Source organism: Macrosteles quadrilineatus, unplaced genomic scaffold (assembly GCF_028750875.1).
Source record: "Macrosteles quadrilineatus isolate MER2022 unplaced genomic scaffold, UCM_ALF_1.0 Scaffold_3__2_contigs__length_128488019, whole genome shotgun sequence".
In the NCBI taxonomy this organism is placed as follows: domain Eukaryota; kingdom Metazoa; phylum Arthropoda; class Insecta; order Hemiptera; family Cicadellidae; genus Macrosteles; species Macrosteles quadrilineatus.
Genome location: NW_026542596.1, coordinates 49,747,195 through 49,863,137, shown reverse-complemented (window position 1 = coordinate 49,863,137; position 115,943 = coordinate 49,747,195). Strand labels below are relative to the sequence as shown.

The following is a 115,943-nucleotide window of genomic DNA, read 5'->3' as shown; positions in this document are numbered from 1 at the left end:
GTAGGAGATGTTCACGATCGCATGGGATGATAACAATGTCCTGGTAATATCTACGCCATAACCAACCAGACTAACTGTCTGATAGTATTGGTATCTTCCCTTGTGGGGAGCAGAGCTGGACTACTAGACTAGTAGAGCGCAGAACTTCATAGCCCAAGGTCTCAGGTTCAAATCCCTCCAATCCCCAATGGATTTTATCTATGTGATAATGCCGCAACTTTTTAGGATTATCCTGAAGTAATGTGTAACACATTACTTCAGGATAATAAAAGTAGGACATAGAAAAGGATTTTGGTACAACCTACTCGGAAATGATAATGATTAATGAATAACCTAATCAACACTAACAATCTACTCTAGCTGATTAAACAGAAATTCTTACAATACTTTTTAAATTAACACGTTCGCTGCGAGGAGAATCCCTTTGGCGGGACGGTCGGAAATGCGACGCAGCTTCGGCGCGCCAGTGAATCAGCGAACGCAATAGGCATTAAAATATGCCTAATATATATATATATGTTAATATATATGTTGTCTTGACAGCGGCAAAACAACAGTGGTAATGGTGCTGTGTTAACCCGAGAATGGACGTAGTTCACTGAAAAACTCACAGATAGCAGCACTGCCTGGATCCGTAGCCAATGTCTTTGCAATGTGGCTCGAAGAGAGAAAATCCCTGAAAACGAGACAAAAAGCGTTGCCAGACGGGATTATACGGAAAAATTTTATTACCAACCTAAACCCAACCTACACCTAATTAAAGTATAGAACCAGCAAAACATTCTGACATAGTTTAGTTGATACCTGATAAATGCGACGGTCAGAGTAGACCAACTTGTATAACACTGCACCGTGACTCCGACTAGAGTCCTACGCACGCTCTGCCAGTATGGCATGACTCTGATCGGAGTCATCAGCAGCGAACGTGTTAATATAGTAGCCTACACTATCTTAGCTAACTATTGAAAACTGTTTTAGAGTGCTGAGATATTATCTAGATATCACTGGGTCTATCAGGATCTAGATAGTACCAAGTCAGTATTATAGCATCTCTGATGTAGGCCTACAATTAAATCGCTGTACTTGAGTCGTACACTAGTCTGGGCCATCCAGTCATCTGGCACTCAGAGATTTGAATTATTAGTGTTTGAACACATTATTTATAGATATTTTTATTCTATTTAGCAATTTCTATGTTATTCTGTGTTGTCCTGTACAAGTGTTACTTTTCAGCGAAGTTGGGTAGTTTGCAAAATGTTCTGTCACGATAAGAGGCTTGATTTTTTAGCTGAGTCAATTTTTTGATATTATTGAAATCACAGGGAGCATCTATGGATTCACAATCCCTGCGATCTCAGGAAATCTTTTTGGTTTCACCGTGATAGCTACATTCAAAATGTTTACGATTTTCTCTATTCTCTTATTGCTATCCTTTTGGCTAGTGCGACACTACCTATTTACCAAGATATATGGGGCCTAATTGGTCAAAGTAGTGATTACAGGTAGATAATCGTTGTTGAATTGCCGAAATACTGACCAACTTTATGGATGCTATCGATCTTTTGGGCAAGCTACAATTACCTCTCCTCTCCTAAAGATCAAGATAAAATATCTGAAATGTTAACTGTGTTTCCTGTTCAGAGACACTTTAAGATTTTGATTTTGTATTAAAACATTGCCATTTTGAAACGTTTTTGACAAACAGTTCAAACAGCCTAAGTTGAAGTCTACACTGGAAAGAAAGATGGGGATGGTTTATACAGAAAATTCAACGGTTTTGTTTTAATAACAACTTTATTGACTATCAAAAATCTACTTATTCTAAAGATCCCAGATTATACCCGGTCTATTAACTTGAACCGATTGTGCTGTTCTTCTGTGATTACATTAAAGTATTTTTTCATCAAATTTGTAAGATCTGGTCTTCCCCCGTATTCTTTCTGGACCCATCGACGATTCATATTTAAATCAGGGCGTTCACATGACACCCTGACCACACCTGGTCTAAGTGCATACAACGTTCCATTCCTTCCCATACCAACCTACAACATAACAGTACCTTGGTTAGATAGTGGCATGTAGAACACATAAATGGTAATAATGAAAACAAATGTATCTTACTGGACGAATGGTAAGTTACTTATTTACTTTTGAAGTTTTTATTTTTAATCACAAATAGAGTAAAACAATTAAATTACTAAGAAGGTAGGCCTATAATAGATTTAAAAACTAATTTTACTGCAATATTGACTAGACTTTAAATAGAATGCATATCATCATTAGTTCCAAAAGTAACAAGCATGGTATTCCTTTTTGGCAGACTAGAGTGTTTGGCACGAATGGCAACACCTCACATACTGTACGGTAGGGTTTTTGTAACAGTTGACTGATTGGGGTTGTAAGGGTCGGATTTAGTTTTATACAAAGCCACTAAATCCGACCCGTACAACATGCTCAATGAAAAACTTAATTATGGTTCAAACAAATTATTCAACACAGTCTTGGATCACTTTGGTAACAATTATGTTGGCAACATGAGTCCTGGAGGCACAGCTGATAAACGGAATGGAGTGGGGTAAACAGTCATCGCCGTCGACCAGTTCAGTGACGTGTGCCGGCCGGCCAATTATGTTAAATGTCTACCGTGTTCGTGTTATGTTTGTTTGTGTGTTCGATGTATTTAAGATTTGACGACATTCAATGAATGTAATATTTTAACGTTCCGTTTTTGATAATGACTACGTAGTAGTCGAAACTAGTCAACGGATACCGACTAAGGAATTGTGGACGTCAAGGTACGTAACCTGTTATAATTGATTACCAATTCCGGGAGGCTTCAACATGAATAAATTGGAATTTCAGCGTAACATACACACTACCAACAATGAATAGGTATGCCTACGGTACTCACATTTAATCCTGGGTGGAACATAAAGTAGTTTTGAATAACAAGTAAAGTTCCCTTTTGAACAAAGCGACCATCATTGACTAGTATACCTTTACGTTTCCAATTTGCATTTCCCCTATTTTTTGTACTTGATCCAGATTTTTTTGATGCTCCTCGTATTGTATCTGAAACACATTTAGAACATCTCAAGTTGATAATGATGTACTTATTCATCTTAGTATTGTTTAGTGTGAAGCTGTTTTGTCCATAAAATTCCAAGAAGATTGGCTCCAAGAAAAGAGTACTCAGTTTAACATTAAAGCTTAATCTGTACTTATTCATAAGTACACGGTCCGACATGTCGGCAGACATGCCAGGTCTGCGGTCCATCTGCCAAGTCTGGCTGTTACCACACATGATCTGACCGCCATTCCGACTGTGGAATCTTCGTTTAGGTTCTGTTTTATTCGGTCAGCATCAACACTTTAGTTTGGGACTCAGTTTCAGACATGTAGACCGACCAATAAGCACCATAAAAAACACATACTTTAATTTAAGTTGTAGGCCTACGCTTTTCTATAAAATGGCTTGAAAGAAATAAGCAGAAAAACTCCCGGTGAGTGCAATTTATGTACTGTGGTTCATTAAATACGTTTTGAGGATACAATCCAGGGCAATTATTTAGTATGTCTACATTGGGATATGATGTAATTTTTAGATGTCTACTTACAATTTTTTTTCACGCTGGATCCTAAAATGCAATCAGTTTTTGTCGGAGGGATTCCAAAGTGGCTGTGAAACAAAGGTTAAAATTACGAATCTAAGGTTCATTGAGCGGTACTGATGGTAATATGGCGTGGTCTGGACGGGTCCGTACGTGGGCTGAGGACTGAGTGAGGAGAGCAAACAGCTGTTTATACTCGACTTAATGCGGAATGAAATCAATTAGTTTTGAAACTAAATAATCAGCTCTTATTTAGGCATGTGGGGAAGGTAGGTCAGGTTTTATGCGGTTCGTGATTGTATTAAGTGTTTTGAAGTTAGGTTAGATTAGGTAAGTTAAAGTTTAGGTTATAATGAACCGACTCATTAATTTACGTTATCTCCAGACTGTTTTTGCACAATTAAAATAGTGGGTGAAACACAATGAAATAACAATCATTTTTGATATTGGCACAGATTTAGTTGTTGTACGGTTGGACTGCCACCACTGCCGGACGTTTCGTCTGGTAAATTGTGTGTCACCCGTATTCTCAAAATTTTCCAGTTCTAGAAGTTTCTGAAAACGGGGTTCCAATTTCTGGGAAGGTTCCTCTTTCATATAAGAGGTTCCATGTTCATCGTAGTCGTCATGTCGATACCTTGTTGGTTTTCATCATCGACGGGGTCAACGACTCGATGAAAGGTTCTGCCATCATGAGACTGGGCCTACTCTCCACCATCTCTCCTGGCCTCCTGTGCACCACTACTGAGGGCTATGCCAGCATGGCCACCACCAGAAGGCTAGGCCTACCACCAACTCTGGCCTCACACCGTGCTGTTGCTGCTGAGTCGCATCCACCGCTCCTTTCGCCCAGACACCCAACTCAAACTCAAAAACTCAAACTCTTTATTTGCCATAAAAAACATTACAAATTTGAGCATAGCTCATGTAACAGATGGCATGTCAATTATGCTAGAGTGTAAATTAATTATTACAATTAATTACAATTACAATTATTACAATTAATTATTAAAAAATCAAATACAATGGATAAGATACAGTCTAACAAAAATGAGAATATATACAGTACAACACCCCTGACTCAGACAGATGTGCTCATTTAAAAAAAAAATCGTCCACTTTATAAGGACATGTTGCAGCTAGATGAGTTTCCAGTTTTTTTTAAATGTGTTAGTTTTTTTTCTTTTTTTATCTCTGGTGGAAGGTGATTAAACAGTTTAATTGCCATGTAATATGGACCCTTCTCCAAAAGAGACAATCTATGTTTAGGGTACCGCAGAGTGTCTGTGTTTCTTGTACCCTGAGTCCCCAAACTGTTATTTGAAAAATATTGTTGATGTTTTTTAAAGAATTTCAGAACTTCAAAAATATAAAGAGCTGGTACAGTTAATAGTTTAGAATTTTTGAAATATTGTTTACATGATTTTCTAAATTTTAGTTTAAACATTGCTCGAATGGCCTCTTTTTGTAACTTGAATATCTTGTCAATTACTGATGTCCCACCCCAAAGGATGATGCTGTACCTAACAATTGATAAAAAATAGCCATGATAAACCTGAAGACATGTCTTTATATCTGAGATGTTGGCAATAGTTCTAATAGTATGAAGAGATTTATTAAGTTTTTTTTGTATGGCCAGAATTTGATCATGCCATTTTAAGTTGTCCTGAAGTGTAAAACCTAGAAAGTTCACACTAAGGGAATTTTCACAAAGTTCCTCATTTGGCATGAGGAATTCCTCATTTATTTGTTTGTTTCTATTGTTAGAAGTGAAAGCTAAGATTTTTGTTTTGGAGCAATTCAAACTAAGACAGTTTTTGGATAGCCAGTCAGATATTTCTTGGAGAGTATTTAAAAGCTTTACTTTTGTTATTTGTTTGTTTTGACCCATAATTATTGCTGTAGTGTCGTCTGCAAAAAGGTAAAGTGGAGTATTAATGTTGATTGGCAAATCATTAATGTACAACAGAAACAATACTGGCCCTAAAATAGATCCCTGCGGCACCCCACAGACAACCTCCCTCCAAGTTGAGAAGTGAGCAATTCTGTCATCATCGAACATTTTAACTCTTTGGAATCGTTTTGTCAGATAAGATTCAAACAGGTCATGTGCTATGCCACTAAATCCATAATAACTCATTTTGGATAGCAGCAGTTTGTGGCTGACACAATCAAAAGCCTTGGACAAATCACAGAAAACTCCAAATGTTGTCTGCGATTCATCCAAGGCCCTCAACAAGTCACTCACCAGCTCAAATACTGCCATCTGGGTTGATCTTCCCTGTCTAAAACCGAATTGTTTTTCGTTAATAAGATTATACTTTTCTAAATGAGTAACCATTTGATTTAATATGATCTTCTCCAAAATTTTTGAAAATGATGGAAGCAGTGCTACTGGTCTATAGTTATCTAAACTTCTATTACAGTTTTTCTTATAAATTGGAAAAATGTTGGAAAATTTTAGTTTGTCAGGAAAAACTCCAGTATGTAATACAATATTTGAGATGTGCACCAATGGATTCAAAATGATACTACTAATTTCTTTAATTAATGAAACTGGGATTTCATCCCATCCAGATGACTGTTTAGCCGACAAGCCTGCTATAGTCTTAATCATATCTCTTTTTGTGATTGGACTAAATGAAAAAGTTAAGCTTTGTATCTTTGCATTGTTTATGTAATTTATTGCATCCTGAACTGAACCCCCTATGGAAGACTGTTGCCCCACACTACTAAAATGGTCATTAAAAACCTCAGCTATATCTCTTGGATCCTTTACAATGTTATTGTCACCAATTAACAACTCATTACAATGAAAACCATCTGAGATAAATCCAGTCTCTTTCCTAACTACTTGCCATGTTGTTTTTGCAATGTTATTGGAATGCTTGATTTTTGAAGATATACTATTTTTTTTTTTTTTTTTGCTGCAAATACAAGTCTTTTAAAGATCTTTTTGTAGTTTTTATAGTACATTTGAAAACTTGGGTCAGAAGTCTGCTTTGATTTTTTATGGAGTTCTTTTTTATTCCTACTTGAGATTTTTAATCCTTTTGTCATCCAGTCACACCCATATTTAGAATTTTTATTTGAAGTAAATGTTCTAGTTTGAAAACATTGCAAAAACAAATCATAGAATACAGAGAAAAAACTGTTATAAGCTTCATTACTATCTGCCGAAGACAAACACATAGACCAGTCCTCCTTACTTAACAGATTAGAAAAATGTTCAATTCTTTTCTTAGAACTTAACAATCTGGTTGAAATAATTTCCTTCTTAGTAACTATATTTTTGTTTTTTACGAACAATAACTGAGCAGTGTGATCAGATAAACCCAATTCTATTACCTCTACCCGTACATTTCTGGTCCCTATATTAGTGATAATGTTGTCGATACATGTCCTAGAAAGTTTTGTTATTCTTGTAGGTGTCAGTATAGTAACTTTGAAATTAAAAGACTTCAGAACAGAATTAAAAGTATGCTTTTCATTGTCATTACTCAGCTGGTTAATATTAAAATCTCCACACAAAAATATGTTTTTATTTTTTTTTAGTTTGCTAACAGGTTTAGAAGATGAGTAAGTTTATCTATGAAATGCTTAAAGCTGCTGTTTGGTGTTCTATATATGGCTACAACCAAACATTTTTCTCCATTGCATCCTACAGATAAATCGAGAGTTACCCCCACACATTCAAAAACCGATTCCTCATAAATCTTTTTTATGCTGCTACATTCAGTTGCTTTTATATCATTCCTAACCAATATACATACCCCTCCCTTCTGTTTTGTATCTCTTACACTTATTGAAATTAGCTTATAGTTATGAATTGTATGTGCAACATAGTAGTTTGACTCATTGAGCCAGTGTTCACAGATAGTCATCACTGCTGGACTTAGTTTGTTAATATCTAGAGATAATTCTAAATCAATTTTTGAGCTCCTCAGGCCCTGTATGTTAATATTCAATATTAATAGACTCTCGTCTTTAAAAACTTCGAGGTGCCTGAAGTCTTTCGGCAAGGTTACGGTCAGGTCAGTCCAGTCCAACACTAAAAGGAAGTCACCGCTCAAGACCATTCATAAAGAAATTTGAGTTAGGGCTAAAGTAAATAGGCCTACTTGCACTGTAATATTTTTACCTGCAATGTAATTAATTTTCTTTTGTTTGCAAATTTTAACTTTAACATTTTATTTAATTAATTTTATATCTGGTTTTGCCAATTTGCCTTAAATTGCATTAGCCTAAATTTTGATGTCAATTAAATTTCTTTCCATTCATTCTTAACTTCTGCGTAACGCCACTTGAGTGAGGGTAAATCTTTTATTTTTGGCCGGTTATGATAAACCGCTTGGAGTATATGCTAGGCGACCACATTTCAAGCCATAATAATCTGTGATATTTGTAATTTAGGTGTTTGTTAATGTATGTTATTTATGTAGGCTAACTATTTATTTGAATGTAGGTATACCGGTAGGCTATTTAGACCTAACTAATTTAAAGAATTATTTCAGGGTGGCCACATAACCTACCTTTTCTTGAATGTGAATTTTGTCACTTTTAAAAACCTTTTTTTAGCTCAATGGTAACATTAGGCCTAATTAAAAAATGAACTCTTTAAATTTTAAACTAACTCTTATGTTTATAAATGAAATTTTAGATATTTTGGAAGGCTTTAAACAAATTAAGGTTCAGTTACTCTTTTGGCTAGGGCCTTGTAATAATAATAGAGAATGTTGGTTATATATATTTATATTCTTATTTTGGTGAATAAATTATATTTTGTGCCTAACCAGTTCTTGTCTTGTTATTGTTTGATCCTCCACCTCTCAGCAATATTGTGCCGGAATCCCGTTTTTTATTTTGCGCTTCCAAGGGCTTCACCCTTTTAATCAATGGAGTTGGGACTTCGGTTACAGGTTCATTATAATCTAAACTTTACCTTCCTGATCCATCCTATCTTCAAACGATACAGTCACAAACCTAGGATCATCGATATATAACCTAGGATACAGTTCTTTAATACAGTCACGAACCTGCATAAAGTCCGACCTATCTTCCTCACATGTCTTTTCTGTACTCATTAAAATTAATGATACAGTAAGTTAGAACCTCGATAAAAAGACTCTCATGGAGATAATTAAATAAGACTTGTTATCAAGGTTGACTTCTAATCGAGGCTGGCAATAACATGGCATTAGGATAGGAGTGAAATAAATTTAAGGTAATTTGAAGATTACACTTGTTAAGGGTGACTTGTTATCGAGGGTCTTTATATTGAGGTTCCACACTGTATTTTAATAGGAAATAAATCTGACAATTTTAATGGAATAATTTAGTGGAATTCCAGCCAGTTAAATGGAAATTCACTTAGTCTGCAGGTTTGTTGCGACGGAGGTATTTGGAGTGAAAAAACTGTAAGTAGACATATAAAAATGACATCCTATCCCAATGTAGACATATGTACTAAATAATTACCCAATCCAGAAATATATTGATTAACTTAAACCAAACGTATTGGCAGGAACCAAAGATAAAACATTTGAAATGTAAAATTCTGTTGAAGTACCGGAAGCCTAAATCTAAACAAAAATCAGTTGGGTAGCTATCTAAAAGGTCCTTTCATATGGCTCAAATTTCAGTAGGATGCCGATTGAGTTTGTTGGTTTGAACTTTAAAAACAGCTAACTTAAGTTAGTTTAAATAGAGGAGGCAAGACGACCAGGACGCAATTATTTCAAGTCATCAAGCCTTGTTTGTTGAGCAGCCAGTTCAAGTTTGGCCGGCCTAGCATTTATTATGTCCTCTTTGTTTTTCAATGTAAACTTGAAATAAGGCCTACGTGTACAGTAAAGTTTATTCATAAAGATGTCTGTGACATTTGATTGAGAATGAATTTCATGACCCGAAACTAGTAATCCTCAGACTAGGCTACCGGTACTAACACATAGAAGTAAGAAACAGGATACATTCCAACTAAGGTATAAACAGTATAAGGCCTATTAGCCAGAACTGTTCTTAATGTATTGATGAAAATAACTTAATTGCCTACAAACAATGAAATAAAGGGGTACACTTCCATATCTGTTGGCACTTACAACCAAATGAGTAATATTAGGTAATTATTCAATTGTTTAATTCATATCGTTTGGTTAGTTAGGTTACGTTAACCTTACCTAACTAACCAATCAATATATTGAATAAGTTAATCGATATATCGATCGATATTTTCATTCAGTTGTTAGTGCCAACAGATATGGAAGTGTACCCAAATAAAGTTAACCCTCCAACTGACATGTATCTTATCAATGTCGTAGACCTAGTCCCTCAGAACGAAGTACGGTAACATGAAATAAAGTTATTCTTACTCAAGTCCAACTTACTTTCTGTGGACAATCTTAAAAAAACTACTAACTTAGGGCCTGGTTTTAGTGTAAAATGTATCAATAATTTGAATTAATGAACATTTTTACTTCTAACCTTTAGAAAAAATATTTGCTGATAAGAAGTTCGATAGTTTCTGCTGTGTAAACTTTTGCATTATATTTAATGACATCGTTGTGGTCTGCTGTTCCTAATTCACAAATTACAAAATGGATGGAGACCAATGTTTAATAGTATTTTAAAAATCGTAAATGGTCAGTGACGACAAGAAAGTTCTTTTAGTAAAATTTGATTTAGGGCATGAATGTACACAACACAACACAACAATAACCAACCATAACCTCCAAAATGGAAGGTGACTAGGTGACAGGTGACAGGTGAGATTATGCCATGCGATGCGAAGCAAAACTTCTTTTAGTCTGCACAGGCTTTTGGTTCAGTCAACTAGACAGCCTTGATGTTCTCTAAAAGTATGTACTCTACTCAACCATTGAGCTCATCAATGGTGCAGTGGCCACGGCCCAACCACGGCCGCCTTTAACTCCAGGCCGCGGCCTTCGAAGTGGCAACGTCGCAAGTGGTGTATAACAGCTGTTTTGTTTGGAAGCAGCTAATGGTATTTGTGTATTTACGAAAGATTGGTTATCACTAAGGCCAGGCGCACACAGGCGATTTTGAGTTGCGCAACAGTTGCCCGACTAATCGGGGGACTGTTGCGCAACTCTCTCGGAGACTCTGAAGTCTAGCGACAGTTGAGCTGGAGTGCGCACACAGGCAACTTTTTAGTCGCGGATCTAGTCTTGAGATGTGTTGGAAATACATTCGTAACAGCGTTCCGAATGGATTTCAATGATACAGCTGTAGTATGTGCTTTGTTGCTGAAGTTTCGCGCGCGAAAGAATAAGAGAAGATACTGGGTTCATCCCATAGTGAGCGACTTGTGAAAGGACAGTTTCAATGACTTTAAATATAGTCGGCCTCTTCTCAAACATCCTCATCACGCACACTCATACTTGTAATTTTCTAAAATCTTCACACAACAAGAGAGCAAACACTAGTGACAGTTCTGACCACGAGTAGTTGAACTCCTGGGGTGAGACTGAGCGACACAGCGACTATTTAGTTGCATGTGTGCGCATCTACACTTGTTTCAATGGATACCAAACCTGGAGCGACAGTCCCGCAACAATTCAGTCGCAGAGCAGTCGCTGGCAAATTGGGTCCGGGAACATCGGTTGCAACAGTTGCGCGACTGTCCCCAGACTGTTTCCTTCGTGTGCGCACTCCAATTTAAAACAATGTTGAACATTTTAGTCGGGCAACTGTTGCGCGACTCAAAATCGCCTGTGTGCGCCTGGCCTAACAAGACTACAAGATCGCGCCACTCATCCTACACTCATCCTTCACTCATATTTGGGTTAAAATACGCACATAGTGGCGTCCCCATCTTAAATAATTGATATAATTGATAATTGGACTATGACAATATTGACTCCGCTTAAAATTGTACAGATATAGATTTTTAATTCATTTTGTTTCGGTTTCCAACTCTGTATGTTTTATTTTCAATATTTTAATAAATTTGTGTTCATAAATTTAAATTTAAAACAATAAAGTGCGAATTAATGAGTGGATGTCACCTGTCTGCCATGTTATCTTATGGGTCGTCCTGTCACTAAACAACACCACTTGCGAAATTGCCAATTCTACCATGCCGCGGCTGTAGTTAAAGGTGGCCGTTGCTCAACGGTCCAAGCATGGACACCGTTAAGGTGGCCGTGGCTCCAAGGGAGTATGTTTTATCTATGGCTCCACCCATGCTATCTAACAAAAAGGTCAACGTTAGATAGTAACAAAGTCCATGGTTTGGACCGTTCCCTTTAAAAACGTAAAAAATGCCACTGGAGTAAAAACACACCCGCATAATATGGTGTTTTCTTTGTGACGACTGCTCCCCTCTATGAAGTGAAATGCTCTCCTGGGACAGTACGGGACACTACAGCGAGAACACAGCTGTGGCGAGAATCTCTTGACTATGCTAGTCAAGTCCAAAATTGAAATAGTCCATATAAAGTAAACATCCAAAAAGCCAGTGACCTCATTTGGTAGACGTTATGAGATTCATAACTAATGAAATTATTAGGCACATATCAAAGAGTGAAAGCTATCGCCCATTGGGTTGGAGATCTAAATATCTCTAACACTATCGCTAGCTCGTATGGTCACGCCGATGAGTATCTTTGATATGTAATAAATTTGTTCATTCAGCCCTTTTAACAATATTATTCATAATGGGAAAATAAAGGACACAATATCATAAGTAAGAATATGTACAATTTTTTAGGTAAAAAAACTGCCGTTATATATATATATATTTGTTTTTATTAATGACACATAACTGAATATGAGGCTGATTGTTTGAAAGTCTTAACTTTGTTGAAAACCAAAACCTTTACTAGCATTATAGGGTGGTGCAGAGAAAAGGGAAATTTTGAAGTCGTTGTTGGTACACCTGTATGTCACGTCCATGTCACTGGCCCGGCCATGACGGAATTTAGTACATAAGAGTTATGCTAATATTTAGTACCTATTTCGTACTATTTAGTACCAACAAACAAAAATTTAGTACCCCACTCGGTACCGGATAACTAATTAATTTAAGATTCCGGGCCAGTGACATGCTGGCCCGGCCATTTTCGAATTTGATCCTAATATGTATACCATCATTTAGTACCTATTTCGTACTATTTTGTACCTCCATTAATATAATTTGTACCTCAAAGAAAACCAAACTACGGGGCCGTTAACTGTACAGGTCAATGAACCCTCAGCCCGGCCATGTCGTAACCTGTAGTTATAAGCTATGCTACTATTTAGTACCTATTTCGTACTATTTTGTACCCCCATTAAAATAATTTGTACCTCAAAGAATACCAAGCTACGGGCCCGTAAACTGTACAGGTCAACGACCTAAAACAGAAACGGGGGGGGGGGTATTTTTATTGGCCCGGCTATGTCGTAACCTGTAGTTATAAGCTATGCTACTATTTAGTACCTTGTTCGTACTTTTTTGTACCTTTTGAGGTAAAAAAAATACCTCAAAGATAACCAAGCTACTTGTACTACTAAGGGAGTATGTTTTATATATGATAATACTACTTTTGCAACGTTGCCAATTCTAACCAGGCCGCGGCCTGGAGTTTAAGGTGCCCGTGAAATATACCGTGTGTCTCGAAAGTTTCACTCCTATGTTATTTTTTATTAATAGAGATAAAATTATAATATTAAGGAAATTTTTATATGATCAAATACCCTTGCCTCAGCAAACCTGCAGACTAAGCGAATTTCCATTTGCCTGTTTGAAGTTACACCAAATAAATGTCTCGTTAAAAATATCACATTTATTACCTAAATAGAATTAGTTTAACAACTAGTACTTAGGTTTGCTGCAACAGGGAGGGTAAAAAGTGTTTCTTATTGTAAAATGTTTAGTAAGAAATAAATGCATCTTCCAAATTTGACCAAAATGTGTGTTCATAAACAAGCACACTACAACAGTTATTCTTCATAAGAATAACATGGGAATTTTAAATTTAAGATTTTTTAGGACTTTCTCCATAACCATTAGCCACATAATAACGCTTCTTAAACTAAATTATTTGCTATTCTTCAAGCTCTACATAGTTTTAAAAGAAATTGCAAAATTATGTTTTAATGATAAAAATGGGAAAATTTGGCCTCTAGGGACCTCAAAACGTCCTGGGTACAGGTCTTGCCATGAGTACTATGGTAATTAATTCCCTAAATAAATATTCCTAAGTTAATATTCCCTAAATGGGAAATTCGCTAAAACGGGAAGTTTTTGGTGTATGTAAATTTTCACCCCTTCCCCGCCCCAAGGGGTAGTTTGGGGATAAGTCAAAAATTTTAAAATGTAAGTCCCCTATCGAGTTATACATAATTGTAAATGTCATAATAAAATCAAAATATTGGCACAAACGAAAGGTTTCCACGTCAATCTTATCAAAATTGATGATAGTTCAATGTTTTATTTTAAATAAAATACTTATTTACATAAATATATGAAGAATAAAGAATGGTACTTATTCATGTGAAAAAGTATCTTGATTTAATTTTAGTTAACTGTTTAAAGTCACAAGCAGTTTCCCTGTGCAAGGTGACGGGGCAAGGGTAGCGACCCTGCTTGACCTCATCTGCCAGGCGCTCACTTGGAGATATAACAGCTCTGTTAGTTTGCTCCCGGCCGCGACAATTTCCAAATTAATTGCAATAGGCCTAAAGCTTGTTTTTATACTTTTAAGAGAATCGCTTAAGCGGGTGGTTTGTGTACTGTTTTAATAATTATTTTAGGAAAATTTGTTATTTTTTATTACTTTAAAACATGATTTAATGTGTTTTATTTTGCTTTTTAAGAAAAACTAAACTTTGAACTGTCATAACTTTTGATAGGATTGACATAGAAACCTCTATTTCGCACCATTCTTTTTCTTTTATTATGGCCTTTACAATCGTGAGGATTTATAGGGGACTTACTTTTGAAAATTTTGACTAATCCCCAAACTAACATAAAAGTTAGGGAGGGGGTAAAAATTTACAAACACCAAAAGCTTCTGTTTTTTATCATCTATAAACATTTCCTGAATAAATTGTTTATTATTCATGATTTAGGCCTATTAATGATAACTTTTCTAGGAAATTGTAAAATGAATAGAAATGGATAGACCATGCAAAAGTGTGTGAGTGAATAACATATATTTTATACTTGAAATACATAACATAATATAAAATAATATTCACATTTTTAAATAACTTTTCTAAATTGATTAAAATATAGTTATGACATGGTGCCTCACGAAGATAGTGGAGCCAGCACCTTGCTGTTGAAGAATCTGGTTGTGCTCAGATTCTTCTCCAGGATCTGAGCCTCAGAAGTTTTTGGTTCAAGGTCATTTAGGTGATTTTTAAGTATAGAGTGAGGGGTTTTTCATATACAATGTCACAGTTATACCAATTAGCATATTAAACCACTGTGAATACAAGGTAGAAATGGTTGCTTGAGTCCAGTTCATTTTTATTTCTGTCACTGTCCTTGGATTTCTAAACTAGGTAAATTAATTTTAACGCAAATTTATATAGGTACACAAAATATGTCCCTTTTTCTTAAAACTTTGTAACAGTATCAGAATCAGGCTAAGATCAGAGGAGCTTGACTTAAAATATAATTTTTCTATTACTTTTTCAAATTTGGTTATTTTATACTGACAGGTAACTGCCAGACAACTGTTAAAAATAAAATCAGTATACAGAGTATACCTAACTAATTGTGCAATAGTAGTTTTTCAAATTGGTGGAATCTGTTGAATAATGAATGAACACATTTCAACATATTTTTAGATAAGAAGCAGACAATAACAAACCTATTGGAATATAAAAAATATCAGTCTGTCAACTTTGGTCTTTGTGATATCACTTATCTTAATTCTATTTCATCCATGTTGTTTTTTCAGTCAGAGGTAGATATTTGAACAGTCCAGTATCACCCTGGAATTATTTATTTCAATTTTTTTTATGGTAAATAATACTTTATCAAACTTAAATAATTTAAAATGTTTTTATTTCTAATATTCTTTCTAGTGTTTCTGACAGTGGTATTTATATTTGATAATTTTTACACATGGTCTGGATTAAGGGTTCGCAAGCTCATAGCTAAAACTCCTGGCTACTCGGAATCTAAAAGCTGGCTTCTAGCGTTTGAAGTGGCTAAGCTGCCTATGGAAGGTACCAGTTATTATAAATAGTTTTTGATTGTTATTGTTTAATATAAGTATTAGCTTAAAATAAATTTAAATTGAGGGAAATACTATGAAATACTAAAAGAAAATATACACAAATTTAAACGGATACCTATTAAAAAAATGATATTTTAGGGCAAATTCTTTTTGTTGCAGATTTTTTATTGAGTATTGTATTTTTTTTTAACAATCAAACTGATAGCAGATTATACTGGAAATTATAACTTATTTATACAGTTAAGTCATTATTTTGATATAAACTGTACACATGAAAATACCCCCCCCCCCCCCGCTGCAGCAAATCTGCAGACTAAACGAATTTCCATTTACCTGATCGGATTTTTACTAAAATATCTCCTTAAAATGACATATTATTTATTCAGTATCTAAATAATATTAGTTTAACGAGTGCCTGCTACAGGGAAGAGAAGTGGTGTTTTTCGATCAAATTTTAATAGTATAGGATGAGTTAAATAAATTTTCCAAATTTTATCAAAATATATCGATTAACAAGTAAACTACAAGTGTACTTATTCTTTATTATAAGAATAAAATGGGAATCTTAAATTTAAATTTTTTTAAACTTTTCTACTTAACCACTTAGCGCATAACCACACTTCAATATTAATTTTATGTTTTTAGGATCTAAATTGGGAAAACTCTATTTTTTCCCTGTAAACCCCCATAGACTCCTGTTCCCATAGTCAGACCATGCTGCTTTGCGAACTTATTTGAAAAATATATGTTTACAAGTCTATACTAAATATTGTCAGATAGTTTTTGCTCGAGTTATCACACTAACAGACACATATATTACATATATATATGCAATTGAACTGATCATGTTTTTGACCTCTGGGGACCTCAAAACAAAAAAGTAAATCCGTCCTGGGTCCAGGCAAGGCCCCACTAGAAAAAACAGGCCATGCTGTAGGATCCATGACGTCACATTAGTGGATAGATTCCATTGATAAGTTCATTGCCGTTGTCATTCTCATATGTTTTAGGTAAATAAACAAGCTGGCTGTTTGTAAGATTTTAATGGTAAGAGTTTAGTACAACTATCCACCACTGTGACGTAGTGTTGCGCTGCCCGTCCTGCAGCATGGCCTGTTTTTCTAATGTAGCCTTGGTCCAGGTCTCACCATGAGACCTATGGCAGTTAATTGCCTATTTCCTTTTTTTTATTTTCCAATAATCACATAACATCATATTCAGACAGGTGATTCGTCATTGTTACAATATTTTATAGTCTCTATACTAAAATTATTACTAAAATAAATTTCATATGCTGAGCCTTAACATCTACACAGCTACCATATTCCTCCAATGAGAAGAAGGATCCCACATGGATATATGGGAAATTCGCTAAAAAGGATGGTGTTTTAAACTGTTAATTCATACAAAAATATTTTAATATATATTTTTTAAATATTTTTATATCGTTTTATACAAAAATATGGGGAGGATCAGTCAATTACACATACCAATAGCTTTATGGTTTTTCTTTGTATAGGGAAATAATTTGTTCGGATTGTGAGGTATTAAAACAATTATTTATATTCACTTTGGCCAAATAGTTAAACCACACTTTTTAAATGCAACCATAGATTTTACTAATTAAGTTACTTTTAACTCTTATTTTTATTTTGTTTGGAACATCTTAAGCTTTATAAATTAATGTTAGTTAATTTAAAATAAAGTTTAAAATACAACAAAATGGTAAGACATTTTGGTGATCCTTAATTAAAATATTCATACATCCAAAAATTTGCTTTTACTAACATAAATTTGGTGATCTAATGCATCCAATGTTTGGAAACAGAGAATAAGAATATAAACAGAACAAAAAATTACATCACAAGGGGCTGGGTTGGTGATATGAGTCATTTAGAGATAGTCGTAATGTAATTAAACTAATAAAAGGCAAAGTTCTGGTGTATACTACAAACAATAATAATGGCATCATAAGGTTATCTGTTCGTTCTGTTATCCTCTCGTTACAGACAGATTGAGTAGTCAATTTTCATGTGTTCAGTAGTTAAGAGTTAATCTTTGTAGTGTACATACTATTGGATTTTTTTAAAATTTTTTTTTACTCTTGACCAAAGTTTTAAAATGTTCCTAATTCTTATATTAACTATTATGTTTTTAATTTTTGTGTTTTTATTTTGCCACTTTTACCATTGGTCTGGACTACGTGTTCGTAAATACATGACTAAAATACCGGGTTATTCCGAGCCTCAGTCGTGGATGTTGTCTTTTGAAGGTGCTCTGATGCCTACAGAAGGTACTTTTGGTGATTTATTCTTTTACATAGTTCACGTAATCAAGACGCAAAAAGCATATTAACTAAAGAGTATTGTCAGATAAGAGTAGTTTTGTAGTTTCCGGTCTGAGTATGATTGTAGCCGCTTCTTAAAATAGTGTAAACCCAAATACAATATAACTTCTTATCTTTGAGCTAGAGCTCACATTCACCTCCATCTATAGTTTAAATAGTAACTCATTTAAAAAAAGAAATTAAATCTTTTAAGCCTTAAAAAACAAAAGGAGTTGTCTTAAGCAATACAAAATTATTGTTCATATATTTATTCTCTGTTAATTTTTTTGTTGCCATTTTGTTACCGGTAGATTTACAAATTTTATACCTTGTTATGTTTGAATATGTTGTATTGTAGCACTAAATCTAACTAAGACTGTGATCAACATCTTAGGAACTAATTTATGTTTTGGAATAATTAAGGACTGACAATCAATTTTTAAGAAATCAAGACAAAGCACCTGTACATGTGATTTTCACAAATTTGTATGTTATTTGCAAATAAATTATCATTATCATTAAATCGCATCTCCGATGGAAGCACAAACGTTATAATAACACATACAATACAATAATCAAAACTAACTTTGTTTTACTTATCAAGAATGAGTACAGAGTCTGACTTATCCCGGCTGGCTCCAAAATCTAAATGTAAAAAATAAAAAAAAATATTTTATGTTATGCACAATTTTATTTTAAATGATTTTGATGTATGTGTGGTTATAAGCCTAAGTGATTAAAATTCATTGTACTAGCCCCGGAACTAATATTGACTAATTAGTTTTATATTACCTGTTCCAAATTTCCAATTTGCTAATTTGGATCTGATGATAGGTGATATAGAACCAATTAGTATACGTGACAATCAGCGAAGAGGATGATTCGTGTTTCTTTTGACCAGTTAATGGGTTATTTCAACCCGAAATGTATACAAAGTCAAATGAACATACTGACTGGGTAGAAACATAAAATAAACTATGGGATCTATCTTTAAATTTAAATTTTTACAAAATTATCAATGAATTTTAAGATAGAATAATAAAAAAATTCCAGAAAAATTTAATAATTACTAAAAAAATTTTAACATTCACCTTCGCTTAAAATTACTTTTACGTGTTCAAAGTGTTTCAATGCTTGTTATAAATAATAATGAAGATTTGCATCTTCAGTTCATACATATCATATGAACATGTAGTCTTTTCATGGCGCTTACAGAAGGCACTGCTCTGGAAATCATATTCTTATTTACATAGTGCAATCCAAATCATATTATGAACAAGTAACATGTATCTCTATTTTTGTTTCAGGTGTAAGAGACTTTTTACACAAAATATTCAATCCCTATCCTTCTATATGTTCAGTTTGGTTCTTAGGATTTCCTAATTGCAACCTTGGTTCACCAGAGAATATAGAGGTGAGAATAAAAACACAAAGACTAGAATAAAACTCGGCATGGATCAGAAACATAAACAATTACGTTTTTAGCCTGAATCCTATAGCATTAACATATGTTTTGGCAGTTCCATATAAGCAATGTTAAATCATGTTTATTTTCGTGCGAAAAACGTCATTTTTTATGTTTATGATCCATACCGGTTCTCTTCCGGAGCGGCTGAAGGGAGCCTCTCGGAATGAAACAAGATTAACAATGACGTCATCACACCGGCAGTTACTGTCATAACCTAACCTACCTAACCAAACTTGATGATAATGAAAAAATTAAATGACGGTTAAATTCTGTTCATAAAATAAAATTATAAATGCCTCAACAAAAGATGTACAGTTAAGAAGAAATGGCATTCTAAGCAAAATCTTGACAAAAAGTTAATATCACCGATGGGATTCGATCTAGATATCTCTTGCACATCAGCGGAGTATCCACTAAGCCATGAACACCGATAGCTGTACATCACAAGCCAGCAAAGAAAGAAGCAGACGAATTTGATTACGCGAGTCGCGAGAAACAATGACGTCAATCTTCATCAACAATCTTCATCTAAAGAGGCTCCCTTCAACCGCTTTCGTTCTCTTCAAGTATTTGTGAATAAAAATAATGTGCAAATATTTATGTAAACTAGAACAAGTAACAAACAACCTACAAGTACAAACCTCAAAACACAAGTACCTCAAAAGTATTTATTTATATTTTTTAAATATAATATCTCATTTTTGGGGTTTTTAACACAAGGGTGTATTTGGTGAATTCTATTAATGTATAAACAATGTATATGTTGCTTTTGCTTTAACTTATTAATTTTGTATGTTTTACGAATACTAATAATTTTGCTGGTCAAAACTGTTTAAATATTTGTCTTTATTTTCAGGTATTGCTGAAAAGTGTCCAGCATATCACAAAAGGGAGAGAGTATTTTATTTTCAGTGATTGGTTGGGAGAAGGTCTGCTCACAAGTACAGGTCAGTAAGTCTGCACAAAAACAATAACTACAATGTCAAAATTGAGAGTGTATTTAATTCTTTTATAGCTAATACACATTAAATAGCCCAATAACCCAATTTTTACCACATAAAATCCCCCATAAGCCCCTTTTCCGATAGTCCGATCATGCTGGTTCGCGAACTTGTTCGAATAAACGTAGGTTTACACTTTTGTACCAAAATTCATCAAAACCGGATAATTTTTCCTCGAGTTATCGCACTAACGGACACACACACACATATATATATGAATTTGAACAGATGGTGTTTTTGTCTCTGGGACCTCAAAACGAAAAAGTAAATCGGTCCCGGGTCTAGGCCTACTATGAGACCTACGGTAATAGCTTATTCCCTATATGGGAAATTCGCTAAAAGAAGAAAACTAAACAGTCGACAAAAACTTGAGAGCAAATCACAAATATTACAATACCGGTAGATGAGTCAGAGCATTGTCAGAGTCTTCATATGACTTGTCACATGGAGGAACAAGCTCATTGATGGTTTATTTCCCTCTCAAGTGTAATCAACTTCAAAGATATACGTGTTGTTAAAACAGTCCGGAAAATGTTCGCCTATCAACAACATTAAATACTCAGCTGATGAGTGCACTTAACCATTCACTTTGGACGAGTTAGACATTTTTTTACTGTACTGCCATTGTAAGTATACAAAGTTTTTGACAAAGGTTCAGGTTTAGTCATAAAAAGCTACACTATCTCACTCCATTCTACACTCATCCTTCAATCATATTTGGGTCAAAATTCATCTAGTTAAGTCTCCATCTCAGTTGGTGATTTAAGTATAATTGAATTTACTTTTTGTAAAATTTTATTAAGAAATATAACCTTCTTTCTGCTATAACCACAAAATTACATAATCAAAGAACAAATAAAAAACAAATTCTGTTAGTGGCTCAGTCAAATGTTATCTTTTACATAAAACTTCGTAAAACCAAGTTCTATCAACGATATAACATTTTCCTTTGTCACTAGGAATATGACCTACCAGTGATCAGTAATTAATTAAATGTTGAAATGATTTTATACAGGGGCGAAATGGCATGCAAACAGAAAAATGCTGACACCAGCATTTCATTTTCGGATCTTAGAAACATGTGTTCCAATCTTCAACCGAAACACTGAACTTCTCATGAAGATCCTTACATTGAATTTAAAAAGAGAAAATTTTATGAATATCGAAAAATTTGTTTCTCTTTGTTCGCTAGATATCATTTCTGGTAAGTTGAAAAGTAAAGAAATAAAAAAGAGGTTTCATTTTTAGACTATATTTAGTTTAAGTCTTTTTAGCTGTCAGGATTTAGTTTACACACTGCATTTCAGAAATGATATATTTTCACTCTAGCATATGCAAGACCGTTGGTACCGTTCTCACCAAACACAAAAAAAACTGTGATGGTTATTTTATTTAAGAAGTACAACCAACTTACAAAGAGGCTACTTATATTTTGGTCATTTATTTCTATCTAACAATATGAAGAATAAGAAACATTTTTGGTAGTTGGGGTGAAATTGTCTTGCAGGCTAAATCTAAAATGAGTAAAGTTAGTTTTTTGTGGAGAATTTTGTTTTTAAATTGAACAGCTAAAAACCGTACCTTATACTAAAGTTTACAAATAATCAATATTTTGTTTATAGAAGCTGCCATGGGCGTACGTATTGAAGCACAACTCCAAAAGAACTCTACGCTGGAATACGTAAATGCTGTGAGAAGGTAGTATCATTGACTTTAATTTCAAAGACTTAATGTATAGTAATTTATATAATTACGATTGTAACTGCAGTGTAAGATTTTCTGATTCAAGATGAACAAGTCTCAGATTCATAGTTTTGAAACAATAACAAATAATGACCCATGTAGGAGAAATGAGATAGCTAACAGAACAAAGGGCAATTAGCCTAATCCAGATTGGAATATTTCAAAAGTTGTTTACATTTATAAAACCGGATTCTCGATAATGATGATAGTGACACCAATACAATATGGATCTATATTCTAGTTCAATTTGGAATCTAATCACTGTTAAACTTACAGAAAACAGATAAAAACACTATATTTAGCAGTCAAAAATCTTTAGTAAACAATCTATTTTTAAATCGCATGTTTTACTCGGAAAAATAGATTTTCTTGATTTTTATGAGCACTGCTGCCACTTAATTGAAAGAGGTTTTTCCAAACCGAGACTTCTGTCATATGTTTGTTGTTCTTTAATATTTATTTAGTTATTATTAAGATCATCTGGAGATTGTTTTTGTATTGTATTTACAAATAATTCAGTTGGTAACATTTTATTCCTAAGATAAAAATTGTTAATCAATATAAAACTTCTTTATTTGACATGGTGGCAGCGGTTTAGTTTTTTGAAAAAATGCCAAAAAACAATAGATTATCAATCAGAGGAAACAAATCAAATCAATCATCAGAAACACATAATGTTCTAGAACTAAGACAGCAGCAAAATAGGACTACATCAGTCATGTTTCAACCTCCTGAACCTTTTGATTCAAAATATCCAGAATTATGGGAAAAGTGGTTTAAGCGATTTGAAAGGTATAGAATTGCATCAGGACTGGACAATGAACCTCAAGTAAAACAAGTAAGCTGCTTGATTTACTGTATGGGGCCTGATTCTGAGGATATCTTATCAACAGCACACCTCTCAGAAGATGACAAAGCCTCATATGAATCGGTAACAGAAGCCTTTGACAACATATTTACTGGCAAAAGAAATGTCATATACGAACGAGCAAAGTTTAATTCAAGATCACAACAACCAGATGAATTATTTGCTACATTTCTGGCAGACATAAGCTCAATGGCCGAACACTGTTCATTCAAGAACCTTAAAGCAGAACTAATACGTGATAGAATTGTAGTGGGTATAACTGATAAACGTTTATCGGCCCAATTACAAGAAGATTCAAATCTTACATTGGAAAAAGCAGTTCAAAAATGCAAACAAAAAGAGTCTATCAGCAAACAAGCAGCTGAACTAGAAATGATATGCCAAGGAAAACATGCAGAAATTGACCGAATCAAATCAGACCAAAAACAAAGTGCAAGATTTAACAAAACCCATGATTTAAAGACAGCTAGGAAAGAATGTTGTTGGAACTGTGGAGGTCCAATGCACCCCAGGCACTTATGCCCTGCAAAAGATTTAGCATGCCATTACTGCCAAAAAATCGGTCACTTTGCCAAACATTGCAGAAGCAGATTATTAGAGACTAAAACAACGGACAACACGAAGAGACTCAACGAAATAAGACGTTTGGACAAGCCTGACAACACTGAAGCTTCAGTAGCATATTTAGGACCTGTGAATGCTTCATGCTATGACTCCAGTTCTTGGTATGTAGAAATATTTATCAATAACCAGTTAGTTAAAGCGAAACTTGATTCAGGCGCAGAAGTTACAGCCATTCCTTCAAATGTAATTCATGCAAAACTTATGAAATCTGACCGTATACTTAGGAATGCTGATCAGAGGGAACTAGATGTAAGAGGTATGTTTATAGCAGACATAGCTTACGATGGGAAAATGGTAAAAGAAAAGGTGTATGTTGTTGCAGGATTAAATGAACCTTTACTTGGAATTCCTGCGATTAAATCTTTAAATCTCATAACCCTCAGAAAACCTGATACTGCAGGACTTAACTCAATTACCTTAGACTCTATGTTAACTAGCCACCCTGAGCTTTTCATTGGTCTGGGTAGCATTCCAGGAGAATATAAGATTGAATTGAACGAAAACGCTCAACCGCACTCGGTTCGAGCTCCAAGAAACATACCGTTTGCCTGATGGTGTAACGGACTACAACAAATAGTTTTAAACCCAAAATCGGCTGCAAAGGCTCTCCATTCTGAGCTTGTAAACTGTGAGCCAGAATCAGAAATTACGATTTCAGGGATCCCATGTCGAGCAAAACAGGCTTTCATCTTCTTGATTAGTTCATCTACAGTCATTGTGGACACATTTATCATTTCCAAGTACCGTGAATAATAGTCCACAACAGCCAAGTATTTGCCTTTCACAAAGTCAAAGTAATCAACTGCTATTCTTTGCCATGGATAGTCAGGAGTGTCTGATTGAATCATTTTTTCTGACTTTTGGTTTTGGTGTTTAGCACAAGTGTCACAATTTTCAATCAAGTTATGTATCTCTGTTGTAATTCCTGGCCAAAACACAGATTGTTTCGCTCGGAGGACTGTGCGTGTAGACCCGAAATGACCATCGTGCAGTTTATTAATGATATCTTTTCTAAGTTCAAATGGGATAATAATTCTTTCTTTATAACATATCAAGTCTTCTATTATAGATAGGCCGTCTTTAAAGGTATACCACTTTCTCATACTCTCTGGCACATCCTTCTTATATTTAGGCCATCCATTTTCTGTGTATTTCACCAACATCTGACATTCTTCACTCAGGATCTGGGCATTCTTTATTTGTTCCAATCTTGACTGTGTTGCTGGAAAGTTTAAAGATATTTTTAGAGAACTGGACAAACTATATAGAGCAACTCAAGCAGATTACTTCAATAAACGGCATGGAGTGAGAGATGAAAAGCAATTCACTATTGGATGCAACGTGTATATTCCTGATAGGAGAGAAGATGGGAAGATAGTTAATAAAGTAGCTCCAAGATCATACACAGTTAAGACAAACGAAGGCATGTTACGTCGCAACGGGGTAATGCTAAGACAACTACAACCCAAAACATCTGATGACCCTGGAACTGAGCCTAATTGTTTTTCCTCATTTGGTGGACAAATAAATCCACCAATAAGAACATGTCTTTAAAAAAAGGGAAAAGAAGATGTTGTGACAGTTTTGTGTATAATAAATACTTGTTCTGAATGATCAATGGCCATGATCATTATGAGATCAAATGGGAATTTAGGAGCTCCTTCCCATGAGAACGCAACATTATTTACTTTGCTGTCATGACTTTGTGTCAGGGTTTTGAAGGCATTAAATAAATCCCATCAGCTGAAATATTAACTTGGTGAGCAACAGCCTGTGCCTAGCTGGACTTTGTCCACTCCTATTCCCCACCCCCCTGCCAGACAGGAAATTTGTATCCTGACATGTCAGTCACAACTATGAGCAAATCTGACCTCTTCTACAAGGCAACTCCATGCAGTGAGGATGTTTTAAAGTAATGCAGTATAGTTTAGCCATTTTGAAGAGTTTGCAGTTAGAAGATCAGTGTCCAGCCTTGTGAACATCAACCTTTTCCCTTGTGTCCATTCCTTTTGGATTTATTTGGCAGAGGTAAGATTAGTCAATGATCAATTTTGTAAATAATTTGAACCCAATTTTAATCCATTCATGATTTAAATACATTTTAATTTAATATTTTCTGGTTCTTGATTTGGAACTAATGGCCAGACATGCAAACTGAGAATTTGGAATATTTCAGAGTAAATCATTATTATTTAATAAGTAAGATATTTTGTCAATTTGTTAGTCATATAGTTTTAGTCAGTTTTAAAGAATCATAAATATGAAATTTTCATGGTTAGTTAATATGATTGGAATTTCACAATTTTGTAATATAGTGCAAAGTAAAACTTGTCTAGAGGAAAAAACATGAAAATTGCTGACCATGTGCTTTCTAATTTTAACTTGTTAATTTACATGAGAATTTAATTAATTGTAATAGTAATGCTGTTCTGTATCCCAATGTAAGTTTTAAATATTTGTTTCCTTTGTATAAATTAATTGTTTTGTGTTAATATGAGTCAAATAGGGTAAAGTATTAATGATTTTGATGATTAAATAATGACACTAAATGTAGGCTAGTAATTATTATGTTTAAAGATGATTTACATGCTTATTGAAGATTCTAAAATATTAAAATATTATGTCATGTTTGATTCACTGTAAAATTCAGGTGTCAAAAGGTTGAGTAGGTTAAAGTCGATGAATTGATATAAATGTTAGTTATTCTTTGAATTATTATTAATTAATTTTAACAAAATATTCCAAATTCTCATGAGAATTGTGTTATTATTTATGTCACTAGTTAATTTAAATGTTGTTTAGCTATAAAATATTTGTCACTGTAAACTTTAGTTGTAAATATTGTGTTGGAAGTGATTTTTATGTCTCAGTAATGATTGCAAATAGGGAACACAGTTCAAGAAAATTACTTATTTGATCTGATACTGGGTAAAATATGTTTAAATTGTCTATATACTCTCAGAGATTTATCCTCATGTTTAATTAACTTTATAGTGCTTTAGTAGCTACTGAACTCAAAGTAGTAAATTAGCCCATTGAATTGAAAGTGTCAAAGGTAAATAATGCTACACCGAATAATATGAAGTTATATGCGTTATTCTGAACTTTAAACCAATTTGTGTATAAACCTCTGAATTTTTCTGGACTTACCATGTGTTAAAGGACTTCTGAAAGATTAACATAATTTACTATTTTAAAGTGTGTTAGTCTTCAATACTAGAGTGTGTGGGTTTTGCACAGGGAAAAAGTCTGCGGACTTGATTTTGGTTACCTATCGCCCTTTGGATGTGGACTGTGGTATCTTGGACCTGCTCTGGCATTATTCCATTTGTGGCTAGAGGACCTCGACTTCAACACAACCTGTGACATTGACAGACTCACCTGTGTCCGTGCAGTCAACCTGTGTACAACCTAACTTCGACTATACCAACGCTCTCAAACAACAGATAGGACAATTATTTTAATATTACATTAGTTAACTATTTTGGGATTTATTATGAGATATTTGGACACTTTCAGGATCTATTTTGTTTAGATATAAGTATTTGTTTCAGGGTTATATATATTTATTACTGTGTATTATATGTCTTTTGTGCTCAATAATTCATCTTAGTGTCGGCCGACAATTTCTAATTAATTTTGGTAGTTATCAAAATGGAAGTTAAAGGTACAAATGTTTTGCAACTGATCAGTAAATATTTTCTTGGGTAATCAAATCTTTGGTATTCATTCACATTGCCTAGTAGCCTTATCTTAGAAGTGATAGTGTTTCAAATCAAAAATATCAGTTTTGTTTGATTAAATATTTAGCTGGTAGATAAAAAGAAAAGACAATAATATCTGCTTTCATTGATAATAGTTGAATTTTGATAGAAATATTATTTGAGACTTGTATGTTTGGTCAATTTAATTTGTTTTAACAGTAAGCCTCTGCCATTCCCTTTATAGTAATTTATTTTCAAAATTAATCACATCATCCTTTACCTTGGAATATTTCCTAGTTTGGTTCCTTCGAAGGTTAAAACTAGGTGGCGCCCTTTTCATGAAGAATTTTGATTTATTAAGGATAAACACTCTGTTCATTTACATCGACCCACCCCAGACTGAGCGACCTGAGGCCAGAGTGTAACAAATGGCTTTTCCAACGTGGGGCCTGAAGAATTTTGGAAATTAATAAGCTGCTTTTATTATTATTGGGATTATTAAGAAAATTTGCTACAACAATTTGGACTTAGAATTTCAGCATTGATTAGCCTACATCTTTGGCTGATATTATACAGTGATTACATGGTCATTTTGGATTGGAGGACTTTACTGATTGGGGTCTACTGTTATTTTGTGTGTATATTTGTTGTATTTTGCAATTTAACGGTTTTATTGAAGAAATCTGTTGTCATTGGCCATTGATGATTATATCTGTACATATTTATGACCTGGTAGTTGATGAGCATAAGTGTATCTGTGTATAATCTAGTAGCAACAATCAATATGAATGCCTACCATTTACGGAAAACCGAAGTGGAGTATGAGTTGAAGATTAGGAATATTCCTGTGGAAGGTACTGCTGGGGAGAACCGGAAAAAACTTTCTCACTGTTTCAGATCAAACACAGAGGTGGTACCAGGTTGTGTAAGTGATCTTGATCCTCAATCGGAACTTGATATTTGCAATGAAATATTTCGGGACTTGTCTTCGTTGATAGGGGCATACGAAGGAACTTTTAAAGATAACGAATATCAACGAATTGTTGCTCGGCTTTGGCATTTGTACTTAAGGGTTGATAGGATTCCTGTACCTGCTTCATCGGACAGCGACGAAGAGGAAACAAAAGCTGATTTGAAGATCCAGACAAAGAAGCTTCTAGATGATTTCAAGGAACCTAAGACATTAACTCAACATGAGGAAGAAATCGAAACTGAGTCTAAGGAGTCTGAGGGGCAAATTATACCGCCTGACTTAACACAGAATAATGAATCGACAGTTAAAGAAAATAAACCTGTTTTTCGGACTTCAATGAATTTGAGCTGTAATCCAGGGGTCTCTGAACCACTTGGTGGATCAGTAATGTCAGGTCCCCTTATTTCGCATAAGGTGAATAGTAACTCTAGTCTCGAGCTGAATGAACAGTATCAGAAGCCTGGATTCGTTCCCGTACACAAATGGGGTCTACAGTTTTCCAATAGTTCTGGTCAGAGTGTTGGCAGCTTTTTACAGAGAGTGGAGGAGTTGCGACGAGCCAGAGGATTAACGGAATCGCAGTTGTTTAAATCTGCAGTTGACTTGTTTTCTGGGAGTTCCTTGATCTGGTATAGGTCTACTGTAGGAAGAATCTCAAATTGGCCTGATCTTTGCAAGGAGATGAAGAAGGTTTTCCAAACACCGGACTACGATGACATGTTGATACAGGAGATTATGAATCGTAGACAGGGAGAGCTTGAATCAATAGATCTTTACATAGCGTCTATGGAAGGGCTGTATAGTCGTTTATCTGTTCCTGTAAGCGAAGATAGTCGATTGAAGCAGATGTTAAAGAATTTGAATCAATATCTACAAGAAAAATTATGTATGTTTCCAATTGTTTCTGTAGGCCAACTAAGGATTGTCGGAAGAAAAGCCGAGTTAGGTCGATTGAGGGCGGCTAACTGGAAGGCCATGTCTACCCATGCTCCAGTATTAGAACCTGACCTAGCCTACCAAAAGTTCACTGGGATTAAGCAGCGTGTTGCTGAGGTGTCTCATGCAAGTTATTCTCGCAGGTCAACCAAGATGAAATGCTTGAATTGTGATGAAGAGGGACATGCACAGAGAGCGTGCACTAAACCCAGAACAACTTTCTGCTATGGTTGCGGGGCCAAGAATGTTAAAAAGTTTGAATGCTCTTCATGTTGTCCAAAAAACGCATAAAGTGGGGAGCCAGATTGGGTAACCACGCTGCCTCCCCAAATAAAAATGCAAAGTTCAGAAACAGTGATGTCAGTCAAAGGAAAAGCAAGGTTGCTTTTGTTATCGAATCAGTTGAGGGAGATTCCCGTCCGTATTTGGATGTAAGAGTTTTTGGTCGTGAGATGCGTGCACTCTTGGATTCTGGTGCATCTCGTACCATTCTGGGCAAGGAAGGAAATTGGGTTTTCAATGGATTTCCAGCTAGGCTTCGATCACCTTCTGTTCAATTTGTTGAGACGGCGGACTCAAAAAAGCATTCTATTCAGGGAACCATTGTTCTACCCATCACTCTTGAAGGACAGACTAAGTACCTTGAGGTTTTGTATGTTCCAACACTTAGGCATAATCTACTATTGGGAATTGATTTTTGGGAAAAATTCCACATTGTTGCTGACCTTCATCACCGTAGATGGGAGTTTTCCAAAGCCATTAACACCTCTTACTGTAGCTCACTCAGTGGTGGAATTCAGGGAGAAGAGCATCTTACAGCTGATCAAAAAAATCAATTGGATGAATTAGTTAACAAACATTTCAGTGGACCACAACCTGCATTAGGAAGGACAGATAAAGTATTTCACACTATTGATACCGATAATGCCCCAGCTGTGAAGCAGCGTTACTATCCAATGTCTCCAGCCCGCCAAAAGATGGTTAGCGATGAATTAGATAAGATGTTGCAGCTTGGTGTAGTTGAACCTTCAAAAAGCGATTGGTCTTCCCCAATTCTTTTGGTTGACAAGCCTGATGGCTCTAAAAGGGTCTGTGTGAACTTTAAGAAACTAAATTCAGTATCAAAAAAGGATGCTTATCCCTTACCACAGGTTACCACTATTCTAGACAGACTCCGAGACGCTCGTTATCTTTCAAGCTTAGACATAAAAAGTGCCTTTTGGCAAATTCCTTTGGATCCATCCTGCCGTGAGAAAACAGCTTTTACTGTGCCTGGTCGAGGACTTTTTCATTTTGTCACAATGCCCATGGGACTTAGCAATGCTCCAGCGACATGGCAAAGGTTTGTGGATAACGTTCTAGGAGCTGACTTGGAACCCTATTGTTTTGTTTACCTTGATGATGTTATTGCTGTCACCCCTACGTTTGAAAAACATATTGAAGTATTGTCGGAGATTTTGAGGAGAATTAAAGAAGCAAAGGTTACTCTAAACAGAGACAAATGTCAGTTTTGCCGTCCTGAATTAAAATACCTCGGGTATGTGGTCAGTGAAAAGGGCCTTAGAGTTGACCCAGAGAAGGTCAAAGCGATTATTGATCTGCCAGTTCCCCGAAATCAAAAAGAGGTCCGTCAGTTTTGTGGGACAGCCTCATGGTATCGGCGGTTCATTCCAAATTTTGCTGCTCGTCTTTTCCCACTCACCACATTACTCAAGAAACGTGCAAAATTTGTTTGGTCAAAGGAAGCTCAAGATGCATTCTTGGATATTAGGTCTTGCCTTGTAACCTCACCGATTTTGTCTTGCCCAGACTTTTCCAGGCCTTTTGTTATTTCATGTGACGCATCAGGTGTTGGTGTGGGTGCTGTGTTGTCCCAGGAAAGTAATCAGGGAGAAGTTGTTGTGGCATATGCGAGTCGCACTCTGAGCCAACAAGAACAAAAGTACTCAGCTACTGAGCGAGAGTGCTTAGCAGTGATTTGGGCGGTGGAACGTTTCCGGCCTTATGTTGAAGGGACAAAGTTCAAGGTTATAACTGATCACTACAGCCTTTTATGGTTATATAATTTGAGAGATCCTCAGGGTAGATTAGCAAGGTGGGCGTTGAGACTGCAACCCTATGATTTCGAATTGGTTCATCGTAAAGGGGAGGAGAATATCGTTCCTGATTTGTTGTCTAGGTCTGCCGCTATTGAGCCTGATGAAAATTTTCACTGTGATGTAGTCATTCCGGTAGATGTCAAGGATAAGTGGTATGCAAGGATGCTCAAAAATGTCAGATCTGAGGGTCAAAAGTATCCACAGTGGAGAGTGAAGGATCATCAGCTATTGAAGAGACTTAATGATCAAATAGGATTGTCAGAAGAAGAAGATGACAAAGTTTGGAAATTGGTACTTCCCAAGGAGAGTAGGGCTTCAGCTTTGGAAGAATGTCACGACCAGCCTACCGCAGGGCATCTAGGCACTTTCAAAACATACAAAAGACTTCAATTAAAATATTATTGGCCCAAAATGAGGAAGGACACTGCTAGCTATATTTCTCGTTGTAAAATCTGCCAGAGAACTAAGTACAATCAAAATGTACCTGCTGGGTTGATGGGTGAAAGGCGGGGTGTTGATGAACCCTGGAAGATGGTCGCAGCTGACTTAATGGGTCCCTTCCCAAGATCGACCAAAGGTTTCAAATACATCCTAGTAATAACTGATACTTTCACTAAATTTTCTATACTCAAACCACTTAGAGCAGCAACAGCTAGAGCCGTGGCTCAACATCTGGAAGAAGACATTTTCTTAGTTTATGGTGTCCCAAAATACTTAGTTTTCGACAATGGTTCAGAATTTACGGGTGCACCAGTTAAGAACTTAGCGGCAGGTTACAAATGCAAGATCCTCTATAATCCTAGTAGACATCCTCAATCTAACCCCACTGAAAGAGTGAACAGAAATGTAATCACTATGATACGTGCCTATGTTGGGGCAAGTCATCGAGAGTGGGACAAGCATCTTGCTCAAATAGGATTTGCGCTTAGGACGGCTGTACATGAAGTTACAGGATTTTCGCCTGCGTTCCTCAATTTTGGCCGTGAACCATCTGCTTCTGGAGTTGGTGTAGATCTTCAATCTGATGATGTTGGGACAGTGGAAGACTGTGGACCTTATGGAAGAAAACTTCAAGAACTTCAAGATATCTTCAAGGAGGTTAAGGATAGATTGGTACAGGCTCATGAGAAGAGTAGTCACTGCTATAACCTTCGTAGAAGACCTCAAGAGTTCAAGGATAATGACCTGGTGCTCAAAAGGAATTTCTCACAGTCGGATGCCGCTGCTGGTTTCTCTGCTAAATTGACTGATCGTTTCGTTGGACCCTTCAGGATTACCAAGAAGATTTCCAATGTGGTCTATTCTTTAGAAGATCTTCAAGGGAAAGATGCTGGAAAATGGCATGTCAATGACTTAAAAAGATACATAAACTAAAGTCTATTGGATTTTAGAGAAATTTTAGGAAAATTTCTTCTGGTAGGGGAGTGTTGTGACAGTTTTGTGTATAATAAATACTTGTTCTGAATGATCAATGGCCATGATCATTATGAGATCAAATGGGAATTTAGGAGCTCCTTCCCATGAGAACGCAACATTATTTACTTTGCTGTCATGACTTTGTGTCAGGGTTTTGAAGGCATTAAATAAATCCCATCAGCTGAAATATTAACTTGGTGAGCAACAGCCTGTGCCTAGCTGGACTTTGTCCACTCCTATTCCCCACCCCCCTGCCAGACAGGAAATTTGTATCCTGACATGTCAGTCACAACTATGAGCAAATCTGACCTCTTCTACAAGGCAACTCCATGCAGTGAGGATGTTTTAAAGTAATGCAGTATAGTTTAGCCATTTTGAAGAGTTTGCAGTTAGAAGATCAGTGTCCAGCCTTGTGAACATCAACCTTTTCCCTTGTGTCCATTCCTTTTGGATTTATTTGGCAGAGGTAAGATTAGTCAATGATCAATTTTGTAAATAATTTGAACCCAATTTTAATCCATTCATGATTTAAATACATTTTAATTTAATATTTTCTGGTTCTTGATTTGGAACTAATGGCCAGACATGCAAACTGAGAATTTGGAATATTTCAGAGTAAATCATTATTATTTAATAAGTAAGATATTTTGTCAATTTGTTAGTCATATAGTTTTAGTCAGTTTTAAAGAATCATAAATATGAAATTTTCATGGTTAGTTAATATGATTGGAATTTCACAATTTTGTAATATAGTGCAAAGTAAAACTTGTCTAGAGGAAAAAACATGAAAATTGCTGACCATGTGCTTTCTAATTTTAACTTGTTAATTTACATGAGAATTTAATTAATTGTAATAGTAATGCTGTTCTGTATCCCAATGTAAGTTTTAAATATTTGTTTCCTTTGTATAAATTAATTGTTTTGTGTTAATATGAGTCAAATAGGGTAAAGTATTAATGATTTTGATGATTAAATAATGACACTAAATGTAGGCTAGTAATTATTATGTTTAAAGATGATTTACATGCTTATTGAAGATTCTAAAATATTAAAATATTATGTCATGTTTGATTCACTGTAAAATTCAGGTGTCAAAAGGTTGAGTAGGTTAAAGTCGATGAATTGATATAAATGTTAGTTATTCTTTGAATTATTATTAATTAATTTTAACAAAATATTCCAAATTCTCATGAGAATTGTGTTATTATTTATGTCACTAGTTAATTTAAATGTTGTTTAGCTATAAAATATTTGTCACTGTAAACTTTAGTTGTAAATATTGTGTTGGAAGTGATTTTTATGTCTCAGTAATGATTGCAAATAGGGAACACAGTTCAAGAAAATTACTTATTTGATCTGATACTGGGTAAAATATGTTTAAATTGTCTATATACTCTCAGAGATTTATCCTCATGTTTAATTAACTTTATAGTGCTTTAGTAGCTACTGAACTCAAAGTAGTAAATTAGCCCATTGAATTGAAAGTGTCAAAGGTAAATAATGCTACACCGAATAATATGAAGTTATATGCGTTATTCTGAACTTTAAACCAATTTGTGTATAAACCTCTGAATTTTTCTGGACTTACCATGTGTTAAAGGACTTCTGAAAGATTAACATAATTTACTATTTTAAAGTGTGTTAGTCTTCAATACTAGAGTGTGTGGGTTTTGCACAGGGAAAAAGTCTGCGGACTTGATTTTGGTTACCTATCGCCCTTTGGATGTGGACTGTGGTATCTTGGACCTGCTCTGGCATTATTCCATTTGTGGCTAGAGGACCTCGACTTCAACACAACCTGTGACATTGACAGACTCACCTGTGTCCGTGCAGTCAACCTGTGTACAACCTAACTTCGACTATACCAACGCTCTCAAACAACAGATAGGACAATTATTTTAATATTACATTAGTTAACTATTTTGGGATTTATTATGAGATATTTGGACACTTTCAGGATCTATTTTGTTTAGATATAAGTATTTGTTTCAGGGTTATATATATTTATTACTGTGTATTATATGTCTTTTGTGCTCAATAATTCATCTTAGTGTCGGCCGACAATTTCTAATTAATTTTGGTAGTTATCAAAATGGAAGTTAAAGGTACAAATGTTTTGCAACTGATCAGTAAATATTTTCTTGGGTAATCAAATCTTTGGTATTCATTCACATTGCCTAGTAGCCTTATCTTAGAAGTGATAGTGTTTCAAATCAAAAATATCAGTTTTGTTTGATTAAATATTTAGCTGGTAGATAAAAAGAAAAGACAATAATATCTGCTTTCATTGATAATAGTTGAATTTTGATAGAAATATTATTTGAGACTTGTATGTTTGGTCAATTTAATTTGTTTTAACAGTAAGCCTCTGCCATTCCCTTTATAGTAATTTATTTTCAAAATTAATCACATCATCCTTTACCTTGGAATATTTCCTAGTTTGGTTCCTAGGAAGGTTAAAACTAGGTGGCGCCCTTTTCATGAAGAATTTTGATTTATTAAGGATAAACACTCTGTTCATTTACATCGACCCACCCCAGACTGAGCGACCTGAGGCCAGAGTGTAACAATGTCATATGTTTGTTGTTCTTTAATATTTATTTAGTTATTATTAAGATCATCTGGAGATTGTTTTTGTATTGTATTTACAAATAGTTCAGTTGGTAACATTTTATTCCTAAGATAAAAATTGTTAATCAATATAAAACTTCTTTATTTGACAACTTCCAAGCCTCGAAAAATTTGTATTTTAAAACATTTAAATTCAAACTCATTTTTTACCATATTAGCTGGATGGTTCAATACTTTTCCTTATTAAAAAAATGTATTACTGTTTTAATAATTACCAAAAAAGCTTAATTTTTTACAGAAAATTTCAACGAATTTCTATTAATCCACATTTCACGTTTTTTTAAACATATGTTTTGATTTAAATCCAATCTATTTTTTCACATTGCATTCATTGTAAAATCTTGGACTCTCAATCGTATGGTAGAAACAAGTTTAATGATATTTTTAGCTCTGCTATTGTAAATGAAATAAAGCAGAGATCTGACCCTCCTTATTGAACAATTTTATATTGATCAAATATATTGTATAACATTAATTAAGTGGATAAAAATTGACTGTAGGATGGGAGAAGTGAGCTTGAAGAGAGTGAAGGCGTTCCATCTTCGAAAAGATTGGATTTACTACTTAACAGCTGACGGAAGAGAACAAAAAAGGTTATTGAAGATACTCCACGGCTTTACAGAAAATGTAAGAAAAACTAGTTAAGTAGTCTCTTTATAAGTATAAAAACCAAAACCACGAGTATAATTTGAGTATCTAGATATATAAATTTAAATAAATTTAATGAAATGTATAACATTAAACAAATATTTTTTTAGGTTGTATTGTTGACTTTTGCATACTGGCTTGGACATCATGACTGTATAAACAAACTTTAGCCAATTTTTAATTCAGATCAGCATAGTTTAATGAGCATTGAGTGCACTGCTGTAAATATTCAATTTTCTCATTAGTATTTCCTTAAATTTCTTGCTTACATAAAAGATGCTTTAGTTTAGGTTCTTTAGTAGTTTTACTTTTCATAGTAACTTGGTTAAAAACTGTGTTTCCAATAAAATTAAATTATTGACACAGCTCATTATGGCTCCATTAAACCATGTCAAATTTATTCTAAAATTGGGCATGGAGTTAATACTTTTATCAATAATACCAAAGTGCTGAGATAAATTTTGTCTTCTTCTATAAGAACATTAAACTTACAGTAGAACCCCGGTTAACCAAACCCCAGATTAACCGAAAAGGTTCCATAAAATAATACAGGGCTAAAGTATAAGTAATATGTAATGTTTAGTCAATCAAAGGCTTTAGTAAATTCAGTTTTATAGTTTAAAGTATTTTCTAGCCCATTGTAACATTTCTGTAGCTGAAATAAAATACTATATTACAGTAGACTCCCTCTTATTCGGACACCTTTTAACCGGACATCGGTTTAACTGGACTAAACTTGGCGGAAATGACATCTCTTTAACCAGACCATTTTTATCAGCACATTGGTTTAACCGGACTGGATCGGCAGGAAGTGGGCGGTACTGAAACGACTGTTCTTGTGGGAAAGATTTGAGACCAGGGATCACGTGTCTAAATACAATGCTCTCCTAAATTTAAGTCGAATATCACAGTAAACGGTCCGTTTTAATGATTTTATGGGGACGACCCATTAGCCCGTTAGCCGGACTGGCCTCGGTCCCGAGGAGACCGGATAAGAGGGAGTCTACTGTATATAGACATTGTTTTAAATTCATTTTTCCAACTCACTGAGGTAATACATAGGCTATTTTTAGCATATGACGGGTTACACAAAAAATTGGTTATCCAAAACGGCTCTCCCCTCTTTATTTTGGTTAACCGGGGTTCTACTGAACTTTCAATAAATTTAGTGATAAATATTTTGTTTACACAGGTGATTAAAGAGAGCAAAGAAAAGAGGCGATTAGGGAGAATAAACGGATCCACAGGTAAATAATTATGATCTATAAATGATTACCTATTGAGTATAATCAGAAACACTTCCAATGTAGCAAATGGCTCCAGTAATTATCGTATAATTCAAAGGAAAAGTCTGATTTTAAATTCTTACAATATTCTCTTGAATTTGTAAATAATAAATGAAAATAAGTTTTATTTAAAAAGGAATATTGATAACTACAACAAGTGATATAGGGGAGTTTGGATTTATTGAATTAACTTTTGGTTTATATATTTTTGGTTGTGATTTTAGATCTAAAACCTGCAGCATTTGTGGATTTTCTTCTTGAAATGGCCGAAAATGAGCCAGGTGCTTTCACTGACGTGGAAATAAGACAAGAAGTGGACACTTTTATGTTTGAGGTAAACTCTTGTATTTCAACATTTACCTTATATTCATAAAGTACACATTTATAATGTTTAGAATTTTCATACTTTATACATTTCCTTAGAGTGTTAGAACTTTATTTTTGAAACAAAATATTGTCTGCATTCAAGTTAAATATTATTCATTAAATTAAAAAAAGCTCATCCTCCTTTAAGTCCAGCTATTTCAAAAATTCAGATTAAAACGTGTGAAAGTTCTAGTATGACTTGCTTGTTGAGTTGTTTGCTGGGGTGATAGAAGTGTTGCTTATTGTTTTTATCAATCAGCAGTGTAGACAACTTAGTCCAGCTAGCAACACAAAATTTCCCACCTTAGGGGTCTCTGAACATCCTGCGCGAGTAATTAAGGGTTAAGTTGAAATGGATTAGATTCTAAGACGGTAGGATGTATATTTTGAGGCAAATGGTGAATGTTGAAGTAACGTGATGAAGGCTTTGTTACTGTACTGACTTTGATCAGCTGGTTCCTTAATCAGGACCATTTGATGAGAGGAGTGGGGGGGGGTACCTGCTGGCTGGTTACCACGTAAACATGGTCAAACAAAAAAGAACCTCATGGCATTATTAAAGTGTTTATTGAGTTGAAATAAACTGTTAAATATTCACAAAGATCCAACTATGCCCTGGATGAACTGAAACTTTAACGTTGTGACTGTTTCTTTAAGTATTTACAAAACCATTTTAAAAATCAGTAAATTAGTCTTTTTTACATGTGATTTCAGCTTATAATAGTTCAACATTAATTTATCCCTATCCATTGCAAGCTCTGATATGTTGAGAGCACAAAAAGCACACAATCATTGTAAAAACAAATTAGTTTTAGAGTGTTGTGAGTTTGTATCGTAGAGGCATGTTTAGCCGCCATCTTGAATTGACAGAGTAGAAGCTTCTTAAAAGAGCAATGATCAAGAAAGCAGGGTCTAGTTTCGATCCATAAAGAACGCATAACTTTTCGCAGGATCAATCTGGCAAAATTCTTATTGCCAGGGAAGCACTATACTCACTCAGCTATCAGCAAAGCTCCGTTTTAATTGATTGGTTAACATTTTAGTAGCATGTAGAAATGTATTATTTTCATTACTTACAGGGCCATGAGACCACTTCATCATCAATAGCTTGGTCACTTCTACTTCTGGGACACAGCCCAGACATTCAGGTAAGTGTAACAATGTAGGTTTGAACTCTGAATCTGCTCAGACCTGTACTCTAAATAGGTGAATTTAGACCTAAACCTCAACATCCAAAGTGAACGCTCCCCTCCAACTCCAAACTGTTCAATATAGTCCCAGTATGGATGAGTAAACAGTTACACAAGTTTCAGTGTCAAGTTTGGAGGGGGGGGGGTTAAAGATGAGTTGGGTACATTAAGTGGTGTCAAAATTCATGGTTCTGGCCCCAGGACTACTTTGTTAAGACAATAATAAGTTTTGAGTACCTCCGTCAAATAGTCCAACAAATAAGATTGCTTACGGGAAATTCGCTAACAAGCACAGCATTAAAACATTATAACGGTTTATATTCACACACATTTAGATAGCGCTATCATGATAATACTGGTTTAGTCCAACGCGGAGTTGGTAGTAGACAGGTCTACATCACGTCATCTCCTCTCCTTTCGTTATCCTTGATGTTATCAGATCTTCGATCAGCTGTTTTAGAATGTAGAATCGTATTGAAAATCAAGTGAGACTATAACTGTAGCATTTAATTAAGGGTGGTCTTTATAAAATGTTCGTCATTATAAATTTTATAAATCTAAAACTCTTTCAGGGTGTCAAGTTTGCTACATTTCCCACTTGTAAAATATGTAAACCATTGTCTATGCTGCTCATTGAATGATTTGAGTCAACCTGGTGTTGGACAAAGGCTGCTTTCTGTTTAGTCATTATTGGAGTTGGCAACAAACAAATAAAATAGAGTTTGTTTCCATTTGTTTCTTTTCAAGGCAGATAATTTAAGCAACAAAATCATGGTGATATTACATTGATAATTAATTATAAGCTGAGAAGAGATTAAGTAAACTTATTTTTACTGTTATTTTTAAACTTTTTGTTGTGATGTTTGTTTTAGGAAAGAGCGTACAACGAGGTGCGTGAGATATTTGGCGACTCTGACAGACAAGTAACGAGGCAGGATCTCACCAAGATGACGTATCTGGAGGCAATAATCAAGGAATCTCTAAGACTTTATCCACCTGTATCTTATATGAGCAGAACATTAGACACTGATTTGGATCTTGGTAAGACTTGTGGGTTTCTCTGATATGAGAGAGAAAGGTATACACTTTTGTTTTGGGTAGTACAAGGATGTCGCCTAAGTTTTTAGGATTTTTGTTAGGATAGCAGGTTAACAAGAAAGGGAAAGTGTCTGGCTGGCACAAGAAACTAAAAACAATTCACAAATTGTTCACACAACCTGCAATTCCGTTGATTTTGACAGTTGCCGGCAACAGGTTCTCTAGCCAAAGTGAGGTTATCTGACATTATAAAAACCATGGTTTTTTTACCCTAATTGTTTTACTCTTTTTGTACCAACTATGACTTGTATTGTCTTAAATGTTGTGAAACTTTCTATAAAACCCAACGGGTGGATTCTATTTTAGAAAAATTTGGTCTACTAGATTCCGACTGATGATGGACCTTCGGGCCCGAAATTAATTTCGGATCAAAAAACAGAATTGCTAAGGTAAGGCCTTATAATATAAATTAAAAAAACAATTCACAGAAAAACTATTAACTAACATTGTGCATCAATCAGACTCCACACAAAAATACAACCGATTTAGAATCAAGATGAGACATATGGAGGTTAAATTATGGCAATAAATCCTAAAGCTATGAAAGCCAGTTTCAATCAAGTAATGGTCACACTCACAGTAAAGGTAGCACACTAGTATCCCGTGCATTGGTCCTTCACTGGCTAAAAATGTCTATTAAGACATTGAGTCAGCTTTTTAAAGCATCCTGTTTTCTTAGGCTGCGGCCACACGGGCGTTTTTTTCACGCACAAACACAGTGTGAAAACACACAAAAAATTAGAGTAACATTGAAACAAATAGGCGTCCGCTACTGCAGGATAACATACTGGGTGTGGCATTCCCCGTTATATTTAATGCTGCTCATATTATCCATTTGTTTTCACGCTGCGTTTGTGCATGAACAAAAAATGACCGTTGTAAATTTGTATATTTTTCACATACTCCTCTACACTAAAGCCAATCTTCATCAATTCACTTGTAGAGAGAGTATACACTCTTACAATACAAGAGGCAAATCCAATCTAGATATCCCTGTCCATAGATTGGCCAAAACAGATAACTGCCATAAAATAAATTGCATACGGTTTTTTAATAATTTAGGTCTGGCAGCAAAACAGGTTCCTTTTAATAGGTTTAAGTCTAAAATGTTTGAGTGGCATCCAATATCCATATTACTGTATAACAGAGTACTTAGTTTCTGATGTTAATATTAATTTTTAATTTAGAACCCACTGTATTTTATAGCTTTAGTTTTTATTTCTATTGTTGACTATGTCTATTCCTTAAAGGTCAATGACAATAAAGATCTTGATTCTTGAAAAAGACGGGGATTAAAAGAATAAAATTTTAAAACCTTTATGATTTCTTGTTGGAACAGAAAGTTGCTTTAATTTGTCTTAAGAATAATAACCATCCACTGAGCACCAATGAATTTACACTACAACACTTTTCAATATTTCAGGTGATTACAAGGTTCCAGCAAACTCTAACGTATTGGTGATTCCTTACTTCCTACATCGGCGTCCAGAGTTGTTTCCGGACCCTGAGAAGTTTGACCCGGAAAGGTTCCTAAGTAACGACAATCTCAATCGTCATCCCTTCATGTACATCCCTTTCAGTGGGGGACCCCGCAACTGTATAGGTAGGAGAAATCGTGATATGTAGCTACAGAAAAAATCTGTTGTTCAGTAGGGCAACAAAATATTTTAAAACTTATTTTGAATAAGCGGAGCATTAGGAAGTGGAGTACCGGTACTAGTAAGTTATTACACAGTGATTTAAAAAAATACAAACGTTCAAGAAGGATTTCCAGAATTGACTAGGACAACTGAGGACAGACACTAGAGTGTTTTTAAAATATTAATGCTCCACACGTTATCGTAACACTAAACTTTCTTCATAGTAGACAAAACTGTAACCTTAAACTTCAAATTTTTATAGTTAACAGAGTTAAATTTTAAAGAATTCAGTTTTCTCTAGCCCAGATAAAAATATTGACAAAAAAATTCATGTCTCACACAGTTATGTAATAAAAGTACATCTAGTTTAAACATGAGAAAAGAATAGCCTAACTTAAATATAATTCACGTAACAATAATGAAAGGTTGCACAACATTATTGTAAGAAAACATTTTTTCACTCAAAAACTTTCTCACAAGGAATAACACAAATTTCCGTAAAAATGGTTAAACAGAAACTATTTAAAAGATATATCGCATGTTCAGACGAAGCTGATATTTTTGCTACACATTTACAAAATATACATGGTTTATCCACTCCATGGACTCATCCACTAGGGCAAAATTTAAAACACATAAAATTATATTTACATCCCCGTAACTTTCCAGAGAATTTTATTAATGTTTCAAAGTTTTAGACAACTTATTTAGCAGGAAAATAATCTACTCAACATTTTTTTCAGGCCAACGCTTTGCAATGATGGAGATGAAGGTGGTGTTGTCGTATTTTCTGAGACGTTTTCGTATTGAGTCAGTAACTCAGAGGGAAGGTTTGAAGGTCTTATTTTCGCCAATTTTAAGACCACTTCATGGAACCTACATCAAGCTATATCACAGAATGTAGCCTTTAGAGTAATTTAGTAAAGAGTTGTTTTCAGTTTTGTATATTCTATCTGTAAATGTACCAAATTTATTCGCCCATTTGATCAACCAAATGTTTTTTAGTTAGTGGCTTTTCTATGTCACTGCACTAGTAAGTTTTATGCTACTAGATATAGATATAGACTAGAGAAAGTCTAAACTCTAATGTCAACCTTTTGTTAGATAGCATCATTAAATAATAGCCCTATAACAAATAGTCTGGAACCACAATCGATCACGGGTTTTCAGTTGAACCTGCAACCATCAGATTTAAAGGCGAGCACTACCCGGACATTTTGTTGAAGCAACCTAGCACAATACAACAGAAAAGTGTTTTCATGTTCAATGATATCTCTAACAGTAAAATATATGATCATTTTCTTACTATGTACCCAAAATTGTATACGTCTACAATGTGTTAAATTTGAATCACTGAATTTTTCAAGATTGAAAATAGCTTACTTACTAGTTACTATACTCGCAACCAAATACACTTGAATATGGTAAATAATCTGTAAAACCATCTACAGGAGGTTAAGTCATCACTTTAAAAATCAATATTGCTAAAATTGAGCTTAAAGACTAAAATGTTTAAACTGCAACATTGTATTTAAGGAATACTGTAAGCACTTGGCTTAGGTATGGAATAGAGAAATAAGGAATGGATAGAAAAATAAGAAAAGATTGAATAAGAAAAGACTTCCAGGCAGTTGAAAACAAACGAAAATTCGAACACAACATTAGTTTCAAGATTGAAGATTCTACTTCCTCCAGAAGAATCTACCCCATCAAACTAATTATTTTGTGCACTTTTTGTGTTAAGTCAAAACTCCCTGTAACTCTTTCCTTCTCAAGGTTGGTTGTGTATTCATTCTTTTTTCCTCGATATACTTTAAAAGGGCGTTTTAAAAAACAGTGAAAATTAAACCCACAAAGGATTTTATAAGAACCACGCTACTATAGAAATTAAAAACCTTTAATAACACTGTACAGGGTGGACTCAGCTGGTTTCTAGTTGCATTTGAACCTTGATGTTAACGGAGGCGAGTTGTGCGATGAGGTAGCGGAAGATGTAAGGCAGGTTGACGGTCTCTACGCGGCCTTGCTTGTCACAGATGAGACATCTTTTGGAGCCGCCGTCGTTGGGTCCCACCACTGGGCTCAGCAACAACCCACACTTGCGGCATATCAGTGTCTAAACACAATTTTATAACTGTTAAATTTTTGGCTGATATGGATATTATATTTTAATAAATTTACTAGTGAAGTGTTGATAGAAATATACACTTCACAGATTAAAAACTTTCCAAAATTTCGAGTCTTGTACATCCCTATTTTTAAGATTTATTGAAAATAAATACGATTTTGTACTATATTTTATAAAGTTGTACTTGGAATTCTTCATCGCTAAAGAAGACCTAGTCTGTTAGTGGTGTTTGTATTAATGACCCTGGAAGCCTTTATGTTTCTACACCTAAAGCAGGTTACTTTTAACATGACTACATAGTCTAGAATTATCTTTATATTTACTACCAGTGCAAATACTTACACTGAACTTGTCCGAGCAGTTAAAGAGTCTGTCCTGTAGCAGGAAGGATGCTCCGTGTGATATGAGAGCGTCTCGTTCCATCTCTCCAAATCTTACACCACCTCCACGACGTCGACCCTTGATAGGCTGTCTGGTCAATACGTCCACAGGGCCCTTACTTCTCACCTGGACAAAAAAAAAGGAGATTACCATTACGATTAAAAAATATACAAATCACAACTAAAAAAACCTATTTCCTACCTTAAGATTCGCTGTGCAAAGACTTTTCCCTCCGTTACAAAATAATAGTTAAACAAGAAGGGTGTCACTACAAACGATTTAAAATCATGAATCGAATGGTTTTTTGACCACCACTGAATCGAATTGCGATTTGATGCGCAATCAGAATTTTGATGCATTGCACACCTTTAATTAATGACAAGCTTTTGTAGCCTACCTTTCTTGGTAATCAACCATTGTAGCACATTGGGTAGCTAATTGGTTATGGTGCTTGCCTTCAAATCTGAAGGTCGCTGGTTTGATTCCAAGCGAGGTCGTTTCCAGACCTAGATCGTAATTACAAATGGAATTACTAGCTTTTGATTGGAATTACTAGTTAGTTTACCTACTTTGATATTTTCAATTTACAGTATCATCAGCTGAATTATTGAGCACACATTTCTCAATCAACATTATTATGTATTAACTATTTTGGGGAACAAATTGGTTACGATGCTAGTCTTAAAATATCATAGTTGTTAGTTTTATCCTGAGTGGGTCAATTCTACTACACCCAGATGCCATTGGGTAATTAGTTAGTGCTAGTAATTAAATTAGTGATTAATGATGTCATCTATCAAAAAGTCAACGTTATAGTAACAAGACTAGGGGTTTGACGATTCCTTAAAAATATTAACAATTCCACTGGTGATAAAACACAGAAAAATATACATTTGAAAATCAACAGTACAAATTCCAGCCCACCTGCCACTTGTCAGAAACCATGTGTCTGAGGCGTTGGTAATGGACGACTCCAAAGAATATCGAGGCAGTCATCTCTCGACCGTCGACGCCGCTGTACATGCGCTCCGTGCCGTAGTAGTTGTAGCCACCAGCCTGTAGCAGTCGGCCAAAGTAGTCAATAGCTGTATCCTCCTCAGTGAATTGGAACGGAGAAGCGTCGTGGACCAGACCATGAACTGCCGCTGACTTACCGGCCATACACTCGATCATCATAGCTATAAACAGTTATAATTAATAATATTTTAAAGGAAAGCTAAATATCAGATTAGGGATTTTTTAGAGGGGCATACAGCAAGCTCATTTAAAAAATTGCCCAGGGACTAAAATTGAATGAAATGTATACAGAATGAAAGGTTACATAACATAATACTAACATTTTTTTCTAATAAAGGAATAGAAAAAAAGTTGGTTAAAAGGAAATAAGAGTTTAAGTTCAAAAAAGGAGTTCTTCAAAAAGTATCAATGGCAAATGACAAAAACAATTTTTTATGTGTACCTATTATGCTTCTTAAGCTCTTAAAGACATCAGGGACTAGCCTGTTTTCTGAGGTGGTCACAGTTGGAAATGCTATATTAGGACAAAATATAAGTGCTATGTTTGGTGTCTATTAGCCCTTAGACATTTCTGAGATAAGCTAGTTCTAATTTATTCATTTTCACTTTTGCTATTACCTGCAATATACAGTGTGTAAATTAAGTATGGAAACAAATCTGTATTTTTAAAACCGAAATAGATAGAAATATTCTATTTGTGGCAATAATAGTTAACAAAGATTCCGCAATTTTTCACATGAAAAATATTTTTTTACCCCCCTAACAGGGTAGGTGGTAGGGGGTGACTTATTTTTTTCAAATAGCAACCCCTATTGAGTGACCCCTCATTTTGAAGGGTTTGTCAAAAGAAACACAATGACGCAAATCCGAGGTGAATATCTCACTCCTAGCTAACATGGCGGATATTCCAAAATGGGCTTTTTTTTACAAAAATTAAATTTTTCATTACCCACCATTTAGGCTAGGGGTGAAATATCTACCTCGGGTTTGCGTCATTCTTTTTCTTTTAACAAACCCTTCAAAATGAGGGGTCACTCAATAGGGGTTGTTGTTGAAAAAAATAAGTCACTCCCACCCCCTACCCTGTTAAAGGGGTTGAAAAAATATTGTTGATTAAAAAAATTGCGGAACCTATGTCAACAATCAATTCCACAAACAGAATATTTCTATCTATTTCGGTTTTAAAAATACAGATTTCTTTCCATTATTTGTGAAATTGGTGCTTTTCACGTACAATAAATCAAATTTTGGAATATCCGCCATTTGGGCTAGGAGTGAGATATTCACCTCGGATTTGCGTCATTGTGTTTCTTTTGACAAACTCTTCAAAATGAGAGGTCACTCAATAGGGGTTGCTATTTGAAAAAAATAAGTCACCCCCTACCACCTACCCTGTTAGGGGGGTAAAAAAATATTTTTCATGTGAAAAATTGCGGAATCTTTGTTAACTATTATTGCCACAAATAGAATATTTCTATCTATTTCGGTTTTAAAAATACAGATTTGTTTCCATACTTAATTTACACACTGTATCTGGTTTAAGACTAAATTGATTATTTCTTGTTATAGTTAAGAATCATACTTTTATAAAGTAAATTCAACAAAAAATCATAGACATTAACTTAAAAAAATGTTCTTAAAAAATCATTTTTGGATAAAGGTGTGGAAGCCTTCGATATTAGATTCAACACACCACTATATTTTACAAATGTTACGAATATTTGGATTAACTCTCCTAAATCTCTAACTATTTTCACGCTTCATAATAATCACAAAATCACAAAATTTTATAATAAATAATGATACAGAAAATATTTTTCTTGATAAATGTTTATTTTTACTTACTATATAAACTAGTAAAAATGTTTCGTGTTACAGAAATAAAAACATTCCAATAATGGAATCTATGAATCGTAGATATACTATGGAACATCATACACTTTTCTACCAGGACTTGTTGAACATGACAATTTAAAGGACCAAAAACATTTAGAAAAACATCCTCTTGCTTTTTTTCCAAACAATAAGATAAACTCTACCTATTGTCATCCGGGAAGGGAAGCCGTGGGGGTTGAAGACGATGTCTGGCACCAAACCACTCTCTGTAAAGGGAAGGTCTTCAGCAGGCCACTTGTGACTGCAGATTCCCTTCTGTCCTGCTCTACTGGCAAACTTGTCACCCACTGACGGGTTCCTCTACAAACATACCACACAGGGTGAATCTGTTATCTACAGTTAGGTCAGATTATTCATGTGCAACAGTGTTGTTATATAGATTGTTTGTTTACATAAAAATATACTACTTTATTGCTTTTAGATACATTTTTAATGATATTCTTATTTGTTATCGCAAAGTTTTTTCTCTCACATTTTATTCCACGAAAGAACATTAACACTTTCGGTCAAAGTTAGATGGATTTCAGTTTCATTTCCATTTAGTGGTATATATTTGTTGTAGATATTTTTCCATGTGATGTTTGTGTTACCGCGTTACCAATAAACTGGTTTAGGCCATAGAGGTATAATAATGAATTAGAGATTGGATTAACGGTATATCTTTTCTAAAATTACCGATTTTTACCAATAATCAAAAACAAAAATATGATTAGGCTTAAGATTGTTTTGATCAATACTCAATAGGCAAAAAGACACTGCTAAATTCACACTTTTTTGGTCCTAGGACGCTAGGCTTGAGCCCGGGATTGTTTTGCACATCACTTCAGGCTAGACCTAGGGGTTGCGGCATTATCACTTAGATAAAATCCATTGGTGATTTGGCGGGATTTGAAACCGGGACCTCTTGGACCGAAGTCCCGCGCTCTAATCACTAGACCAGCTCGCTCCCCAGCTAAATTAACACTACTGAAGTTTTGTTTTGAAAATGAAGTAGTCATCCAATCTATTTAGCCCAGCTGTTGCTAACTTTGAATTCAAAGACAATATAGTTGGAGAATGTACCAACAAAGTGTGCTGCTAACAAAATACTATTTTTATTTTGTTACTATGATAGTAGTTAATGTGTTTAATGTCGTTAAAAAGTTTGCGTGTTCAACAAAATGAGTGCCTAACCTAACTGACATCAGCAAACGAAAGTAGATCAATTTAGCTATGTTAATTTTTCAGGTTCAACGTTAAGTGAATGGAATTTCTAGTTCTACCCAAAGTCAAAGGATACACACACAGTGCAAGCATTGGCTATAAAGAATAGACTTCCCATCCAATGTAAAAAATTGAAGCCAAGAAAATAGATGAAGTTAAGGACCATCTCAACAGATGGTACTAGTGTATTGGGTTAAATATTAATTAAAATCCATGATAACAGCTGATTGATTCATCACTTGACACAGAATATTGTCATTAGTTGGTAGATAATCCTAACACATTGCACCACGTTTTTTGGCTTTAAATTTTCACATTGGATGGGAAGTCTACTCTGTGTATAGTTAATGGTAGTGGATAATTACAACCTCTACTGTTCTATAGATAACTTACTGGGACTCTGAACGTGATGCAGGCCCTAATAGGAGGATCGCTAGAGCCCGGTAGAGAGCTGCACAGTCTCACGTTGTCCACCACTATAGGATCCTTGCCCGAGTAAGTGCCGACCTTGTACGAGGCATCCAGCGAATTGAAGTAGCAGTAGTACGGTTCCCTGTTGTTCACAATTGTACCAGGAGCAGGTAAACCATCGTTGTTTAAGTGTTTGGCCAGTTCCGGTTTGCCTGGATCCAGGCCAAAGTATGACGTTGCTGATTCAAGGTCAACAAATTCAGATTTAAGAATCGATCCGTGAGCAAACCCTCTTTCAAGAGACGCTTTGTTGATGATCATCGCATCTTCCATGTCGTAGCCTGTGTATGATATGACGGCCACTATTGCGTTGGTTCCCATTGCAAAGTCGTCCAGCCCTGCCACATCGTAGTGTACAGGTCTGAATAGTGGGGTCGCAGGAGTCTGTAGTCTGTACAGCTTGGTCTCACTCTGTACACCCCACGTGTGACAAGCAGTGCCCATCGTCTGCTTGCCCATCTGTCAACAAGTAGGAAACATACTAATGAACTACAGTGGCCAGAGTTAAGTTTTTGTTGCCTTTAAGCAATTAATAAAATCAAGTACTAATGGAACATTATGGTTTCGGTTTATCGTTTTGCTATGCAATTATTTTTCTGCGATTGCAGGAGATGATAACGATTTCTTCACAATCTAAACGAACATAAGATTTTCTCATGATTGTGGGAGACGATGATGATATCTTTGCTGGAGGTGATTGGTCTGAGTGACACTGGTCTCACAAGCTAGAGACAGATTATGCTGAGTTGAAACTATTTTGTGTTGTTTACATCAACCTTTGATGACTAGTCAACCGAGAGCAAAGTATCAAATCACAATTTTGTCATCACTTTTTACTTCTGTTTATCAAGGGAAACATATGAAAATATTTAACAACTGAAATTTCATATTCCTATAGTGAAAAAGTTCGGGTCTTATGGGGGTAGGTTTTTTTTTAGCATTTGACATAGTGAAATCACAAATCTACATAAAAATTGCTAGGCTATGTGTTTGATTAACTGAGACAGGATAGGACAGGAATCATATTTTAAAATTGAGAAAAAGCTAAATATTTACAAAACTATTAACACTGATTTTGACACTACAATTCAATATTACAACTACAACACATCTGTGTTTTAAATTTCCGAACAAGTTATTTTTGAAATGGAAATAACTGTGTGTTTACCTGACACTGGTACATGTTGCGAGGACTCTGGTTACAATCAGGCATTGGAATCAAACAAGCCAAGTTGCTCAAGAAACTGTCTTTGGACAACTCTTGGTGAGTGGTGATCTGAAACATGAACCAACATATGATTCCAACCAGGAGAAATATATTTGTTAACATTTAACTTTTTCTAATAAATCCACAAAAGTGTATATAGAATTTCCCCAAAAGAAACACAAAGCGGGTTTTGTGGTGGAAAGAGGGATGACAACAATAACCATATTTAGAGCAGAACCTAAACAGTAAAAAGGAAGAAAACAACAATCATTCATTGGTTGGAATTTTTTTAAATAGAACATTAAATATAAATTTATGGAGCTATTATAAACCTGAGATAGTCCTAGTACCTAAATCTTTTGAACACAACTTTTTTTTATCTTTTATTGAAACTGTAATTGAGTTGGTTGACAAGAGAAAATGTACAACTGGTATTTTTATGGACCTATCTATGGCATTCGACAGTGTTAGGCATTCTACTCTACTTGAAAAACTTCAAAGACTAGGAGTAGCAAAACAAACTCTTTATTGGTTTACGTCATATCTCACTGAAAGATCTCAATACGTAGAAATCACTCACTTGACAAATTACAATAGAATTATTAAATCATGCTCAACGTATAAGCCAATAGTTTTTGGGGTGCCACAAGGCTCAATATTAGGGCCCCTGCTTTTTTTGTGCTATCTATGTTGAATGAAAGATTCTTTAATATATAATAAAAATTCAACACTATGTCTGTATGCTGATGATTTGAATTTGGTAATATCATTCAACTCAATAGAGCAAACAGAAATGTTCGCTTATGTAGAATTGGAAAGTATTGGAAATTTTCTTAATAACCACAACTTGATAATGAATTTACAAAAAACTAAATTTATAAATTTTAAGTCAAAACAAAATAGACAGAAGGAGCCAACAACAATACGCTATAACTTACAAAATATTGATGAAGAAATTAGTACAATTTTTTTGGGTTTAACACTAGATCAGCACTTGAATTGGGATAAACATGCCCACAAAATTTTAAGTAAAATTAATTCCGGAATTCATGCTTCATCAAGTATGTCTTTTTACTGTGATTTAAAAACTTTAAAAAATATATATTTTGCACATGTGCATTAACATATCACGTTTGGCATAGCACTCTACGGCTCAACAAAAATATGTAATCTAGATAGCATTTCAAAGGAGCAAAAGAGAGCGGTTAGAATCATGCTTAAGCTGCAGCGTGATGAGTCAGCTAAAGAGCATTTGAAGGACCTAAAAATCTTTACTGTTTATGGGCAGTATATATATGAATCAATAATAATTGCAAAAAAACAAGAAGTATATTCGGAACCAAAAGAAAAATCCCAATCTTATAATTTAAGAAATAAGAACGAAAATGTACAACCACACAGGACTACATTTTTTGAAAAGAAACCATCCTATGCAGGTAATAGATTTTTTAAATTTATTCCAAAAAATATTAAAAAGGAACAGAACCAAACAAATTTAAAAAAAATATTGAAAAGAGTTTTTAATAAATTTAGCAATTTATTCTTTTGACAATTTTTTCACCTCCCTCAGTCGCTATGATAGTTGAAATTATCTTACTAGATTTGTAAAATGTATTTGTTGTTTTTATAACCATTCCTCATGTTTTGCTGTTTTTTATCCTGTTGAACTATTTGGACACTATTTTTATTGTAATTATTTTGACACTATTTATTGTACAATGTACATAAAAACGAATAAGGATATTTGAATTGAATTGTCCTAGGACGCTAGGCACGAGCCCGGGATTGTTTTTCACATTGCTTCAGGCTCAAATCAAAATACCATTTATTTAGCAAAAAACATACATTCCATGTTATGACCCCTGTACAAACATATTTACATTATTTATTTTTAAAAATTATATACAATTTCCTATAAAAGCTTTTTAAAGTAAGCAAAATTATCCCCCACAAAGGATAATTTTATCCTGTGAGTGGGAGAGAGTCGTTATATTTTTAGAGATTTTTGAAATTATGAAAAAAAGGAATTTTGAACGAGTTAAAAGTTGAAAGTTGCGCTGGAAGACTGAGCGAATGGTGCCCCCACCTCCCCCCCCACCCTACCCCCAAAAGATAACCTGCTACTGTACTTCCCAATCAACGATTATAAACAACCCATGGATCGCTGGCTCAGTGTTGCCGCGCGGTCTAGCTTCCCCCACCAGAAGCCGACGCAGCCCACACACCCACAACTACAAAACACACATCTCCAGCTGCCGCCCTGCCGAATATACAGGGTCAAAACATCGCCAACGCCCGCCAACTCCCCCCACCATCTAAACCCTCACGCCTGTCCTGTCTCCTGCAAAAAATAGCCCATCTGAACATTCTTTAAAACTACAAATTCACTAAACCCGATTTGTAGATATTGCTAGTTCCAAATTGTACATGGTAAAATAATGGCTAGACCCAGAGGTTGCGGCATTATCACTTGGATAAAATCCATTGGTGACTAGGCGGGATTTGAACCAGGGACTGCTGAAGTCCCGCACTCTTAACCACTACACCAGCTCGCTCCCCCTTTGAACACAACTGAAGATACACTGTATCAGCAATCTGACACATACTTTCTCCCATTAGCTTGTGAACAACCTTTTTCATCGGTAAGTGGAGTAGCTCTGATATTTTATAGTAAAAAATTATATAAGTTGCAATAACTTTTGAACCAAAATTTTTACAGCACTGAGGGTGGCACTATTTTGTTTAGAATTATAAGGACCATAATATACTAATTTTAATCAAAACCGTTTTTTTAAATCTGATTTGTTGTTATTTAATGTGTTTTTTAATGTGTTTGGGCCATTTTTGAGAAAATTCAACTTTTCCGTTATTTTATAGAAAATCACCATTAAAAATACAAATTAAAAAAAAAATTTAAAGAAAAGTGAAAATGCTTGCAGATACCATGGATTAGTGTCTACATACCAAATTTCATCAAATTCGGAGTACAAGTGTGGTATGTACACATCTGCACATACAGACAGACAGATACACACATAGACAGACATAACTTCGAAAACCACTTTTTTGGGTTCAGGGGGATCCAGAACGGATATAACTACTTAAAACTCAAACTCAAAAATGTTGACAAAAACAATACTTTCTCCTTATACAGTACTGTGGTATAGGGGGAGAATGTAAAAAATAAATGGACAGTCAACAACTTGTCAAATAAGGACATTGACAAACTCTTTGTGTTTTTCACTTCTGGGGTTAGCTTTTAGTGAACAAACGTATTTCCTCAGAAAACAAAACAATAATTATTAAAATTTATAAAACTCTTAAAAACATAACCAAAATTATTATCATTTTATGACATGTCAGGTGATACACATTAACAATCAAGCTTTAAAACGGCCAAACAGTCTACAAGTACATTAAAGAAAAAAATATACACACCCCAGGATAAGCCTCCTTCTGTGATATGCAGATGTCCAGGTAGACCTGTTCAAAAGTGCCGACCAGTTCCACCTGTCTAGCAGCCAGATTGTAGACGGGTCGTACCATCCTCGCTGGGCCTGTGAACAGGAAGATACCTGGGAACTGGCTACCTCCCTGCTTCACAAACACTATCTCCATGGTGTCTGGTACCTGGGGTCACATACATCTAAGATCAAAAAACAATAATAACATACTACAAATAAATTTTAAATGTCTTCTTGAAATTTAATTTTGACGTTGTCACTTAAGTTGTATAAGTGTAAAACTTGTTTGATACCCAGTTCATAGATAGGAAAGCAATGATAAACATGCATAGGGTACAAATGAAATTGGTAAAAATATCTATCAGCTTACCTTCTCTCCCTGAATTTTAAGAGTGCGCAGTTTTTCGACGAACCTCGCTGTAGAAGCTTGGGGCACCCTCCCCACCACTCGCCCGTCCAGACTTGTAACATAGCATGCTGAGGGAGTCACTCCCAGGTCATGGTCTAGAGGTTGGAGACCTAGAGAGGCCAACACCTCAGGTAGTCTCTGGTACATATCTGGGTCTACAGGTTTGGTCACCTACAGCAGTATTGATTAAGTGCTAGTCAAAATTCCACATTTCATAAATATTAAGGCCTTAGTAAAAGTTATTTTGAAGATAGCAGTTTTTTTTACCTGAACGATAAAGAGTAAAATCGGGCACATAATACAAAAACTTTACTCTATAAACAAAACATCAAGATTTATCACTGTCAAAAACTACATTAACCATACATTGGTCATACTTGGGAAGGTAGGGATGGACGGGCACTGAAACTTAGGAAAAATATGCTTCCAATTTCCAGGATTGGACTGTAATTAATTCCCGATTTTCATAGGATGGAATTTAAAACCGTCAACAGTTTTTTTGGCATCGTGACTCGTGAGTGACGATGACATTCCTGTGAAGGCAAGAGATGTCGTCAGTATGGTAAGTGAAGATGATAATATCTCTGCGATCTTGGGAGATGTTCACAATGGTTCTGAGAATCCAGGAGGATGATGACCATGGGAAATATTAAAGATGGCGCCGTGATCATGGGAGATGTTCACAATGGTTCTGAGAATCCAGGAGGATGATGACCATGGGAAATATTAAAGATGGCGCCGTGATCATGGGAGATGTTCACAATGGTTCTGAGAATCCAGGAGGATGATGACCATGGGAAATATTAAAGATGGCGCCGTGATCATGGGAGATGTTCACAATGGTTCTGAGAATCCAGGAGGATGATGACCATGGGAAATATTAAAGATGGCGCCGTGATCATGGGAGATGTTCACAATGGTTCTGAGAATCCAGGAGGATGATGACCATGGGAAATATTAAAGATGGCGCCGTGATCATGGGAGATGTTCACAATGGTTCTGAGAATCCAGGAGGATGATGACCATGGGAAATATTAAAGATGGCGCCGTGATCATGGGAGATGTTCACAATGGTTCTGAGAATCCAGGAGGATGATGACCATGGGAAATATTAAAGATGGCGCCGTGATCATGGGAGATGTTAAAGATGCTGCTGTGATCGCAAATGATGAACAGGATGATACTGTAACTGCAGGATAGTGTTAACTATTTCCCACTACTGCGACAAACGGTGATGACGCTCTCCACTCCATGACCGTGAGATCCATGATCGCGAGACTGCAAATTGATTTTGTTTGTCATTATTCTACAAGAATTTTTACTTCAGATTTTTAAACAGCCTCTTTTCCCCGGGGAGAAAAATGCTGTCCCAAAAATCAGGAAGGAAATAATATTCCCATCCCAAACTAAAACTACAATCCCGTTCATCCTAAGGGGAGATATTTGAAAATACCTCCTACCAATCTATATTATTAATAGGTAGGCCTACGCTACATGGAATTTTGTAAGGCTTTTTTTGTTTTAAGATTCAACCCCACATATTATATACCATGTAACGGGTATTCCAAGTTGAGACTAAAATAAAATTTAGTAAAAACGATACAAGCTTTCAGCTGTCAAAACATTGCATCTAAAGATTGATATTGAACATAGCCTTCGTAATGAATTGTCGGGGAGGTCAAAATCTGTTTAAATCATATGTTAGACTAAATTAAAATAGGCCTATTGTAGAAAAATTACGTATCGAATAACTTAAATATCTAAAAAAACTACTTGTCCTATCGAGCTCAAAGTGTTACCAAATAAAATCATATGAAATTCCCTAACTTGTGTTAAAAAATCAAAATGATCGGACAAATTAGAGAAATTATGTAAAAATTTAAATTTAAAATATTAATTTACAATGTCTGAGCCAACCGCCATGACGTTGCGGGGAGCAAAAGTGACCAAGAAAATAGTCCGAGACTAAAATGCAATTAACTCGAAAATTGAAAGTCTAATCAAAAAACTTCAGATGAAAGTGATTAAATATGTTTCTGAAGACAATTGTATGGATTTCATAAAGAATAAATAAAAAACTATAAAAAAGTGTAGGAATGGTTTTTAATTTGGCGGTTATGGCGCGAAAAAGATGGAAGAAGGGGGAAATAGTTGAAGTTATTAAAGCAAATATCTCGAAAATTAAAGGCCCAAAAAAGCCAAATTAAAATAGAATGACTTTTAGAATTTTCTCTAGCTAGGCCTATGTTGCAAAATTTGTAACAACAACTTAAAGAATTAAATTTTGGATGGCAAGTAGTGAGTTGTAACAGTACAGTCGAACACTTATGGAGAAACTGTGCGTGAGTGAAGACCTGAGTTGGTCTCTAAAAGTGAATCTCTAGCATCATGTAATGTAGGCTCTAAGATGAAAGAAAGTCAAGAAACTATAATGAGCATTAAGCGACTGGGTTCCAAGGAATGTGATAGTGAAAAAGGGAGTTGATATTGTAGCCTATTAGGCTTAATTGTAACTTAGACTCATGCCATAAAGACACCGTGGATCTTCAACACCACAAAAACGGATAAGTAGCCAAACCTAGTGATTAAACATCTTCAATATAACGAATTCTAGAGTGATCATATATAAACATTTTCTATTATTAAATACTTTTACAAAAGGCTCAGTTCAGTCATAAGTTACATGGTACTGAAAATCAATCATTTAAAACAGTAACTTACTAGTCTAGGCCAAGGACAAATTAAGTAAAATAACTATCTTGATGATGCTAGGGTGTAGGCCTAAGGGTATTTTATAGTGGACATTATTTTTCATGTGTGTATATAGATTAAGTAGTATTCATATAAAATAAAATAATTTTTGTAAACAAGTGTTTTCATTGACTCTGTCTAGGTTCACTAGCTTCACACGAATCCAAGTCTTTACATCTTTGAAATTAAAAATGGGACTTCCCTGATAAAAAGAAACTCATGCAACTACCCTAGCTCTATTATTTAAGACAATTTAAAATACCCCCGCCGCAGCAAACCTGCTGTCTAAGCGAATTTCCATTTGGCTGAATTGATTCTCAATCGATCTATTAAAAAAACATTAGGTTTAACGAGTGGGTACCTAGGTTTGCTGCAACAAGGAAACCAATAAAGTGTGTGTTTTAAGTAAAATAATTATTGCTTAGTAGAAAATGAATATATTTGCCAAGTTTGAACAAAAGATATCCATAAACAAGCAAACTACAACATTTTACAATATTCTCCATAAGAATAACATGGGAATTTTAAATTTAAAATTTTTTTAGTTTTCTCCGTAACCAATAACTGTACAAAAACACTTTGATATACTGAATTGTTTGTTTTTTTAAGCTCTTTAAGAAGGTTTAGAGAAAAATTGGGAAATTTTGTGTTTTCAGGGTCAAAAGTGAGAAAACCCAATTTTTACCCCATAAAACCCCCCATAAAACCCTGTTCCCATGGTCCGATCATGCTGGATCGCGAACTCATTCAAGTTTATCCCGCCTTACACCTTCAAACCAAATTTCATCAAAATCGGATAAAAATTACTCAAGTTATCGTGTTCACGGACACATATATATATATAAATCTATATATATATATATATATATACATATATAAAAATTTGAACGAATGGTGTTTTTGGCCTCTGGGGACATCAAAATGAAAAAGTAAATCGGTCCCGGGCCTAAGTCTTACCATGAGACCTACGGTAATAGCTACTTCCCTATAGGGAAATTCGCTAAAAGGTATAATGTAAAATTTAAAGTAGGCCTAAGTTAAGAATTAAGAATGCTTAAACTGAGGCTACAACCAAAATGTTCCTCTAGGTGTGTAAATTTTCAAACTGACCTTTCATTTTTTGTAAAAGTCTCTTGTGCCCTGTCCCAGTGGCTTTTAAAGTTCCTATTTTATCCTTTTGAAGAACATATTTGTTTACATTATGATCGGCTGGATAATTTAATTGCTGTTAATATTTTAGTTGCAATTTTAAAAAACGTGTGTTACAAACATTTGATGACTTGGTTAAATGAAATATTTACTAACTTATTTGAATTAGGGTTGGTGTAAATATTACAATGGAAAAAAGCGAGAAAGCCTGAACATTTTGATATACTAAAAAAAACAAAAAAAAAATAACATTAACATTGTGCTGCGTTTCTTCAGCAATCATTGAAAGAGCCAAATTGCAAACTATAGAAACATGGGAAAGTCATAGAACACCACCAAGTAAAAGAAATAGAAATTTTTTTTAGAATTTAGAATCGTTATTATGGACAACCTAATGCGGCTATGAGTAGGAAACATTTGTAGAAAACATTAAAAAATAAGACCAGCTTTTGAAAAATGATAAGATATTTACAAGAAATCTTGATTATATCAAACTGTTATGTACATCATGAGTATTTCCATAATCTTTGAGTCAACTCTTTTTAAATAATCGGAATTTATGATTTTTTTTTTAATAACGCCTGTAATACTTCGCAATTGCTTGAATTAGAGCAACAGGTACACTAGTACATACCAACTAAGGTACCTAACTTAGTTAAAAATGCTGCCAGTGACAGTAATATATCGTAATGTTTTGTGTATGGTTTTTTTTTTTTTTTTTTTTCCTAGGACGCTAGGCACGAGCCTGGGATTGTTTTTCACATTACTTCAGGCTAGACCTAGGGGTTGCGGCATTATCACTTAGATAATATCCATTGGTGACTTGGCGGGGATCGAACCCGGGACCTCACGGACCGAAGTCCCGCGCTCTAGCCACTACACCAGCTCACTCCCCTTTTTGTGTATGGTGTAAAGTTGCGTGTTGTCAGATTGTCAGATGGGCTCTTTTCCATTCAGATAAGACTGTTTTTGTTATATACTCAAAAGTAAAACTGTTCAAACCATGGATAATTATTAGTTTAAGGAGAATAATTTGAATGAAAACCAAGTGGCTGATTAAAAATTTTGTTGTTCAGCTATCTTACTTAAGAAAATAAGAGCCTGACAAAATAGAGGGATGATAAAGTCACAATTTTCAGATTATAGATTCCATACCTTTTACCAGTGAACTCAAATCTTTTACCTCACACACCATGTACGTTGCCACAGAGTGTATTCACCTGTCATCTCATTTGTCGAACACTTGTTTATTTTGTTTTCCCCTTAAATAACACATCCTGGTGTATTTTTTCAGGTTATAAATTATAATCTAATCTAATGTTTCCACCTGGCAGTGCTTGGTGAGATGGTTGAGCAAGCCACACGGAGCGCCATCAGGGGTGTGCACAGGACAAATGAAGCCCCAAGCGTCCGGCAACAGCTGTCTTGCTTCCGTCGTCCGCATCTCCTGGAAAAACGACCCTCGGTGGACGGCTCGGAAGTGTGACATGTACCTCATTCTATTGATGTTCTCCGCTACAATCGTCAGACCTTTGTCTTGCATCAGACCAAGTCCCGAGCTGCTCTTCACATTCCCAGTCGCCAGGAAGTTGCTCAAACTGTGGTCAACCAGACCGGATTTCTTGACCGCAAGGTTTAATTCGTCTGTGAAGATGTTTTATTTTAAAATTCATGAGAATCTAGTAATTTAATCTGAAGGCTAATCAATAAAAAGCTTTATATAAACTCAAAACAAAAATGTTATTATGACAAGTACACAAAAGTAGCTGTGTTGGTGGTCATAAAAATCCTTGATACAAATAACTAAAAGGAAATAAAGTTTAGTATTTGATCTACCAGTAAATTTAATTGAATATAAGACAATAACTTAAAGTACAGACCATGCCTCAGCATTTGGCCTCCCCAAATTATTAAAATTTTTTATGTAGCCTACAATATTGCCTAAAATACTGTTACTTTAGTTGTTTTACCAGTTAAATTATTAGATAGTGATCCATGAATACAACTATAAATTTACACAGAATATTTACATGGAAGGGTTAATAATAGCCTATTTAGGATTATACGGCAAGGATTTTTCAAAAGTCATCACATCTTTAAAATTATAAATTTAAAATTCTTGTTTTGAGTGCATCAAATGTTTACCAGCACAGTTAATAAAAGGATTTTATGTAGAAAAGTTTTTTATAACCGTTTCACTGACCTTTTGTAAGCTCAAACGAAGCATTCATCCTCTTCAAGATCATACTCCTTATGGTAAAAAGCCAACCTTGTAGTCGATCTTTTAGGACCTGTATAAAAAAATAATAGGATCTTAAAGTTAAATTTAGAATTTGATATATTGGTTTCACCTGTGTATTTTTACAACGATAACAGATGTATAAAGCATTTACATCTTTAACACTGATAATGGTAGTTTTTTAAATCATATTAAACCATCCGTCATTTTGGCATAAGTGTTCTCATAACCTTCCGTAGAAGGTAGAACCAACAACCTACCTGACAAGAACGTTTTGTAAACCTTAGCGGTGTCTTATTTAGTGAGACAAGGAATGTTTGTGAAACCGCCTTAAAGGGCTAAAACTGCATTGTCAGCTTATTAGTTAGTATTACACTTTGGTGCGAGAGCGACAGGCTCAATACCCAGCATACTGAAAAACATTTTATCAATTTAGACTGCTTTCCCTTAAGTATAGTGATTTCTTCATTGACAAAAAAAAAGAATCTCACCTGTAGGTACAGATGGCCGCCTAACAACAACTCCTGCATCATGACAGCGTCAGCACCCTCTATGCAGCTTTTGTCTTGTACTACAGAAAATAGCTTCTGTAGCATCAGCACTAAACAGTGGAACTTGTCTTTGTAATCGTCTACGTGAATGCACACACAATGCCTGTAAACAACAGTGAAGCAATGTACGCATCCTTGTGGTAAAAAGGTAAAAATTAACCTTTTGGGCCAAGAAGTGTGAGGACCATAGTTTTGATTCATGGCATATAACATATTTTGGGAGTTTGGACCACTTCCCCTTAAAGGCATTTACGTTCCCGTTGTACAAAATGCCATTGAGGTAGATACTAAAAAAGGCATAAAAGAGTAGGGATGGACAGGTCTAAAAATTTTCAGGAATTTAAATCTCGTTCTACGAGACAAGATTATATTTTGGTCGAGATTTTTTCGAGACGAGATAAAATACGTCAAATACACTTGCATAAAGTAAATGCAATGTGCAATACAGGAACGCACTGATGTTGCGTTTCCTTTGCAAAGGCGTTTTTTAAAATTGTTAATTCTTTACATGTAAATTAATATTGTGTTAATTGTTCTATAATTGTTTGTTTTGGCATAGCAAATGATGATAAGTTTTGTTAGTGTTAGCAGTGTGAGACGTGTTTTACTATTGTAAAAATAGCCAAAATAAGTCACTCAAAAATCATTCTAAAAATAACACAAGACTGAAAAATTATTACTTGATACTCAACTAGTAAAGACTGGTGTTTTAGAATGATTAATTTGGTATTTTTCAAAGTTGAACCTTATCCTAACCATAACTAATATCTCCATGTTTCCTATGCCTAAGAGTTTTTTTTTCTTTTTTTTAATAAGATAGGCCTAATTAATATTTGTTTTTTTATAATGATGTTTTTTATTACCCGGTAATGTTTTTTAATCAAAGATTTAAAATATTCTTGTTTATTATTATTTTTGTATCCAACCAGTCTGTCATAAATCAGTAGGTATTTAAAAATGTTACAAAATCAGGTTAAAATGTCGAATCACGTGCATTTCCTGTTATGTATGAGAAGGGAAATCCCGTCTTGATCTCGTCTTGAAATTTTATGAGAAGTAAAAAATCCTGTCTTATCTTGTCTCGAGCTAAAAATCCAATCTTGTCCATCCCTATGAAAATATTGCCTCAGAAACCCCTGACTGCCCTGACTGAAATAATTAGTTGGCTCTTTTCTGTTCTTGATTTGAAACTCACCAATCAAATCAAATCTCAAAACTGAAACTTTTCCTAATAGGCCTACCTAGTAGTTTTGGGAATTTATTTTTGATTTTAAGAGCGTCACTAGTTTCATGACCTATTCAGCCAAGGAGGGAGCAAAACACAACCACGGAAGAACTACTAAAGGCACACCAAGCGCATACAATCTTTTGTTACCTACTTATTTAATGAAAACTTTTTAAATTGTACTTACAACAATATAAAGTCACATATCTCTTCATCTGTAGACCATGTTGGAAGCTCCATAAACCTTATACGAAATATTTTCCCCAAATACTGCTTAGCTTCGTCTTGTGAGTGAATGTTCTGCTCGTGTAGTGATCGCAGCATACTCAACACGGACCTGAGTAAGGTAAGATTTATTAATAAATAATTACTTAAAGGAAATATAAAACAAGGTAACGAAAATTAACTGCTTCATACAAGTCAAAACATTAGGGTTGTCAGTAAATTTAGGTCTCCACTACATCCCTTTAGCGGACAAGCCAACTAGTTTGATTCAAAGACCAGTTTAGTGTTCATTAGGTACTCAATACAATATTATTTTAGCTGGTCCCCACCCCTGTAGAAATGTTAGGAGAATACAAAAACCTTGTTTAAATGAAAATAGACGGTCCTGCCAGCACAGTGCATGTGCAGAGTACATTAGCCAGTGTTGTGCAACTGTATTCGGGTGGTCTGACACATGTTTGTAGTAGGCCTACTGTGATTATTTATTAAAGATGAGGTCCGATAAACGACTTATTTCTGTTGTACAAATGTATCCATTGTTGTACGACTTGACAAGGTAAGATTTATTTATCGACCATAGAAGACTATAACAGAACCTACAGTAGAGTAAATGCAGGTGACAGAACCGACATAACAGCTTTGTGGTATATGTTGGGAGATGAAGAGATAAAGTCATGGTTTGACAGTCAACCTCACCCAGGGAATGTTTTTCTTCTACCGCCGTCTGTTAGTCAACTTATGAAGGTGGAGGATGACTCAATTACAATTCACCAAGTTTGCAGCAATCTTAACCTACACAATTATGACTACATCATATCAGTGGTAAACAATGATGGGAAACAACACAGTGGAGGTAGTCACTGGTCACTTCTGGTGTACTGCAGTTCTACAGCCAATTTTTACCACTATGATTCTGTAACTGGTGTCAACCATAATCATGCTATCCAACTCGCCTCCAAGCTTTCCCAGGGCCTCAAACTGCTCGACAATTGTCACGTTATAGAAGCGAAGTGTCTACAACAGAAGGGAGGTGTCGAGTGTGGTGTTTTTGTTATCCATAACACTGAGATTGTGTGCAATATGGTTGAAAATAAGTTGTTTAAATTTGTTCTATTTCTTATTTAAATAAGAAATTAAAAGATCAAAGAAACTAAACTGTTTTAATCAAGACACTAATACAAGAATAATATTATTATAGAAAAGTAAATAAAATCATATGGTTAAATATTAGTTAAATAAGCATAAGGGTTAACTAATACAAGAATAATATTATTATAGAAAAGTAAATAAAATCATATGGTTAAATATTAGTTAAATAAGCATAAGGGTTAAACATCTTTCCCTGTGAGTTTCTTTTCAGAGTTTAGTCAGGAAAACGTTTCGTAGGTCTTATAATTCTGCCTCTTGATGATTGTTTTATTGCAGCTTCTTGATTGGGAGTAGTTGATCGTGAAAAAGGTTTACTTTTATCTTGAGTTATTCTAGATGGTGTAGTAGTTGTTCTTTCAGCAGTATTTGATAGGGAAGAGTTGTTTTGAGTAACAGTAGTAAATGGCAGAGGATCTGACGTTGTATCTTTGATGGATAAAGGAATAGGATTGTTCGGTTTGGTTGTATTACCTTTGTAAGGCAAAAGGTGGTGTCGATTCCTTCTCAACGTAGTGTTTCCTGTCTTAACCCAGTATGACCTTGGCTCTTGTCCTAAGCTGATAATAATACCATCTCTTTTTAGGTCTTGGATCCATACTTTCTTACCTACAGGCAGCGATGGAAGTTCTTTTGTAGCGTAGCGCCTATCGTAGTTTCTCTTGTAAGATGCTTTGTAAGTATCTTCTTTTTCCTTTAGTTGAGAGAGATCGGGTTTGATTTCAAGTTTTTTAGGTAAAACAGGCAGGTTATCTCGCAGTGGTCTGTTGTATATTAGCTGAGCAGGACTGTATCCACTTGTGGATAGAGGTGTATTGCGGTAGGTTAGGAGGGCTAAATATGGGTCGTCTTTGTTTTTCTTTAGTACACTCTTCGCTATTTTGACTGCAGCTTCAGCTGCACCGTTACTTTGGTGGTAGCTTGGACTGCTTGTCACAAGTTTAAAGTTATAGCTTTGAGCAAACTTTTTGAATTCAGAGTTTTCAAGACCAGTGTATCTGGTAGCAAACTGTGTACCACAATCAGATCGTAGCTCAATTGGTATACCGTGACGGCAGAATACAGATTTGCATTTTTCGATTATTTCAGCAGTTGACAGGTTCTTTAATGTAGCTATTTCAAAATAACGTGAAAAACAGTCAGTGATTACTACGAACCATGTTCCTTCAAGTTTAAAGAGATCAATCGCTGCCTTTTCCCAAGGACGAGATGGAAGCTCACTGGGCAAAAGGGGTTCATGATGTTGTGTTCTATGTTCAGTACATTTGGGACAATCATTAACAAATTTCTCAATGTCAAGTGACATTCCTGGCCACCACATACTATTGTTGGCTCTAAGTCGACATTTCGTTATGCCTAGGTGGCCTGTATGTATTCTTGTCAACATTTCTTGTCTAAGAGTTGTCGGGATTATGAGACGTTCTCCTCTAAGCAATAGTCCGTCACAAAAAGAGATTTCATCCCGAACTGTGAAGTATGGCTTAAGATTATCGGGAATCTTAGTTTTATCAGGCCATTCAGTTGAGCAGTAAGATTTAATTACCCTGAGTTCTGAGCTAGCCCGCTGTGCCGATGCAATTCTATCAAGAACCATGTCAGTTACATAGGCAATGTTTCTTGTTACTGTGTGGATGGCCAGTTCAACTTCCTCATCTAAATCATAACTCTCATTAGCTGCTACAGGACTTCTTGAGAGACAATCAGCAGTGGCTAAATGTTTGCCAGGAGTGTATGTCACATTGTAGGAATATCTCATCAGACGAAGTCTTAGTCTTTGAAGACGGGGAGTCATATCATTGATCTCTTTAGTAGTCAAAATACTTACCAAAGGTTTGTGATCTGTTTCTAGCGTGATGTGCTTGCCCACAATGTAGTCTTTAAACTTGTCACAGCTCCATGTTAATGATAGAGCTTCTCGTTCAATGTTAGAGTAGTTTCGTTCAGTTTCGCTCAGAGTGCGTGAAATATAAGAAATAGGCTTCCAATTCCCATCTGATTGTTGTTGTAAAAGTACTCCACCCAGGCCTTGTGTAGAAGAGTCAGCAGAAATCATAGTCGGTTTATTTTTATCATAGAATGCAAGTTGAGGTGGAGAAGCCAATAATTCTTTCAATTCATCGAATGCTTTTTGTTGTTCAAAACCCCAACACCATTCGTTTTTTCTACTTAGTAGGTCGGTAATGGGTTTTAGTAACCGGCTTTTATTAGGTATGTATTTGCCAATGAAGTTCACCATACCAAGTAACCTTTGAACTCCTAAAATATCTGTTGGAGGAGCCATTTTTCGTATAGCTTCGACTTTGGTCTCATCGACTTTGATTCCTGATTCAGATAAATGGTGACCTAAGTAGGTTAGCGAGGTTTGAGAGAACAAGCATTTGTCTTTGTTTAGGGTGAAGCCAGCACCTTCAAGTTTGGTAAGTACTTCTTCTAAGAAATAGTCATGTTCTTGTTGAGTTTTCCCCCAAACAATTATGTCGTCCATATGCGCAAGTGCATTCATTTGACCTTTAAGGGTTCGATTCACGCATTCTTGGAACACTTCTGGTGCAGATGTTATTCCAAAGGGTAGTTTCAGAAATTTAAAACGTCCAAACGGTGTCAGGAACGTTGTCAAATCTTGGGATTCTTCGTCCAATGTGATCTGCCAGAATCCGTTATTAGCATCCAATTTAGAATAGCATTTTGCTTCTGAGATTTGGGCAAGTGTTATGTCGATGGGTTGAATAGGATAGTATCTTCGTTTGACGCATCTGTTTAATTTAGTAAGATCTACACAAATGCGAACTTTGTTAGAGTCCTTCTTTGGCACAACAACCATTGGAGAGCACCAGTCTGTGGCATGGTGTACCTCAGCGATCACCCCCATTGACACCATTCTTTCAAGCTCTTCTTTAGTAGATTCCCAAAGAGGAAGAGGAATCCGACGAGGCGTGTTGATTGCAAATGGATTGGCGTTATTTTTCAGTTCTACTTTGTATTTGACATCAATGGAACCTAAGCCTTCAAACAGTTTGGGGTGTCTGTCATACCAGTCATTACTGGATGGCTGTATTTCGTTGATTCGAGCAAGTAACTGCAAACTTGTTATTGCAGGTTTACCTAGAAGTGGCTGGGAAGTGCCCTTAGAAACATATATAGTCTCATAACATGTTTTTTACTTTCTCCCCCTATACCATATAATAGTATATGGAGAAAGTATTGTTTTCGTCAAAATTTTCGAGTTTGAGTTTTGAGTGGATATATTCGTTTTGGGTCCCCCTGGACCCAAAAAAGTGGTTTTCGAAGTGATGTCTGTGTGTGTGTGTGTGTGTGTGTGTCTGTGTGTCTGTGTGTCTGTGTGTCTGGATGTGTACAGAGCTAGAGACTACACCTGTGGTCCGATTTCGATGAAATTTGGTATGTAGGTTCTAATCCATGGTATCTCCAGGCGTTTTTTTCATTTTTTTGAAGTTTTGATTTTTAATGGGGATTTCCCCATAAAAACCCATAAAAAACCGGAAAAATCGGATTTTCTTAAAAATGGCCCGAACGATTTTGATAAAAATTTAGTATGTTGTAGCCCTTTAAATTATGAACAAATTGGTACAAATCCCATTACTGTAAAAATTACGGTTCAAAAGTTATGGTAAATTATGTTATCTTCCAATAAAAATCCCATAAAATAACGAAAAATAGGATTTTAGACAAAAAAATCCGTTTTTATTTAACATAGTATGTTATGATCCTTACAATTTTGATAGTTTTTCTCATTTCTTAGAAATTTTTATTTTTAATGGGTATTTTCCCATAAAACCCCATAAAATGACGGAGAAAAAAAGATTTTCCCAAAAATGGCCTGAACGATCTCGATAAAAATTTAGTATGTTATAGTCCTTTATATTCTGAACAAAATGGTAAAAATCCCATCTCTGTAAAAATTACGGTTCAAAAGTTATTGTAAATTATGTTATTTCCCCATAAAAACCCCATAAAATAACGGAAAATCATATTTTCCCAATATTGGCTCGAACGATTTTGATAAAAATTTAGTATAATATAGTCCTTTAAATTCTGAAGATAATCTTACAAATCTCATTTCCGTATATTTACTCTCACCGCTTACACATGATAAAGGTTGTTGACAAACTTATGGGAGAAAGTATGTGTCAGAATGCTGATACCGTTTATTGATTATGTGATAATTTTACAGTAGCAGTTCCTAAAATTGACAGAGCTTGACCATTTGCACCACTAAATGTTTTGGATGTGGGAGTGAGCCTGATTTTCTTATTCAGTTTAATGTCGGAAGGCAAAATCGTTACGTCTGCTCCTGTATCAATTTTGAAAAGAACATCATCACTGTCATTCATATTTAACACTACAGACCATGGATCACGCAAGTTTTTTCCTACAATGCCAATGAATGTTTGAGGGTCTATGTACTGCGAGCAAACATTTTCAATGGGTGTTTCAAGGTCAGTATCATCATATTCAATTTGACTGACTTTGTTTGATTTGCAAACATTTGGAAAATGACCAACTTTTTTACAAAACCCACATTTGTATTGTTTAGCTGGACAGTTGAATTTTTTGTGTAAAACTGTCGAACCACACCAAAAACATCTCTTTTCGACATGGGACAGGCTTTTATTGTCATTAATCCGCTTAAAATTTTGATCATTGTTTGATTTATTGGGAATAATGTTTGTCTTAATTAAATGTTGAGTATTTTTATTTATTAATGCTATGTCAGTCAAGTTAAGAGTTTGTTTCTGTCTTGATAGTTCTTCAGATCTACGGATAGTGTTTATAGCTGTGTTTAGTTTTAATTCGGGTTCAAGTTGAAGACGATCACTTAGTGTTTCGTCCCGCATACCAATAATCAAAACCATCAGAATCATCTCCTCTTCAATTTGACCCCAATCACAGTTTTTTGCATGATTGTGAAGGTCTGTGATAAAGTTCTCAATCGGCATGGAACCTTGTGTAAGTTTTAGAAACCTAGCCCGTTCAAAAATTAAGTTCTTTTTAGGAAGGAAATGATCGTCAAACTTCTGTATAACAGCTTTGAAATTAGATTTGTCATTGTCATTTAAACTGAATGAATTAAGTATGTCCTCTCCCTTTTCCCCCATACAGTAGATAAGCATGTCAATCTGATGCTTTCCAGAATGTAGAGCTAAATTACTAAGGGAATAATACCTCTCAAAACGAGTCTTCCATGTCTTCCAGTCCTGAGGGTTGAAGGAAAAGGCTTCAGGAGGCTTAATGTTTAGGGATACGGGTTCTTCATTCGACTGCGCCATGTTCTATTTCTTATTTAAATAAGAAATTAAAAGATCAAAGAAACTAAACTGTTTTAATCAAGACACTAATACAAGAATAATATTATTATAGAAAAGTAAATAAAATCATATGGTTAAATATTAGTTAAATAAGCATAAGGGTTAAACAAAATTTAATCACAGAATGTTTAATGAAGATTTTTCCGTTAATTCATACTACAACACTATAAAAGCTTTGTCGAGGCAACAAAAGCAACACTCTACTGAGAATAACTTACCAACGAGTACTAATGATGCACATAGAACATTAAATAGCAATTTTTGTACATCCAAAAATGTCGATCAGTGGAGGGAAGTACCATAGACTAAGCAACACAAGTAGACTTCTCATCCCATTGTAAATTTTGAAGCTTGTTTTTTGTATCTAGTTCATGTACGTCCACACTGATCGCTAGTGTAGACAACATTTTGTTTCTATTATTTTAGGGTTATTTTCATGATTTCTGCTATACTATTTGGTTATATAACTAGGAGACCAGTTATTGTTTATGATTATATCGTTTTATTAGGTTAAACGAGGTTTTAAATGACTGCAATAACAAGAAACAAATTGTAAACAAAACATAACCTCTATAGTTGGACGTACAGAACTAACAATAAAATTGGCTTCAGCTGTTCCATTAGGATGACTAATCTACTAAGGGAGTATGTTTTATCTATGGAAGTACCAAGGAAAAACAAAGTAAATGCAAATGCAAAACAAACCAACAATACTGCCACACAGGATAAACCTTTTACAACATCAAATATGTTTGATTTGCTAAGCAGTAAAGAATGAAGTTCTATGCCGGTTTCCAAACAAACGGGAGAGGATAAAATGAGTTCTACATCATCTTCATGTGTGAGACATGCTAAGGATGCAAAAGACAAAAAAACTGACAAAAGCACCAAAGTAAGTAAAACTAAGCAACAGAAGAATTCTTCATTAAAACATGTTGTACAGAACATTGCGAATGCCGAAGAAGTAAGGGTTTCTATATATGCTGACAGTCATGGGAAGAACCTACATCAAATTCTTATAAATAGTTTACCATCAAACAACAACGTACATGTTACCACATCCCCAGGGGCGCCGCTTGGATATGTGTTAAAAAATACTGAAAAGCATGTTAAAACTTTGAAGAATAAAGATGTGCTTATCATTATCGCAGGCTCAAATAGTGTAGAACAAATGCTGAATGAAAATGTCGACCCAGCTGAAAGGATGCCAAGTGTTTTTCAAGAATATACGACTTTAAATGACCACACCAACATTGCAATAGTTCCTCTTTTCCCCAGGTTTGACCTTCCGCCTCAACATATAATAAACAAGTCAGTTCGAAGAGTAAATTTCAATCTGAGTACCAAAGAAGTTAACTTAGTAAATTGCAAAAGGTTTAAAAGGTTCCACTTTACCCAGCACGGTCAACACCTCAATAAACAAGGCAAACAAGTTCTCTGTGAAGAAATTCATAAAACAATTAAAAAAATTCAGGAGACCCATCCTTGTCATGCTAAACAGTCCCCAAAAGAAATTAAGGTTATTGAGGCAAATATGAAACAAGTTTTTGATGATTTTAGCCACTGTGAAGAAATAGGTTTTTCCCACTGTATATCAGGAGATCTAGATTGTAACCGAAGCATGACTGCAGGAGTGGCAGTGAAATTTAAGGAAAGATTTGGAAAGCCATCCTACAAAGACTATTGTAGTAAACGTCTGACATTTCAAAAGCCAAACAAAGGACCCTCGGTGTACAGTCTAGTTACTAAGCCTTTTTATAATTGTAAACCTACAAAGGAAGAATACAATGCTGCATTTGAAGAACTTGCAGAGGATTTTAGCAAGAGATCACTAAAAAGACTGATATGTTCCCCCATGGGCTGTGTGAGAGACAAAATATCCCTAGATCTCTTTGCTTTAAATATAGTTAAATTTCAGACGAAAACTAAAGCTTTTGTCACAATAGTTGCCTACTATCAACAATCACGAAGAACTCTTTTTAATGGACTTTCTTACAGTAGTTTTCTACAGGATTTGAGAGCTGCAATAGCTAAAGAATATGAAAAGCAAACAAGTATGACTTTGACAACTTCATCCAGCATGCAAAATATAAATACCTCAGCCTCACCTCCACCAGCCAAAGCCATGCTAAGCACAGCCACCTCAACCCCCATGTCATCCTCAACTACATTAACCACTACCACTACTCCACCAGCTGCAAGTTTGTTGGTAGAGATGCTTAATAGTGACACAACACTACAAGAGCTGCATAGAGAGAGCCAGTCCAATGGTGTGACCATCACAGACACAGCGCAAAAAGAGATGTTTCAGCCTCAACCAACAACCGCATCCACCAAGTGTGTGAGTGTGAGTGCCGTGTCGTCAAGTGAGTGTGAAAGTCACAGTGAAAGTAGTTTTTTAAAATTAAGCCACAATGTAACAATAGCAGATTAAGTCCAGATTTAAATACTAGGTATAAACATAAAATAAAATTACCAGGTCTCCTTCATTTGAACATACAGGGGGTAAAAAATAAGTTTGAAGAGTTAGAAATATTCTTAAATACATGCAATTTTGAAATTAAAATTATCTGTTTAAATGAACACAATGTGAGCTCAGAAAATTCAAATTTTCTGAACAAATTGAATGGTTTTAAACTAGCTGATGGGTATTTTCGCAGTAAATCTAGAGGAGGCTCATGTATTCTTGGTGATAGGAATTTGGATTGTTGTAAGCGCAATGATTTGGCCTGTTTGAATGAAGAATTAATTTTTGAGGGTTCTTTTATTGAAATTAAGTCAATTAAGTGTATTTTCATCTCACTGTATACAGTTCCTGGTTACTCTATGTCAAAATTGTTTTTGGATAAGTTTAGATTTTTACTTCAAACACTAGAAAAAGAAATTAGATTTAAGAAAGTCGTAATTGCCTCTGACTTTAATATCAATCTTTTAAAAAAAGACAAGAGCTCTGAATACTTTCAAACAGTTGTAAATGAATTTGGCTTTGTAATCAATAACAGAGATCCAACCAGAATAACTAATACCACTGTTTCTTGCATTGATAATATTCTGACTAGTGTAAATTTTGGGAAAGGCCAATTGTGTAACATCAATACCTCTTTTTCTGATCATAATGCTCTGCTGTTGTCTCTACCCAACAAACTGAATAGACAGGTCTGCACCAAAAGAATAAAAATTAGAATGTACCCTGAAGAGAACAACATTTTATTTGTAAATAGACTTAAGCTTATGTTGTCAGATATGCCTCCCCTTATTTCACTGGATGATTGCTACAATTTTTTCTTGGAAAATTTTATCTTTTGTATGAATGAGTTTTTCCCTATTAAAAATATTAAGGTTAAAAATAAGAAATCAAAAAAATGGATTACACAGGGTATTAAGATATCAGCAGCAAAGAAGAGGCAATTACACTGGCAAGCAAAGTATAACCTAAGTATAGAATTTCAGCAATATGTAAAAAATTATAAAAAAGTGTTTAAGTCAGTTGTAAAAGCAGCAAAAATAGCATCTAATGATAATTACATTTTTGAGTCCAAAAACAAATCAAGAGCTACATGGGCTGTTGTTAAAAGAGAAATGGGTACTCATTGTAATAAAATTAGTGAACCTATTACCTTAAAAATAAACAATAAGATAATTTCAAATCCTCAAAAAATCACTCAAAGTTTTAACAATCATTTTATTAACACTGTTGACTTATTAAAAGTTCCTAAAGCTGATTTATCTTTTGTCAAAGACAGCCCTTCATGTAAGACAAAATATTTAAGTGAATTTTCACCTGTGTCAGTGGAAGAGGTAGCTAAAATTATCTTAGGTCTAAATAACACAAAATCTTGTGGATGGGATGACATTCCAGTTCATTTATTAAAATTGTCTGTTAAAGAGATAAGCCCTATTTTTAACCGACTTCCCCACTACCAACAAAAGGAGGAGGTTCTCAAGTTGTTTGTGGCGATGTTTTTTTTTTCTATGTATGTTCACCAATTTCTCTGTGATTCTTTTACCGATCAGTGTGGTTCCAAAACCAAAATAACCAGGAGAGTTTCTATTTGGTACCTTATATATTATGTTTAAGTATAATATTTGTTTCGGTGAAAAATTCTGAAAACCTTAAATATTTAATATTTATTTTGTTTACATTTGTGCAGATTGTTTACCTTTGTGCAGAGAAGGCAATAAATAATAATAACATTCCTACAGCTGTTAGTTGAAACCATAAATGAAGCTACAGACAATTCTTCATGAAACAGTTGCTTCATATTGATCAATAAACTATTTCTTGCCATGGAGCCTAAATGAATTACATTGAGAAAAATGCATTTTGTTTTGGTTACTATAAAAAATGTATTTTAACGTTTGACCTGATTTGTGTATACAGTAATTCTGTTTTTAGTATTGAATATTCTGACTTACAAAAACATATATGTTTCAGTGAATAGCTGTATGATATTGACAAATAAAGGTGTATTGTGAAAACCAAAGCATTCGTAAAACAGGTCTAAATATAAATCAAATGCAATTATTCCTTACACGACCTATTAAGAAGTGTGACAGTGCATAATCGGCAATTGTCTTAAAAGTGTTAAATATTTTAATTACTAAACATGCATTTGCAGATGTGGAATGTTTATTGATATTCTCCACGGAGTTACTATATCATATCAATACTATTATGCCTGCTTCGGAAAGTCCTAGAGGAAGATGATTTGCAATTTCGACTAGGCTGTATATCTTGATAAAACAAAACCACCTACATGGCTTGCACCACTTTAAGCTGAACCAATCTTTCATATAATATTTTCCAAAGGTACTATACGAAAGGTACTATGGTGTTAACGACCAATTTTTCCACTTTTGAGAGATTTTTTAGTGCTGGTAGCTGAGGAATAACTTTCATATTGTTCCAAAAGGCTTGAGACGTTACTGTATTTCTTTTTATAATGTAGCAGTACATCGATTGCAGGAAACGATGATGTCTGACATTTCAATGTATCTAGAAAAGACAATTAGTTTTTCATTAGGCCTAATGTAATTGACAACTCTTTCTTTCTTAAGGAATATCTAAAGATGTTTATTTTCATACCCATTGATTTATGTAACCTGAACAGGTGACTCAAGCAGTTTTAAAATAATGATTGTTCTGTGGAACTTTTGATTGTTTCAAACAGTTTTGCTTATCAAAAATCCTCAAGTAATTAATATATACAAAATTATACAGTCACTAAAAATCATGAAATAATTAATTTTTGTAAAAAAATACAACCGACTTCAAACGCTCTAAAAAGAATGAAATAATTTCAATAAAGTAAACTTTTGTATTAGGCAAGCTCACGTATTTCAAGTCGGCGTGGCTCAAACTGCAAATATGATTGAAATTAAATATTGTGTGTGTATTTTGAAAATCAATAAATTGTAGCTGGATAACATAAATATATAAAAAACATACTGAACTGTTTTGTTTATATATTAAAGGAAATATTTTCTTGTATTTTATGTTTAGTTCAGAATAAATGCATTATGAAAATAACACACACAAATGTTCTATATGAATATGAAAATAATTTAGTTTGATGTTATGATAGGGAAAAGAAGCTAGTTTAGTATTAAAACGTTACTTTTCCAAGTTAGAAACATTTAAATGTGTTATAATCTTTTTAAAGATACTCGTTAATACCACTATAATACCGATCTCTGATTACGGTAATAAAATAACACTTAACGCATAACTATGAAAAAGACATGCAGATTAACACCTTTAGTTATAGATAGTCACCTGCAATATGGACACCATCTTTCAATTTTGTATCAAAAATCATCATAGAGCCGCGCCGACTTAAAAATACGTGAGCTTGCCTAGTACAACAGTTTACTTTATTGAAATTATTTCATTCTTTTTAGAGCGTTTGAAGTCGGTTGTATTTTTTTAACAAAAATTAATTATAACTTATATTTTTAATATAGCTATTAGAACTTGTACCTTTCCGATTAAGCTGAAGCTGTCAGAGATAAAACCAATTTTTAAAAAAGGAATAAAAAATGACATTCAAAATTTCCGACCTATATCTTTACTTAGTAATATATCAAAGATTTTTGAAAAAGCTCTTCATAATAGAATTGTTTATTTTCTTGAAAGTAATAATCTGCTTGGGGCTGAACAGTTTGGGTTTAGGAAAAATAGAAGTACTGAATTAGCTTTGATAAACTTTGTGAGCGATGCAGCAGGGGCCTTGGATGGGTCACAGTGTACTGCGGGAATTTTCTGTGACCTGTCCAGGGCTTTTGACTGTGTGGATCATGGGATGCTGATTAAAAAAATGGCCAGTATTGGTATTGAGGAGTCGGCTCTTAAGCTATTAACATCATATCTTTTGGGGAGAAAGCAGAGAACAGTTATCAGTGATAGTTCAACCCGTTTTTACTCAGACTGGGCTACAGTAAAATTTGGCGTCCCTCAAGGATCCATTTTGGGACCCACACTCTTTCTTATATATATAAACGACCTACCAGCACATATTTCCAAAAGGTTCGTACTATTTGCTGATGATACAAGTGTAATAGTTCAGGAAAAAAACCTGTCTGCATTAGAAAACACTTTGAAATTAACAATGAAAGATCTGAAGAAATGGTTTGAATCAAATAGACTTTTACTAAATGAATCTAAATCTAACATTATGCAATTCCACATCAGAATTAACAATAACCACAAACTCAATGGAACGGATTTTAATATCACAGATAAATATAAATTTCTTGGAATTAATATAGATCAAAGTTTCAATTGGAAATCACACATTCAATATTTGGTTAGTAAGTTGACTTCTTTTAGGTTTGCAATTAAATGTATTCAAAATTCAGTGTCACTAGCAACAATAAAAATTATTTATTATGCTTATATACACTCTCTGCTTCGTTATGGAATTGTTCTGTGGGGAAACTCAGGGGATATTAGTAAAGTTTTTAAAGTCCAAAAAAGTATTATTAGAGTGATGATAGGGGCAGAATATGGATCAAGCTGTCGTCGTTCTTTTAAGGAATTAAAAATAATGCCATTGACTTCTTTATACATCTATGAAACAGTAAATTTTGTTCATTTAAATAATACACTTTTTGATGAATTTAGACCCACTCATAGTTTCCTCAATCCATATCAAGTGGTCCAGAAATAAATTAATTGGTTGCTTCAAGATTTTAAATTTTTTTCATATTTTTATCCTTAAAAGTACATATCATTAGAAGTACAAAAATACAATTATTTTATTTTTATTTAATTTTTCTACTGTATGGCGGCCATTTTTTTGTTAGTCGAATGCCCGTTTTCAGCGATTTCAGGGCTCTACGTTAAATTAAATATCTCTGGTTTTACTAATCCTAGAACATTAAAATAAAAACCAATCTCTTCAGAAAGATCTAAACTTTAATATGGTAATATAGTTATGCACTTAAAACTAAATATATAGGTCTAAATACCTGTTTAAAGTTTAACGCAACGATGTTACGAAAACTGATTTTTAACAATTTATTTTTTCACAAAGGCAATTGACTATGTGTTTGTTATTTTTTTATCTGATAGTTATAGGTGTGTACTCCAAATTCTCAAAGTTTCAAGTTGTGGAATTGCATAGGGTTTTAAATATAAATTTTCAAAATCTTAAAATTTTCCAAATTTTAAAAGTTTGACGCTTAATATCTCTGTTGGGCATGAAAATAAAAATTTCAAATTTGGCTCAGATATAGTACTAAGTAAGAGTATTATCCTGTAATAATTTTATTTTGTGGACTCAACTGGTTTTAAAGTTATGAAACATTGAAAAACTCAAATAAGTATTATACGTGTAATAGCGTAGGAAGCATAATATTATACACTATCAATGTATTTGTTTGGTAATGTTATATTTTAATAATAGATTTTAAGCATTTTGATGTTTTAAAACACTCTACTTTGTTGTCTGCCACAGGTGTGCCTACCTACAAATCTGTGAAAGGATTGTGTTCAGGGAATTGGTAGACGTCCTTTGAATCAAAATCGAAGTTCTAATTAAATGTTTGCTACTTCTTCACTGTCTACGTAAAAGTATTGAATACCTTTAAGGTTTTTTAACAAAAGTTAAACATATCCTTAGCATTCAAAATATGGTTGTCAATGGTACATTGTAGACTATTAGTGACTTCGCTCTTTGTAGTGCCTCCTACACCATTGCAGGCATTTTTTCCGTGCGCAGTAGTGTATCAAAAAATGCCTCCCAGCTGGCATTTTAGTACCTGTGACTGAATATTTCAGTAAAAAAATTGTTTTATGATACTGTATAGCCACAACCACCTATAAATCCAGGCCGTGGTCTGGTAGAATTTGCAACGTCACAAGTAGTGTTGTTTAGCGCCAGACGTCCCATAAGATAACATGGCTGACTTGTGTATTATTAATTTAAATTTATGAACATAAATGAATTAAAAGAAAATAAATCACATAGAGTTTAAAACCAAAACAATATTAATTTAAAAACCATTTCTATAAATTTAAAGTGGAGTCAATATTTTCCGATGGTGTAGGAGGCACTACAAAGAGCGAAAACACTAATAGAGTCTACAATATACCATTGACAACCAAATTTTGAATGCTAAGGTTATGTTTAACTTTTGTTAAAAACACCTTTAAGGTATTCAATTCCTTTATGTAGACAATGAAGAAGTTGCAAAAAATGAATTAGAACTTCAATATTGATTCAATATTGAAGGACGTCTACCAATTCTCTGAACACAATCCTTTCACAGATTTTGTGGCAGACAACAAAGTACAAACAAAGTAAAACAAAGTAAGTAAAACAAAGTTTTAAAACATCAAAATGCTTAAAATATATTATTAAAATATAACATTACTAAACAAATACATTGATAGTGTATAATATTATGCTTCCTACGCTATTACACGTATAATGCTTATTTGAGTACTTTTCAATGTTTCATAACTTTAAAACCAGTTGAGTCCACAAAATAAAATTATTACAGGATAATACTCTTACTTAGTACTATATCTGAGCCAAATTTGAAATTTTTATTTTCATGCCCAACAGAGATATTAAGCGTCAAACTTTTGAAATTTGGAAAATTTTAAGATTTTGAAAATTTATATTTAAAACCCAATGCATGTCCACAACTTGAAACTTTGAGAATTTGGAGTACACACCTATAACTATCAGATAAAAAAATAACAAACACATAGTCAATTGCCTTTGTGAAAAAATAAATTGTTAAAAATCAGTTTTCGTAACATCGTTGCGTTAAACTTTAAACAGGTATTTAGACCTATATATTTAGTTTTAAGTGCATAACTATATTACCATATTAAAGTTTAGATCTTTCTGAAGAGATTGGTTTTTATTTTAATGTTCTAGGATTAGTAGAACCAGAGATATTTAATTTAACGTAGAGCTCTGAAATCGCTGAAAACGGGCATTCGACTAACAAAAAAATGGCCGCTATACAGTAGAAAAATTAAATAAAAATACAATAATTGTATTTTTGTACTTCCAATGATATGTACTTTCAAGGATAAAAATATAAAAAAAATTAAAAATCTTGAAGCAACTACCTTTGGACCACTTGAAATGGATTGACCCAGTTATAATACCCGAAACCCAAATCTGCTAAATTATCCAATTCATAAACACTCTCATTTTGAAAAAAAACCCATCTATATGGGGATTTGTTTATATAATAAGATCCCCTCAAAAATAAAATCCTATACACCACAAAAATTTAAAATTTGGACTAAATCATTATTGGTGGAGAAATCATATTACTTCCTGGCAGATTTCCTAAATGACCGTGACATTAACCCTCCCAGTGTTACTTGACGAAAATTCGATAAGCAGCACACTTTGTGTAGTGTTACTTGTCGATTTTTCGACACGCAGACATCGTTTACGGCGAAGGCTCTATGACTGACTGAATCGGATTGAACTGGATCGAGTTAGGTATCGTTCTTTCCGTAATATTCTAAGCTTTCTCCAGAGGTCTGTCTCTAAGCGCTATTCATTTTAGTTCCGAAAATATTGTAGCAGACAGCTGACGTGCGTGTATTTGTAAACAGCTAGGTTCCCCCGGACCGATGACTGATGTGTTTTATTACGTTTATCATTGTTTTAGTGTTAAAAATCAAAAGTAGTGATATACGTGGTGCATTATAAGAAGATTTAAGTGGTTTTGAAGTGCTGGTTGATGATCCTGAAGAAGTAGGTAGTGATATTGATGTAAATTATCAGCCAGATTCCTAGCTATGGTTAGGCTATGCATTCTTAGCTAAACGCTATGTACTGAAATCAGTTTTTTGCCCATAACTTATTTATTTGCAAATATACTTCCTTATATTATTATATATTTGTAATCCTCATAAAATTTAGAACAAAGTGGCTATTTTCAAATATTTATAGGCCTATAATTTATACAATTTCGTTGAGCGCGAACTTATTTTTTTTTTTGAAAATTTTCAAAATTATATTTTTTTTACCTAAAAATTTTTTTTTTTTTAATGTTCCTTATGTTTTATATATAATATTGAAGCCCATGATTTTCCAAACAAAATGGTATATAGAACATTAGAATTAACATTGTTTTAAGCTTCTCAGATCCGTTTTAATAAAACCTTGCAAATGCGCCAAAAATAGGTGGACATTAAGGCCTAAACTATGGACACTTGGAGGGTTAATTGACCATTAGTTTATGTAAAATATGACACAGAATGTTTTTAATTGTTTTTTTCTCTGATATTGCTTCAAGATCTTCATTTGAATTTGTCTTTTTTCTAACTTGTTTCAATTGGTAACTTTCTCTCAATTGTGCTGTTCTTGTTGTATTTTGTTGTAACTTATTACTTTTAGTTTTTATAACTTATTGATTGACCATGCATCTGTTCACCATTGCCTTTGTAATGAAGAATGTTTTATGCAATAAAATACTTATGACTTATGACTTATGACTTATGACACACAAGGATTACTACAATATTACAATGAAGGAGGTGATCATCCTCTTCTGCAGCTAGTGCCAATGCTACAACAGCAATTTCTTTGTCACTACTGTTGGAACTCTTAATCGCACTAACGGAAACCCCGGCACAAATAAATAATTTAGTTGCGAACAGTGACTGCGTTTGTCGTCCACTGGCATTGGGCGCTCAAAAACGACTGAACTAAGCGGACCAAACTGACGCAGTGTGTGGGAAAACTGCCAGAACTGAGATGACTGACCTTAGCAGAGCTGAGCGGACTGAACTGAGCGGACCCAGTGTGCGACGTGCCTTAGAAAGGTATTTGTTATTTCCACAGTATGATGAAAATAGTTGTTCATAAAACGCAGCAAATTGTCTTTTTGGTAGGCCTACTTAATCGTATTTCCTACAGTGTACCAAAGAGAGCCACTTTAGCTCCTAGTAATGAAAACTACTATTTTTGCTTCAGTTCAACACAACAGTGAGTTAAAACTTGTCACCAATTGGGCTGTTTTTTTTTTTTAAACAGTGGTATGGTAAAAATGAAAACTCTTAAAGCTATACATAAAAAAAGTAACAAAAAAGTAGAATCTAGATAGTTACAGTAGCCTAACACTACCAGTAGTCATATACCCCAAAAGTAAGAGATTTGTCATGTGTATCACTGTGCAGCACATTTTTCTTAAAATTAACAAAAACAGCTGGGTTAAACCAATCTACACAATTTTATAATTTTTTCCGAGGCTAAGAGGATGAATGACCTTGTTAAGATATCCATATATATAATCAATGTTCCATTGTCCAACAGAATTCTAGTAACACATGCATTGTATCATTGAGGTCTATTAAATGTTTCACATTTTTGGAGATATTTGATGTAGGCCTACATAGTGATTTACAACTATGGAGTGTACAAACCCTTTAAAGTACAAGTCGTCCTCATAGCCAGCCATGATGGTTCTATAGATGGTCTCGTCGGAAGCTGAGGAAAGACAACGTAGGATGAGCATGATAGGAGTGTAGTACAGTGTCTTGCGATGGCTGATCATCAGCCTAGCCGAGCCGTCGGTCACAAAATGAAGAACATTGTTCTGAAATAGGGATCAAGAAAGTTTTAGTATCAAAACACCAAGTTACAGATTCAAAGAAAATATAAATACTACTGAGACATTATTTAATACTATTTGGAAAAAATAGTAAATAAACATTTGGGTCGTTAGTCAACGTCAAATCAACACACGGTCATTTTACTAGTTAAATCAGATTCTAATTAAATTTGGTATGGCACCATAGAGAATAATAAAATCTCAAATATCTTGATATCACTATTTGTTTTAAAATTTCACTTAGTTACTGTTTTCAAACACAGTAAAAATTCACCCATTTGTCAAATTGCTTCAGAGCCTTTTAAAATCAAGCTAGAAAAATTAGAAGCGCGTCATTTTGCATAAAATTAAGATTACCAATATATTTTATCAAACTTTGTAATACAAAATAAATGTTTTTTTTTTAAATGTATTTGAATATGCCCCTAAGGTTGATTGATGTGTAATTTTCAAATTCGTTAAGGTATAAAGTTAGAATGTGGTGAATTTTCTTATTCTTTATGGGTCGTACATATATGCCAAATTACATGGAAATCTTTGATGGTCAGATAAACTTTTATTAAACTGTTTTGAGTTGATCATGGAATTCCCCTTTGATACATAATTGTTTCATGTTCTACCAAAGTTTAATCTAGCACAGTTCAAAGATATACTACAAACTATTTATCTACTCACAACGGACGTGTGATCCTCTCGCACACATCGCATCAGTATTCCAATGTCAGAGAACAAAGCTCCCCTAGCCTTCCACGAGGAGCGTTTAACAGCGATTGGATAGTTGCGTCTGGTTATGAGAAGCATTCGGATCAGTCTCTCGTGTCCTTTGATCACGAAATAGCCTCCCCACTCATCCACGTGTTCTTTTCTATTGATTAGTTCAGAGGGCTTCATGTCCGCAAGGTAACAGCTTTTCGACTGTAAAAAAAATGATAAATTTACTTGATGAGGTAATTGATAATATTGATGATTTATTTGACCGATTAGGTTATAAATTGAGTTAACTGCATATATAACATTGGCACGGTTAGTTTTGACTTAAACATCAACATCATTGCCTAAATGTCACTTGTGTGCTAACTTCATTACTAAATTTTGCCACAAATACAAGTAGAGTAAAGTTTTATTGACACTCCTACAGAAGTCAAATGGTCAGCAGACACATACTTACAGTAAATACAACCTAAGAAATAGTTTTTTCTCTAAATAAACAATCTTTTTTTGTGCTCTCCCAGATTCTTCAGAACCCTTACAGAGCAAAATTGAGTTAACATCCATCAGTATTATTAATTCTTTTGGTGAAAAGCCCCCTTACCTCACTTTATCACACAGTTTTTACTTTGGCGCACTCCAGTATTCCAACCAAACAACACAAAACATCTTGCTTTTATTTTGTACGTAATCTGTATACGCTTGAAAATAAGTTGGCAGCACTTAAAGATATTATGACTAACATCAGCTGGTGCAGCGTTCCTCTTTTTGTTCAATGTTTGGATTTAACCTCGCCTAAAAACTTGTACATTGATTGAAAGACTAATTATTTGATTTATTAATAACTGTAGGAAAAATATAATGTGTAACAGGAGTGCAAACTGTCTTTGCCCACTAGTCACACAAATAACTATTTCATCCTTATCAACTATATATAAAATATACTCATAAAAGGTTAACATGGGAAACTACATAGCCGCTGGGGCGGAGCACAGAAGGTTTTTTGAGATAAGAATATATCTATATGTTATTCGGAAATATGAGCTAACATCAAACCAATTTTCAGCCCAATTCGACCAGTAGTTAATGCGTGATTGAACTTTAAACAAACTAACAAATACACAAACTTTCACATTTATAATATTATATGAAGTATGATGTTAGTTTGTTGCAGCCAGTATTATTCAAACAACATAAGTTTGGGATGAAAACCCACGTAACGTAGGATTGGGAAAAAAGAAACGGATAATCAACTAATTTACCCAAGAAAAGAGTCCCAGGCAGTGACTGCTCACCAAAAAGTTCACAAGACAATTATTTTAATAGTTCACTGCTACAAGGCTACTTCTTCAGAAGGAAGTGGTAGATTTATTTTTTGCTAGGTAACATTCTACTTCCTTCTCCTGAAGCCTGTAGGGATAAAATATCAAATCGTGTTGTGGAGATTATTTGTGTGTGTCAAGTGCATATTCTTGGGTTACTTAGTTTTTAGCCATTCCTCCTTGCCTGTTGAATTCAAACATTAAGGTTAAATGAAAAAGTATTTGATTTGGAAAAAAATTGGGTTTATCAACTGTTTTCTTATTGCTTTGTCTTGTTACCACAGTATTATTTATCACGCTATATATAATTTATATTTATTGTTATATTTCCTAGGTTAGTCTCACTTGTCTCTGTTAAGTACATGTTTCTTAGACTCAAACTTTTTTACTATTTATTCATTTACCGTATGTTTTGTATTATTTATGTCTTGTTACTCCTAGGTATAAGTAGTTTTTTTTCTGTCTTAGATTTTGCATGTATCCCTATTGTATTGTTCATCAGTTTCGCAATGTTACTTAGTTTTAGTATTTAGTCATGATAAGTGTCTCACTATTATTGTAATTCTTATTGTAAATTGGTGAAATCCGTTGGCAATAAATAAATGAATAAATAAATAAATAAACAACTAAACTAGCCAAGGCAAGAGTTCCAGGCAGTTGATGAGTCCTACTACTCCCTCCTGAAGAAGAGGCATTTTAGGGGTGAAATATCAAATCATTTGAGTTGTAAATTTTTTGTGGCGTACTGTTAACTGCTTGGAGGTTAGTTGTATAGGCCTATCCATTCCCTCTTCCCCAAGCGTTATTTATTCAAACTACATTAGGTTATATTAACAAGTAAAATAGTTTTTTACCTTGACCATAATAGGCACTTGACCCACTGCATAGTCCTGGGTGGGCTGTGGCCTCCCGTCTATAAACCAATCCACCAGCACATGTAGTGATCCTGTGTAGCTACTGCCTCGCTGCCTACATTCCGTCGGGTAGATCAAATGAGACCTCACCCCGGCCGTTCCAGCTGGGACTGCAGGAGGGAGAATGTACGCTGTCTAAACACAAACTACCTTTCAAATTCTTTGTTCAAAGTATGTGGTGGTACAGTAGAACTCCAACTATCCAAATAAATTGGGCCATAAATTACTTCGGATTATAAGAAATTCGGATGGTTGATTTTTACAAAAAATCTGAGGTAGCCTATTATTTAACATAAAAGATGACGAGTTTAACCGAGGTATTACTGTGATCGCAGAACACGTCTGTGAATATTTGCGATCAAAAAATGCGAGCTTTTGTAGATTATGATTTCCTGTTACTGCCCACGAAGTTATGATGTCTACATAACCGCGGAAGATGTACAAGATTTGACCGCAATCATGGAAGACAATGATATGTTTCTGTGACAGCAGATGGTGTGCAAGATTTTGCCGCAATTTAGAAAAAGATTAGGTACCGTACATTGCTTTTGTGACAGCAGGAAATGATGATGATGTCTACAAGACCAAGGAAAAAGATTTTGCCGCGAATGTAGGCATTGAGAGAGGCGGCTGTGCAGAGCTCATTTAAGCGGCAAAATCCAGTCTCACCATTCTTGATACGCATTTAGCTTCTAATTATTATGTTTTTAATTAATTAACTTAAATAAAAATAGGCCTAGTAAAATTAAATCTTGAAAACACAAGTAGAAAATCCTAAGTCTTTAAACTTCTGGTTTAAGTTAATAATAAGGTGACTTAATATTATTCAGTCAGACCTACTCTCTGTAGCCTAAATAAACCATTATAACTTCTAGTTTACCTTGATTAAGATTTTTACTTGCTTCTCCCCAATTTTAAACTGTGCTGGAGTCAAGTTGTCAATGGCCTGTTGAAGCCCCTGGGCCAGCATGTAGTTGAATGATGATACATGGGGCTCACCAAGGGATTGTAGGAACTGTAAAGTAAGTGTGACTTGATTAAAAATTAGGAATTCCTACGCACCAATTATAGTGACAGATAAGTTTACATTGATAAGAAACGTAACAGCAAGACTTAAGTAATATTTGAACCTTCTAAACTATTGCTCACAGCTATTTCGCCTCATTAGGTTCATTGTCCTAAGCAATATGCACTTCTTGAGTGAGTTTTCTCAAGCCATAAACAGAAACAAATGCATGGCTGTAAACTATTAAGGGTAGGCCTACAGGGTTCTGCGCAGTACATTTACAGTAGAACCTCGCTAATTCTTATTTCAACAATATAGGGTACTTCGAATTATGGAAAGTTTGAAATTTAGAGAGTTTGATTTAGGTCTAAAGAGGTCAGAATATAAATAAAATTCTAAAGGAGGTCCCAGTTTTAAGTGTAGAGTGTTTGAGAGAACAGAGACTAATGGACTCATTGTAGGAACATCAATAAGAGCGTCAGTTCATGTTTCAACAGGCATATATTTTTTAAAAAAGGTTCAAATACGTCTTCAAATGTCGTCTTTAAATGTTTAATTTATTTTCGTGTAAATATGACGCTCTTCGTATGAAGAAAGAAAACTGTCCTTGTGCAGCCTGATGATGGTGTCACACAGACACCGAAACTAGTTGTTCTAACAACAAATATGGATTGCTTAATAGCAGGTATTTGAACCTTTTTTAATATTATTTGGCAATCCGGAGGCTAACAACTACAATGAATATATTTTTTCCTCAATTTGAATTACAGAGACTTACAGTAACACAGTTCGAATCGTAGAGGTTGACTTCGAATTTCGGAGTAAACAGTTTAAATTACGGTGAACAAAATTTGAATTTTAGAGACTCCAGTACACGTGCATATTCAAATTGTAGAGGCTGCATAAAGCGTAAAAATCACTTTGAATTATCGGTATCATTATTTTTTGAATTTTAAAGGTTTTCTGAGGGGAACAAACATTTTTAATTATAGAGGTTTTGGAATTAACGAGGTTCGAATTAGCGAGGTTCTACTGTATTTATTAATTTATTTCCCATCGGTTTACACCAGTTTACACACTGGATAGCCTACAATATTAACAAGATGGCTAACTTACGTATTCAATATTGTATAAAAGTGGTATCAAAAGAACATTAGGCCTACAAAAAATAACAAGTAGGCCTACCGGTAATTAATAATTAGTACTATATCAATACAAACAATGACAAGACAAGATGGTCAAGTATTGGCAGACAGCAGTGAACAAAACAACGATACATTACAATATCGGATTAAATATCGATATAAATTGATTTTGATTTGATTCTAGGTCTATATTAAAATATTGCATCGTATTTTATTTTACTAACTCAAGTTAGTGATAATATAAGTTATAGGGCTAAATAAAAACAATAACAAAACTTTAAAGATGTTGCTTTAATTGATCATACATTTCTTGTCTAAAAATGGCTCAAAGACGCCAAACATCTGACAATCTTGCTAATCACGTATTTGAAAAGTATTTAACTCTACTAAGTAACTTAGTGAAGTAACTTTAAGGTATTAAGTCCACATCCCTCTCTCCATTTATTAAAGACAATTAGCCTAGCTACCATATCTATATCTATAAAAGAGGAACTATGTATGTATGTATGTGTGTGTGTATGTGTGTATATACGTTATGGACTCCGAAACCGCTAGACAGATTGTAATAAAACTTTCAGGCATTGTTAAGCATCTTTCAAGGATGGTTCGAGTGAAGTTTGGTGCAGATCCGTCAAAAGGGCTCTGCCCTAGAGGGTTTTAAGTGGGCCAATGTCAGACTTTTTGATCCACAATGTTTACAAATGAATATAATTTAAAAGCAGATGTTTACTTTCACCAACTGTTTTGTAGGTTTGAATAATCACAACATTCTGTATTAGCATTAGTCATGATTTGAAATAGTGCCACAGTGTTTCTACAGAGTGCAGCACAGAAAACTATTTTACTTTTTAATAAGTCCAAATGTATTAAACCCCAATCGCAGCACACCTGTGCACTCAACAACGTTTAAATTCTCCAATGTTAAATATTAAAACATAAAAATCTTTATCAAAGTATTATGAACAATAAAAGAGATGACTTTTTTTTAATTTATGACAACAGTTAATTTGCAACCAAATGGTGAGTGAGCGTAGCGAACGAACATCAACCTGGAGGCGAGTAAGCGTAGCGAACGAGCTAACCTGAAAACAAGTGAGCGCAGCGAACGATTTCCAACCTGAACGTGACCAGGACGTGATTGAGCCATGCGAATACTTATGAAGTTATGCGGGGCAAAGCCCGCGGGTACAGCTAGTTAATATTCCCTGAATGTAGTTTTTTTTTGTATGTTTCCAAGTTTTGTAATTTGTTTATCTGCCTAATTTAGGCCTATTGCTGTTTTAGTTATTGCTTGTTTTGTCAACGTTCATAAAATTCAGTTTATTTTGTTTTGGTATAGGCCCTACGGTATTGTTAAGTTGGAAGCCTAGTTTAATTGATTAAACTTCAATAAAAATGTAACAGATCATACACATCAATTATGTATTTAAAAAATCGAATGCAAACCCTAAAATGCACGTTAACTCTTACATATTTAATCCAAAAATTTATTGCAGGTTCTTTGAGTAACTGTTGTAGACCTGCCCCATATAATCCACTTGCTAGGGGGGTTCCTGTGTGCATTTTATGTATAGAAAAACACCCTAAGGGATCATGTAGGTACTATGTGGGTTATCATTTTTCACGTGGGTGCCAGCTTGGCAGAGTGGGCATAACCTCAGAATCCGCCATTTTAAAAATGGCGGCGGCATTTATTACATGAAACTCATTAGGAGCTTATATCTCGAAAACGGTAATATATAGCGAGTTACTTTTATAACAATAAATGTTGCTTAGACAATAAGGAAAAACTTTTGTATTTACAAAAATGTCCTAAATATAACTATTTAGGAGTAGTTGAGCAATTTATGTTAATTCAACCTATACCTAAATTTTTACTTTGTTTGACAAAAAAATTCTAATATCTTTAAAAAACTGTTCCTTTTTAATTTTGCACATAGCACTTATTTCTATTTATATTTAAGGTCAAAATACCCCCACCGAAGCAAACCTGCAGACTAAGCAAACATTTACCTGGCTGCATTTCTACTAAAATATTAAAATTGTCATATTCATAGTATTTAACCTATACATTTTATCTCTGTTGCCAAAAAAATCAAATAATTATAAAAAAAGCTGTTATTTTGTAATTTGGCACATAGCAAAAATTATTTCTTCGCATTTAGGGTAAAAAAACCTGCAAAAAGCATTCGAGAAGCTTCTGGCAGATATATAAGCTATTAAAATAATATAACATATTTTTAAATTATTTTTTTGTTATTAAATGACGCATACAAATATAAAAATAAATATAAACCTTTCTATATACTGAATTTTTATTATTACAAATAATAATAAATCTACGGATGTAATAGAAATTATTATTATAATTCATAACATTTATTATTAAAACGGCGATGGAGCGGGAACGGGACCGGCGGCAAAGTTGGTGCATCGGCCAAGCATTGACGTCGCGTTAACACAACCAGTACCTTGACATTGTCCTTGGTGGTAGGCTGCTTTGGACTGATTGTATTGATATTGAACTAGTTTTGTGGATCATAAAATTTGAGCGCAGTTATTGGATCTAAATTATAAGCCTTTTGGGTTAAGAGGAATTATATCTGTTCCCTTTTATAGTCATCAGAAAAATTAAACTGTTCACAATATACTTGTGAGCATTGCGGCAAAGAGTAACCACCATCACTGTGTCCAAAACTCAAAGGATCGAGTTGAAAAACGTGTTCTTCCATGCAATGGATTTGGAGTAGGCTACAATAAAAAGCACGTAAGATATGCTGTATAGTAGCTCTACCAGACAGAAAATCTTTACGACCTAAGGATATTCTTTGTACAGTGACAGTGTAAGTATATCCAGTGTCTTAGATCAATCATAGTTTCACACTGAGTATCCTTTTTTTTAATGTGAACTAGATACTTCACTGTGTTTTTCAAACTTTATTCTATCTCTTCCTCCTCATCTTTTCCAAAGTCCATTAGCAAAGTACTGTACTTGGATTACATTTTAGGGTAGCACGCTTTGTTCCAAATTTGCTGGCAAAGTCACAGCCCGTTAAAATATGGAGTGCTGAGAGAACTGAGCAAAGGTTACTTCCAAGCCTGTTTGCTATAATGTGAACTAGTACATATCATGAAGTTCTGGCTGTACCAAGTCGCATCCACAAATCCTGCAAACCTTCCGAAGTGAATCCATTCATAAAGTGTAAAGCCAACACTACGACATCTGTATCCGAAGACAGAACTACGACTTAATTTGATAACTCGAGCAAAAATGATCCAATTTTGATGAAATTGATCACAAACGTGTAAACCTTCGTTTTCAGACGAATTCGGACTATTATACCAGCACGATCGGACTATGGGAACGGGGGTTTATGGGGAGTTTAATGGGGTAAAAATGGATTTTTACGATTTTCGACCCTAAAAACACGACATTTTATAATGAACGAAACCATTTTGTAGAGCTCAAAAAATAAATAACTTTGTATATTGAAGCGTTGTATGCCCAAAAGTTACGGAAATAATAAAAAAAAAAATTTTAAGTTTAAAATTCCCATGTTATTCTTATGGAGAATAAATAAACTGTTTTAGTTTGCTTGTTTATGGATATATTATAGTCAAATTTCAAAAATTTTGTTTCATTCATACTAAGCTATCAACATTTCAATAAAAATATATAAAAAACACCTAAATACCTTCCCTGAAGCAGCAAACGTAAGTACTCATTACAAATCAATGTCATTTAAATAGGAAATCAATCGATCAATTTTAATATTTTAGTAGAAATGCAGCCAGGTAAATGTTTGCTGATTCTGCAGGTTTGCTGCGACAGGGGTATTTAGACGTTAGATGTAAAGAGCAATTAGTGCTATGTGCCAAATTTAAAAAACAGTTTTTTATTTTTTTAAAGATATTAGAATTTTTTGTCAAACAGAGTAAAAATGTATAGATCAAATTAACATAAATTGCTCAACTACTCCTAAATAGTTATATTTAGGGCATTTTTGTAAATACAAAAGTTTTTCCTTATTGTGTAAGCTACATTTATTGTTATAAAAGTAACTCGCTATATATTACCGTTTTCGAGATATAAGCTCCTAATGAGTTTCATGTAATAAATGCCGCCGCCATTTTTAAAATGGCGGATTCTGAGGTTATGCCCACTCTGCCAAGCTGGCACCCACGTGAAAAATGATAACCCATATAGTACCTACATGATCCCTTAGGGTGTTTTTCTATACATAAAATGCACACAGGAACCCCCCTAGCAAGTGGATTAATAAAGGAAATCAATTTTATATTATTCTTGGTGTGTAATGACATATGTTATTGACTGTTAACCCTGTACTCTCTTTAAGTATTTCATCTGCTCTGTTTTGTTCATAGAAATCTAGACCTTTTCAGTATTAATGCCGATTTTCAACCCTTACAATACTAGGCATAAAGATTGTTTACGAGTTCAACAATACAAGTTAACTTAGTTCTCAAAAATTGGTTTTGTTCTATTAAATTGTACAATTCATTGCCAATAGTGTTGAAATCATTGCCACATTCTAAGTTTAAAAACAAAATAAAAAATGTACTCATTGATGAATGTCTTTATAAAGTTGATGATTTTTTCAATATACGCTGGGAACGTTACTGTTAGTTTTTAGTGTTGGAACATAGATTTTTGTTGTAATATTTTTCTAGGCCTAGTCATTTTTACATTTTTTACAGATGCTTGTTACTACCGTGTATGCTTTTACCATTTATTTTGTTACCGGTACATAGATTTTTAAAGTAATGTCTTTCTAGTCAAATTTATACATTTTGTACAGATGCTTATTACTACCATGTATGCTTTTACCGTATTTATTTTGTCTACATACCTAGATTTTTTTAAGTAGGCCTACCTTAATATTTGTCTACTCATTTTTACATTTTGTACAGATGCTTGGGGTACACTTCCATATCTGTTGGCACAAACAACCGGATGAGTAATATTAATTATTCGATTGTTTCATTCGATCTATCGTTTGGTTAGTTCTGGGTTAGGTACGGTAGCCTTACCTAACCAACCAAACGATGTATCGAATAGTCGATATATTGATCGATATTTTAATCTTCGGTTGTTTGTGCCAAAAGATATGGAAGTGTACCCGATGCTTGTCACTACCTTGTATGCTTTTACCACATTTACTTTGTTGCATTATGATATTTGTATCATTGAACGTACTTTATCTAGATATAATTTATGTGCTGTATTATAATATTGACGCTTGTCCATACACTGTTTTGTGTTTATGACAATTACCCTTCACTTAACTTAGTAGGAGAACTTAAGCACCAGCGTGGCAGGACACTGTGATATGATTTACAAGTCAAAAATACAGAAATTCCCTTAAGTCTTTATAAGTCATATCGGCCCCTACTTTGGGTTAATTGCTCGTCGCCCTCACTTCAAAGATTCACTAACTAGTTTTATTGTGAGAAAAGCGATATCTTACTAAAATAAACAAATGAGGGCTAGGCTTACCTCATTTTGATTTGGTGAGGGTTTTCCATACGTAGTGGAGGTTAAATTTTTCAAAGAAGGTTTTTCAATCATGGTTAAAATATCACATTACAAGTTGTATAAATATTAAGATACATTATAAGTTAAATTTGTATTAATTAAGTTAATTGATTTAACACTTCAGAAAAAAGTCACATGTAGCATTGACTTTATAGGGAAACATAACCTACAACAAGAAGAACAACACAACAATGAACAAACAGTCACAATTATAGCTCAGTGGTCACAATCCGTTCAGGGTCTGACTTAGGGGAGGTACGAATGAGGCATTAGTTCAAAATTCCTCCGTGAACAGCGCTGTAGTAGAGAGCACTTTGGCAATGAAGGTTTACTAATACTAATCGCAAAAATAGTTCTGTTCATAAAATAAAATTATAAATGCCTCAAATTCAACTTTATAATTTTTTAAATATAAAATTAAACTATCATAACATAACCGAACTAACCAAACTTGCTGATGATGAAATGATATAACAAATGTTTAGTAACGAAAAAATAATTCTGTTTATTAAATAAAACTAGAAATTGCTAAATTAAAATTTTATATTGACTTATAATAAAATTTAACTGTCATAACCGAACCAAACCAACCAAACTTGCTGATAATGAAAAAATCTTGGACAAAAAGTTAGTGCTTCCATCGGGATTCGAACCCGGGACCTTCAGCATATCAGCCCGGCACGCTGACCACTTGACCACCGAGGCCGATAAACACTGACCGTATTGTTATGGCATAGATAAAACATAGTATGTTTTATCTATGGTTATGGTAATGGCGTTCCTTCAGCTAATAAGAAGTCCACAGCTGTCATCGTAGCCTCTTCTATACCTCCCCTGAGTAAATACCATCCGTTCGTTCCTTAATCGGTTAGGGTTCACTTACTCTACGAATCATTGACACAATGAGCCTCCAAATATGTAATTCTTAAAACACATGGCTCACTTACTCTACAAATCATAGTCTATACGAGCTTCGTAAATAATATTGAAGGTTCACTTGCACTACAGGCTCGTATACTATACGAGCCGATCAAAAATATCAAATAAATTAAGAGGGTTCACTTACTCTACAGATCATAGTGCCTATGAGCCAAGCGTATGAATTCTTGAATAATTCAGGAATAAGCTCGTATAGTATACGAGCCAAAATACTGAATTTAAATAAATTACAGGAGTAGGCTCGTATACTATACGAGCCTATTTCATGATAACTATTACACAAATAGAAGATGGCTCACTTACTCTACAGTTCATTGGCACAATGATCTGTAGAGTAAGTGAACCCTCTACAAATATTATAAGGCTCACTTACTCTACGGTTCATTTAGCTACTCGTCGCGCGGTTTGCAGCGCATCGTTGCAGGCGTGTATGGTAAACCAATACCGCAGTTCTGCCGTTCTCCCTTACTTCTGCCGTTTACTAGTCTTGCAGCGTGAAAGAGAGCTTGTTATGTTAATGCATTGTTGAATTTTTAACTTGTGTACTCGTTGCTAGAAATCAAGCAATTATCAAGTACCGGTATTACAGGAGCTATTTTAAGAGTTATTACAGACTTAATTTTCAATTAATTAAAAAGACTCACGTAAAAGCTTATGCAACTAATGGAATTACTTACTGTGTTATGAACATTTCTATATAATTAAAGTTGTAAATATTTTAAAATTGTTTAGAAGATTGCCTTTTTAGTGTTTTCTACAAACGTGTCTCAACTTATACACATAGACTGGTGGAGTGGTAATTTATATTTCTAATCATTTAACTTTAAATTATGAACGCTTTCAGTCACGTGAAGTTGAATTAATTAAACTGACATTAGTTTTTACCATAAATGATAAACCTTTTGAAATTGACTTAATAGCTTTGTATAGAAACTATAAATATGATTTTTATTTTTTCCGCAATGATTTGCAACGTATTTTGAGTAATTGTAAAAACACAGCTATTATGTTAGGAGATATAAATTTATGCATTTTAGAACAAAATAACAGTGTTATTGATTATTTAAGTATAATGAACTCATTTGGTTTTGAGTCGTTTATAAATGAGCCAACTTGGGGGAGAGAAAATTGGGTAAAGTGTTTAGACCATGTATTCATCAGAAGTAAGACTAATTTAATTTTTCATAGTAATTTAGAAAACTATGACTTTACTGATCATGCTGGAGTTAATGTAAATTGCGTAACAAGTTGTGATAGTGCTTTGAAAGAGGAGTTAAGGCTGTAGATCATTCAATTTTAAAAAGAAGGTTGGCTGAAGTGAGCTGGATGCCAGTGTTTGATTGTGAGGATGTTGATAAATCTCTAACAGTTTTTTACGATATTTATAATAAATGTATTGAGCAATCAAGTTTTTTAAGGCCTATTAACAGTAAAAATAGGCATAGTAAAAATAGTAAAAATTAATAGTAAAAATTGAAGCAGTAAAGGGCTGCATCAAAGTCTTATTGGAATATATTCAAATCTATTATGAGAAAGTCAAAAAATGAACTAACATCTATTAATATAGAAAATAAAATTGTACAGGTTGAGGGTAATGAAAAAATAGTTGTTGACTCATTCAATAACTATTTTACTGGTATGCCGGATAAGCTGATTAGAGAATTGTATGGGCCGGGATTCCCCGCCATGCCGGATATCGGTCTAGCGTGCAGCTCAAGGTTACGTTTATCTGAAATTACTGAGGTAGAATTAGAAAGTTTAATCTTAAGCAAACCAAATAAACAGTCTGTTGGCTTTGATGGTATTTCCATAAATACTATAAAAGAAAATGTTAAGATTTTTGTCCCAATATTACGTCACATTTTTAATTTATGTATAAAGCTAGGTTACTTTCCTTCTAGTCTAAAAACAGCACTCATTGTTCCAGTATATAAGGCAGCTGATCCATTGCAAATGAATAATTACCGACCGATTTCACTTTTAAATACCTTTGCTAAGCTGTTAGAAACTTGTGTGAAAAGCCAATTAGTTAAATATTTTTCAGATAACAATTTATTTTCAAATAATCAATTTGGGTTCATGAAAGGTAAAAATACTGACCTAGCAGTTGAAAGACATAAGCGAGATAGTTAATCATGTTGATGAGCGTAAACCAACAATAGGAGTTTATCTTGACTTTACTAAGGCATTTCACTTAGTTAATCAAGACATATTATTACATAAACTAAAGTTATATGGAATTCAGGGAAATAGTTTTAAGTGGTTTGAGACTTTTTTAAATGAAAGAAAACGGATGGTTAAAATAAAAAACGTTTACTCAGATGTATGTTCTCAAAGGCTTGGCGTCCCTTAAGGGGGAGTGCTTGGACCAATTTTATTCACAATTTATATTAATGACATGTTATCAATGGATTTTAAATCGAAGATATATGCTTTTGCTGATGATACATCTTTAGTATGCAGTGCTAACAATTATGATTTACTGAGGATGAAAATTAATAATGATTTGGACGTAATATCAAATTGGGTGATAAGAAACAAATTAATCGTCAATACTTCTAAATCTAATGCAATGATATTTACTTACAAACCTCATTTGACAGAGTCGTTGAAAGAAGAGATCGATCTACGTTGTCATTTAGTTACTTGTTTTCGTGATTGTTGCTGTACAAAAATTAATTTTGTTGATTCGGTCAAGTATCTTGGCCTTCATATAGATTCAGATTTAAAATGGCATACACATGTTAATCAACTATGTAAAAAACGTAGAAAAATTAACTATAATTTCTTTCATTTGAGACAGTTTATTACTCCTAAACTTCTTAGAACGCTATATTTATCCTGGTTCGAATCTACTCTTAAGTATGGTTTAATTCATTGGGGAGGGACGTTTTCAACAATACTTAAACCAATTGTAATAATGCAAAAACTTACATTAAAAACTATTTGTGGTGTAAAGAAATTTGACTCAGCTGCACCACTGTTTCAGTACTTAGACGTAATGCAGCTAGAGAAGATATATTTATATTCAAATAGCTGTAACCCGCGGGCTTTGTCCCGTTTAACTTCTTAATTTTCAAGATTATCTCGTTCGCATGGCTCAATCACGTCCTGGTTGAAGTTTGTTCGCTACGCTCACTCACCTTTAGGTTGGAGCTCGTTCGCTGCACTAACTTGCCTTCAGGTTAGCTCGTTCGCTACGCTAACTCGCCTCCAGGTTGAAGTTCGTTCGCTACTCTCACTCACCTTTTGGTTGCAAATTAGCTGTTGTCATGAATGTAAAAGAAATAATAGTGCTGCACCCTGTTGGTAATCCTTGTAACTTTAATGTCATTGAACATCATAGAACAGAACCAACTTGTTAAAATTGAAACAGCTGTTAAGATTCAATAATTCCATTTCTCATAAGGTTATCATGGGAAACTCCAGAGCCACTGGGGCGGAGCCCGAAAGGATTTTTGAAATAAGAATATGCCTATATGTTAATCGGGAATGTGAGCTATCATCATGCCAAATTTCAGCCCAATCCGATCAGTATTTTTCGCGTTCACTTGTCACAAACATCCAAACTTTCTCATTTATAATATTAGCATAGATAAAACATACGTTGGTTAGTCTATGATATTAGTAGGAAGTAGGATTTTATGTTATTACTAGCTGTAACCCGCGGGCTTTGCCCCGTTTAACTTCTTAATTTTCAAGATTATCTCGTTCGCATGGCTCAATCACGTCCTGGTTGAAGTTTGTTCGCTACGCTCACTCACCTTTAGGTTGGAGCTCGTTCGCTACGCTCACTCACCTTTAGGATTTGAGCTCGTTCGCTACGCTCACTCACCTTTAGGTTGGAGCTCGTTCGCTGCGCTCACTTGCCTTCAGGTTAGCTCGTTCGCTACGCTAACTCGCCTCCAGGTTGAAGTTCGTTCGCTACGCTCACTCACCTTTTGGTTGCAAATTAGCTGTTGTCATAAATGTAAAATAAATAATAGTGCTGCACCCTGTTGGTAATTTTTGTAACTTTAATGCTATTGAACATCACAGAACAGAACCAACTTGTTTAATTGAAACAGCTGTTAAGATTCAATAATTTCATTTCTCATAAGGTTAACATGGGAAACTCCAGAGCCACTGGGGCGGAGCCAAGGCCGCACTGTGCTAGCATACAATCGTTCTTTCACTCTATCAGCTGATGTGAGTGTAAATTTGTTGCCTGTAGGTTGTTCATTGTCTGTAGGTTGAGATCAGTAAATTTTGAGCAGTTGATCTCCCAATGCTTTGTAGCCATAGGGTAATTTGTTTTTTGTATTTGACCAGTGGTCCAAAATAGTTTTCGCGTAAGTTGTAGGGCAGATTGTTGTAGATAGTGTGAGCAACATAGTAGCAATTTGTTGTAGAGTAAGTTCTATTTAGTCTCGGCAAATAAATTCCTCCACCTAGTGCATGTCTGGTTCTGTATTCGTGTGTTACTCTTTCAAAAATGTCATTCGAGTGTTTGAATATGTAAATAGTCATGGTTCGAATAAACAATTGTCTGATGTCAAGAACGTTCATTTCATTGAAGAGAGCATCCGAAGGGTAGCGCCGATTCCTGCCTAAGGCTGCTTTTATTATCGCTTTTTGGGTGATAATTAATGGCTTTAAAATATAACCATATGCACAGCCCCAGGCTATTATTCCTCCGTCAAGTAGGGACTGCACGTAAGCAAAATATGCAATTCTGATTTCTTCAAACTCCAAAATCTGCTGTAACTGGTTAAAAGCATAGATATATTTTCTTAGTTTATTATTTAGATATGATACGTGATCTGCCCATGAAAGTTTATAATCAATAATTACGCCAAGGTATTTATATTTTTGCACTCTATCTATCACTGGACAGTCACAAGCCGGATCAAAATTTGGACAAGGATGAATTTTTAACTCATTGATGAGTGTGTCACCACGATGACTAAAAGCGATTGGCATGAATTTAGTTTTATCTACATTGAGTGTCAAAACATTTTGATCAAACCATTTTTTAATTTTTGAAATACCTCTTTCTGCGAGGTTGAAAACTGTTTCCCAGTCTTTACCTTCAAATAATACTAGAGTGTCATCTGCGAAGAGATAAAACTTCCCTTCAATGTCGATTTTAACTAGATTATTTATATATATTAGAAATAATAAAGGACCAAGGGTACTTCCTTGAACTACACCATAGTCTACTTCAGCTAAATTGCTCTGAACTCCATTTATGACTACAAATTGTTTTCTATCTAAAAAATATGATTTAAACCATGCTAATGAAACGTTTTTTATTCCAATTAACTCCATTTTCTTTAATAGTATTGATCTGTCGACAGAGTCGAAGGCTTTAGCTAAATCAAAAAATACCAGCACGACCTTGTTTCCTTTATTGACAGCTAAATTAATATCTTTGTTAACTTCAAACAAGGCGTCAGAGATATTCTTCGATTTCCTAAATCCAAATTGACGTGAAGTTAAAATGTTATAATGATTAAGGTAATTAGTTAACTGGTCTTTAATTATTTTTTCCAAAACCTTGGTAAATACACTCAGCAATGAGATCGGCCTAAAGTTCGAAGTCTTAGAGCAGTCTCCTGACTTGAATAGAGGAACAACCTTAGCGATTTTGTAGGCGTCGGGGTAAACTCCCCTCCGAATACTCATGTTAGTGATGTGTAAAAGTGGCTGTTTTATTGAATCCCAGTTGTCCTTGAGTAAATCAGCTGATACACAATCATACCCTGGAGCTGAGCCTCCTCTCAGTCTGGTGACGTAGCCGTACAGTTCATGTTCAGTAACAGTGTGCAGTGCGAGGACAGAGTCAACAGCATAGTCAGAGTCGTGTACCACAGGTGGACCACTCGAATCAATTCTAGCTGCCATGTTTGAACCAACTTGGGTAAAATAGGCGTTGAATTCGTTGGCCACCAGCGGTCTCATATCGTCGTCAGTTTTTGCGTATGGTTTGTTTAATGTGAATTGAGAAAGTGGGAAAATGTCATGTTTAGTGCTTCTACCCGCCAATTCATTTAAAACCCCCCAAAACTTTTTCGGATTATCTTTATACCCCAAAATTTTTTCCCTATAATATTTATTTTTGGTTTCCCTAATATTTTTATTTAGTTCATTTTTTAATCTTTTGAAATTATCAATCAAAACTGTATTAAAAGGTTGTTTTTTAATCTGTTTACTAAGTTTATCTCTTTCTCTAATTTTAATAACCAGGTCATGTGTGATCCATGGCTTTAATTTCCTGAGTTTAGAGTTTGGTTTTTTAATAGTTTTTGTTGACATGCTAACAAGATCTTGAATTTTTGAAATCATGATATTTGAACATGTATTTGTGTCATTTGCCTGTACAATGTCTGTCCAGTCGCATTCTTTTATGTGTGTACTCAGTTCCGTTTTGTCTATGTAGGTGTGAAGTTCCTGTAATGTATGTTCTGTTTTGTTGGAGAAGTTAATCTGTAGACAAACACTGTAATGGTCAGTTATCTCAGTCTTCGCAACAGCAGTTCGTAGTGCAGTAAAGTCGTGGTGACTTATAAAAATATGGTCAATGGATGTCTTACTATCGCCTACCTCTCTAGTCGGTACATTTATACCATTCATAAAACCATATTCATACAAGACATCCAAATAACGCTCTGTCTTGTTGTCAGTTTCCAGCAGATTCGCATTGATGTCACCTATTAAAAAATAGGTTTTTTGATTGTTTTTGTTTTCGTAGTATTTTTCGAGAGCGTAAGTAAAATTGTCCAAGTCACTGTCGTGAGTCCTGTACACAGATAGCAGATTACACCGCTTATCTTGATAAACAAAGTCTAAGGTCAACCCGTACACGTCGCCCAGCTCCAGTTCATTACATTCACACACATTCACTCTCTCACTCACATACATCAAAACCCCATCATTTTGATTTTTCCCTTTAGTAGTGCGAAACAGTTTATACCCCTCTAAATGCATCCCCTCCCCAACACCCCCATACCACGTTTCCCCCAGCGCAATAATATCAAACTTTAAAACTACCGATTGAAGCAAGATAAGAAGTAACTCAAAGTTTTTATTGTAACTTCGAATATTCATGTAGAAAATGTTTAAAAAGCTTTTATCTTTGCTAAAAGCTAATCCTATGTCATTTAAGTATTCTATTGTTGTACACTCAATGTGCCTGTAGCTGTCGCTAAAGACATTAATATCCTCCATGAAGTAAAAGTAAAATAATTGTATGCGAATTGTAGGAAAAAAAAAGTATGAGATTTATTATTTTCCGAGAAAAACAAAACAAACAAAAACAACCCACTGTGCGGATCCTGCAGCCGCTACAATAACAAATTCTGTACTAAAGATGAATCATAATGAGAACTAAAACAATAATATTTCCCTCATTGCGAATCATAAAAAATCAATAACACTTGTAATTTTACATAAGCCTACAGTTAATAAGAATGAACAATAATTAAAACTAGATAACCTGTGAGAAAACCTTGTCATTTGTACCAGAAAGTGTGTTATAATAAAAAGGTTCATAAACATTTTTTACTCTTATACGTAACGGTTCATACATCTTTGTTATAATAAATTAAAGATAAATAATTTTACTGATTAATGTGATGAGGAAAATTTAATTACTTTTGCAAAATTAACATGACTTATAAACTAACAACATTATAATAATTGAAACATTATAATAATTGAAACATTAATGTGTTTCACTTCAATTATGGATAACCAACACAATAAAAATAAAGTACATTTTCACAAAAAATAATACATCTTGAACATAGTAACTTTTTTATGACAATAGAACGTGAATTTTTGATTTATGTTTAAGATGATTGGTGATATTAAATTATTATCATATATATAGTATTATAAAGGTCTAGTCTGGTTTAAAGTAGTATTATTAAAACTGATAGGAAATATCCTGTTTCAGCAAATTATGGTGCTTCAAATATTATTTTATCATATAATGAACGTTATTACTCTTAATGGGAAAAAGTTTGCAATTTATGGTCAAATATTTTTACTTTAGCTTATTAAAATATGACATCAAGTTACTTGACAGCTCATGAAAGAATGATATTTGTTAATTTAAAATAATTTACCTAACCATGAAACACATTATAAAAATCTAAAGAGCAAATTAAAAATACCTATGTATCTTATAGGCTGAGTGCATTATTCAACCCATTAACTGCATAATGATTACGATGAAGCATTGTCCGTGTTGGAGCCGCTGTTGCCGCGCTGATTGACACCTCCGCTGAGCTGTCGCTGGGCCGTTGGTTGAGCCGTTGGTTGAGCCGTAGACTGAGCCGCTGGTTGAGCCGCTATCACCTTGACGTCCTCGGGGCTCCTCACACGTGCTGGTTTCCCATCTGCCGTCTTCCTCACCAGGATCTTGCCTTCTTTGACCCATGCATACGCTAGTTTCTTCTCCTTGACGAGCTTTTTGGCGCAGTTTAGAGTTTCTTTGGCATGGCCTGTGAGATGTTCGTTGATAAATATTGGTGTATCAGGAAAGCTCGGATGCACCATTTTAGCGGTTAGGTCGATTTCTTTAGCCGCAAGTAGCCACGTCATCCTGGAAGTTCTGCGGGTGAACTTTACGATGATATTAGGATGTTTCTGGCGGGTTGAAGGCACCCGATGCGCTATTGAAATGTCTTCATACTTCCAGGGCGTACCGATGGTGTTAGCAACTGCCTTTAGAACGGCATACACGTCTTCAGTCTTGGTTAAAGGCACCCCTACGACCTCCAGGTTGTCAATCCGGCTGTACTGCTGTAAGTCTTGTAGCTGCTCCGTCACTGAGTCTACTTGTTTAGACAGGTCGTCGCAACGTGATTTGAGATCCACACATTCTTGTTTCAATAAGATGTTTTCTGATTTTAGGCCACTTAACGATGACGTAATTGTTTCTTGCCATGTATTTATTCGTTCATTGATTACGTCAAGTTTTTCACAAATCGAGTCATTAATTTTCCCTTCTAAACCAGAAAGTTTCTGATCAAGGGTGTCACTAAACTTGGCGTGTAAGCTGTTAATTGCTTTGAGGACAGTAGAATCTTCGGTATCACTTACACTTGACATTGATGCTGTCTCCTTATTAAACTTGCCACACTTGAACGGACGGTTACGGGTCTTCCTCTTCAGGTCAGGTCCCGCACACTGCACGTGCATCACGTCACTGCACTCCACGCACGATATTACGTCGGACGAGTTCTCGTTGCACTCAACGTTGCACTTACAACACTCCGTCATGTCCCAAATACGTTATTACAAATGTTGAATGTTACCGTACTAAAGGTACTGTATAATGGTAAGCAGCGAGGCACGCAGGACCGGGCGAGCGAGTGGGTTAACTGATAACGAGGTCCTTCCTCATCGACTGCTAGATAACGACTCAATGTCTACTTGCAGAACCCAAATGTGTTATATGTAAAGTTGATGTCTTCTTACAGTATCCGAAGTCAATGGTCTATCCGGTTCTAATAAATTAAATGTCTACTTGAAGTATCTAATGTCAATGGCACATTTGGTTCACGCAAATGAAATGTCTACTTGCAGTATTTAAAGTCGATGGTTCATCTGGTTCTCATAAATTACATGTCTACTTGCAGTATCTAAAGTCAATGGCACGTCTGGTTCAAGTTAATGGAATGTCTACTTGCAGTACCTATCCAAAGTCAATGATATATTTGGTTCACATAATTTGGAATCCCTATGTGCAGTATTCAAAGTAAATTGTACGTCTGGTTCACGTAAATGAAAAATGTCTACTTGTAACATCAAAAGCCAATGGTGCATAATCCTTATTGGTTATACATTTTGTAGCAAATAATGCTCAACGGTATCAATCCGATTGTTCTTCCCTTTTGTTCTCTATTTTGCAATGTGCTAGTTTAGATGATTTATTTGTAAACACATGTTACAACTTTTGTTTACCTTTTTGAACGGAGCGAAGCGAAGCGAGCGAAGCTCTTATACTACACTCCTGCTTTAGTTTTACAAATACTCCTCATGAACGGCTGAAGCGATCTGCATGAAATTTAGCACAGTTATAGTACCCAACCACGGGAAGGTATAAATCTGAAATGGAACAAATCGGACCACGGGGGTTTTCCCTATGTGAATTTAAACTTTTAGAAATTTAACATGGGCCTTATGGGTTAAGTGGATGCCATGACAGTATTTGCAAGATAACAATAAAAAGGTATTATTCCCCTAAAATGAAAGTCTCCTGCACAACTTCACGATACGCTCTTTCCAATGAGACCAAAATCATGTCAATCGGTTCAGTAGTTTCGGAGGAGTAATTGTCACAAAAATCCTGCTTGCGTATTAAATAAGTACTAGTGTCCCTCTTGCTCGAATTCGAGCAATTGCTAAGTATTACAGACGTTATTTTAAAACGAATAACATTCATAATTTCTGATGACTTTAAAAGATTCGACTCAAAGATTATGGAAATACTCAATACAGTATGTACATAACAGGTCGATATAATCAACATTTCTTGTAAATATCTTATCATTTTTCAAAAGATGATCTTGTTTTTTAGAGTTTTCTACAAATAGACTTACTCATAGCCGCATTAGGTTGTCTATAATAACGATTATAAACGAAAAAAAATTATTTCTATTTCTACTCCTTGGTGGTGTTTTACGACTTTCCTATGTTTACATAGTTTGCAAATCGACTCTAGATATTTCATTTCAACAAAGTCAGTAAATGTTTGTAGTAAACTGTTAAATTAGCAAACTTATTGACTGTTTTCAATTCACATATTTTCTTTTTCTCACTTTTAATTTCTGACAACAGTTGGAGTTGCATAACAATGTCAACAAAACACACCCTACATGAGCATGGTGGTTTTTTGTGTTTATTACCATGTTAATCTTATGGAGAAATACGAAACTTTAAAGGGCTCCAGGGCCTCACTCTCTAATTATTTCCCTAAAAAGAAAGTTTCCTGCACAACTTCACGTTACGGTCTTTCCAATGACACCAAAAACATGTCAATCGGTTCAGTAGTTTCTGAGGAGTAATTGTCACAAAAAACCTGCTTGCGTATTAAATAAGTAATAGATATATGGATTTGCTTATGTTAAATTTATTATTTTAAGAGCAACCATCACTTAATTTGAAGACGATAATTAAATTATAAATAATAATTAGTTGATTTGGAATTAGGTAGCTGGTGCCCATTCTACGTACGGGAATCTTAGTAGAAATTTCTTAAATTCAGAATAGGAGTTGGTTTCCATATTTAGTGTGCACTTTTCCAGATATGCTGGGAAAACTATTACTGTATAGGAATACATATAAACCTTCGCAAATACAATATCTGACAGTTTCAAGCCAAAACGAATGCTTCGCAATTAAATGTTACCCAATCTTGTTAGTCCATATTTTATATCTATCTAATGAAGGAAGCAAAGGAACTGCTTTATAGATCTACTAGCAACAGTGCCCGTTATGGTTAAACACAACGGTCTCTAGTAAAATAATGGTTATGAAATCCATACACCACTTTACTCACTAATATTAATGGTACAGTTTAAGCACATAACATTAGAATGTTTAGAATGTAGAAAATTTAATCAAAGAAAAATTAATTAGATAACAATAAGCTGTTGAATTATTAACACATGTTTCGTATGATTAGATTATACATACTGGTAAACCAATTATTATTACCATCTATAAAAATAATTGGTTTTTCTTTTCCGAGTCGGGTTAGCTCTTCTACCCGACCGATTTTCATAATTTTGGCCAACTAAGGACGTACCGCAGATTTATTTGAGCTACTGTATTGTTTATTGAGATCGGACTACCTAAAGCACACTGCTGAATCACGAATCAACGATAATTACCTATCTGCAATCAATGATACGTAACTATATTTTTATTTAAGTTATTTTATATGTCTTAAAATACTTCAAAAGCTTTCACTTGAGATATTGATAGTTTTAATCAATTAAGTTCAAGATACTGTATCGCTCAATCATAAAGTATAAATTGCATTATATCTTGGATATAGAATTTAGTTTTAAATATATTTAATTAATTCTAACTACGTTATTCTATTTGTTTTGACCTAAGAACCTTCATTGAAATACCACTCCCATTTCATTAAAGCACACAGCTAAATCACGACCAACACAAATTGTTCAAAAAATTGAGTTCTTTATCATCGATTTATATCCAAACGATCTTGCTTGCAACCTCAACAGTACTTTCATAATTATTTGCAAATACAGTGTATTCACAAATTAGGCTATCCAATGACATATTAATTAATAAAATCGGTTCAGTAGAACTGTAGATTTAATTGTACAAAGCTTAAGAACAACATCTTTAATTCAGTATTTTCTCACTACTATACATTTGGAGGTTGCTTAACGTTTTTGCAAATAACTTTGAAATGGCGAGGAAATCGAGCAAAGTGGAGCGTGATATTCTGAAAGAGAATAAAATTTCCTACAAATTACCATTATGTATTGCTTGAAATTACAAGAAATACATACTGTTTCATTAAAAAGTAGTGTAAAATTATACATATTGTCATATTTGATAGATAGATTGGCATTAATTTGGCTAGTTACGTATACAGACAAATTAATATTTACGTAACAAACAATTTACAGTATTTATTTTGCTTTTTGGAAATGCCACATTGCTATTTTATTTGCATCATTTGTTGCAAAAGAAGCCACATGACCATATAAACGAGTAAGCCCCTAACATTACGTAGAGAGATTAATTGACAACTTTATGTAGCCTATGTATAAGGCTGAGACAACTAACTGACATCCCCCATGTCAATGAATTTTAGCTTTAACAGTAACCCCACAACCAATTTCTCAAAACTATGATAGAGGGTTATTTATTTGCACAGAAGTACATATGTACGATATGAACTGACGCGACAAGACGAAGGAAAAATCAAAAACGGATATACATCCCTTTGAAGTTAGAACGTGCCTTCTCAATAAACAGATATTTTTTCTTATATAAAATCATAGATTAATCTGCTTTACACTGGTAAAATAGCGGACATATAGAAATCACTACTAAAAAATTATAAAAATTTAGCATTTTTTTTAAACCAGAGCAGGTAAAGTGTTTAACTGCAAAAGATCCACCAATACGATTTCAATAAACCCTGCTATAGTAGTGTGCTGCTCCTAGTATATCGAGCTCTAAATATTTGCGTTACCAACGGAAGCGCAAACAATGGCATTGTTTCCTATTGTACAAGCCTTCGAGCGCCCGGTTGGCGGTTTTTTGCTGTGTCTGTCTACTCACTACTGCTTGATTTCATCGCAGAGGCGCAGTGTGCGTGATGTTAAGCGTCACAAAAATGCAAATACCCCATTTATATTATTGAGCGAAGCACTTATAATTTTGTGCTTATTTTTGTATTTTAATTTATAAAGGCATTCTGCACATCCACAGGAAACTATCTTTCTAACAGTATGCGTAGATTTTCCCTGCGATGCACATAAGCTGAGAAAAAAGGTTTTAAAGCATACTAGCTGTTACCCACGGGCTTCACCCACCCCGTTTTAATTCATAAGTATTAATAAAATTATTGATTGGTTAAGTTAAACTTGAATAAACAAAACAGAATACAGAAATACAAACAAATAATTACACCTGATTTTAATAAGGAAATACATTGAAAGAATAACATACAAATAAAGACAGCTGAGGTTTTTTTTAACATTATGTATAAGGAAAGTTCCCTTTGGAAAGAAATTACGACCTTAAAGGGTGATTTATGAAATAATGGATAGTTTTGCGCAAGGTTTTTCTCGTCATGACGAACATTTTAAGTTTATGGTTTATGGGGGTGTGACTTGTAGTTTTCTCAAAAGTTCATGGGTACTTTTGGCTTTATATATAGATTTCTGCTTGCCTATCTATATAAATAAAATTAGAGTTTTGTCTGTACATTGCTCAGAATTATATATTTTTAGGTTAATTTTACGTCTTATACATTAAATAAGCAGAAACGAGTCTTCTGTCTGTCTGTCTGTCTGTCTGTCTGTCTTTCCCTTTGTCTGTAACACTCAAGATGGCATTTTACGCAATCTTCTCCTGGAAAACGAGAGTACCTATCAAGATCCAAGTCATTTTAATGTATTCACTGGATTGGCGAGATTGTCTTTAGCCATTAAAATATGGCCTCACTACTTTGTAAATAATATTACAAACGTTCAAAAATGCAGTTTTGTGCGATTTATGTCAAGTTTTCGTCCAATTTTTATTGCATAATCATCTATGAAATAACGAACAGCTGTTCGGATCAAGATTATTTTTCCTAGCTGTCACTGATATGTTTACAAATGTTGTTTACAAATACCGCAACCTTTTTCAATCACGTTTTGAATGCAAATCCCAACCAAGTGAGAAGTGATATTAAAAACGTTTTTCTTACATAACGGATTTAATTAATCGAAAATGCAATAATATAGTGTAATAGTGTAACCGTAAATGAAATTAAATAACTATGCATCATCCAGTTCAGGAACCAGAGATTCTTTGTGTATAAATTGTTCTTGAGTTTTGATAACCAGAAAGAAGACCTTGAATCAGTGTTGTATACGGCTGGGAAACTTCAATTTAATAATGATCGTCGCCAATAGCTTAGAAACATGGTTTCCACTCATTGACGGCGCTTCAATGGTGGTTGTGTAAAGTGTAAAGTAAAAAATCACAACTGCAGTGGGTGATTGTAACAAAGGTTTACGGATGATGCTAAGCTCGCTTTTCTAATGTGTTATTTTCTGTTCCTACCATTGACTATACATATATAGTCAATACCCAGACAGCACACTTTATCCCAGGGACATCCCATAGTAGTCCCATATGTCCTGAGAATGTCTCGGGATATGTGCGCTATCCTCAGGATATCCCGCAAAATCCCGGGACGAGTACGAAATCCACAGGATATCCTACAATATACCGTAATGTCCCGGGATTTGTAAGTTAACCTCAGGATATCCTGTAAAGTCCCGGGATATGTACGAATGCCATAGGATATCCCAGAATGTCCCATGACATCCCGGGACATGTAAAAAATCCACTGGATATCCTGTAATGTCCCGTAATGTCCCGGTAACAAACTGAAGAAAAAAATACTACCACTGATGAAATGTACAGTATATCTAAATTTAAATGTTCAACAAGGCCAATATATAATAATTTGTTTTTTTCACTAGTGCTTTCAGAAACTTGGTTTCCATCTTCAGGCTGTGTTTACACTAGTACAGAAAGTAAATATTTACTTAATAAATTAATTTTAAACAAAGTTAAAACAGATGATTTAAAGGATATTGGAAAAATAAAAAATAATATTAGAAAAATTAATCTTTTGAATTTTGGATATGTTACAGTGTTGTTCTTGATGTAATTATTTTCAGTAATTCCGAATTTATAATTGGGCCGTCTTCATTATTTAACAAATAATTTTGGTCTGTTTTTTTTTCTAAAAATAAGATTCCAACGCATTAAGATGTTGAGGTTTTATAATTTATTTTAAAAGTTTAAGGTTTCCCAGATTGAAAATATGTCTTGTTAATACTATGGCTAGCAAGGGTTGACTTTACTTTACTGACATATTACTACCACTGAGTTCAGGAAAACTATAGAGTTCTATCATAGTTGTGTGAAATGTGAATTTAATTCTAACTTTAAATTAATAAAACAACAAAAAACTAATTTTAATCATATAACAATCAATTATTACAGTGCTAATTTAATGGTGATTAAATAATCTATATTCAAATACCAGTATCCTCTCCAACTACCAGAAAAACAATTCAACTACTTGAGGCCTAAACAGATTGACAGAATCATATATAGCCTATACTGTAGTATCAAAAATATTTTAAGTATTGCGACCATTGCAACTGTCGGCTACTCTTTAACAACTTGAAAACACCCATAGATAATCAACAAGCGCAGACAGCTCAGGAGGTAAGGTAAGAGGCTCACAAGGCGAAGGTACCAGGTTCGAAACCCGTCTGGGCCAAAAACTATTTTCTCGTTTTTTTCTTCAAAATTTGTGTTTATTAACTATTTAATCAATTTACTAAACTTATAATTAAGCTTTTCATACTAAATCTATATTATTTTGTGTTTTTTATGTTCAGGCCCAGACCACACTTTATCCCAGGGACATCCCATAGTAGTCCCATATGTCCTGAGAATGTCCTGAGGACTACCCTGGGATGACCTCGGATGTCCCACGGATATGCGTGTGAGCTTATCCGTAGGACATCCCCGGGCGGGGACATTACGCATTCCTGTGAGTGGATATCCTGTGATATCCCAAGTTGACCATAGGACCACTATGGGATATCTTGCATATCCTGTCGCAATATCCGTGGGATGTCCTGAGGAGAAAGTGTGCTGTCTGGGTAGTACCTACTCACCGTGTGATGCAATCGCTGGACCATACAGCCAATAGGCCCATAGCCCATCTCTTGGGTACGTACGTACGCCTACCCAATTATTCATAACAACCTTTTCCACGACGATCCGGTACTTTTCCCTAGAATACACGGCCTACTTAAGAAATAAAATTACAAACGTCCAAAAACCCAACGTTGTGTGATTTTTGTCACATTTCCTTCTAATGTTAATAGATAGCCTTTACCAATCATTGTTTAGAGGATACGTAATCTATTAAATAACAAAAAGTTGTTTGTATGAGGTTGTTTTTTTTTTTTCAAACTGACACCGATAAATTACATTAAAAGTTGTTTACAAATAAAGCAATTAATGGGAAATAACTTTGATTGCCGTTTTAAAACGTTTTACGAGACAATCCAAAACTAAGAGATCAATAACCTCGGGACTTGATTAAGTCATATAATTGGTCTGCTGTAGGCCTACTATAGTTTTCAACTGTGAACGTTGGTTTTTGGTACCGGTTCTATTCCTTAGAACCGTTGGTACTGTTGGTAGCAGCAAGAATCATTTTTAAGTTCCAACACATCACTGTACTTTACAAATTAGTTATCGTTGGTGTTGCACCTTATTTATTATTACAGGCGTATTCAATTTAATTGATGTCTTAACTGTACAATTTTTGCTTTTTCTTTCTTGATTCCAAAATGTTAGTTTATGCTAAGAAAACGATAAAACTTAACGCATTTTAGTAAAACATTCATTCAGCAAACCATCATGAACTGTTTAAACGCTTTACGTTGTTTATGTATCAATAGTTCGTGGCCTATTTTGGTAATTTGTATTATAAATTACCAATCTAAATCGTATATAGTACTTCATTTCATATTATAGTAAGCCGTCATTTCGGGTCATCATCGGTCCAAGCAAATATAAATTGTTATGATGAAATTTGATGACATTAACAAAGATTTCAGATACTAATTGTATAAGTACTTTGTTATGCTTAAAACGTAGCAAATTCCCTAATTAAGTTCTGTATTTTTGTGTGTATGTCTGTTGGTAACGCATTAATCTTCTTATTTCTCAGTGTTTCACGGAAAGGACAAAAGCACCTTTATAATAAAAATGTCAACCCGAATAAAGTGTTAAATTGTGAGGTTGAGGTAGTACCTTAAATACTTTTAATCATTGTGGAAGGTAACTTTCAATTATAGGCCTACATTAGGGCTATGCCTCATAGATCTATAAAGCATTTTTTAGTTTAATCATTGGATTTAACATATGGACCAACACGACCCAGACTAAATTTAATTTAAAAGCATTTGTTTTGGCTTGAAACTGTCAGATACTGTATTTGCGAAGGTTTATTTATAGTTCTGCCAGCATATCTGAAAATATGCAAACCCAACTTCTGTTCTTAATAATAAGGTTTCAACTGACTACAATAAGATCCCCGTGCGTAGAACGGGCACACAGCTAGTTATAGATTCACTTAGATCAAGCATCTGCAGTTGTTCGCATTTCACGGATTGTGGCCCATTCTGTAAGTAACAGCTGTGTTTACGTCGTATACATAAAGTTGGGCATACTTTGGTTCAATGTTAGAGGGTATTAACGGTCCAATCAGATAGTAGTATGTTTTCTGTGCCGATGGTAAAAGGAGTCCGAGTACTTAAAGTTATATAGACTAACTGAATGATGTCGATTCATTTTGACACATCGTTTTTAAAAATCCATCCATTATTAACGGAGGAGTGGTGTTTCGTAGAAATCACCTTCACGTATTATACAGTATATAAGGAGTACCATAAGATATTTTTATTAACATTTGATATTATTACACACCAAGTTTAACATGGAGGATTCGAAATGTTTAATGTCAAACTTTGTCTCAACTAATTTGAGAGAACGGCTTGATAAATAATGGCATGTTTATTTATTATTTGTTTTATTAATTAGTTTGAAATAAATATAAGTAGGGAAACTTCTTTTTTTTTAGCAGTAGCAAAGCTCTGCCAAAACAATTACATATAAAAACCGATGTTCATAGTTTGGTTTACTGATATCAATATTTAAATGAAGGATGATAGCATTACTAAGTGACAAATTATCAGTTCACTGAGAGATTATGTGAACACGAGACATCTTCTATATAAATAAAATTAGAGTTTTGTCTGTACATTATTTCTTAGTACGATCTAGGACTTGCCTGAAATATTGTGTTCAACTATTACGGGCTAGAACTAGCGTAAGATGTGTTGGTGGGATAGAAAAAAGGTAGAAAAATTACAGGGTCACGTGACTTTCTCTCAGTAACACTCTTAAATTGTATTTTAGCTTTTATTATGGTTTAAAACGCAATACCATAGATCCAAAATGTTATAACACACATATTTTTCCTTTGTTCAGTTGAATTAGTGATTAGGGTAGAGGCAGCGTAAAGAAAATGAGCAAAATACAGGGCAGATAGTGGCGTACACAGGGTAGTATTTAAAGGCTAAAAATAGATCGTTTAAGGAGTTTTCTTATCGAATAAATTCCTACTGTGTGTATTGATGTCATTAGCATTGTTTTTCAAACGTGCTATTATCTCACGTCAAAAATGTGCTAGTATAATTAACGACTAGTGTACATGTTGCTCTAAATCAAGCAATTGCAAAGAAGTAAAGTAGTTATTTAAAAACAATTATTAACTTATTTAAAAACGAATAAAAGTAATAATTTCCGATGAGTTTAAAAGACTAAACTCATAGATGGAACGTACCTAACATTTCCATATAATAGCCTAAACATTTCTTGTAAATATTTTACCATTTTTCAAAAGCTGATCTGGTTTTTAGTGTATTCTACAAATATTTCCCACTTATAGCCACATTAGGTAGTCCATGTTGATCTTCGTCAATGATAACGTAGTCAGCATGGTACTACCCATTGTCACCAGTACAAATTTCAGTATTTTTTTTATAGAGATACAATTTTGTTTACAATAGGTACTTAAGAACTGCCTGATTTTCTGCATAACCTCTCTGTCACAATTTTATTTGCCTCAATTGGCATTAATTTGGCTAGTTACTGTTACAACGTAAGTTATATTTACCTGAAAATATGCAGAATTGTAAGGCCTACTGTTGTTCAGATGGGTTTTTGTTTCCCTTGAATGTGAATAATGCGAATCCTTCAATGCAAGTTTTAATAAGGTTTCTTGGATGTAGTCATATTATTTTAAAATCACTTGACTTTTATGAAAACATATATAATGTCCTTGCCGTACCAGTTTAATTCAGCCTTAGAGGGGTTTCCTTTGCAAATCATCATAAAGTTAAGTCCGTGTTTCCAACAAAATAGTAGCACTTCCGATAACATCCTTGTTCATTGTTTGTGGGATAATCTTCATATTGTAGGTGTTCTTCTTTTATATAGGACTAGCTGTGTACCCGTTCTACGCACGGGGATCTTATAATATTCAGTTGAAACCTTCTTATATAACGAACAGCAGTTGGTTTGCATATTTTAAGATATGCTGGCCAAACTATTATACATAGCTTCATTTTATGTTGATTTTTGTTGTTCCGGATCGGTATGACAATCAATAAAAGGTTAAATTACCTCTGTGTCTGCCGGTCGATCCTATAACGGTAGGCTTACTTTTATTTTTACTATCTGATCTCGTTTGCATGGCTCAATCACGTCCTGGTTGAAGTTCGTTCGCTACGCTCACTCACCTGTATGTTGGAGCTCGTTCGCTGCGCTCACTTTCCTTCAGGTTAGCTCGTTCGCTACGCTCACTTGCCTTCAGGTTAGCTCGTTCGCTACGCTCACTCGCCTCCAGGTTGCAAATTAGCTGTTGTCATAAATGTAAAAGAAATAATAGTGCTAGTGCTGCACCCTGTTGGTAATCCTTGTAACTTTAATGCTATTGAACATCACAGAACAGAACCAACTTGTTTAATTGAAACAGCTGTTAAGATTCAATAATTTCATTTCTCATAAGGTTAACATGGGCTTCCAGAAATTCCACGTCAAAAATCGACAAAAACTTGATTTTCAAGGGTTTACTGTTAAATATCTAACTGTCTCATATTCGATGAAATACGTCTAAAACCATCTCATATATGTATAGTATTTGGAAAATAAGTTTCAGGCGGGACAGTGCTATAGTTATTGAGGAGTAGTTGTAATAAAGTGCGTATTTTAGCGTTACCAAGAGAATGACAGATAGACAGACAGACAGATAGACAGACAGACAGACAGAAATTGAGATAAGGTTTGATTCGGTTTCTCTGACCTATGAAATGTAAAAATAACCAAAAAGTTCATTATTCTAAGCAATGTACAGACAAAACTCTAATTTTATTTATATAGATGATAACGATAATATTTTTAAAAAATCTCGATTTCTGCTACTTGGTGGCGTTCTATGACTTTCCTATGTTTCCTTGGAAAGCAATTACGACCTTTAAGGGCAGTTTATGAAATAATGGATAGTTTTGCGCTAGTTTTCTCGTCATGACGAACATTTTAAGTATATGGTTTATGGGGGTATGACTTGTAGTTTTCACAAAAGTTCATGTGTACTTTGGGCTTTATATTGATAAACTAGTGGCTTGTAGGGACATAAGTCCCTAAAAAGCTCAAATGTAAAACAAACTATTGTAATATTTAAACAAACTCAGAATAAAATTATCTATGTGTCAGAATCGATACAGTGCTACAATACTACATGTACTCATATTAGTACCCTGGCCCAGTTATTATTTCTAATATTATAGCTCTACTCCTTTTGTAAAGGCACAACTGAATTAGTGTAAAGGCTGCCCTATAAGTTATAGTTGATAGTTATAGTTGATTATAGTTTCGTTTCTGATCAACATAAAATATAAACTTCTCTCTGTGTCAGCTTATGTGGTGGTATTCCTCCTAAAGCTGTGGTTGATTTTATACACTCTTTAAAATAGGCCAATTTAAACGTTCAATGGGTTCATAGTTTGTTAAGACCATAGTAAAGTATTTATTTGCTAATCCGTTATAATTTTTAAGTTAATAACACAGCGCTGTCTGATGTTATGATGCAATGTACAGATAGCCGACAGCTAAGCCATATCAGCTATAGTCATGTTAATAGTATATTATTTTTCATTCAATGGATGTAAATTTTGTTTGAAAACATTTTACCGTTTATATTATTTATTTAGCCTACAGTTAAAAAAGCGAATCATCGACTGATTACTTGCCATTGGTTAGGGTTCCATTATCATGTTAATGAAACCAATCAAGAAAACAAATTCATCAGCATTAATATAGGTACATATTTTTGGTTAGTGAAACATAAAGAATCGGAAACTACCTCCAGGGTTTACTGTTATAGATTCTATCTTTACTATCTATATAGATTGTATATATATACAATGCATGTTGGGCTATATTATTTTAACCTTTTTTCCTTGGAGCAACAGACAGTAGATACCTGGTTAAAATCTACTCCAAACAATTTTATTTTTCCGCCCATTGGAATTTGTTATAGTAATTAATGAAAGGAATATATGTATTGCCTGTACAAACCTTTTTCAAATTTTATTCCCAGGTTATTCTCTAGAGTAACTGTTAAGGTTATTCCACTCGATAAAATCATAGATTAAACACTACAATTACGTGTCAAATTAAATGTTATGAAATTTAAAACAAAAGTTTTGAATAAATTTTCAACATATGTTTTGAAATAAAAACAAAACAGAAGTTTTCTAACTAATCTTGCATCGTTGATTATTTAGTCAATGGGGCTATTTCATGTTAAACATTCCTTCAGCACAACAATAACCTACTAATGTGAAGAAATGTAATCAAAGTAAAATAATTTTGTAAACTTCGTGAACATATGTTTAAAGAAACCAAATCTTAAATGTTTCAGCCATTCTACTTCCATTTACTTTGATTTTAACCATCTCCCACGATTCTACTAAATTTCATGCGCTTGGCTAATTTACATACAAATACACAAATTTGCAAATTGCACAGTAAAATTAATTTCAACATTCTAAGACATAACGACAAAAGTCTCAATTGTAGGTAACGTCATCCCTGGTTTTATATAGTATACAGTACATTGCAGAATTTACTGGCAAATGAGTTAAATCCAAATGTAATATTGCTTACTGGCTTAAATGAATCACGATAAGCTGTATTGAGGTAAACAAAAATCAACAGACAAATGGCTTCTAATGCTATTCTTATGGAGAACATTTTACGTTATATTATTGACTAAGTCAAAGGTTTTATCAAATTTTGTGTTAAAATTTGGGGAATTTCACTATTTTTCCGGGATCGAGACCTTTAATTTGAACCCTCTCCCGTCGTTCTACGACTACCCAGTCGCCCACAATTTTGACGCAAAGAATCGGCTTTCGTAATTAATATATAGATAGATATTTAATTTCCACAAAATCAGTTAATGTAACCAATGCGTTTCGTTGAATTGAAAAACAAAGAACACAATTAAATTAAACAGCTGATGTAAACAATATTATGTTCTTCGAAAGGATAACATGGGAACTTAAAAAGCCACTGTGGCAGAGGCCAAGGGACTTTTTCAAAAAAATTAGGCCAGTTTGCAAATCTACGCAACACGCTCTTTCCAATGAGACGTCAGTGGATAAAATCGGTTAAGAAATGGTGGAGGATTCAACCGACAAACTTAGTGTTCGCGTATTAATTATATAGATTTCATATGTGCATGAAATGTTGGTGTGAAACCAACTTGTATAACTTTAAGCTAAATGGTTTAAGTTACCTGGCTTCGTCAAGTGATCCTTCTTCAGTATTACACTACTATAGTTTCGGACTTGAAAATAAGTCCATCTTCAGAAAACGTCAATAGGTCATCTAACCAAATTGGACTTCCAGAGGCTACCTCACCATGTATACCTTTGAAGTAGAGGCTATATTTATTCCCAAAAGGTATCAAACGCCAGCTCCTGATCAAATCTTTTCTATCACTTTAAAGTTTGTTTCGTGTTTTTAGTCTTCACGTACAGAGACTTAAATCTTTGTATTAAATTGTTAGCAATCATAAATCGTGGACAGAATCCTCCACAAAAGATAAATACAATATAGTTCAACACCCTAGAACTCCTTAAAAAAAATATGTTTTGTTAAGGCTTCGTCATAATGTTAAAAATACTCAATACAACAAATTCATTAATTTTACATATGTAAACGTT

General features: G+C 34.4%; 4 protein-coding genes across 4 annotated transcripts; 1 reads left to right on the top strand and 3 right to left on the bottom strand.

Moving 5' to 3' along the window:
• Positions 1–1,775: 1,775 nt before the first annotated feature.
• LOC128988402 (50S ribosomal protein L27) lies at positions 1,776–10,324 on the bottom strand. The gene is made up of 3 exons (XM_054409654.1): positions 10,092–10,324; positions 2,912–3,072; positions 1,776–2,042 (listed from the first exon to the last, which is right to left on the bottom strand). The coding sequence occupies exons 1-3, from the start codon at positions 10,165–10,167 to the stop codon at positions 1,836–1,838; spliced, it is 444 nt and encodes a 147-aa protein (XP_054265629.1). The 5' UTR covers positions 10,168–10,324; the 3' UTR covers positions 1,776–1,835.
• Positions 10,325–17,826: 7,502 nt separating this feature from the next.
• LOC128988399 (cytochrome P450 4C1-like) lies at positions 17,827–42,767 on the top strand. The gene is made up of 12 exons (XM_054409651.1): positions 17,827–18,098; positions 19,439–19,545; positions 20,456–20,546; positions 21,616–21,804; positions 22,223–22,298; positions 36,095–36,221; positions 37,435–37,489; positions 37,753–37,862; positions 38,974–39,042; positions 39,957–40,125; positions 41,606–41,785; positions 42,566–42,767. Exons 1-12 carry the CDS (start codon positions 17,927–17,929, stop codon positions 42,724–42,726), a joined length of 1,506 nt encoding a protein of 501 aa, XP_054265626.1. The 5' UTR covers positions 17,827–17,926; the 3' UTR covers positions 42,727–42,767.
• Positions 42,768–43,703: 936 nt separating this feature from the next.
• Positions 43,704–91,509, bottom strand: LOC128988397 (DNA-directed RNA polymerase I subunit RPA2). Its single transcript, XM_054409649.1, has 17 exons — positions 91,318–91,509; positions 84,529–84,663; positions 83,589–83,783; positions 81,380–81,619; positions 80,517–80,689; positions 62,101–62,250; positions 60,629–60,791; positions 60,102–60,189; positions 59,226–59,542; positions 53,960–54,169; positions 53,564–53,755; positions 50,087–50,194; positions 48,841–49,377; positions 47,388–47,544; positions 45,256–45,509; positions 44,293–44,457; positions 43,704–43,938 (listed from the first exon to the last, which is right to left on the bottom strand). Exons 1-17 carry the CDS (start codon positions 91,387–91,389, stop codon positions 43,744–43,746), a joined length of 3,351 nt encoding a protein of 1,116 aa, XP_054265624.1. The 5' UTR covers positions 91,390–91,509; the 3' UTR covers positions 43,704–43,743.
• An 8,997-nt stretch (positions 91,510–100,506) lies between these two features.
• On the bottom strand, positions 100,507–101,565 carry LOC128989187 (uncharacterized). The gene has a single exon (XM_054411058.1). It carries the CDS (start codon positions 101,563–101,565, stop codon positions 100,507–100,509), a length of 1,059 nt encoding a protein of 352 aa, XP_054267033.1.
• Between the last annotated feature and the right edge of the window lie 14,378 nt (positions 101,566–115,943).

Excerpts from the sequence above, each read along its gene's own strand:
- LOC128988402 (XM_054409654.1), bottom strand. The coding sequence starts at position 10,167 with ATGTCATTAAATATAATGCAAAAGTTTACACAGCAGAAACTATCGAAC. Across the intron at positions 3,073-10,091 it reads AGCAAATATTTTTTCTAAAG|ATACAATACGAGGAGCATCA; the intron begins GTTAGAAGTAAA and ends AATGTGTTTCAG. Across the intron at positions 2,043-2,911 it reads TGTTCCACCCAGGATTAAAT|GTTGGTATGGGAAGGAATGG; the intron begins GTGAGTACCGTA and ends GTTATGTTGTAG.
- LOC128988399 (XM_054409651.1), top strand. The coding sequence starts at position 17,927 with ATGTTCCTAATTCTTATATTAACTATTATGTTTTTAATTTTTGTGTTT. Across the intron at positions 20,547-21,615 it reads AGGTCTGCTCACAAGTACAG|GGGCGAAATGGCATGCAAAC; the intron begins GTCAGTAAGTCT and ends GATTTTATACAG. Across the intron at positions 40,126-41,605 it reads AGACACTGATTTGGATCTTG|GTGATTACAAGGTTCCAGCA; the intron begins GTAAGACTTGTG and ends TCAATATTTCAG.
- LOC128988397 (XM_054409649.1), bottom strand. The coding sequence starts at position 91,389 with ATGATTGAAAAACCTTCTTTGAAAAATTTAACCTCCACTACGTATGGA. Across the intron at positions 50,195-53,563 it reads AGAAGGAGGCTTATCCTGGG|ATCACCACTCACCAAGAGTT; the intron begins GTGTGTATATTT and ends TTCATGTTTCAG. Across the intron at positions 47,545-48,840 it reads GCATCACGTTCAGAGTCCCA|AGGAACCCGTCAGTGGGTGA; the intron begins GTAAGTTATCTA and ends GTATGTTTGTAG.
- LOC128989187 (XM_054411058.1), bottom strand. The coding sequence starts at position 101,565 with ATGACGGAGTGTTGTAAGTGCAACGTTGAGTGCAACGAGAACTCGTCC.